This window comes from Budorcas taxicolor, chromosome 18 (genome assembly GCF_023091745.1).
Source record: "Budorcas taxicolor isolate Tak-1 chromosome 18, Takin1.1, whole genome shotgun sequence".
Classification (NCBI taxonomy): domain Eukaryota; kingdom Metazoa; phylum Chordata; class Mammalia; order Artiodactyla; family Bovidae; genus Budorcas; species Budorcas taxicolor.
Window position 1 is genome coordinate 57,621,795 of NC_068927.1, and position 121,896 is coordinate 57,743,690.

At 52.7% G+C, this 121,896-nt stretch overlaps 3 protein-coding genes across 3 annotated transcripts; 1 reads left to right on the top strand and 2 right to left on the bottom strand.

The window, feature by feature from the left end:
* Positions 1 to 16,656: 16,656 nt before the first annotated feature.
* MYH14 (myosin heavy chain 14) lies at positions 16,657 to 93,533 on the top strand. The gene is made up of 41 exons (XM_052656084.1): positions 16,657 to 16,851; positions 20,624 to 21,034; positions 25,704 to 25,860; positions 27,343 to 27,370; positions 27,499 to 27,601; positions 30,174 to 30,266; positions 30,645 to 30,708; positions 34,211 to 34,309; positions 35,227 to 35,367; positions 46,043 to 46,138; positions 48,611 to 48,729; positions 49,917 to 50,069; positions 50,368 to 50,541; positions 50,888 to 51,061; positions 52,623 to 52,737; positions 56,513 to 56,700; positions 59,249 to 59,370; positions 61,467 to 61,536; positions 61,733 to 61,893; positions 63,324 to 63,432; positions 64,494 to 64,625; positions 65,477 to 65,683; positions 67,111 to 67,248; positions 69,426 to 69,549; positions 70,114 to 70,285; positions 72,109 to 72,321; positions 72,890 to 73,034; positions 74,369 to 74,575; positions 76,402 to 76,506; positions 76,604 to 76,756; positions 77,907 to 78,155; positions 81,542 to 81,754; positions 82,326 to 82,538; positions 83,663 to 83,824; positions 84,790 to 84,918; positions 85,476 to 85,564; positions 85,659 to 85,782; positions 88,587 to 88,795; positions 90,619 to 90,727; positions 92,397 to 92,569; positions 92,759 to 93,533. The coding sequence occupies exons 2-41, from the start codon at positions 20,627 to 20,629 to the stop codon at positions 92,916 to 92,918; spliced, it is 6,000 nt and encodes a 1,999-aa protein (XP_052512044.1). The 5' UTR covers positions 16,657 to 16,851; positions 20,624 to 20,626; the 3' UTR covers positions 92,919 to 93,533.
* Positions 93,534 to 97,499: 3,966 nt separating this feature from the next.
* On the bottom strand, positions 97,500 to 109,094 carry KCNC3 (potassium voltage-gated channel subfamily C member 3). The gene is made up of 4 exons (XM_052656089.1): positions 108,207 to 109,094; positions 103,055 to 104,162; positions 101,777 to 101,968; positions 97,500 to 97,636 (listed from the first exon to the last, which is right to left on the bottom strand). The coding sequence occupies exons 1-4, from the start codon at positions 109,092 to 109,094 to the stop codon at positions 97,500 to 97,502; spliced, it is 2,325 nt and encodes a 774-aa protein (XP_052512049.1).
* A 4,347-nt stretch (positions 109,095 to 113,441) lies between these two features.
* On the bottom strand, positions 113,442 to 120,162 carry NAPSA (napsin A aspartic peptidase). Its single transcript, XM_052656098.1, is given in 11 exon segments — positions 113,442 to 113,639; positions 113,820 to 113,867; positions 113,869 to 113,919; positions 114,482 to 114,626; positions 114,834 to 114,956; positions 116,025 to 116,224; positions 116,568 to 116,686; positions 116,877 to 116,905; positions 116,907 to 116,998; positions 117,115 to 117,256; positions 120,083 to 120,162. Coding segments are annotated over 11 exon segments (1,227 nt in total).
* Positions 120,163 to 121,896: the final 1,734 nt, after the last annotated feature.

Sequence of the window (121,896 nt, forward strand, 5' to 3'; positions counted from 1 at the left end):
CTTGTTGCAAAACTGTTGCAGAAGCTGAAGCTCCAATACTTTGGCTACCTAATGGCAAGAGCAGACTCATTGGAGAAGAACCTGAGGCTGAGCAAGATTGAAGGCAAAAGGAGAAAGGGCGTAGCAGAGGAGGAGATGGTCGGGTAACATCACGGCTCAGTGGACATGAGTTTGAGCAGACTCGGGAAGCTAGTGAAGGACAGGGAAGCCTCGCAGTGCTGCAGCCCATGGGGTTACAAAGAGTAGGACACGACTCGGTGGCTGAACAACAGCAACGAAGTGTCTTTCTCTCTTTTCCTTTATGTCTCTGGGAATAAACATACATCAGATAACTTAGTGAAGAAAGTACCTGGCACTCAGTAAATACTCATTAGATGGTAATTGAGTGTGGTTTTTTTTTTTTTAAGTGTAATGAATGCTTATAAAGTGCCAGACAATTATTATTATGGTTGGATTTTTTCCTCATTCTCACCTCTTCTTTATTTCTTCCTCTCCTCACCCTGGTGGGAAAGCAGTTGTCTGGCATAATAACACATTTGTGTAATCTTAAGAAAGGCAGTCAATTCAGCAAGAGACAGGTTGATTTCCCTGTAGATACTTCTAGAACTTTCCACAAAGGGAACTGTTGCACGTCTGTGCTGCCAACGCGGTAGCTGTTGAGCATTTGAAATATGACTAGCAGGACTGCGGAACCAGATATTCAATCTTACTTAACTTTAATTCATTTAAACTTAGACTTATGTGACTAGTGGCAACCATGGTGGTTAATATTAACACGACTGACGGTGCTGAATGTGGATGAAGAGGTGGAGAGGCATGAACACCCATTTATTGCTGGAAGGAATGTAAATGGTAGGCAGAGTAATATCCCCTAAAGATGTCCAGGTCCTAATCCCCAGAACCTGTGAGTATTACCTTATGTGACAAAAGGGACTTGGCAGATATGGTTAGATTCAGGATCTTGAGTTGGGCAGATTCTCCTGGATTTGACATGGAGCAGAACCCCTACAGTCCCTGCCCACTGCCCTTCACTCACCTCCCCAACCCCATGTCCTCTGCGTGCCTTTTGTCTGTGGAAAGCTTTAGTCAAAGAATAAGTTTAATGAGAGAAATAAGAAATGCAGAAGCAAAGGAAAACAGTCAAAGGAGACTAAATAATAATAATGTAGTCATTAAGCAGTCAAGCATCTTTGGTCCTTCCTCAAGGGCTATGGGCTTCCTTCGTATCTCAGTGGTAAAGAAGTTGCCTGCAATGAAGTTTTTTTATAGGCTTTTTTTTTTTTTTAATAGGAGCAATGGGAAGCTAATACAGTCACCTCCGGAAAAGGTGTGGCATTTTCTTAGACATTAAATTCACACCTACTCTGTGACTAAGAAATTCCACTCTAGAGAAATAAAACCTTGTATCCATGGAAAAGACTGGTAGAAGAATATTGACAGCAGCTTTATTCATAATAACCCCAAACTGGAAATATGTGTCCATCAATAGGAGAAGGGATGAGCAAATGGGTATATGCATACAGTGGAATACCAAACAGTGGTAAAAAGGAAGCAACTACAGGGACCTCCCTGGTGGTCCAGTGGTTAGGGATCTGCCTTACAATACAGGGGACCTGAGTTCGAGTCCTGGTCAGGGAACTGAGATCCCACACGCTGCAAAGCAACTAAGCTCTGGTGCCACACAAAAAGTTCCTGCATGATGTAATGATGCCAAATAAATAATAAAAATACATTTTTTTAAAAAGGAAGAGACCATTGATTCGTACAACATCATGGATGAATATCAAAAGCATGATGTGGAGTGAAGGCAACCAGGTAGAAAATAACACCTCCTGTAGGTTTCTGTTTATAAAAAGGTCTAGAACAGATAAAACTTAATCTAAGGTGATAAAAATCAGAACAGTAGTTGCCTGGGGTGGGGTGGAGGCAGGGATTGATCGGGAGGGAACATGAGGTGACTTTCTGGGGCATGCCATCGTTCTTTGTATTTTTATAGTTGGGTGTGTATTCGTCAAAACGCATTGAATGGTATCCTGAGGACTTGGGCGTTTTACTGTATATAAAGAAATTTGCTCATAGAAGGATCCACTGAAGAAACAGCAGACTCCAGCTGATCGTGTGTGTGATGAAGTGTGTAGGGGGAACTGGACTGATTATTTAAGTGAGTGGACAGACGACAATGTTTCTCAACTTCAGCGCCATTAGCATTTGGGGCCAGACAATGAGGGGCGGGTCCCGTGGGTTTCAGTATACTAATGAGAGTCTCTCCCACACACACAGGTTGTGACGATTAAGAAATGCTTCCAGAGGTGGCCAAATGTCCTCCCTGGGGGCAAATTTGTTCCTGGTTCAGAACCACTGAGAAAGAAGGAAGGAAGTGTAATAAAGCAAATCCAGTACAAGGGCAACACCTATAGGACCTAATTAGTGCTACTGTGTGTTCAACGCATACTTTCCCCCCTCAATGTTTCTATATGCTTGATATGCTTCACAATAAAAATTAGAGAACAATGCATGTGCCCTACCATCCGGCAGTACCATTTATTAGAATCCACCCCAAAATAGTCGGACACCACTTAGTGACTAAACAACAACAGAGAAAAACAACTGGTCCTTGTTCACAGAAAGGCACCTATTAGGACCTCCATGTTCTCCCCAATTCCTTGTTTATAACAGTGAAACACTGGAAACAATCTCAGGAGGTCTATCAATCTAAATGTCCATCAACCCCTATCAGCTGGGGATTGTCTAAAATAAACTGTGGTGCATGTATGCTATGGAATTCTGCGCTGCCTTTTTTTTTTTTAATGAGAAAGACATGAATGTGCTAGCGCAGAGAAATCTTGAGGCTATATAGTCAACTGAGTGCAGCCCTGCTCGTAGACCCGGACAAGGGCACGGCAGGAGGGATGGATCTGCCCTGTATCCTGATTGTGGGGGTGGTTGCACAGCTGTCAGCATTTGTCCAAACCCACAGGACTGTACACCAGAAAGAATGAATTCTACCTCGGAAAATTCTACACATACTGATGATGTGTGTGTGTGCTGTGTGCCTAGTCGCTCAGTCATGTCCGGCTCTTTGTGACCCCATGGACTGTAGCTCCCCTGTCCCTGGGATTCTCCAGGCAAGAATACTGGAGTGGGTTGCCATTTCCTTCTCCAGGGGATCTTCCCCACCCAGGAATCGAGCCTGTGGCCTTTGGGATTGTGAAAAGTGAAAGTCGTTTAGTCATGTCCAACTCTTTGCAACCCAGGACAGAATACTGGAGTGGGTAACCTTTCCCTCCTCCAGGGGATCTTCCCAACCCAGGGATCGAACCCAGGTCTCCCACATTGCAGGCGGATTCTTTACCAGCTGAGCCACCAGGGAAGCCCAAGAATACTGGAGTGGGTAGACTTTCCCTCCTCCAGGGGATCTTCCCAACCCAGGGATCAAACCCAGGTCTCCCACATTGCAGGCGGACTCTTTACCAGCTGAGCCACCAGGGAAGCCCAAGAATACTGGAGTGGGTAGCCTAGCCCTTCTCCAGCGGGTCTTCCCAACCCAGGAATCAAACTGGGGTCTCCTGTATCACAGGTGGATTCTTTACCAACTGAGAGCTATGAGGGAAGCCTGCATTGTAGGCAGATTCTTTACTGTCTGAGCCATCAGGAAAGCTCATATTGATGATGTGATTATCTGTTCGTCTACAAATTATACCTCCATGAACCCAACATGACTATCCTGAGAAAGAGTGTGTAGGCTTTATCAGATGCTGAAGGGATCCGTGACACAGGCAAGGATCATCCGGTGTGGAAGGGTGAGTTCACGTGGGTGAGTTGTGGGCATTGTCTGAATCACCTGTCACAGTGGGAATGAAAGAAAGGAAAGGAAGGGCTTTCCAAGGAGAGGTCCTTGCATGGGCTCAGGCCAGGTGCCCCCAGGAGGATGGAATGCAGGGACGATCCGGGGGGGTGGGGAGGAGAGGGGGCAGGTAGAAACCAGATGGGGACTCTTGCCATATATGGTTTATACCTTGTCGCCAGGCTATTATCATGTACAGCCTGCTATATATTCGTTAATGATACACCTGCCTTATCTGCCCTCCCAGCCTGCACTTCATTCAGGTGGGAAGACCCTGGAGGCCGGAGGGACACCGGCCACTATGTCGGGCTCTGAGGAACCCAAGGGGAGCCAACCATGGTCCCCGCCCCTGAGGAGTTCCCTGCCCAGTGGGGGAGAGCGACAGGTGAGTGCCCCCACCTAGGGAAGAGGCTATACTGGAAGGACCCCAGGCACTGGCAGAGCTCCCTGATAGAAATCATGGAAGACTTCCTGAAGGGAGAGGCCTTTTCCAATGTCCCGAGGCCAATCTCAATCCCAATATTGATACTAATAATATGATAACAGCCCCTGACCTTGATGGAGTGCTTGAAATGTGCCAAATTCACTGTGCCAAGCACAGGATAGGAATCAGTTAATTTAACCTCCCAACAACTCTATAAGATAGCAACTGTTACCATTATCCCCCTTCTACAGATGAGGAAAACTGAGGCACATAATTGGTTCCCCACCTCCAAATGCTCCTACTTTGATTGGGGAGACATGGACAGAGTCTCAGTCTAGTGAACCTGGGTTCTAATGGGGGTAACAGGTGGGAACCAAGGGGAGGAGGAGGGGAGGGTTTGGGGAGACCCCCACCCCGAGAAGAGATGACCTCCTGAGATGGAGGATGGAGTTAAATGCAGAGAATTGCATCGTAATTTCAGTCCTGGTCTCTCTCTCATTTCTCTAGACCCTATTTTGCTTTCTTTTTTTTTTCTTTTTATCTCTAATTCTTCCGCTCACTCCTGTCTCCTCCTCAGGATCCTTTTAACAAAGCCAACACATTTAACATCCACAGATCCTTTAGGTATAAATGCTTGCACACCGGGCAGCCTGACTTGGTATAATTTTATCTTCTAAATTGATATGGAAGAGAAATTATATCTTTTAACTTGTGCTATAGACCCGGTTTTGGGTCTCACTCCTTTCACTCAATATGTTGTTAGGATCTCTCCCTCTTTCCATATGTAACTCTGATTTATTGCTTCTTGAACACCATGGGGCAATTCTCTCCCTTTTACCTGTCCATTCCCAAAGGAACAGACGCTGCGGCTGTCTCTGGGCCCTGACTCCCACCCACCTCGCTGCCTTGGGCATCTTTGAATGTGTCCTCTTATGCCACTGTGCATGCTTTCCTGTGGGTGCCTACTTAGAAACAGGGTTGCTACACAGAGGATAAGCACCTAGCTGATGTCACAAAATTCTGTCCAGTCATCTAAGGTGGATCTGGAGGTCCTAGAAGCATTTCAAGCCAGGCAGAGAAGGGTGGGGAAGGGGGAAGCCAGTGTACAGGACTGGGGACGTCCACAGCGTGTCCAGAGGTCAGGAAATGATAGGGGAACCCTGCCCTTACGGGGGGATACATCCACAGAACAGCTGGGGAATAAATGACCCAGCTGGTTTCTTTTGACTGGGCTGGTTTCTTTTTCATTTTCTTTCCTAAAAAGGAAACTAGTATTTTTGTGGATGTCAGTTTGACAATGTCTATGAAAATCCTAACTGCGTTATACTCTTTGACCCAGCACTATCTACATGTTCATAAGGAAGGAGGAAGAATGGCGTTCGCTGGGTTTTCTTCTGTAAGGATGAAACCTGGAAAGTCACTGAAAGCTCCACCAATTGGAGAGAAGTCAAAGGAACTAGGCTGTGATTGTGGAATACTATGCAGGTGCAAAAAAGATTAAGGTGAAATGTAGGAGCATAAAGTCTCCCAAGACATATCGATAAGCTAGAAAAATAAGTCACAGTTCAATATATCAAGTGTAATTCCATTGCCTGAACATAAGAAATCAGTGGGAATATTTCCTTCAATAATTGTTTCTATGTATTCATTAGAGGTTGGCAAAAATTTTCTGTAAAGTCTCAAAGAGTAAATATTTTCAGCTTCGAACATCACACCATCTCTATCATAATTCAGCTCTGCCCTTGTAGTGTGAAAGTAGATGATACATAAACCAAAGTGTGCCAACAAAACTTTATTTACAGACACAGGCAGTAGACCCCCAACGTAAATAAATAGCACATGTTTTTAGAAGACTCTTCACCAAGATATTATCATGGGTATGTATGAAAGGGGAAGTGAGAAGAAAGGTGCTGGTCAAGGGAAATATTACCCTCTTATTTGAATTTTTTCCACCTTGTGTAATGAAAAATTTGAATTTGAAACGGAAGGAATGTTTTAAAAGTAGCTTGGTGACCTTGCCTCCCTCCCTGATTATAAGGTAATGGTCGTCATTTTGCAAAATATCAGCAGCCTATAAAAATAACCAGGAACTAAAGGTTCCCCGTCATCCCACCAGCTTGAGCAGAATTTCTTTTTTATTTATGTATTGTGGTTTTGGTTGCCAGGGTCTTGGTTGCTGGGCGCTGGTTTTCTCTAGCTGTGGCGGGCGGGGGCTATTCTTCGTTGCAGTGCTCAGGCTTCTCTTGTTGAGGGGCACAGGCTCTCCGGGGCATGCAGGCTTCAGGAGTTGCAGCCCTCAGCTCAGTAGTTGCGGTCTCGGGCTCTAGAGTGCTGGCTCGGTAGTTTCAGTGCACGGGCTTAGCTGCCTGGAGACATACAGAATCTTCCCTGACCAGGGATTGAACCTGTGTCTCCTGCACTGGCAGGCAGGTGGATTCTTATCCACTGTACTGCCAGGGAGGGCCAAGCAGACTTTCTTAAAGGATTTATTTCATTCATGCCATAGATATTTATGGAGCACTGAGTAGGTACAAGGAACTTTTCTATGTGCTGGGACAGAGTTTTGAATAAAGCACAGTCCCCATCCTCTATATGACTGAATATTCTGTGATCAAGGAGAGACAGACAGGAAATACCAAGCACGGTAAATAAGCAAATGACATAATATGCTGGACAGTTCAAAGTACTCCAGGAAAACAGACAGGAGAACAAGTGACTGGGGTCAGGGTGCCTGGGGGCTGGTTGTAATGGTAGAGAGAGTGGTCAGAGAAGGCTTCATTGCCAAGGTGACATTTGAGCAAAGACCTGAGTGAACAAAGGGAGAGAGTCATGGTGCTATCTGGGAGAGAGCTTTCCAGGCAGACGGAGCAGCCCAGGCAAAGGCCCTGAGGTGGGAGCATGGGTGTGTTCAAGCAATGGTGGGCAGGGTGGTACGGATGGAGTGGGTGAGGGGGAGGGGTGAGGTCGAAGAGGGGACACAGCGGGTCAGATCCTGAAGGGCTTGAAGCCCCAGTGAGGACTTTGCTTTCATTCTGAGTGAGATGGGAACCACAGGGAGACTTTGAGCAGAGGGACGTGAGCTGACTTAGGGTAATGGGCTGAGAGAGGCAACGAGCAGAAGCAGGGGGACCAGAGAGAAGGTGACTGCCGTGGTCCAAGCAGGAGATCATGGTGGATGTGACCTGAGTGGTCACAGTGGGGGTGGGGCAACAAGGGATCAGATCCTGGAGACTTTCTGAAGGTCAAGTTGACAACATGTGGGTTGGATGTTGGAGGTGAGGAGCAAATAGGAATCAAGGATGATGCCAGGCGCTTTGACCCGGGTATGACCAAGAACCACGTGCCACGAGATCACCTGGGAACTTGTAGAAATGCAGGGCCCCACTCAGGTCTACTTAACTGGCACCTCTGGGGTGCGGTGCAGGAACCCACTTTTTGAGTCAGTTCCTCAAGTGAAGGCTGGGGACTGCAGACCCCAAGGTAACCATGATGGCCCCTCTGGGGGTTCATTCAGGGACAGGACATCGGCTGGCTGAGCGGGTTCCCAGATTGGAGTCCTGCCCTGTCACTTCCTAGCTGTGCAGCCTGAGGTGACATCTCCCAGCCACAGATTTCTTCATCTGTGAGAGGGGACTGTGACAGCACCTGCCTCCTAGAGCTGATGTATGATTTGAGTGAGTTCCTGTGTATAAAATATTTAAACTTGTGACACACGAGCTCCCAATAAAGGGCAGCTATAATTAGCACCCTATCCAAAGATGATAAAGACCAGGCAAAGAGCCAAACTGATCACCAAGAAGTCATGGTTTCCGGCAGACTCCAGTGAACCTGGCTCCGTGTCGAGGAATACAGGGACAAGTTGCTAAGTTAGACCCTCTTCTCATCTTTCAGAGACCTCCATCTGGGGGGCAAGGAAATGCCGGGCTCAAACAGGCAAGACCCAGGGAGGTCAGAGTATGTTAGAGGAGGGGCAGGGCTACGGGAGCCCAGAGTGGGAGCAGGAACTGACAGTGATCTGACAGTGACGGGAGAAGAAGTATTCTAGGCAGATACAGTGCACAGCAGGACCAAAGGAGCATGGCGGAGTGGCTCCAAGTGTGTAGACTCTGGAGTCAGACTGCCTGGGGTCAATTTCCAGCTCTGTCACTTTCTGGCTGTGTGATCTGGGACAAGTTGCCTTACCTCTCTGAGCCTCCTACCCAAGCCAGTTCCCTGTTGCTGCATAATGGAAAAAAAAATTAGTGACTCAAAACAACACATATTTATCATTTTACAGTTTCAATGGGTCAGGAACCTCATAATATTACCTAGTAAACTTTTTGTGGAGAATACACATCAGATATTACTGGGGGGTACATCTGGTTAGGGAAATGAGGTGGAGGATGCCTGTCTGTAAAGGTATTCACAGACAGATTATTCCAATCCAGTGTGATCAGAGCATCAACAGGTGAGTGAGCAAACTCCTGTGGGCCATAGGGTGGAGTGAGACCAGGAAGCCCTCTACACACTCTGAGCACAGAGCGGGCCTTGAGAAGTTGACCTGGAGTTTCCTAGGTGAAGAGATAGAGGGGGGTAACGAGTAGGAGGCACAGCATGTGCAAAGGTATGGAGGCATGAAAGATCATTTATCCATCTGTCCATCCATCCTCGCGTCCATTTGTCCAGCTTTTCCTCCACTTATGTATTAATTGATTCTTCTAGCCATCTGTCCACTTATTCATTGTGTATACTCTTCACCCATCCATCCATCCATCCATCTATCTACCCACCCATCCATCTATCCATCCATCTGTTCAAACAGTCATCTATGCCCGCATTCATCCACTTATTCCATCAATTACACATCCACTCATTCATGTATTTATTCATCAGTATCCAAAGTCAAGGCAGGAGACCCTGGTTTGATTCCTGGGTCAGGAAGATCCGCTGGAGAAGGGATAGGCTACCCACTCCAGTATTCTTGGGCTTCCCTGATGGCTCAGCTGGTAAAGAGTCCGCCTGCAATGTGGGAGACCTGGGTTCGATCCCTGGGTTGGGAAGATACCCTGGAGAAGGGAAAGGCTGCCCACTCCAGTATTCTGTCCTGGAGAATTCTATGGACTCTATAGCCCATGGGATCACAAAGAGTCGGACACAACTGAATGCTTTCACTCACCTCAGAGATTCAAAGTCATATGATCTTTTCACCCCAAATGTCACCTCCTTAGGGAGCCTTCCCTGACTCTCTTTCTAAAGAACCCCCGCAACACCTTCCCTCTTTGACCCTCCACTTTTTACTTTTTCTTTGTGGCAGTTACCCTGACTTGTCACTGTGCTCTCTAATTATGTGTCCGTTCGTTTGGTGTCTGTGTCCACCACCAGAGCACATTCATTCATTTGTCAGGTATTTGTTGAGGCTTGACTGAGTGCCAGGCTCTGTTGTAGGCACTGGGAAGACAGACACAAATCCTCCCCTGTGCAGAGCTAATATTATAATGGGAGGCATCAGACAATAGGTAATAAGTGTCGTATGTAAATTACTGGCAAGTTGGAGAATGCTGAGTGCCGTGGACTTCCCAGGCAGCACCAGTGCAGGAGATGTACGAGACAAGGGTTCAATCCCTGGATCAGGAAGATCCCCTGGAAGAGGGCATGGCAACCCACTCCGGTATTCTTGCCTGGAGAATCCATGGACAAAGAAGCCTGATGGGGTGGCAAAGAGTCGGACGTGACTGAAGCGACTTAGCCTGCACCCGTGAGTGCTGTGGTCAAAGAAAACGCAGAACCAGTGAGAGGTATTAGCGATCCAGAGGAGAGGTTGCTCAGATAAGTCGTCATGGAGGAAGTGGTCTCTGAGCAAAGACTGAAAGGAGATGAGGGAGCCGAGTGGTTTTCTAAGGGAATTGCATTCCAGGACAGAGAGAATGATGTATGCCAAAGTCCTAAGGCAGGGCTGAGCTTGGTGTGTTGGAGATTCATTGAGGAGGCCAGTGTGGCTGGAGCAAAGTAATCAAGGGGAAGAGGGAGGAAGCTGTGAGTAGAGAGGGGACAAAGGGGGCCAGGTGGGGTAGGACCTTGCTTTAACTTTGAGACCGGAGCCAGGGGTGGACGCTGAGCAGAGGAGGGACGAGATCTAACTTAGGTGTGAACAGGTTCCCTCCGCCTGCCATGTAGGAGTAGATCGATGTGAGCTCTCTAAGGGCTGGAACTACATCTTTGTCCGTTCCATCTCCTTGGCTTCTGGTACAAGGGTCTGCAAACTACGGCCCACAGGCTAAATCCTTGGGTTTCTTGTTTGTATAAATAAAGTTTTATTGAAACAAACCCATGCCCATTTGTTTACATATTATCTATGGCTGCTTTCCTGCTAAATAGAATAGTTACAGCAGAGGCAATCTGGCTCTCAAACCTGAAAATATTTACTGTTTGGCCTTTTACAGAAAAACTGTGCTGACCCCTGGTCAGGAACAAGGCCTGGCACATAGTAGGCACTCAGTAAATATTTGTTGTCACATAACTGAGCCGGTCTCTCATCTGTGACCCACACGAGGCTGCCAGCTTGCTCTTGTCTCAGAGCCAGTTCCAGTCACATGCGGGAAAACAACAGCCCAGGGACCAAAAATAAAATACTGGAACCATTCACATCTCGGCCACAGAGGAATTGCTCAGGCAGGAATATAGTCAGGACCCACAGAGAAACTCAGCATACTCTGTCCTTTTATTTTCCTTTGTTAAGACTTGGGGCTCCTTTATCCCTGCCAGGCGTAGAAACTGCTCCCCCCATTTTTTTCTCTTAAAAAAATCCCCCAAACCCTCTTCCATAGAGAAGCCCCCCTCCCTGACTTTCCTGTCTCCTCTCTTGTCAACTCCAATGTTTCGTTTTTGTACATGACTTAGGTCCCAGCTGTTTTGTTTTTTTTTCCCGTGCTTCCGCGGCCCATTATTCAGATTCTGCATAATGAGGCAGTTATGAGTTAAGAATAATGGGGCTGTGTCAGCTGGCAGGAATCCCTCTGGGAACTGAGAAAGCTCTCACACTCCAATTTCCTTCTCCTCTTACACACATCGATCTCAGCATTCTATCCGTCCTCACTTTCTGAGCTTCTTCTCTACTGCTGTTTGTCCTGCACCCTCAGTATCCGCAGAGACATCAGAGCCAGTCCCTGAGAGCTGGGAACTCACAGTTTAACGGAGACAATCCCAGTGCTGCGGGTGAAGAGATGGATGCACAGTGGGATGCATCCATCCACCATCCATGGTAGGGACGACTTGACCGTCAAGGGAATGAGCTTGAAGTTTTATACTGAGGACCCTCTCTGGCAGACTTGGATGGAGGCCAGATGGAGGGCTCTGAGGGAGCAGCGTGCCTCCTTCTGACCTGGTGTACATTCTGGTGATCTTACATAGGTATCCACACCCCAGACACTGGTGCCAGATTTCTTGGGTTCAAATCCAGAGGCTCTCATGCTTTCTAACTATGTAGTCTTGGGTAGGTTTTCCTCAATGTCCTCACTGTAAAATGGGTATGACTAGTACCTACCACTTAGAGTTATTGGGAGGATCATGGGATTAATACATACAAAGAACTTAGAACTGTGTCTGGCACACAACTGTTGTTTAGTCGCTAAGTTGTGTCCCATACTTTTGTGAACCCATGGACTATATATAGCCCAACAGGCTCCTCTCTCCATGGGCTCCTCTGTCCATGGGATTTCCCAGGCAAGAATACTGGAGTGGGTTGCCATTTCCTTCTCCAGGAGATTTTCCCAAGCCCTGGATCAAACCCGCATCTCCTACATTGCAGACGGATTCTTTACCGCTGAGACACCAGGGAAGCCCACCTGGCGCAGAGTAGGCACCCAGTAAATATCAGCAACTATTAAAAGTGCTTAGCAACAGGCATCCTATTATCATTTAGTGATGTCCTCAATTATCCTATAGATTGAGCCGGAAGAAGGACAGCTCCAGTTTAGATCCTGGGTGGGAATGATGACATCACCAGTTACCAGGTAGAAAATGGTTAGAATGTACATGCCAGAGGTTTCATTCCCACTTGAATTTCTGTTGTGTCCCAGTCCACACTCTTCTCTGGGGCACATGGGATTATTACCTATTTGTGCCTCAGTTTTCTATCAATCAAATGCAGATAATAAAAGTATCAATCTCATAGGATTGTTGAGAGAATCCCATGAGTTAGATACATACAAAGGCCACAATGTCCCACGCACAGTTGGCACTCCCAATCGACAGTAGCTCCTGTTAGCCTCATGGCAAGAGGACTGCATGGTGGACACGCTGGCTAGAGTAACAGGTGCTCTCCTCTCTGTCTGGGAGTCTTGGCTAAGAGCACAGACTCAGGGGTCTGACCCACTGCAGTCTGAGCCCAGATCTGCCTTCAAAGGCAGCCAGGAGACCCTGGGCACGTTGCAGGCCTGAAAGTGGGAATAATGACAGTGCCAGCTCACAGGACTGGCACAAGGAGGCATCAACATGATGATGGTCATGCTCCCAGCACACAGTTAGCCTTCGTACACATGAACTGTATAATCACTGAGGATGTCCTTGGAAAGGTCCTCCCCTCCTTGGAACCACTTGCCCGTCTGCAAAGAAATGGGCAGTGACTGCGGCAACCTCAAGGCTTCTTGCCTATAAGGATTCACCTTTGCTATCGCTGAGTGTAGGTGTTCGGAGATGGATGCTCCCACCCGTGTCTGCCCTCAGCCCAGCACCAGCTCTTTCCTTCTGTCTCCTTACTCCCCATCTCTTAACTGTCAACTTTCCCCTTTCTCTGGCTTCTTTCCCTTGTTTTAGACTTTTTCTATCTCTCTCGTTCCTCTCCTGCATGCTATCAGAAGACTGTTTGTAGAGCAATAAATAATGATAGCAATCATAATTTGTGTATTTAATCTTTCCCCCATGCTAGGACAGCTCTTTGCACCTATTAACTCATTTAATTCACACAAAGACTTGTTACTGTTGGTTCAACAAACACTTACGGAGTGCCTCCTGTGTGCCAGACCCTGAGAATCCAGCTCGGAGCAAAAGAAAGATCCTCACCTTCGTGGGACTCACGTTCTAGTGGAGAGACAGAAGATAAAAAGGTAAACAAACAAACAAAAAACACCTCTTCTAGTGCTATGGGGGAAAAAACCAAGGAAGTCAAAGGAAGAAAGTGAAATGTTTTCTATAGAATGGTTGGGAAAGGCCTTCTGGAGGAGGTGTTTGCTTCCCTGGTGACTCAGATGGTAAAGAATTCTCCTGCAATGCAGGAGACACGGGTTCCATCCCTGGGTCGGGAAGATCCCTTGGTGAAAGGAATGGCAACCCACTCCAGTATTCTTGCCTGGAGAATCCCATGGGCAGAGGAACCTGGTGGGCTACAGTCCATGGGGTTGCAAAGAGTCAGACACGACTGAGCTACTATCACTTATACTTTTCTGGAGGAGGTGACGTTGGATCTGACCTGATGATGTGAGGTGGGGCAGCCATGCAAAATCTGTGGGAATAAACAGCCAGTGCAAAGGTCCTGAGGCAGAACCATGCCTGGGGAGTGTTTGGGGAGTTGAGGAAGAGCTGGAAAGCCTGTATCACTGGAGCTGAATGAAGGAGTGTTGATCTCACACAGGGCTGCCCTGGGACCACATCATGCAGGGTCTTGTCGTCACAGTGAGGACTTTGGTTTTTACTCTGATAAGGAGCCATGAAAGGTTCTGAGCAGAGGAGGGGTGCAGTCTGGACAAAGTTTGACAGGATCCCATTGGCAATAGGCTGTGGGGGAGGGGTGGTGAAAGTGGGGGCAGAGGGGCGATCCTCTCCATTTGATAGATGCAGAAATAAATGGAATGTCAAAAAAAGGCCAGCAACAGGCTCAAGCCCCCACAGCTGTTGAGCAGTGGAGACAGGTTGGCAGGCTGGCTGGGACTCGAGTCCTGCGTAGTCCAGCCTACCCTCCCCCTTCTCAAGCCTAGCTGCTCACCCCTCCTGAAGTCTCAGTGTACACCTGTAAAATCGGGACTCAGCTCAGAGACCAGTGGTGCACGGCTCACCAGCAACATGCTAGCTCCAGAAGTGGGCACCACCTCAGGGTTCAAAGGAGCCTTCACTTTGTGACCTTGGGAAGGTGCCTACCTCTCTCCTAAGCCTCTGTTTTCCCATCTATAATCTGGGAAGCATTAACCAACGTCTGGGTGTAGCCTGGTAGTTAAAAGTGCAAGTTCTAGCGTCAGATTTGGCAGGATCCGAGTCCTTGGTCTGCCACTTGTCAGCTCTATGACTTCCAGCAATTAGACATCCTCTTTCTAAGCTTCGGTTTACCTCATCTGGAAGATGAAGATCTTAACAGCACTAATTCCAAGGGGGTAGTTGTAAGGATTAAATGAGATCATGAAGGTAAAGAGCTTAGCACAGCTCCTGGCATACATCAGGCACTCAATAAATGATCATTATTATTATTACTGACAGTAATGCCCACACCTCTGGGTGGGTGAGAGCCTGGAGAGTGCCTGGTGGTACGCGGTCGGCGTTTGACAAAAGTGAATTCTCTCGCCCTTCTCTCATGCCTGCCGGCTCCCGGGGGACCCAGGCATTCCGGCCTCCGGCCGCCCCCCCAACGCCGACCCTTACAAAGGCCCTCATTCATGTCTGGTGCACAAAGCGGCTCATTCACCCTGGTCCCTTGGGCATCCCTCCCCTGGCCGCCCCTTGTGCCTCGCCATTGGTCGGACCCCCTGCCTGTCAGGCTTCAGGTCTTGCCTGCTGCCGTGCCGCCTAGCTCCACGCTCCAGAGCCATTCTTTTCCCACGGCTGGCACACTCCGGCAACTTCTGATTGGCCCCGCCCGCCAGCCGCTCCTCTTGATTGGCGGGTGCGCACCCTGTGGGCGAGTCCATAGCTTGTCGCAGCGGGCGCCGATTGGCCCCTGTTGCGCTTGTGTGGGCGGGGCTTTCTTGGCTGGCCCGCCCCTTCTTCTTCCCAGGCCGAAGCCTCGGGACGGCCCTGGAAGCCGGTGAGTGCCCGGGGCCCGCTGCCTGCCTGAGGCGGCGGGGAGTGGAACTGGGTCCCGGGAGGCTGGAGCTCCGAGGTTGCGGTCGGGGCTCCGGAGGCCGGCGCGAGCTGCGGGGGAGGGGCGGTGACGTGGACACTCACCTTGCGCTCAGCCGGACCGCAGCGGGGGGCCAGGGGACGGGGTGGGGCGGGGCGTCTCCACTCGCCCCTACAACTCGAGTTCCTCCTCTAGGGGAGGCCGGGTCGGGGTCCTCGCTGGAGGCCCCAGGCCTGTTTCGCAGATGGGGAAACTGAGGCTCGCTTTGGGACATTGGGCGCTTTAATACTGAGTCATTGCCTTCAATTCCCCGCACTCGATGACTCTGTCTCTGTCTTCACGTGTAAAAAGTGAGGACCGGAGACAGGGATCATCGTGACTGGCAGAGCAGAGGGGTGGGGAAAGACATCTTTGAGCCCCCGCGATGTACTTGGGCACTTTTATAACTAAATAATTAACTTTAGATTATATTAACCCGAGATGGGTTATATTGCACCCATTTAACAGGGAAAGAAAAACAGGCCTCACAGAGGCGGTGACTGCAGGGCGACAGGGCCGAGAACAACACTTTGAAGACCGACTGTGTGCTGGGTTCCTTAACGTTTTTAATCCAACAGTAGTCCGCTAAGGAAGGCTGTAGTTCCTAAGAAGTAGATGGGAGGGAGGTTGAGAGTTACCACCTGGGAAGAGGAAATTAAAATCTTTGAGGACCTACTACGTGTTCCACCCAAATCCCCTTTTTAGAAAATGGTCTGGGCTTGAACCCCAGCCCTCCTTACTGGCTGTGTGACCTTGACCCGGTTACTTCCTTCACCTTTCCATGCCTCAGTTTCTCCAGGGAAATGGAGATGCTGATTGTCCTTATCTCACTGGTTTTGTGAGCCTTCTATGAGTTTGGTCAACTGTTCTAAAAGCTGGAAAACCCTCGGCCCATAGTAGGTGCACTTAGTTACCATTATTTAGTCCTCTACTCAGAGAACTGAAGCTCCAGAGTCTAGAAAATCATGTTCTCATCTTCTTCGGTACGTCTCGAGCTCCCTGTGGATTGTACGGCCCGGTTTCCAGGGTTGAGGAAACTAAAGTTCTGCGAGATTAAATGATGTCTCGGGGCATTACTTGTTTAAACGCTGGGCTGGGCACTTTCTCCTACATGGGTTTATTCATTTCATTGGCCTCCATTCGCGAAGAGGAAAGCCAAAGCCCAGAAAGCTTGAGCGGGATTCGAACCCCCGGAGTCCTCAGCCCTCTCCGCTGCGGGTACTTGACCTTTGCTCGCCCAAAGGAGGAGGGGCCCTGGCGCCGCCGCCGCCCACCTGGCAACAGACTCATCCCCGCCTCTCCCCATCCCCCTGTCTAGGGCCTTGCAACCCCGGGATCCGCCCCCTTCCCCAGCCGGGCAGGTGCTAGGTGACATCAGAGCCGGGCTCCCTCCCGGTGACGCGACGTGGCCCCGCCCCGCGCTGGACCGCGGAGGTAGCCGCACCTGGGAGCTCTGAAGAGGCCGGGGGATTCCTGGGCCCCCTCCCCAGCTTCCCGCTTCCTGTACCAGCCCGCGCCCCCCAGGTAACCCCGAGGGTCCGCGGGGTGAGGCTTGGGTCTTAGGGAGATGGGGGTTGGGCGCTGGGATTCCAGGATCTGAGGAGCGGGCCCCGGGGCCAGGAACCCCAGGTCTGATTAAGGACGGCTCTGGGAGGCTGGGCTCATGCGAGGAAGGCGCTGGGACCAGGACTCCCCTGAGAGCTGGAATGTGTACATCTTGAGGGAAGAGGGGGCTGGGAGCCCGGACTCCTGGGTCTGAGGGAGGAGGGGTTGGGTGCCCAGATTTCTGAGTCTGGAGGCAGAGAGGACCCTTGGAGCCTAGCACTAGACTGAGGTCATAGGGCTGGATGCCAAGGGCCTCAACCCCTGCCCCAGGGGCGGATCCCTGGCTCCGTCCCTTCCAGCTGGCAGTCCCTGCCCCTCCCAGGCAGGTGCTTTCACCTGCACTGGTGACAGAAATGAGTCCTGGCAGAGGTGTTCCTGCTGGTTAAGGAGGGCGGGGCTGCCAGAGGGCCAGGCCACCCCATCAGAGCTGTTATCAGCTCTCAGAAGTTGGTCCCAGGCGTCTTCATCTCTAGCCTCTTCACCTTTAGCCGGCTGCAGTGAGGTGAGGGGGCTGGAATTCACAGGTCCAAGGGAGGAGAGGTCTGAGGGTTCCTGGAAATGTAGGCTGCCAGGGGCCCAGACTCCTGAGTCTGGAGGAGGAGGGGCTGGGGGCCTGGACTCCTGGGTCCAAGGGAGGAGGGACCCAGGGCTCAGACTCTTGGCTCTAGTGAGGGGAGGCACAGGGCTGGGTGATTGCAAAAAACTCCCAAACCCTTCCTGGTCAAAGGCCATGAGCTGGAGAGGAAGTGGGTGGGGCGAGGGTGAGGGTAAAGTCCCAGGGATGGGACTTGGCTCTGAAGGGATGAGGGTCACTTAGGAGGCCTGGAGTCAGCCTGGGCGACCTGGGGCCTGGGACGTCGAGAGAGATATGGCATTGGATGGCGGGAGACGCCCGCTGTTTGAACGCAGGGGCCTTGGGTTTGAGGCCAGAGAGCAGCAGGACCAGATGTCATGGGGTGAGGGTGGGGGCCTGGGACCAGTGGTGGTGGGGAGAGGGCCTGGGGGTAAGAGGGCCGTGTGGCCTGGAGCTAAGTGTCCAGGTAAGGGAAAGATAAGGGCCTGATGGGACCAGACCCGGAGATTTCCAAGAGGAGCTGGGTGTTTGGAGGGACTTCTCCAGAGATACGTTGGAGGTGGGGGCTGGGGGGGGGGGGCTGGAGGGCAGAGGCAGAAGCACCAAGGTGGGGGAGACAGAGCACTGGGGGGTCCTGTGACTGGCGTGTGGGCAGCGAAGTGGCCATCTGAGGCCGTGGGAGACAACAGAGTCCAGCTTCTTTAGGGGCAGGGCATGGTGAGGGACAGGGGGCATAGTTTTCCTTGCGGGTGCTTAAACTACTCTGCAATTGCCAAGCTCTGTTCCCTGCTGGTCTGCAGCCCCTTTAAGGGCGGGAAAGGGGTCTAGCACAGGCTGGCTCGGATCTCAAAGCTCATCTTGGGTTGTGACTGTTTGAGATGTGTCTGAGACCAGATCGACCCCAGACCAGGTGCTCCTCGAAGCAGGGCCTCGTCTGACTCATCTCTGGATCCCCAGACTCGTTCTGGGCAGAGCTCAGGACTTAAGAAAACTTCAGGGAATGTTGAGTGAATGCAGAAGTTAATGAATGGGGCCAGCCCGTGGTAAAGAGAAGGATTTCAGGTTGCAGGGAAGAAAGCCAGTGCTAACCAAGTGATGAAATTCAGGTCTGTTCTGGGATAACCTAGAGGTGGTCAGGGAACCTGAGTTACAGAAATCAGCTTGACACTGTCCTAGGGCTTACATCTATGAGGTCAAGGTCCTCAGCATGACCCAGTCTGACCCCCTTAGTCCCTAATCTTTCCTTACTTACCACCCTTTCTCCCTGGATCACCTGGCTCCAGCCACACTGGCCTCTCACAATGCCCCAGACATAGAGGCACATGCCTGCCCCAGGGCCTTTGCAAGAGCTGTTCTCCCAGCCTGGAATGCTTTTTTGTCTGAAATTCCCATGGCCCGTTCCCTTCAGCTCTCCCAGGTCTTTATTCAGATGCCACATCAGAGAGGCTTTCCTTGGCCACCCCAATTAAAACTTCAATGCCCCTCAACCCTAACAGTCCCTGTTCTCTGCTTCATTCTCCCTCTTGGCATGTATCATCATTGAACATACTGTATAATTTACTTATTTATCTTTGAATCTGTCTCCTGGGATTAGAGCAGCACTAACTCACAGAAACACGATGCAAGCCAAATGTGTAATTTAAAATTTTCTAGCCACATTAAAAATAACGAAATAAAATGGAACAAGTGACGTAAGTGCTAATGATGTATTTTTTTAATCCAATATGTTACCAAGTGTAAGAAACACGAATGAGCTTTTTGTTGTGCTGTCTTTGAAACTGGGTGTGTGTCTTATGCTCAGAACCCATCTCAGTATGCATTCTCCATTTCAACTCTCCAGCAGCCACACATGACTGTGGCTCCTATGATAGCCAGATCAGGGCTAGAATGTAAACACCTTAGGAAGGCAGGAATCTTTTTCTGGCTTGTCCTTTGCTATATGGCTGACACCTTGAACAGTATCATAGCCTGGCTTATTAAAGAATTATTTTTAGAAAATCTATTTTATTGAAATATAGTGGATTTACAATGTTGTGTTAATTTCTTCTGTATAGCAAAGTGATTCAGTTATACATACATATTCTTTTCCATTATGGTTTATCACTCTTCATTGAATAGCATTCATTCCCTGGGCTATATAGTAGGACCTTGTATCCATTCTATCTATAATAGTTGGCATCTGCTAATCCCAAACTTCCAATCCTTGTCTCTCTCATCCCCCACCCCTTGGCCGCAAGTCTATTCTCTATGTCTGTGAGTCTGTTTCTCTTTCCTGCTGCTGCTAAGTCGCTTCAGTCGTGTCCGACTCTGTGCGACCCCGTAGACGGCAGCCCTTCAGGCTCCCTCGTCCCTGGGATTCTCCAGGCAAGGATACTGGAGTGGGTTGCCATTTCCTTCTCCAATGCATGAAAGTGAAAAGTGAAAATGAAGTCGCTCAGTCGTGTCCGACTCTGTGCGACCCCATGGACTGCGGCCCACCAGGCTCCTCCATCCATGGGATTTTCCAAGCAAGAGTACTGGAGTGGGGTGCCGTTGCCTTCTCCGATTTCTCTTTCCTAGATAAGTATATTTATTACATATTTTAGATTCTAATATACGTTATATGGTATTTGTCTTTCTCTGACAGTTCATTGAATATGATAAGCCCTAGGTCCATCCATGTTGCTGCAAATACCATTACTTCATTCTGCCTTTTGAATGGCTGAGTAGCATCCATTGTATATGCGCGCCACATCTTTATCCATTCATCTGTCAATGGACATTCAGGTTGTTATTCAAGAATTATTGAATTGGGAATTCGCTGGCGGTTTAGTGGTTAGGACTCCCAGCTTTCAGTGCCAGTGGCCCCTGTTCAGTCCCTGGTGGGGGAATTAAGATCCTGGAAGCCTCGTGGTCCAGCCACACACACACACACACACACACACACACAGAGACGAATTTATTGAATGAATGAATGGACAGAGAGGTGGATGGTAGAATGGGTAAAAAAGGTCTGTGAACCCATTTTGCAGAAGTGTAAATTGAGGTTTGGTGGGGAAGGCAGTGGCGACTGTCAGGGGGATCTGGGGTGGGGATGGAACCCCTCCTTGACCCCGGTCCTCTGCTCTCTCCCTGCAGACCATGGCAGCAGTGACCGTGTCAGTGCCCGGGAGGAAGGCGCCCCCCAGGCCGGGCCCGGTGCCCGAGGCCGCCCAGCCCTTCCTGTTCGCGCCTCGCGGGCCGGGCGTGGGCAGCGGGCCGGGGGGCTCGGCCACGTCCCCGCAGGTGGAGTGGACGGCGCGGCGCCTGGTGTGGGTGCCGTCGGAGCTACACGGCTTCGAGGCGGCGGCACTGCGGCACGAGGGCGACGAGGAGGCCGAGGTGGAGCTGGCGGAGAGCGGCCGGCGGCTGCGGCTGCCGCGCGACCAGATCCAGCGCATGAACCCGCCCAAGTTCAGCAAGGCCGAGGACATGGCCGAGCTGACCTGCCTCAACGAGGCCTCCGTGCTGCACAACCTCCGCGAGCGCTACTACTCCGGCCTCATCTACGTGAGTGGCCTCGTTCCCCGGGAGGGCCTTGCCTGGGCTGGGGCGGCTGGGTGTCAGCACCCCAGCTGGAACCGACGTGAGGCTGTTTCTAATTCTCCCCTCAGGTCGGGTGACGATGCCCACCCTGAGTTGCCAAATGATAAATTATTGGATTACCAGGACTGCCTCAGACCCCAGTGCAGGCGTTTCATATTATACAGTAGATGCTCCTTATTGGGCTTCCCCTGTGGCTCAGTGGTAAAAAATCCGCCTGCAATGCAGGAGCCCCAGAAGATGCGGGTTCGATCCCTGGGTAGGGAAGTTCCCCTGGAGAAGGAAATGGCAACCCACTCCAGTGCTCTTGCCTGGAGAATCCCAGGGACCGGGGAGCCTGGTGGGCTGCCGTCTATGGGGTCACACAGAGTCCGACACGACTGAAGCGACTTAGCAGCAGCAGCAGCAGGATTAAGACAGCACTGGCCAGTGAGATTGACTGTGCCCTAGTTACTGTTAACCTTTCAATGTCTCACGTTGTTTAATCTTAACAGCAAGCAGGTGGGGTAGGGCAGTGGTTCTTAGCTCTGCCTTCTTGTTATAGTCAGCTGGGGAATTTTTACAAAATACCAGCACTGGAGCCCTGCCCCACCCCATTTGAATCAGACTCTCTGGGGGTGTGACATGGACACGGGCATTTTTAATAAGCTTCCAGGGTGTTTCTAATGGGCAGCCAGAGTGTCGTTCAGAGTAAACAGGATTAGAGCTGTTGACAAGGAATGTCGACAATAATAATGAGAAATAATGATCATGGGTGGCTAGCAAATATTTATTGAGCACTTAACGATGTGCCAAGTCCTGTTCTAAGTGCTGCGTGTGGGTTATCAGCTCACTTCTGGGCTGGGGACTTGTCCTTATCACCTGATGTTTCAGGAATGTTAAGTGACTTGAGTCCCAGGTCACATGGACGTGAAGGATTTGAACCCAGGCAGCTGGCTGCAGAGTCACGCTCTGAATCCCAGCTTAGAGGGCTGGAGTCTCACTGCCTTGCTCATTGAAACTGGCCCGTCAAGAATAGCCACAAAATATCTCCCTAAGACCCCAAAAGGAAAAGTGCTGGTTTTATGTGTTTTAAAAACCACAAAACTTTCATGAAAGTAATAAAAGAATATGTCACTAAATGATGAGATGTATCAAAAAAATAAAAATAAATAAGCTGGCCTCAATGTCCACCCTGTTAAGGGTCATAAGCACAAGATGAGGGTATTTTTATGAATTCTGACTCCTGTTTTGGGGAGAGACTGAGGCCGTGAGAGGGGCCAGTAGCTGGCTCAGGGCCCCTCAGCTTTTGGTGGCAGAGGTGGGATTTGACCTCAGGATTATCTGGCCCTGGATTGAGGTGACAGCTTCTGCAGCCTGTGTTGGGCCCTTAGGATTTCTCACTTGCCTTTGTGAGCCATGGGAGCTCTGAGAGCCTCTGTCTAGGCCACTGCTCTGAACCTCATCAAAATCAGGGAATCAGAGAGGCACCCAAAACCCTGAGCCACCCCTTTCCTGTTAATAAACACTCTGAACCCTCATGGTAACATTGTAGGGTATCTCCTATCATCCCCATTCTGTTGGTGGGGACACTGAGCCTCAGAGAGGGGCCAAGACTTAGGCCACGCCCCACCAGCTACCAACCAGCTTAACTGGAATTTGAACCCCGGCCCCCATTCTATCCACAGCAGTGGGAAGATCATTGGGAAAGTTCAGGGGGGAAAATGGTGAGGCCTGAGCGAAGCTTGTGGTCTGAGAGTCAGAGAATTCGGCCCTGACAAATGAAAGTGAGATGGAAGTTTCTGGAAGCCCAGACAGGAAGGAAATTGGGCCTTAACAATAATCATTAGCCCTCAGGGAGTGCCTGCTTTCTCCATGAGGTGCTGTTCTAAACTTCATTTCAGTATGATCTTGTTGACCTCCTCACCACATAAGGCTGTGAGGTGGGGTTATCACCTCCTTTGCCAGTGGCTTGGAGAGGAAAAGACATTGTCCAGCAGTAGTTAACAGCTAATGTATTAGGCGTGCATAGGGACTTCCCTGATCGTCTAGTGGTTAAGACTCAACGCTTCCACTGCAGGGGGTGTGGGTTTGAGTCCTGACCAGGGGACTAAGATCCTGCGTGCTTCAAGATGCAACATAATTGAGTAAATAAATAAAAAATAAGCATGCACAGGGCTCCAGGGCCCACACTCAGCTCGGTATTTGCAACATGAACTTGTGGGTAGCTCTCCGAAGCCCTCTGTAGAAGCGCTGTTCCCATCCCCGTGTGATGAAAAGGGGACCCGGGAAAGTTAAGATGTGTGCTCAAGCCACCCAGCTAGAAGATTCGATTCAAGCTCCACCTGGCTTGTCCTCGGGCTGTGCTTAGTAAATACTAACTGGCCAAAGGGAAAGACAGTGCTTCCCAGTGGAAGGGGAGAGGGGGATGTCCGGGATTCCAGAAACCAGTTCCGGCTGCTCATGAGCTATTTGGCCTGGTGTGGTCCCTTCCCTGGGATGCCCAGGGCAGAAGGGGACCCCATTTGCTGGACGCTGGCCGTGCCCTCTGCTCCAGGAGGCACCTGAAGATGCTTGGCATCATGTCACTCTCAGAATCCTTCTAGATGGATCCTTCAGAGCTCCATTTCCCCAGAGCTGGAAACTCACGCTTGGAGAGGGCAAACACCTGGAGTCGAGTCACACAGGCTAGAAACGTGGGATGACGCAGCACCTGAGTCTGAGTGAAGTCTTAGCTCCCAGGTGGGCTGGGAACCTGAGAGTGTCTCAGCACCGCGACTGGAGCGCCTTTGACTGCCCTGCCTTGGGCTGTCTGGTTTTTATTCAGTCATCCTTAATCCCCACCGCCTCTGTAATGAGCTGGGGAGGGTTTCTCAGGGAGGAAACCGAGACTGAGGGGAGAGTCGCTGGGCTGCGGAGGGGCGGTGGCAGCGGGGAGTTGGACCTGGTGGGTCCGCCTTCAGAGTCCTGCCCCAGGCCCTTCCAGCCAGGCTTCTGCAGCTGTGCACTGGCCACTCAGGTGTCCCCGGCCCTCTCTAGGTGCACCGGCCTCAGCCCTTTCCCCCCTGGCATTGGCAGCCAGCTCAGGTTCCCTCTAGGGTGTCGCCCTGGTGATAAGGTATGGCTGGCAGGAGGGGGCTGGGACGGGGATGGGGTGCAGGAGGTGGGCTCCTCCGCCAGCCAGAAGTGGGGGCCGGGGCACCAGCAGCCATGAGATACCCTCCCTGGGAATGTGGTCTGGCCGCCCCGCCCTTTGAGAGCTCTGGGGAGCTGCTGGCGGGGCGGGCAGACACCCAGCAAACCGGTTGTTCTGCTCCGGGCTGGCCACCCACCCTCCCATCCTTAAAAGCTTGGCATCGGGCAGCCTGCGGTGGCCACACCCTCACTCTGCTTGAGAAGCTCAAGTTGTCTGGGAGCTTAAAGCAGTTCTGCTATCAATCGACAAGTAAACAGCTAGTCATTTAACTCGCTAAGTAGCTAACTAGCTGCCTAAGAAGCTAGTTGGTTTCATAGTTAACTAGCTGAGACCCTGGGGCTTCCCTGGTGGCTCAGTGGTAAAGAATCTGCCTGCCAGTGCAGGAGACATGGGTTCTTCGATCCCTGGGTCTGGAAGATCCCCTGGGGAAGGAAGTGGCAACCCACTCCAGTATTCTTGCCTAGGAAATCCCATGGACAGAGGGGCCTGGCAGTCTGTGAGGTCTCAAAGAGTCAGACATGACTGCGCAACTAAACGTCAGCTGAGCCCCTAAGCAACTCTCTGGCTGTATTAGCTAGCTTGACCCAGCTAAGTTAACTAGTTAGCTCTCTGGATTGTGTTAGCTAGGTGGTCAGCTAGTTCTGTAGCCGGTCTAACTGCCTTGATTCATCCTGTCTCTCGTCTACCTGAGGCTCTGTTAGAGCTGGAACAGTGCTTAAATGATTACCAGCTCCTGAACTCAGGTCCAGCAGGTGTGTGGACAAATTCAGGGCATCCATGAACTTGGATGCAAAAAAAAAAAAAATCACATCTTTATTTTCACGGGCCTCAAACCTGAAATTTAGCATGTCCTCCAACAAGAGAGAACCACCAAGACCGTCGTGGACGCAGGTCCTGTGAGTCTGTTATCAACAGAAACCGCAGACATGCTCCCGTCAATTTTCAGCGGCTGCAGATACAGGAAGCACTCTTCCAGAAATATTCTATGTGTATTCAAGCAGATTCAGAGAAGTGTTCTTCTTGCAAAGTTCTTGTTTCCTTTCTGTGATGTTGTTTTGGAGATAGTTCTCTGTCTGTAGAGGCCAGAAACCTCATAGGAATTCATTGTATGACCATGCATCCCAATCGTTTCCGGTCCTTCGTTATTTTAAAGGAATGATGCTACAGATGAACTTGCACTTGGTCCTTTCATGCATGTGAGTCCAAGCAGTGACAGGGCTACAAAGCCTCCATTCTCTCCCCTTGTGAATCCTCATTCATACAGCACCTTTGTGTAATTTGGAGAGCTTCTTTTCAACCATCAGCCTGAAACCATAACAAATGCTGAAATCTACATTGTCATTGTCCCTTTGCTGGATGTCGTTGTGCAAAACCTGCCCAGCTATACATGGCAACTCTGTGCTGCCCCTGGGTCACAGGCAGGTAGCTAGCTGAGGCCGTCTCCCTTCTTGCCCACTGCAGACGTATTCCGGCCTTTTCTGTGTGGTCATCAACCCATACAAGCAGCTGCCCATCTATACAGAGGCCATCGTGGAGATGTACCGGGGCAAGAAGCGCCATGAAGTGCCGCCCCACGTGTACGCAGTGACCGAAGGAGCCTACCGAAGCATGCTTCAGGGTGAGTGTGGGGTGGGGGCTGCTGGAGGTGCCTCTTCAATGGGGACTGGGCTGGGGGTCAGGATTAGATGTCAGCTCAAGGATTTCAGACTCTGCAAGGCTTCTTTGTGGGGCAGGAAGGAACACAAATGGAGGGCCAAGTGGGCAATGCTCTGAGTTCCACCAGACAGGTCCCTTTTCATCCGCCTCTGTTTACCCCTCCCCGCAACAAGCATCACTTGGAAGCTCATTGGTTCCAGGCTTCTACAAAAATTCCTCTTGAAACAGTGACTCTTAAGAGTGTTCATTCATTCAACATTTATATTGCTGACATGATCTACATTGTTATGAATGAATGTCACCCCTTAGAGAATGGGTGTACAGCTGGGCAGGTTGATGTCCATCAGAGGGGTGCCATTTACTCCATGACAATTGATAACTCGGGGCAAAATTCCATAATTCCATGTGGTACACATAATACACTCATTATTTATTGTAGGTCATCTATTTTAATAAATATTTGTATATATTAAAATACATATTAAACATTTTAAAGTTTGTATCTTTCTATCATGACATTAATAGTAGGCAGCATATAAGCTGTATTTACAAAGCAGCGGTTCCCAGAGTGTAGTCCTCTCATCATCAACCTCAGCATCACTTAGGAGCTTGTTTGAAATGTCAACTCAGTCTTTACTCTTGACCTGCAGAGTCAGAAAGCCTAGGGAGAGGCATGGACCTTGCCAGTTCCCAGTGTCCTTGGTGTCTAACACTGAGTAGGTGGTCTGTGTGCATTTTTTGAAGGGATGGCTCAGATGGTAAAGAATCTGGCTGCAATGAGGGAGACCCAGGTTCGATCCCTGGGTCGGAAAGACCCCCTGGAGGAGGGCATGACAACCCACTCCAGTAGTCTTGCTTGGAGAATTGCATGGATAGAGGTGCCTGGAGAGGGAGGCTATAGTCCGTGGAGTCACAAAGAGTAGGACACGGCTGAATGACTAACACAGCAACTTGTCAGACCCAGGATGAGCAGAGGAGGAGATAGTGGGGACCGAGCTGTGCTCTCTGCCCTCAGGTCGGGCAGACGACCCCCAGTGGGCCATCAGTCACCATCACTACATTCTGTGGCCTGTTTGCTATTACAGGCTGAGCCTGGGGTCTAGGATCTCACTCTCATATCTTTGAATCTCATCATTCAGCCCGAGGCGGCACACAGTAGGGGCTCAAATTGAAGTTTGTTGAATGAATTACATTCTGTTCGGTTGGAGTTTGTTGTCTTCGTTTTACGGGTTAGGACACACTGAGGCTCAGGGAGGGACAGCTGCTTTCCCAGAGCCACACAGCCAAAAGAGGCTGAGTCAGGATCAGGTATTAGAATCTAGGAGGATCATATGTCAAAAACTCAGCTTTTCCTGAGCCCTCGGGAAGGATTTTGAAAAGAGGGTGGCCGGCGTCTTGCTGGAAAAACCCTCCCAGGTGACCCGTCCCCCTCTGTCCCCTACAGATCGTGAGGACCAGTCCATTCTCTGCACGTGAGTAATCCTGAAGGACTTCCTGGAGGAAGTGGGATCCCAGCTGGGCATGGCTCTGCTTGGAATGGATGGGGCTTACCAGGTGACTTGGGCTGACCGTTTTTGCTTCCCTTTGTGCCCCTCCTTAGTGGGGAGTCCGGGGCCGGGAAGACAGAAAACACCAAGAAAGTCATCCAGTACCTCGCCCACGTGGCATCATCACCAAAGGGCCGGAAGGAGCCTGGTGTCCCGGTAAGTGACCTGCCTTGGGACGTACTCTGGAGCCTGCCACCAGATGCTCCCTCCCTCTCAGGCTCTGCTTCCCCTCCTAACTCCCCGCCTCTCATGGAAGAACACAGTCACAGGCCTTCTCCTGGCTGTCCCTGCCCCACCCCCACCCCCGAATCCCTACTGTATGCCTGATATATAGCGCTGGGAGCCGAGGCAGGATGGACACAAAAATTGCAACAGCCAGTCCTTTGCCTCGCTGACCCTTGGAACAGTGCCTCTGGCATGTAGTAGGAGCTTACATCCCAGAGCACCCACTATGTGTCTGGTCTGTTTAGGTTCCTGCAGTGCCCAGGTTTGCTTTGCAAGCGAGCGTTTATATGTAGCCCTAGTCCTTTGACTTATATTACCATAACACCCCAGTGAGGTGGGTGTGGTTTTTCCTGCGTTAAAGATGGGAAAGCAAAGTCACACCTGGGGTGGGTCGGTTGTCCAAGGTCACACGCCCAGAAAGGGCTAGCCCAGATTCAAACCCCAGGTGACGGGGCCGCCGCCAGCTCTCCACCCCCAGGCACCCCGCTCCACAGGCCAGTTTCCCCAGCCCCTGTCTCTCTATCCCACCCCTCGCCCCCTCCCCCAACCTCAAGCTCACCTGTGTGTCTGTCCATGTTCCATGTGCTGTGTCCTGGTCCGTGTCTCGTGTCCTGTGACTTCCTCAGGCCTCCGCCGGCGCCGTGTCTTATGTGAGTAGCAGGGAATCATCTCGAGTCCTGCCACCCCTAATACCACCCGGGTCACCCCAACCCACAGTCTTCCTGGCAGACAGGTCCCAAGGCACTGACGGTCACCCCTGCCTGGAGGCCACATTGTCACTTTTGATGGTCCTACTATGCACAGCAGGCACCACGCTGTCATTTCATGCAACCCTACAGTGGGCACACACCCAGGCCCCCCACTGTTGCTTATGGCAGCCCGACTGTGTAGTGAAGGACAGGGAAGCCTGGCGTGCTGCAGTTCATGGGGTTGCAGAGTCAGACACAACTTAGCGATTGAACAGCTGTGTGCACACACCCAGGGCCATTTAGTGTGGTCCTGTTGTGCATGTGCAGACCCTCCCACATAGCTGTGTATATTAGCCCTACTGTATCTGTGCAAAGTGGCCACAGATCCCAATGGGAAACAACCCAGAGCCTATAACTACCATCTATTGTTGATCTGCTAAATGTATGTAGACAGAGCCCACGGACACCACGCTTTCACACAGCCCAGGGACCCACACTGCCATTCATGGTAGGTAGGCCTACTCTGTACCCCTAGCTCAGGCTAGTGTCTGAGGGCTCACAGGGCATTTAAAGAAATAGTTGGGATCTTTGAGAACCTGGCTAGGAAAGAGGAGGATTGTCATGTATTGAGCACCTACTGTTTTCCTGGCTCTGACACCCAAGTGGCTGTAGGGAAGCTCAAAATAAGATCTCTAGCCATGGGGGCCCGAGGAGGGATAAATTGGCAGTAGGTGATTAACAGATGCATACTACCATATATAAAATAAACAGCAGGGATTTACTATATACCCAGGGAACAACTGAACTTCCCTGGTGTCTCAGACAGTAAAGAATCTGCCTGCAATGTGGGAGATCCGGGTTCAATCCCTGGTTCAGGAAGATCCCCTGAGGAAATGGCAACCCACTCCAGTATTCTTGCCTGGAGAATTCCATGGACAGAGGAGCCTTGACAGCTACAGTCCATGAGGTTGCAAAGAGTCGGACACAACTGGACAACTAGCACTTTCATAGGAAACAACAGTCAATATTTTGTAAGTTTTAAGGGAAAAGAATCAGAAAAAAAGAATATATATATATATCTAAATCACATTGCTGTACACTTGAAACTAACTCAATATTAACTATACTTCAATTTTTAAAAATTGCTGTCTTGAAAAAAAAAACGTCCCCACTCAAGGATTAGCCTGACTGGGGAAGGAAACTACCATTTCTTGAATGTGTACTATGTGTCAAACAGTTTGAAGAACTTTACATAGATGGTATAGATTTTTCTTTAGGTCCACAAGTGATACATGAGTACGCATTCACTGTAACAACAACAAACAAAGCAGGCAAAATGAAATTCCTCTTTCCTGCTCTCAGTCCTCTGTCCTTGGAGTGGCTTACTCTGTTGACATTTTGGTGTGTATCCTTGCAGACTTTTCTCTCAATGTCTACAAACATGTATCTATACGTATAGACATGGGAGTCTTGTTCTGTGGTGTTGTTTTCTCGGTTCATTTTTTTTTTTTTTATTAATAGGATCACATTGTAGGTGTTGTCCTGAGACTTGCTTTTTTTTGTTTTGTTTCCGCTGGACAATGGATCTTAGAGAAGTTTCCTCATTCCCTTCACAACAGACTGAAGGGCAAGCCCAGATCCGGGAAACCTGGCACATGCCCAGACAGACACACAAAAAGGCCCCTAACACACAGACATTCAGCCAGACCCTCCACCCCAGCGGGGCCAGTGCCCTCACCGCCGCCCCCCCCCCCCCCCCCCCCCGCGCCAACCCCAACCCCGCCACTGACAGACCATCCCCCAACCCCTTGCAGGGTGAGCTGGAGCGGCAGCTTCTTCAGGCTAACCCGGTCCTGGAGGCCTTTGGCAACGCCAAGACGGTGAAGAATGACAACTCCTCCCGCTTCGTGAGTGCTGGGGGAGGGCGGGGCCTGGGCTCGAGTTAACGAACCGGGAACTGGGAGCAAAGGAAGGCTGGGGGCAGACAGGACGCGTGGGTCCGTAAGAGGGGAGGGGCCTGGGGTCCACGGCTTCTGGGCCTGAAGAATAAAGGAGAACTGGGGACCTGGGTCCTAAGGAAAGAAGTCCGAGGCGGGTGGACCTTGAATTCTCCCGGGGAGGCGCCCTTCCCCACCGCATCACGGCCCCCGCTGGATCGGATGGGGTTCAGATGTAGGGAGATAGTCAAGAGAGGGGCTGACTCTCGGAGGGGTGAGTGTGGGTTGGGGGTGCTCCCCAGGCCCGCAGGACCTTCGGCTAAGCCCCTCCACCCGCCTCCCTCGCAGGGCAAATTCATCCGCATCAACTTCGACGTTGCCGGGTACATCGTGGGCGCCAACATCGAGACCTGTATCCTCTCGCCGCCCGGAGTGGGTGCCCGGGGGCGGGGAAGAGCGGCGGCGGCCATAGAGGGCGGCCCTCGGGGTCTCACCGCGTATAGGAAACAGGGATCCACACTCGCCCGGAACCCTGGCTCCCTGCTGCCGACCCTGTGCCTCCGTTTCCCTCTCGGCAGAAGGAGAGGGACGCTAGAACCTCCGGAAGGGGCAGGCGCAGCGTCTCCAGTTGCGGGACGGCGGGGCCTCCCGTAGCCTTTAAGAGAACGCGCTCCCAACCTCGCCACGGGCGGGGGGGGGGGGGGGGGGGCACGCGAGCACAGAGAAACGATGCAGCCAAAGCGCAGGGCGTGTGGGGCCCGACACCAGCTTCCAGAGCCCTGGCCCCGTGGAGTCACGTGGGACGTGCTTAATCCCCAGGTGTTCCAACACGTGTTCCAACAGCTATACTCATCAGACTCCGCACTGGGGGGTTTTATTGGGGGCTGGTCACATAGGCACCGCCTGCCCAGCGCGTACCCAAATTTCAGAGTCCGGGAAGGAAAACAGATGTTCAGCAGAAAGCATGTTGGTTTACACAGTTTAGGTGCAGGGAGCCCGTGCTATCAGCCTGAAGTTCAGATTCCCAGACACCAGCCAAAGACGGGCCTTGCAAGCCTGCTGACTCCCGCCAAGCTGTGTCCAACTTTCCCCACCGGTGGCAAAAACGCTCCCTAGAACTCTCATGGACGGAGGAGCCTGGTAGGCTGCAGTCCATGGGGTCGCTAGGAATCAAATACGACTGAGCAACTTCACTTTCACTTTTCACTTTCATGCACTGGAGAAGGAAATGGCAACCCACTCCAGTGTTCTTACCTGGAGAATCCCAGAGACGCGGGAGCCTGGTGGGGTACCATCTGTGGGGTCTCACAGAGTCGGACACGACTGAAGTGACTTAGCAGCAGCAGCAGAAATTTACAAGATAGAACCCAGAAGGTCCAGGAGTGCAAAGCTTAAGAGAACAAGGGAAGACATCACACCAACCCTGGGTTTGAATCCCAGCTCTGCGGCTTTGAGGCTGGGGGTCCTTAAGCCTGTGATTTGACCTCTCTGGGCCTCAGTTTCCCCATCTGTAGAAGGGGGCAAGTCATAGAACCTACCCTTGAAGGGTCTGAAGGACAATGTGAGGTACATTCTTAGCATGCCTCCTGCCACACAAGCGCTCAAGAACGAGTTACCTGGGGACTTGCCTGATGGTCCAGAGGTTAGGACTCCCATGTTCCCCATGCAGAAGCCCCGGATTCGATCCCTAGTCAGTGGAACTAGATCCTGCATGCTGCAACTAAGACCCAGTGCAGCCGAATATATATATACACATATATTTAAGCTTATTTTTAAAAAAGGAAGAATGAACTACCTGAGACATCCCTGGTGGGCGGTCCAGGTTAGGACTTGGTGCTTTCACTGTCAAGGGCTTGGGTTCAATCCCTGGTCTGGGAATTAAAATCCCACAAGCCGCTGCAAGGATGGGCCAAAAGAAAAAAAAAAAAAAAGAGCTATCATTATTAGAAATGAATGATTAAGTTAGCGCTGTCCTTATAATGTTAATATGTTAATATTGTTGGTTAATAACTGTGATTTGTAATGTGGGCGATATTAATAACAAATCATATTTCCACCCCTGGGGTGTCAGCTCACTGTCCCATACCTGTCCCTCTCTCTGTCATCCAGGGAGAGATTGAGAAGCAGTGTGTTGGCAAAGAGTTTTTCCTAAGAGGGCTTGTGTGTGTGCGCTCAGTCGTGTCCGATTCTTTGCGACCCCATGGACTGCAGCCCACCAGGCTTGTCTGTCCATGGCATTTCCCAGGCAAGAATACTGGAGTGGCTTGCCATTTCCTTCTCCAGGGGATCTTCCCAAGCCAGGGATCAAACCCGAGTCTCTTGCATCTCCTGCATTGGCGGGCAGATTCATTACCACTAGAGGCTTAGGGAGTAAGGAAGCAGGGACCTCCCTGTCAAGCCCTGGGCCCCACAGACTCTACTGCTGCTTGGTAAGCACTTCCTTGGGCTCAAGACCTCGTGACCCCTGCAGCCACCAACCCCCGATCCCCACAGTTCTTGCGGCCCATCACCCCACTTCATGGCGCTTCCTGCTCACATAGCTTCTTAAAGCTCAGGGCTCTCTCTACCCCCCGCCCCTTCCTCCATCCTGCCACCCTGAGCATCCGTGGACCCCAGGGCTCCAGCAGCCTCTTCTGTTCACCTGTGTCTTCCCTGTCAGCTTCCGAATGCTAACTTTCTCCTGTCCACACTCCCCATCCCACTGGGGCCGCTCCCACTGGGCACGGTTCTCCTGTTTGGCTGTCTCTGCCTCAGGGCCAGTGACCAGGCTGTGGACTGATGCTCTCGAGGCTGGTGACACTCCCAAACAGATGGATTGATCCCTTTCACACCAGCATCCCTCATGACCAACATTATGGAGGGTTGACCTTGTGTCTGGGGCCACCCTGAAAACTCTCCGTCTGTTAACTCAGTGCCTCATATCTGTAACCCTGTGAGGCAGATGCTATTTTTTTTTAAGGCTTTTTTTTTTTAATGTGGACCATTTTTTTTTTTAACATCCTTATTAGTCACAACACTGCTTCCGTTTTATGTTTTGGTTGTTTGGCTGTGAATGTGGGGATCTTGGGTCCCAGGTCAGGGATTGAATCTTCATCCCCTTCTAAGACTTGGAAGGCCAGGTGTTAACCATTGGACTGCCACGTCCAACTTTCGGCCACCCCGTGGACTGCAGCCCGCCAGGCTCCTCTGTGCATGGGATTTCCCAGGCAAGAGTCCTGAGTTGCCACTTCATCCTCCAGGGGATCTTTCTGACCCAGGAACTGAACCTGTGTCTCCTGCATTGGCAGGCAGATTCTTTACCACTGGGCCACCTGGGAAGAATCATGTGCTTGGTGGTCCGTGAGCACAGGACACAGATGGTTACACCAAATATCCGTTGTTTTATTTTCCTTTAAGGCGTCTTACCAATGTTTAGTGTGTAAACCAGCCATCTGGCTTTCCCAGAAGGGAGAAGCTGAGAGCCCAAGTAGGGGGAAACTGAGGCTGGGAGGGTCATGATGACAGGAGGTTTTTTTTTTTTTTTGGCCATGCCACATGGCATGTGGGATCTTAGTTCCCTTACCAGGAATCAAACCTGCCTCCTTTGCACTGGAAGTGCAGTCTTAACCATTGGACCGCCAGAGAAGCCCTGACAGTAAGCATTCTTATCCATGATAAAGGACAAACCAGGCGCCTGCTTAGGTGTTGGCTACAGAATAACTCATTTACCCCCAGGGCACCTCAGGGACTCATGCATGGGTGTCAGTATCAGGCTCCTTGCACAGGTGAAGAAACTGAGGCACGAGGCTAAAGTGACATGTGCACAGTCACTGGTCCAGTTAGGTTGCCCGCCAGGTCTGTGAGCGCCCCTACTGTTCCATGAGAGAGCAGGAGGGGGTCCCCTCCTCTGCCGCACCTTGACTCGGCCTGCCCAGACCTGCTGGAGAAGTCGCGCGCCATCCGCCAGGCTAAGGACGAGTGTAGCTTCCACATCTTCTACCAGCTGCTGGGAGGCGCCGGGGAGCAGCTCAAGGGTCAGTGTCGGGCGGCTCTGGGGGACTGGGCGCGAGTTGCATGCGGACCCCCTGGAGAGGAGGACGTGGGGGCGCTAACCTTTGTTCAGCTCCTGCTCTATGTCAGGCTCCTGCTGGGTGGCGGTTCTCTCGCCTCCTGGATCCCGCTGCCTCTCGACTTCCGCCTCCCCCAGACTCTGCTGTCCTTTGGCTCCTGCTGTCTCCTGGGTCTTGCTCACGCCAGCTCCGCGGGGACATGGCTCCTGCCCACCCTCTCCTGAACCTCCACGGGGCTCCGCTTCCTCCAGCCGCGCGCTGTGACGACTCCAGCTTTGCCGCCGCGTGGTTCCCGATGATGATCGTGGCTTCCGAGCCCCTGCCTCCTGGCTCCTGCCTGAGACCCCTTCTGTCTCGTGCTCTGCGCCCCTCCAGCCCTCTGGCTGCGGAAACGCCCCAGGCTCTCTCTTCTATGGCGGCCCCACTGCCCTGCGGCTCCCTCGCATTCTGGCTCCTTCCACCCTGTAGCTTGGGCCGCCTCCTGATCCCTCCGCACCCAGCCTCCCGCTCCCGGTGGCTTCCGAACCCACACACGCTCTGCCGCCCGAGCCCTGCTGTCCCGTGGCTTCTGCTAACTCGGGCACCCCCTGTTGCTTCTGCCGGTGGGTGCCTCTCACCTGCTCTGGGCAGTTCTGCGTCTTGAGAATCACTATGAAAGGAAGGAAGAGGAAAGGTCTGAGATGTGCTAAGTACCCACTTCACAGGCCAGCCCTTCCCACCAAACCCGTGAAGAAAGGATCCCGATTCATTTGACAGAGGAAGAGACCGAGGTTCCTAGTGGGGCAGTGATGCACGTCCTCGGGTAGCTATTTAGGAAGCCAGGACTTGAGTCTGACGCTACGGCTTATACTTGACCTCAGCCTCTGCCGTTACCCCTACAGCTGACCTGCTCCTGGAGCCCTTCTCCCACTACCGCTTCCTGACCAACGGGCCGTCTTCCTCTCCGGGCCAGGAGCGCGAGCTCTTCCAGGAGACGCTGGAGTCCCTGCGGGTCCTGGGATTCACCCATGAGGAGATCACCTGTGAGTGAGCCCAGACCCTGCCTGGTAAAGGGTGGGGGTGGGCTGCACGGAAAGGAGGGGCACTTGGCCGTTCATGGCTCGGTTTGAAAACTGCAACAGGGAACGGAGAAGGGAGGGAGCTTTAAAAGGGGGATCAGGAAGGACATGGTGAAATGGTGATGATTGCACGAAGGTCTGGAGAGCTCACATGTGAATGTTGGTGCTATCAGGGAAGAATGTACTAGGCGGCGGAGGGGAGGGACAGTATGTGCAGAGGCCCTGAGGCAGGAAAGGCATGGTGTGTTTGAGGCGTTGAAACTTCTCTAGGGACTTGAGAAGTTAACCACTTAACAGTGGTTAAGACTCCATGCTTCCACCCCAGGGGCACAGGTTCGAGCCGTGGTCAGGGAACTAAGATCCTGCACACTGCTCAGTATGGCCAAAAAAAGAAAAAAAAAGAAAGAAACGTGTCTAATTCTCTAATGGCCTCAATTAGTCAGTGACCCAGGTGGATGGGGAGATGAAGCCGCAGAGGCCGTTGGGGCGGGGACTTTGTTCTGAGGGCACTAGGGAGCCATGGGAGGGCTGGGGGCCACGGAGAAGCAGCTCTGGGTTGTGTGAGGCTGGAGGAGGCTGAAATGAGGGTACGGGGAAGACGCTGACTGTGGCCCCGAGTCTGCCCTGGAGCACTGGGGTGAAACACTCAGCTCATCAGCCCATGTTCTGCCGCTTTGCCCCGCCCCTTTCTCACCAAACAGTGCGTTCTGACAGTAGTTCATCTGCACTGCTGTTTTCCTTGGCCAGGGCTGCCGTCAAGAGTACTATACACAAGTGCCTTGCTTGTGTGCTAAGTCGCTCAGTCCTGTCCCACTCTTTGAGACCCCATGGACTGTAGCCCTCCAGGCTCCTCTGTCCATGGGATTCTCCAGGCAAGAATACTGGAGTGGATTGCTATGACCTCCTCCAGGGGATCTTCCTGACACAGGGATCGAACCTGGGTCTCTTACTTCTCCTGCGTTGGCAGGTGGGTTCTTTGCCACTAGCACCGTCTGGGAAGCCCAAATGAGTGCTTTAAACATGTGAAATCAATCATCTCCCTGTTCTGGAGGCGGGAAGTCTGAGAGCAGGGTGTCGGCGGGGTTGGTTGGTCCTGGAAGATTCTGCTTCCTTCCTCTCCCCTGGCTTCTGGTGGTCTCCTGGCAATTTTGGCTTCCCCTGGCTGGTAGAAGCATCACCTGATTTCTGCCTTCAGATTCACGGGGCGCACCTCCCTGCCTGTGCGTCTGCCTGCAGCCTCCCCTTTTTATAGGATGCCCGTCATTTTGGATTAGGGGTCACCGCACTCCGGTGTAATCCCGTCTTCACTTAAATAATTGCAGCTGCCATGACCCAATACTCAAATCAGGTCACGTTCTGTGAGGTCGCAGGCGTTAAGACTTTAATATATATTTGGAGGGAGTAGAGGGACAGGGTTCAACCCGTGACACGTATGTAGAGGGCGAATCTCAGTCTTTTTTGTGGCTGCTTGGCATTTCATTGTTTGGATGAACTGTGATTCCTTTCACCAGTCCCGTAGAGAAAGACCCTGATTTCCAGGACTGAGTGGGGGTGGGACTGGGTCTCATTCTCCTCCGGTCTCCGGCGCTGCAGGAGGGCCCGGGAGCTATTGTTGGCTCCAGGGCCAGTGGGGAGGGCTAGAGACCCAGTGCCAGCTTGGCTGTTCACCCAGGCTGCAAACAGGCCAGGCTTCCTCGGGCATATTGACACAGGGTCCCAGGCCTCCTCGCTCGATTTCCCAACCGCAGGTTGCATAACTGCCCCGCCTGTGTGTCTCCGCTCTCCTCCCTGGGCAGCTGACAAATTTCTGGAGGGAAGTGACCATGAGGGCCTGGGCCCCGCAGGTCCCTCCTGGCCTCTGGACACAGGTCGCCTCAAGTAACCCTCCTGTAGTGTGGTGGGCACGGCCAGCAGCCCCGATTTTTGCAAACCTGAGACAAAAATTTTGCAGCACCAACTTCGTGTGTAATGACATAATCTGAATATGATCAAAGGTCATCGTGTGAAAACCGAGTCTCCCCCAGCCTCCCTAAGCCCTAGTTTGCCCGCTGTTAAGCTTCCTGCATCTCCTGCCAGAAATATCTTAGACAGGAAAGAAAAGACACACAGTATTCTCCAGTTCCAGGACTGAGGTTCAGGCATGTGTGTGTGATCAGTCGTGTCTGATTCTTTTCGACCCCATGGACTGTAATGCGCCAGGCTCCTCTGTCTGTGGGATCTCCCAGGCAAGAGTACTGGAGTGGGTAGCCATTTCCTCCTCCAGCGGATCTTCCCGACCCAGGGATCGAACCCACATCTCCTGCAGTACTCTTTCACTGTATTGATGAACTGTGACTCTTGGAACATGTCTGCCCCTTGCAGACACACTCTTAAGGTGACTGCATCCCATTGCTGTTGGGATGACATGTACCCCCAAAAAGGGGCCAAAAATATTCTCTTTATAATTAAAAAATATATATTTTTGGCTGTGCTGGCTCTTCATTGCTACTTGGGTCTAGTGAGCCCAGTTGCGGTGAGGTTGGGGGCGGCTGCTTTCCAGCTACAGTGCGCCGGCTTCTCACTGCGGTGGCCTCTCGATGCAGAGCAGGGGCTCTCGGGTTTGGGCTCAGTAGTTGTGGTGCCCAGACGTAGTTGCTCCGTGGTATGTGGGTATCTTCCAGGACCTGGGATCGAACCCATGTCCCCTGCATTGACAGATGGATTCTTAACCAGTGGGCCACCAGGGAAGTCCCAAGAACATCCTTAGAAGTAGGTCTTTGTGCTCACAGGTGAACAGAACTGCAGCATCAGTTCTTAGCAACGAAATTCTGAGTCCAAGGAGAAGTGCCAGTTTTAAATTTTACCCAGCTTTGACGGACATTTAAACGACTGTTTGAGATATTCATACAGCAAACAAGTGTATGAGTCAGTGGCTTTTAGCTTCACAGAGTTGTGTAGCCATCACCAAAATCAATTTAGAACATTTTCAGTGACCCAAGAAGATAACGTGGGCCCCTTTGCCGTCTTCCTGCCCGTTTCTACCACTAGCCCCTGAAGATCATGAGTCCCCAGGCACCAACAACGACCTGCTCATGGCTTCTTGGTCTTCAGCTCTAATCTCCATCCCGTCACCGCCATTTTCCTTCCCCCCACTTTTTTTTTTTTGGTGGCGCTCCGCGGCATGTGGGATCTTATCTTCTCGACCAGGGATGGAACCCGCGGCCCCTGCATTGGAAGCGAAGATTCTTAACCACTGGACCGCCAGGGAGATACCCGCTGTTTTTAGAATCGTGCTGAATCGACCTCGCCGCCGTCCATAAGGGGGCGCTAGTTTCCAAGCCCTGCCTCTGTCATGCCTGTTCCCCGATACGGATGCCGGCAGCCAGGGTTGTCACCTTTCTTGCCTCTGCTGGTGTGGCAGGTGGCTGGGGTCTCCTAACTGTGATTCTGTATCTCCCTTCCAAGGAGTGGGGTCAGACGGTTTTGTTTTTTTCTCTAGACTCTCATTTGGACAAAAGAGACACACATAACCCTGGCTGTCCAGTGGTTAAGATTCGTAGGTTTGGGATGGCCCAGGGTTCGATCTCTGATCTGGCAACTAAGATCCTATAAGTCTCACAATTCGGCCAAAAGACAAAAACGAAAAAGGAGACAGAGGTCCAGGGAAGTGGGGTGTCCGCCCTAGTCAGTGCAGTTGACCAGGAGATGGTGGAACCCAGTTTGACTCCAAAGCCAGCCAATGATCTGCTCCCAAAGAGGCAGGTGGGTGCCTCTGGGTCACCCTCTGGAGGCCCAGGGCAGAGAGCACTGGAGGCCGGTGGAGGGAAGCCCTCCACCCCACCCCGACTTCCCGTCCACACTGGCGCCGTCAATGCCACCGGGGAGGTTGCGCAGGGATCCTGGCACGCAGAGAGGCGGGCCCGCGCTCACGTGAGGCCGTCAGAACATCGCCAGCCCCACGCCGCCACCCCCGCAGGCCCGGGCTTGCTTGCGGTCGGCTGGGCTGAAGTCACTAGCGAGCGCTGACTGCCAACCCCTCGGGCGTCAGGTTCACCAGGTGCTCCGCACCCACGCAGGTTGCTAAGCCAGCCGTGAAAGGCCATTTAAATGCCACCGGGGGAACGCGAGTCTGAGTCGGGCTTGAGCTGACGTTAAGGATGAATGATCATTCAGTTGATGGTGGCCTTGTCTGTCTATCAGGAGATGTCCTCATCTATTTATTTTTTGGGAGGTGTCTCTCTGCTTCCCCCCACCCCACCACCCCACCCCCCACAAAACCTCCCAGTGTTTCCGGGATTCTTGGCTGTCCTGTCTAGCCAGCCCCCTGACCCTAGCCCCACCCCGCCCACTGTGCTGCAGGGGGAGGGGGTGGAACCCGAGGTCCAAGAGGCCATCCGGGTTGCCCAAGGTCACACAGCCAGAGAACACCTCCACTAGTTAACCCTTTGTCGTGTATTCATTCATTCTTCATTCATTGGACACCTGATGGAATCTGCGGGCCGGATCTCTGCAGGCACCGGGGGAAAGGAACCGTGGCCGAAACAGAACAAGCCTCTGCCCCCTGGAGCACTGACACAAATAGATTAAAGTCGATCCAGTGGAAGGTTCATGGTGCGGTGACTGGCGGCGAGGGGGCTGGAGAGGCGGGGCGTGCTATCTCGGTAGGGGCGGGGCAGCCCCTGGAGGGGGCGGCGCTTGGCTGAGCCCCGTTGATCCGCAGGAATTAAGCAAGTCAGGAAGCAACAGTTAGAACTGGATATGGAACAACAGACTGGTTCCAAAGAGGAAAAGGAGTACGTCAAGGCTGTATATTGTCACCCTGCTTATTTAACTTCTATGCAGAGTACATCATGAGAAACGCTGGGCTGGAAGAAGCACAAGCTGGAATCAAGATTGCCAGGAGAAATATCAATAACCTCAGATACGCAGATGATACCACCCTTATGGCAGAAAGTGAAGAGGAACTAAAAAGCCTCTTGATGAAAGTGAAAGAGGAGAGTGAAAAAGTTGGCTTAAAGCTCAACATTCAGAAAACTAAGATCATAGCATCTGGTCCTATCACTTCATGGCAAATAGATGGGGAAACAGTGGAAACAGTGTCAGACTTTATTTTTAGGGGCTCCAAAATCACTGTAGATGGTGACTGCAGCCATGAAATTAAAAAACACTTGCTCCTTGGGAGAAAAGTTATGACCAACCTAGATAGCATATTCAAAAGCAGAGACATTACTTTGCCGACTAAGGTCCATCTAGTCAAGGCTATGGTTTTTCCAGTGGTCATGTATGGATGTGAGAGTTGGACTGTGAAGAAAGCTGGGCGCCAAAGAATTGATGCTTTTGAACTGTGGTGTTAAAGAAGACTCTTGAGAGTCCCTTGGACTGCAAGGAGGTCCAACCAGTCCATTCTGAAGGAGATCAGTCCTGGGTGTTCTTTAGAAGGAATGATGCTAAAGCTGAAACTCCAATACTTTGGCCACATCATGCGAAGAGTTGACTCATTGGAAAAGACTCTGATGCTGGGAGGGATTGGGGGCAGGAGGAAAAGGGGACAACCGAGGATGAGATGGCTGAATGGCATCACAGACTTGATGGACGTGAGATGGACGTGAGTTTGAGTGAACTCCGGGAGATGGTGATGGACAGGGAGGCCTGGCGTGCTGCGATTCATGGGGTCACAGAGAGTTGGACACGACTGAGTGACTGAACTGAACTGAACTGAGATGGTACTACTCAGAGAAGGTGATGGCACCCCACTCCAGTACTCTTGCCTGGAAAATCCCATGGATGGAGGAGCCTCGTAGGCTCTAGTCCATGGGGTCGAGAAGAGTCGGACACGACTGAGTGACTTCACTTTCGCTTTTCACTTTCATGCATTGGAGAAGGAAATGGCAACCCAGTCCAGTGTTCTTGCCTGGAGAATCCCAGGGACGGGGGAGCCTGATGGGCTGCCATCTATGGGGTTGCACAGAGTTGAACACGACTGAAGCAACTTAGCAGCAGCAGCAGCAGATGGTACTACTGGGCTTCCCTGATAGCTCAGCTCATAAAGAATCCGCCTGCAATGCAGGAGATCTGGGTTCGATCCCTGGGTTGGGAAGATCCCCTGGAGAAGGGAATGGCTACCCACTCCAGTATCCTAGCCTGGAGGATTCCATGGACTGTATGGGCCTTGAAGACCTGTAGAGGGAGGGAAGTCCCAGGGCAAAAGCCTGGGGGCAAGAAAGTGTTGCATGTCGAGAGCGCGGTTGGCTTGGCTAGTTGGAGTGAGGGGACCCTGGGCTGGAGCGGATGGGCGGATTGGGGACAGGGTGCACCAAGGATCCTGACAAGGGACTAGCTTGAATCCCAGAGGCAGTGATGATTGTGGAAGGGGCTCTCGGCCCCTAAAGTGGCAAGCTGAAGTTCATTCACGAACACATTGATGGAGGGCTTAGAAGCAGTTAGAAGATGAATAACCGATAGACAAGGCGTTATGACCTCGGTGGAAAAATGAACATTTGTTGCACAACCCGGCGTGTCCCACAAACTGTGCCAAAGTCTTTTTCCTTTTTTCTTTGAGGGCTAGAATTCACATACCAGTAAAATTCACCATTGTCAAGTACACAGCTCAGCGTTTGTATTAATACTATGTTCCCAAGGCTGTGTGATCATCACTGCAATCTCACTGCCTAATTCCAGAAACTGAGTCTTTTCTCAGCAATGATTTTGTTTTCCAGACTAGGTCTCACATTTGAAAGAGCATGAAATTTAAAAAACCCACACATTAAAGGTATGTGAGCGTTCCTGTGTCCTGGGCTCCCAGGAGGCCACCTTGGTTAGCAGCCTTGCTACGTCTACTTCGTGCTCGTCTGTCTTTCTAATTACTTGTTCTGAGTCGTTCGAGAGGAGGGGTGTTGCCCAGGGGCCCCTTCACCCTTCGTGTTAGTTTCTGATGGCCGCTGACACAAATGATCACAAATGGCGCGGCTTATAATAACACGTTTACTCCCTGACCAGAAGCACTTCCCTCCCCTGGTCGGAAGTTGAAAATCAATCTGACTGGTTAAAATCAAGGTGTCAGCAGAGCTGGTTCCTTCTGGAGGCTCTGGGGAGATTTGTTTTCTTGTCTTTCTCAGCTTCCAGAGGCCACCCACAGGCCTTAGCTCGTGGCCCCTTCTTCCATCTTCAAAACGCGTTGCTCCGGGGAATTCCCTGGCAGTCTAGTGGTTCGGACTTAGTGCTTTCACTTCTGGGGCCCAGGCTCCATCCCCGGTCGGGGAACTAAGATATCTCAAGCTGTCTGGCCGGGCCAAGAAAGAGAAAACAGAAACAAAGAACATCACTGTAACCGCTGCTCACGTGGCCTGCCCCATCGGCCCCCCTCTTATAAGGACCTTCCCATTACATTGATGGCTCAGACGGTAAAGCGTCTGTCTGCAATGTGAGAGAGCTGGGTTCGATCCCTGGGTTGGGAAGATTCCCTGGAGAAGGAAATGGCAACCCACTCCAGTACTCTTGCCTGGAAAATCCCGTGGACGGAGGAGCTTGGTGCAGGCTACTATCCGTGGGGTCGCAAAGAGTCGGGCACGACTGAGCGACTTCACTTTGGATAATGCGAGATTAAGCTCCTGTCTTGGGATCCTCTGTTTCATCACATCAGTTAAGTCTGTGTCTCCCTTCGAGGTAACATTCGTAGGATTCAGGCCGCGGACATTTGGGAGTGGGGACATTATTCATCCTACCACCTCCTGAATCTGTCAGAGCATACTGCCCAAGAACATTCTCCGACACAAACGCAGTACAGTGTCATCATTAGGAAATTAACATTGGCAGTATGGGTACTATTTATCTAATCCACAGACCTTATGCCAACTGTCCCAGTAATGTCCTTTATGGCAAAAAAAAAATTTTTTTCACAGACCTTATGCCAATTTCCCCAGTAATGTCATTTATAGCAAAAAAAAAAAAAGAAGTTTTTGTTACACACACGCACACTTCCCCAGTCCAAGATCACACACATTGCATCTAGCTGTCACACTTTACTCTTCATCCGTCTGGAACTGGTCCTGAATTTTTCTCTATCTTTTGTGAGCTTGACACTTTGGGAGATTACAGGCTAGTTGTTTTCTCAGCGTGGGTGCACTTTCTCTTGATTAGATTCGGGTTACGCGTTTTTGGCACGGGTCTCCCAGAAGAGTTCCCTGCCCTCTCCACCTCCTACCACGCTCTTCTCCTAAGTAAACTTTGTGCAGAAGCTTATGGAGCACAGACGCCAAAAAGTGAGCTTGGCGCTGAAGCACCCAGCTGGGGAAAGTTTCTGCAAGTGACACCCCATATGACCAGCACCTCGAAGGCCCCTCAAGCTCCTTCCGGTCACCAGAAACCCCCATAACCTGGCATCTAACAGCACGGAGTTATTTTGTTGCTCAGTTGCTCAGTCATGTCCGACTCTTTGTGACTCCATGGACTACAGCACATCAGGCTTCCCTGTCCTTCACCATCTCCCTGAGTTTGCTCAGACTCATGTCCATTGAGTCAGCGATGCCATCCAACCATCTCATCCTCTGTCGCCCCCTTCTCCTCTTGCCCTCTTGAATTTGGAGCAAGCAGACCCACCCAGTCTGCACACTTTCTGTTTCTTAATTATGTATTTGGCTGCTTTGGGTCTTAGTTGAAGCACTTGGGATCTTTGAGTCATGTGCATCTTTCATTGTGCCGCCTGGATTCTCTAGTTGTGGTGCAAGAGCTCAGTTGCTTGGCAGCATGTGGGACCATCATTCCCCAACCAGGCTTTGAACCCAGACCCCTTGCGTTGGAAGCACCAGTCTTAACCACTGGACCACTAGGGAGGTCCTGACCAAATCTAGATCAAGTTCTGAACAAAACCAAGACCCTCGTTCCTTTGGATTCCACAGTGACTACTCTCTTGAAAAATGCACTGGGTATAAAAACCAAACACCAAACACTTTCATGTGTATATATATATGTAAAACAGCTCGGATTAGTCTCAGACCATTTGAGACCATTATTCATAGACACAAATGTACACTGGGACGTTTCGAAATCACTCAGGATGTGGACATCTCTTTGTGATACAGACAGGCTTCTGCGTCGCGTCTGGTGCCCACCCGCTCAGTCTCTGTGGTGTCCAGAAACACCCCAATATGTTGCTGGGGTGGCGCCCATCCCTCTGCCAACCAACCCCTGCACGTTCCCAAGATGTCCTCTAGGGGGCAGCATTGCCCACTTATGGCGAGGTGTCTAACCCCCTTTGGTGCGTGAGTGCTAAGTCGCTTCAGTCGACTCTTGGCGACCCTGTGGACCGTAGCCAGCCAGGCTCCTCTTCACAGACATGCAAATAAATACAATCCATCTTTTACAATGTCCGAGTTGGAGAAATCCGCTACACACGGCAGTTATTTGTAACCCCCAAACCAACAGTCCTGGTGTTTGTGTGGTCCTTGGGGTCATTCACAGAGGAGTGAAAGTTTTGATCTGCCCAGGGTGCACCCAGCCGAGGTCCTGGGGGCTGCATTCCGCTTTCTTGTTCTACCTCATACTGCAAACCAGTATCCTTTCTGCAACCTACTGAGTGCCACATTTTCCACTTTGGGGATGCTTTTGGTTGGCGATTTCACGGTTTGAAATGCTCCCCCACGCGTAGTGCTTAATGTCATCTGGTGTCCCTAGGAGCAAGAAGACTGTGTTGCTGGATACAGAGAAAATAGGTGTGTAAGAAAAGCTTCCTTCAGGTTCCAGCTGTAGTGAATGTTGGTTGTGAGTTCAATGTGAATCAATGCTATGTATATCTGATAAGGTGTCTTAAAAATTTTTTTAATTGAAATATAGTTGATTCACAATGTTCTGTTAATTTCTGCTGTACACCAGAGTGATGTATACATATATATATATAGTTTTTTATATATAAATCTTATGCACATCACTTTATAAAATGGACATGTGTGCATAGCCCACCAGGCTCCTCTGTCTGTGGGATTCTCCAGGCAAGAACACTGGAGTGGATTGCCATGCCCTCCTCCAGAAGATCTTCCTGACCTAGGGATCGAACCTGTGTCTCCCGTGGTTCCTGCATTACAAGTGGATTCTTCACTGCTGGGCCACCAGGGAAGCCCAAAACAAATATGAGCAGACACCAAATGGCAATAAAGCAAACCTCGTATATAAAATCTCCTGGAGAAGGGAATGGCAACCCACTCCAGCATTCTTGCCTGGAGAATCCCATGGACAGAGGAGCCTGGCAGGCTATAGTCGACGGGGTCACAAAGACTCGGACATGACTGAAGTGACTTAGCATGGACGCACGTCTGTAAAATACAGAATTCACTTATCCACTCAGGTATTTTAAGACCTGCCTGGAGTCAGGTGGTGGTGTAATTTGACATAAGGTTTAAGCTAGATTTATTTTTAAAATTTTACTTTTGTAATTGAGGAGTTGAAGTATAGCTGATGTATTATGTGTTAGTTTCAGATGTGCAGCGCAGTGATTCAGTTGCATGTGTGTGCATCCTTTTTCAGATGCTTTTCCATGATAGGTTATCACAAGAGACTGAGTGTAGTCCCTGGGCTACGCGGCACGTCCTCATTGTCTCTGCTGGGCTTCTGCGGGGCTAGTTCACACCCTCTGCCATGTGTCGTGACCTCTCTCTCTGCTGCCTCTTAGCCATGCTGCGGATGGTCTCAGCCGTTCTCCAGTTTGGCAACATCGTCCTGAAGAGAGAACGGAACACTGACCAAGCCTCCATGCCCGACAACACAGGTACCGCCACCTGGCCCGCTACCCACCCTCATACAGAGCTGTGCCCCACCCCCAGGCCTGCCCTGATTTCCTACCCTTGGCTGAATCTTTACTGAAAAACACCTTCCACTCTTTACTTGATTATACAGAGTGTGAGCTCTGCTGAAAATGTGAACAACACCAGTGTGCCAAAGAAGGGGTGGGCAGGGTCCCCCATCATCTCAGCCCCTCCCAGAGAACCACCGTTAGCGTGGGGCATGTCTCCTCCTGGACTCTGTGCTTTGCTTTTTTTTTTTTTGCCTTTCAAAAGCAGAAGTATAGTTGATATTCCTTTTTTTTTTTTTTTTATCAAAATGAAAATAGCTCTGCTTCTTTATTATAAAATAATACAATCTGGATGGGGAAGAAACTCTGGCAAGACAGCGAAGGATAAAGGCAGGCAAATTACCCATAATTACTGCTCACATTTTGGGGCAGCTCTCTCTGGGCTTTGTTCTATGTCTGTATCAATGTGGAGATAATTATCACAGAAATGGAATCATGCTTGACACCCCCTTCCCCTTGGGATGGGAAGAGCTTGCTGTCCTGATTATGAAACCCTATGGGCTCATTTTCAAAAGCTGTGTGACACAGAGCATATGAAGGAATGGGCATCCCTCTGTCTCTCTTTTTTTTTTTCCTCGGTGGTGGTGGGATGTATATCAATGTCCATATGGAGCCATGCAATATTCAGGATCTTAATTCTGACCCAGGGATCAAACCTTCACCCCTCACAGTGGAAGCTCAGAGTCCTAACCACTGACCACTACGGAAATCCGGAAGGAGCATCTCTGATAGTGTCATTGATCTGAGCTATTCCTGTGACATCTGGTGGGTTCACACACCCAGCAGGTGTGTGGTATGAACTCATTCATTCATTTGGTTTATAAATGGGGGTCAACAAAGACTTTTAAAATGGTCCACATAAAAAAAAAAAAAAACCTTAAAAAAACTACACACGGAGGGCTTAGAACCCTGGTGGGCCATCCTGTTACTGGCAGTGTAGTACTCCGTGTTGGGTTTGGGGTTTTTTTTGTGTTTTTTTTTTTTCCATTTAAAAATATTCTTGGAGAAGGCAATGGCACCCCATTCCAGTACTCTTGCCTGGAAAATCCCATGGATGGAGGAGCCTGGTGGGTTACAGTCCATGGGGTCGCTGAGAGTTGGACATGACTCAGTGACTTCACTTTCAGTTTTCACTTTCATGCATTGGAAAAGGAAATGGCAACCCACTCCAGTGTTCTTGCTTGGAGAATCCCAGGGATGGGGGAGCCTAGTGGGCTGCCGTCTATGGGGTCGCACAGAGTCGGACACGACTGAAGCAACTTAGCAAAAATATTCTTAAAAAAAATAAAAATAAAAATATTCTTATCTAAGGCAAAATCACTGCAGATGAATTAGAAATTGCAATTGCAGAGAGAGAGAGACAGATTAAAATTTTCATCACCTCGCAGAAATAACCACTGTTGAAAAACCCCTCCTAGGTGTATTTCCTTTTCGCTGGTGCTGAGTATTTGCAGTAGCTAACTTCCCATGATGCAAGTGATAGAAGCTTCAGAACACTTCTTAACGATCATTTTAATTCAGAGGCGAAAGAAGAAACACACCTACCCACACAGTCCTGCCTCCATCTTCTGCCAAAAGAGCCGTTAACATTTTGGCAATTATTTTTCCTACAGAAGTAAGGAAGATCAATGAATTTTTAAAGATCTTTTGGGTTTGGCCATCTCAGTGAATTCTTATTCCAAGAGCTGTCCCCCCAACATTTTATTGAGACACTTTCCAACGTACAGAAAAGTTCAAGGAATTTTATACCAAACACTCGGATCCACCACCAATATTCTACCATTGACATTTTACCACATTTGCTTCATTGACTATCTTTCCATCCTCTGTTCACTTGTCTTTTTTTCCTGGCACATTTCAAAGTTGCAGATACTGATAAAGACCCTTCAGCATGAGTATCATTTACTGGCATCCAACATGTGTTTACAGTTCTTTCCTGAACTTGAAGTGAAACATACATATCATGAAATGTACATGGCTTAAGTGTATCACATAATAATTTATAATTATCATTTACTTATAAACAATTATTTATAATAATAATATTTAGTGACTGCAGAACACTCATTTAAATGGATGGATCCTGACTCTCTAACCAATCCCCAACCATTGGGCATTCAGGTTGCTTCCTGGTTTTCTCTATTGTAAATAACACCGTGATGAACACCCCCTTAGTCCAGCCTTTACTTACCTCCAGGTTTATTTTTGCCAACTTGGGGTCCCAGGAGGAGAATTGTTAGGCCAGAAAACACACTTTTAGGACCCCTAATGCCTCTAGCGGGAAAGGCTGGGGTCCCACCAACAGCTGGGGAGGTCACACCCTCTCCCCCACTCCTCGCTGTCCCCACCTCCCAGTGCTGACCCCATCTTGGTGCCTCTCGCCCTCAGCTGCGCAGAAGCTCTGCCGCCTCCTGGGCCTGGGGGTGACGGATTTCTCCCGTGCCCTGCTCACCCCCCGCATCAAAGTTGGCCGGGACTACGTGCAGAAAGCACAGACCAAGGAACAGGTGGGCGAGGCTGGGCGCGGTGGGTGCAGGGAGAGTCCTGGATTTTTAAGCAACTTATGCCTGTTCTTTCTCACTCACTCAGCAAACTTTGGCTGAATATCTGTTCAATTACCAACTCTGGTCTAGGTGTTAGCATAAAGGCCGTGCTGGAAACAAGGACCATGCCTTCGGGGAGCTCAGGGTAGTAAGGAATCAGATAATAGAAGAAACGGGGAGGCTTTCTATGCAGGAGGGTGTTGGGTTGGTCAAGAAAGCCTTCTCAGAGGAGGTGACATTTGAATTAGGGCTTGGATGGTTTAAGACAAAGGAAATAGCATATGTAAAGGCCCTGAAGGTGGAACAAGCTTGGTGAGTTGGGAACATTAGGATCAGTGAGGCTAGAGAGTTGGGGAGAGGGTGATAGAAGCTGCAGCCAGAGAGGTTGGAAGGGGACAGATTATCCAAGGTCTTAAGGGCTACAGTAAGGAGGTGAGTTTTCTTCAAAGTGCTTTAGGAGGCCAGTGAGGATGTAAGCCAGGGACCAATTTGATTCAGTTTGTCTTTTATAAAAATTCCCTTGTCTACTATGTGGAGAGTTGGCTCCAGGGGGCACCAGTGGAAGCAGAGAGACAGGAGGAGGCCACTGTCACAGTCTAGGCAAGTGACGATAGCAGGGCACACAGGTGGTGCAGTGGGGTGGGGAGAGGTGGACACGGACCGGCTATTTTCATAATCCAATTCTGGGCTGGAGCCTCTGCCTGACCCTCAAGTGCACTCGAGGTCCTGGCATGGGGGGACAGGAGACTGTCACACTGACCCAGGTTCCACTCTCAGTGAAAGAGCAGATAAAGAATCTGAGGCACAGAGAGGTTTATTCACATGCCTCAGGTCACACAGCCTCTAAGCAGCAGAGCTAGGATTCCAACCTCGGTGTCAGGCCCCAGACCCCACTCTCTTCCCTGTTTTACAGTGGAAATTGGTTCAAGCGTTGGGTGGAGGATTCATGAACTAACGAACCCCCAAGCACCTCATACAGGGCCCAGCACACAGTAGGGCTTCAATAACGGTCCGCTTGTGTTAATGTCATCACTCTTGATGACCCACGACGGGGCGGCGTCTGCACCCAGAGTCTCCTCGCTAGCCCCCGGGGGACGGGACCGGGGCGGCTGACGGGCAGGCCGGGTCCTCATGTGCGCCCCACCCCACAGGCTGACTTTGCGCTGGAGGCACTGGCCAAGGCCACCTACGAGCGCCTCTTCCGCTGGCTAGTCCTGCGTCTCAACAGAGCTCTGGACCGCAGCCCCCGGCAGGGCGCCTCCTTCCTGGGCATCCTGGACATCGCGGGCTTTGAGATCTTCCAGGTCTGCTGTTTGTGTCTGGTGGGGAGCTGGGAGGGCTCCACCACGCCGGCCTGGCTCCCCTTCTCTGTGTCCCTGTCCCCCTCCCTCTGGTCCCTGTCCCCCTCTCTCTGGTCACTGTCCCCCTCTCCCTGGGTCCCTGTCCCCCTCTCCCTGGGTCCCTCTCCCCCTCTCCCGGGTCTCTGTGCCCCTCTCTCTGGCCTCTGTCCCCACTCCGGGTCCCTGTCCCCTCTTCCTGGGTCTCTATCCACCCCGTCTGGGTCCCCGCCCCTCTTTCTCATGCGTCCCTGCCCTCCTGCAGCTGAACTCCTTCGAGCAGCTCTGTATCAATTACACCAATGAGAAGCTGCAGCAGCTATTCAACCACACGATGTTCGTGCTGGAGCAAGAGGAATACCAGCGCGAGGGCATCCCCTGGACCTTCCTCGACTTCGGCCTCGACCTGCAGCCCTGCATCGACCTCATCGAGCGGCCGGTGAGCGCACGGCCCCTCCCGCCCATCCCGCCGCTCATCTCCTCTGCCTTCATTGTTGCTTGGTCCAGCCCCTCCTCCTCTCCGGGCCTCGGGCCTCAGGCTTCTCCATCAGTTAAATGGGGAAAACGGCTTAGATCTGTGTGACCGCTAGGTGACTGGAACCCAGAATGTGCCTACCAGCAGCCCGGCTCCAATCAAGGGCTGATGGACAGCTAGAACGGTGATAGTGGTTCTCCTGTTTGCTAGTAGGTCCCAAGTGGCACAAGAGCTAAAAATTAGCAGCAACCTAAGTGTCCAGTTTTTGGGGATCTGACTTAACGCTTCTCGCTGCTCTGTCAATGGTCAGGCCAACCCCCCTGGACTCCTGGCTCTGCTGGATGAGGAGTGCTGGTTCCCAAAAGCCACGGACAAGTCCTTTGTGGAAAAGGTGGCCCAGGAGCAGGGTGGTCACCCCAAATTCCAGAGGCCAAGGCACCTTCGGGATCAGGCCGACTTCAGTGTCCTGCATTATGCAGGCAAGGTAGGGAACAGGGCGTGGTGGGCAGCCTTGAGGCACGTGGGTGGGAGTGAGGATGGAGGGAGGATGCAAGGGGAAGGCAGGAGCCACCAGGTGTCCACTGGGAAAAGTCACAGCCAGGCCAGGGGCCAGGAGTGAGGACTCTGTCTGATGAAGTCAGAGAAAGCCTTCTTCAAGGTGGGGTATTTGCAGTAGGTTTTGAGGGATGAATAGGAGTTCACCAGGTGGAGAATTCAGTGCATTTTATTCATTCATTTGGCCAGCATATGCTTTTTGTGTGCTCAGCCGTGTGCTGAGCAAAGCTGGGGACCCACGTCAGATATAATTCTGTCCTCAAAAAATTCCTTATCTGGGAGGGAGACTAACATAGACCATTGGGATAACAGGCTGATGAGTGCCTTAACGGAGGCAGTTACAGAGAGTATCAAAGTTCAGAGGAGGAAAGCCAAGGAAGTTCTCCCAGAGGAGACTGATGCTTGATCGAGCTCTAAATCAAAGGTCAGGGACTTCCCTGGTGGTCCAGTGGCTAAGACCCTGCATTCCCAATTCAGGGGGCCGGGGTTTGTTCCCTGGTTGGGGAACTAGATCCCACACGCCACAACTAAGAGCCAGTGCAGCCAAATAACTAGAGGATCAGCAAACATTTTCTGTAACTAGTTTCAGCTTTGTGGAGCAGTCTCTAGCACAACTACTCAGTTCTGCCATCATAGCACAGAAGAAGCCGCAAGTTCACACGTAAATGAAGGCTGTATTCCAATAAAACTTTATTCACAAAAGGAGGTGGCAGTAAATGAAGGCTGTATTCCAATAAAACTTTGTTTACAAAAGGAGGTGGCAGGCTGAATTTCGCTTGTGGACCGGGGCTATCTGGCAACCCCTGGTCTAAATGATGAGTAACACTTAGCTGGTGAGGGACCTGTGGAGAGGGGGCGGTCTTCAGGCTGAGGGAACCACATACCCCAGGGCTGAGCGGCAGGAGACCCGTGTGTCCTGTCCTAGAACTCAGTTGTTTCCCACACACTTTCTAAGATTTCCCCCGTGCCCAGGGCTGTGCTGGACTCTGACTCAGACTCAGACCCTGGCCTCTGGGAGCCACCCCGGAGGGTGGGGCAGGAGGGCACCGGCAGGGACTCCTGGTGGTCCAAGATTGTGAGTCCCTGGGGAAGGAGCCGGCCCTGTGAAAATCCGCGGGGGACGAGTCACAGGAGGCGGGAACGGCAGGCATCAAGATCCTGAGGTAGAAAGGAGCTTGCACGTTTGAGGAAGAGTGTGGCTGAAAAAATACGGAAAGAAGTGATGACAGTGGGTGAGGTCATAGAGGCGGGGGCAGAGTTTTCCCAAGGGAAAGGCAGAAAGGGAGGAGAGCCAGGCGGCGGGTGGGTGAAGTTCAGGAGAGAGACACAAGGTGGCGCCAGAGCGCTCGTGAGCCGTGAGCACGGCCTCCGTCCCCCGACCCCACCCGCACCCCAACTGGGGGTTTTCAGAGCTTCTGGGAGGCTCCTTGGGAAATCCGAAGAGCCTCAGTCCACTCCCCCACCACCCTCCTCTGCCCGATCTCATTCAGGTCGACTACAAGGCCAACGAGTGGCTGATGAAAAACATGGACCCTCTGAATGACAACGTCGCAACCCTGCTCCACCAGAGCACAGACCGGCTGACGGCAGAGATCTGGAAAGACGGTGAGGACACGCTTCCCCCGGCCCTGTCCCTGGAGCTCTGTGCATCCCTTCATTGTTTCTGAACCTGAGTTGTCTGCTCAGATACGGAACTGGTACCAGGACCGACATCCTCACAATAGTGTTTCCAGTTAGTGACTGAGGGATCCACATTTGAAACCAGCTTTGCATCAAGTGATAAAACACTCCAGCTTAATCAGAAATGAGACAAGGATGCCCCCTGACAACACTGCTGTGAAACACTGTTTTGGTGATAGTAGTTTATGCAATCAGAGCAGCAAGATAAATGAGCATATGAATAGTCAAAAGGAAGCTATGAAGTTAATTGTAGATGTCATATGCTTCCGCCCAACAAAAAAAAGATCAAGAGATTTGACTGAAAAAAAAATAAATAACAAGAGAACTCAGATGACTGATGTTTTACATGTTAGTCAACTTTCAGACTTTGCTTTCCCTTCAGGGATTCAGGGAAGAAGGAAGGAGCAAAAACCAAGAGAGAGTTTTGGTTTCCTGCTCCAACAAGACCCATGTGAGTTTGGGCATCAGTCTTTTCAGATGGACACTCCTAGGAGGCAGATAGAAAAGCTGTGTCCATGCTTGTCTCTGATCCTTAGAGGAAGTTTGAGAGATGATTTATAAAACTAGCAAAACCAGCATCTCCGTTTTCCCTGATTCCAGGTTTCCAGAATCTGTCAATTGTAATCTTTTATTGAAGTGAAAAGCATAGTAGTGGAAATGTCAGCCCATGCAGTTAGACAAGAGAACAAAACAATCACGAAGAGTCGTTCCAAAACAAACTCAGAGCAAAATGGCATCGGCATCTTGATACAGTGAGCTGATTTTAGACAGTATCTCATGCCGTTTATACAAGAAGGTTTGAAAAGCAGTGTTTGAGTTTCAGTAACAGAACCAGAAGGACTTCCCAGGTGGTGCTGGTGGTAAAGAACCCACCTGCCAATGCAGGAGACATCAAAGACACAGGCTTGATATCTGGGTCAGGAAGATCACCTGGAGGATTAAATGGCAACCCACTCCAGTATTCTTGCCTGGAGAGTCCCATGGACAGAGGAGCCAGGTGGGCTACAGTCCACGGGGTTGCAAAGAGTCAGACACGACTGAGCGACTTAGCATGCACACTCATGCCACAGAACCAGATTCTGCTGAGAAACATCTCCTTCAGCCCGAAAATCTCCCCTCTCAACTTCCTTAAAATTCATGCCCTGCTCATGGCCACTTGCTTCCCCCTAACCCCTCACATGCTCTACCCCATATGTGCTTGGCTCTCAAAGGCTTTAAGAGACAAAGTAGAAGTGGTGAAGCCTCTTGAGTGTCCTAGTCTGAAACCCAGCACAGTATTGTCTCCTCCACAGTTCTCCCAAACAAAGCACGTCCTAAGACCAGCCCAGATTCAAGGAGCTGCCAGTCCCAGAGTGGGATGGGGAATTGGGTCCATTTCTGCATCAGTCTTTACTACAGCTGCCCTGAGTCCAGAGTCAGCTCTGCTTTCTGGCATCCTGACAGCCCAGCATTGGGTACCCAGCATCCTTGGCAGCTCAGGGGAAGAGACCTGTGAGACATGCTCTCTTCAGAGAGGCAAACGCAACAAGCTGGGTGGGAACCTTAAGTTAGTCCTGAGCTTCCTGGCAGCCAGGGCAAAAAGGGGATACCTAATAAAAATAGATACAGACTCAACCTCTAGGGAGAGAGGTTTTCTCCCCCCACCCCAACCCTGGGCATTAAATTCTCAGAGGACATTTATCCTTTCAGCCAACATTGGTGCCGTCACTAGTAACATAAATGTGAATAGGACAGTCTCCCTGGCTTAAAAGTTCATGGTCCAGTGGTTAAGACTCTGCCCTCCCAATGCAGGGGGATGAGGTTCGATTCCTGGTCGGGGAACTAAGATGCTGCGTGCCGCACAGTGTGGCCAAAAGAAAAAAAAGTTAGTGGCCAAGGTCAGGTTTCCGCTCCAGCTTGGCTGTGTGCTGTTGACTGATAACCCTCTCTTCTCTTTCCTTCCTGCCACCTTCTCTGCCCTCTCATGCCACTCCCCTTGCATCTCCCACCCCATCTCCCTGCCTCTCCCCCTGTCTGTCCTCACCGCCTCCCCAGAACACGGGGGCTTGCAGCAGTTCTCTTTCCTTGGCTCCTTCCCACCGTCGCCCCCAGGATCTTCAGGGAGGCACGGCTCTGCCATTTCTCCATCAGGGGGTGGGTGTTGCTCTGCATCAACGGGTGAGATTTCCTGCACGAGGAGGGTCGGCCCTTTGGACCGGGAACCTGTTTTGAATGTCTATCCCCTTTCCTCTCCATCCAGAGATCTCCCCCTCTTCTTTTCCCCCCTCTTGTCAGCTCCCTCAGCAGTTTCCAGATTCTTTGTTGCAGCCCAAGGCCTTCTTTGAACTAAACCGCATGTGAACATACAAACAATTATGATAGTATTAAGTTCATTCGGGGTTTTTTGTAATATTGTACAAAATCCCAGGCCAATCTTTGGCCACCGCTCTATCAGCTGGCATTAACCGAGCATATAAAATGTGCTGTGTGCTGCGCAGAGCCCTTTTACTATCATTAACCCGTGGAATCCTCCAGACACCCAATCAGGTGGTAGAGCTCTTATCCTGTTATAGATGAGGACGTGGAAGCCCAGAGAGGTGAAGTCACCTGCCTGAGGTTACACAGCCAGTAAGGGACTGAGCTGGGATTCAAACCCAGAGCCTCCCCTCTCACCTGTCCTTCCGATAATAACTAGGAGCATGGCAGTGGGGGTGGGGAGACTTAGACCTGGGGAGGAAAAATGTCATATCTGAACCCCCACTGTTCACCAAGCTCTGCTTTCCGAGAGAATTATCTATTGACTCCATAACCCTCACGATTGGGGATTGCAGGCCATCAGCTGCAGGTCCTGGAACCTCACGTGATTTAATACATTGAATTTGTGACAAAGGAGTGGCTATTGCTCACTAGTTGAAGTGACACCATCAGATAATAAAAGTTATAGAACTTTCCTGGTGGTCCAGTGGCGAAGGCGCCATGCTTCCAATGCAAGGGGCCCGGGTTTGATCTCTGGTCAGGAAACTAGATCCCATATGTGACAAATAAGACCCGGCCAGCCAAATAAATAAATAATTTTTTTTTTTTAAAGACAAAGTTACCATCAGGCCTTTCTGGGAAAATGGTGACTGTGGAGGTAGTTGGTGTTATTTGTTTTTTCTTTTCTTTTTTAAAATTTCTTTTTTATTTTTGGCCTTGTTTTAAATATTACGTTATTTCAAAGCCACATTTCACTGCATTTTTAACATGAGACTGTTTTAAGTTCCTAAAAGTGCACCTGTGGTTATCACCCTTTTCCTTCTCTGTGCTTCAGTTTCCTCATCTGTAAAATGGGGATGACTCTGACAGGCTTATAAATAAGCCGATGTATGTCAAGTGCTTTGAGCAGAACCAGGCAGAGAATCAGTGCTAAGGAAGCATTTGCTATCATCATCATTTGCTGATAAGGAAAATGGAGAAGAAGGGTCAGGGTTTGAGAGGATTCACACCACTTTGGTTCAGATCCTGGGTCTTCAGATCCTAAGTTGTGTGGCCTTGGGCACAGTTGTCCAGCTTTCTGAGCCTCAGTTTGCTCATCAGCCGAATGGGCTGATAATACCTGCCTTGCTGGGCTATGAGAGATGGCTCATATGTAAAGTATCAGGTCTTATAAATAATGAGATCCTTGACTTAGGCCAACTCAGTCCCCTTAAACTGACCCCTGACTTTATCCTTTCTCCCACAGTGGAGGGCATCGTGGGGCTGGAGCAAGTGAGCAGCCTTGGGGATGGCCCGCCTGGTGGCCGCCCGCGCCGGGGCATGTTCCGGACGGTGGGACAGCTCTACAAGGAGTCCCTGAGCCGCCTCATGGCCACACTCAGCAACACCAACCCCAGCTTCGTCCGCTGCATCATCCCCAACCACGAGAAGAGGGTGAGCGACCCGGCCCTGGGGAGGGAAGTCGGCTCTGGGGGGAGGAAAAGTCCCAGTCACTGAATTTAGTTGGAGCTATGTCTGGTCCCAGGCTCACTTCTGACTGTCTGTCTGTGTGACCTTGAGTACGTTGCTTTCCCTCCCAGGCTCATGGCCCTGTTAGGAAAATTCATTCATTCATGGGGCTTACATTTTATCGAGCACCTACTAAATGCCAGGTGGTAGGGATACAGTGAAATCAAGGAGGGCTCCCCGGAAGAGGTGAGGTCTGAACTTGGAAGGATAAGTGGTATTTCAAGCAGAGAGCTGCTTGTGCAAAAACCCAGTAGTTGGTTGGAGTATGAAATGTGCAAGGGTTAGAAAAAAGGCCACTGGAGCTGGGGAGGTGTAGGGAGACCATGCCTGGCCTCCCAGGCCATCAGTAACATTTTCTAGTCAGCAAAATCAGAGGATAGACCCTGTAGAGAAGGGTCAACATAACAGAAGATGAAACTACAAAATTAGGCGCTTGGGGCTTATACTGTCCTCAGGAAGTAGGAGCTGCAGTTACAGGGAGGTGTCTCTGTGTGTGTGTGTCTCCCTTCTCTGTAAATACTGTCCGTGTGTTAGTTGCTGTCTTGTTGCTAACTCTTTGCGACCGTAGGGACTGTAGCCCGCCTGGCTCCTCTGTCCATGGGACTCTCCAGGCAAGAATTCTGCAGTGGGTTGCCATTTCCTACTCCAGGGGATCCTCCCAACCCAGGGATCAGACCCACATCTCTTGCATTTCCTGCACTGGCAAGTGGATTCTTTACCCCTGTGCCACCTGGGAAGCCCCCTCTGAAGTTGGAAAGTGGCTTAACAATCAATGACCTGTCGGGGTGTAACTGACAGGAGTTTTTCTTTCTTGGCGATATATAAAATAACAACGTGTTTTATAATTGAGGGTGCCTTATATTTGATGAAATATGACATACATAGACTCAGCCACTTCTCCATAGAGCCCTGGTCCTTTTAAGTGGAAAATGGTGCTTAGAGTTTAAGATGTGAGTGTTTGGTGTGCTCAGTGGTATCAAGGTGTCACTCCAGGGAGATTCCAGTGTGTAGCTGACGTTGAGAACAACTGATCTAGAGGTTCCATAAAAAAACTGGTTATTGTGTTGATTGCTCTGGGGGCCTGGGCAAGGCAAGAGTTGTCTTTTAGAATGCGTAACTTCTGTAGTGTTTAGCTTTTTACCAAGTGCCAGGTAGTAGGGATACAGTGAAATCAGGGAGGGCTCCCTGGAGGAGGTGAACACTTCCTGGGTTTCCTTGGTGCCTCAGTGGTAAAGAATCTGCCTGCCAATGCAGGAGATGAGGGTTCCATCCCTGAGTCAGGAAGATCCCCTGGAGAAGGAAATAGCAACCCACTCCAGTATTCTTGCTGGGAAATCCCACGGACAGAGGAGCCTAGGGGGCTACAGTCCATAGGGTCACAAAGGAGTCAGACTCGGCTTGGCAACTGAACAACAGCAACAATATTTATATATTTATTCGGGTGCACTGGGTCTTAGTGACAGCATATGGGATCTAGTTCTGCCGCCAGTGATCAGACTATGCCCCCCTGCATTGGGAGCCCAGAGTCTCAGCCACTGGAGCAACAGGGAAGTCCTTGAAAGTTAACTACCAAAAATAATAACGTCTGTGCTTTGTTCGCCTTCCTAGACTATGCTATGTAAATTCAGCCTTCCTGCACTCCTTCCCCTCTACTCTGTTCTTTGCCACGCAACGCCGTTAATCATTTACTTTTGATGTTTATCAGTGATGTCTTGCAGAGAAGGAAATGGCAACCACTCCTGTATTCTTGCCAGAGAATCCCATGGACAGAGGAGCTTGGTGGGCTGCTGTCCATGGGGTCGTACAGAGTTGGACACGACTGAAGCGACATGCGTGCATGCATTGGAGAAGGAAATGGCAACCCACTCCAGTATTCTTGCCTGGAGAATCCCAGGGACAGAGGAGCCTGGTGGGCTGCCGTGGTGGGCTGCCATCTATGGGGTCACACAGAGTCAGACACGACTGAAGCAACTTAGCAGCAGCAGCAGCAGCAGTGACGTCTTGACCTCACTTACTGTCAGTCTCTTGCAGTGGACAGTGAGCTTCCCCGGGGGCAGGCATTTCTGCCTGGCATATAGTAGGTGCTCAGTAAATTATAGATTGGTGGTTCAGTTGCTAAGTCATGTCCGAACTCTTGCGACCCCATGGACTGTATGTAGCTTGCCAGGCTGAGTCCCTGGGGTTCTCTAGACAAGAAGGCTGGAATGGGTTGCCATCTCCTTCTCCAGGGGATCTTCCCGACCCAAGGAGCAAAGCCGCGTCTGTTCCATCTACCTGTACTGGCAAGCGGGTTCTTTACCACTAGGGCCACCTGGGAAGCCCACACTTATAGGTTGAACCAGATGAAATTGCCTTCCGTTTTCCACCTGCCCCAACTGCCATCCACCTGCGTTCCCCTGCCGGCTGCCGGCCTGTAAGTGGCGCCCCCGTGTGGTGGCCGCTGACCTCGCGTGTCTGTCACTGCTCTCCGCAGGCGGGGAAGCTGGACCCCCGGCTGGTGCTGGACCAGCTGCGCTGTAACGGCGTTCTGGAGGGCATCCGCATCTGTCGCCAGGGCTTTCCCAACCGCATCCTCTTCCAGGAGTTCCGGCAGCGGTGAGCGGCATGGGTTGGGGAGGGGCAAGATTTGGAAGCCACCGCCTCTGCATTCAAAGCTCCCCTCTCCCCCGCCGCTACTTCTGGGCGGGGCAGGGGTGTGGCCTCGGCGCGAGGGAAGGGACGGGGCCTCTGGGCGAGTTCCTTTGGTTGCTGAGTCTCAGCTTTCTCTGTGTTGTGGCAGAGCAACGTCTTCAGTGGGCTGCCCAAGAGAAAGGGCATAGAGCACTACGTTGCAATCGGTTATCGCAACAAGCGTTTCTTACAAAAATGCAGTCGAGCAAGAGAACAGAAAATATCAACATATAAGATCCCTAGTGATTGAGAAACTGATACACACGTTTCTCAATCACCAATAAAAACTATGGCGCTTTAATATTTGATATTAATATATTATGTATATGATATTTATGTGCATGTATATATACGGTAAATATTAAAACAAAAGTTATGCTTCACACAAGCTGTACGTAGCAGAATCATTGGCTAGAGAATGAGAGCCCTATATATAATTTAAAATTTTCCTATTAGCCATATTTTTAAAAGTAAAAAGAAACAGGGGGAATTAATGATAACAAGAGAGTTTATGTAACCCAATACAGCCAAGATATTAGATCATTTTAACATGAAATCTGGAGAAAGAAATGGCAACCCACTCCTGTATTCTGGCCTGGTAAATTCCATGGACAGAGGAGCCTGGCAGGCTACAGTCCGTGGGGTCACAGGAGTCGGACACGACTAGCACCCGTGCAACATGTAGTCAATATAAAAATTTAGTAGTGAGACACTGGGCATTCTTTTGTTTCTTGCTGAATCTTTGAAGTTCAGTGTATGTCTTCCACCCATAGCACATCTCAGCTTGGACACAAAAATTTCCAGTGGTCAAAGGGAAATATACTCCTATTAAGACAATGAAATTGTGTTGAAAAGAAGCATATTTGCACTGCTTCCGTTTTTAAATTGAAGTTTCATTTAATTAAAATGAAATACAATTACAAATCCTGGTCCCCAGTTGCCCCAGCCATCTTTCCAGGGCTCTTTGTAGTTGCATGTGGCCAATTGCATTACATTGGACGGCTCAGGTCTGCAATTTCCAGCTCAAAGTGTGGCCCTGGATCAGCAGCATCAGTATCACCCAGCAGCTTATTGGACAGGCATATTTGGGGGCCCCTCCCCAGACTTACTGAATTAGGATCTGCATTTTAACAAGATCCTTGGTGACTGAGAAACTCTGATACACGCAGATATACACACACACACACATTTCCCAATCACCAGTTTAAAAATATGGCATATTAATATATGACATTAATATATCATGCATATGATATATATGTGTGTGTATATGTTGTATATATCATATCCATATTTTTAATGAAATGTCATGATCCAGGGAGCGGGCACAGCAGGAGAAAGGCGCTGAGGATGGACACGTCTGTGTTTAATGAAATGTACTTTTCAAATTCGGATTTGCACAGAGAAATGTGAAAGAAACAGCTGTAAGGCACTTAACTCAGGACCTGACACATAATAAGTTTAAAAACATCAGCCCCCATTTGTTATTATTCTCACACTTCTGAGACACCCCTTTTTTTACATCTCAATGACCTATGCACGCATACATGCATGCTAAGTCATTTTAGTTGCATCCAACTCTTTGCAACCCCATAGACTGTAGCCCACAGGCTCCTCTGTCCATGGGATTCTGCAGGCAGGAATAATGGAGTGGGTTGCCATGCCCTCCTCCAGGGGATCTTCCCGACCCAGGGATCACAACGGTGTCTCTTAGTCTCTTGCATTGGCAGGGGAGTTCTTTACCACAAGCGCCACCTGGGAAGCCCCAGTAATTAAACACTTGTTATCAGCACGTGCTGTGTCCCAGGAGGAGAGCTTTTATTGATGACATTGCTTTTGGTGGTGATATCAATGCTCTCAGCCTGGTGAGCAACCCTCAGTGATGTTTGAATATTTCTTTCTCTTACTGTTCCTATCGTCATTGTTATTATTGCTATTTGTCCCTCTGAGCCCAGTGCCTGGCCATGGTGACAGTTTGCTGTTACTTTTCACCCTACCCCACCCCTCTCCCCCCATTGCAGGTATGAGATCCTGACGCCCAATGCCATCCCCAAGGGCTTTATGGATGGGAAGCAGGCCTGTGAGAAGATGGTGAGTGAGAGGTGGAGTGCGCGTGTGTGCGTGTGTGCGCGTGTGTGTGTGCGTGTGTGTGCGCGTGTGTGCGTGTGTGTGTGCGTGTGTGCGTGTGTGTGTGTGTGTGCATGGTCTCAAGGGGTGGAGAAGGTTGAGCTGGAAACCTCCCCTCTCTTTGCCCCTCCTCCTCACAACCCTTCCCCCACCCCCACAGATTCAGGCCCTAGAATTGGACCCCAACCTCTACCGCGTGGGACAAAGCAAGATCTTCTTCCGGGCAGGCGTTCTGGCCCAGCTAGAAGAAGAGCGGGACCTGAAGGTCACAGATATCATCGTGTCCTTCCAGGCAGCTGCCCGGGGATACCTGGCTCGCAAGTAGGGCTCCACACTATCTCTTGGGGTCACACTGGCCAAGCCTGGTTCAGGGAGGGTTGATCAGATGTCCCCAAAGGCTGGTTCAGGGAGGGGTTGACCAGATGTCCCCAGAGGTGATGCAGGAAGGTGATGCAGCTGGCTCCAGATGGCAGGACCTCTGAGATGGTAGAAGGGCCGAGACACAAAAGGATGGAGCTACTAGATGCCCAGGCTTCTTGGTTCTACAGTCCCTTGAGGCTCCTGAGTCATGCTAGGACCACAGAGAAGAGTTCAGTTCAGCCATAGGGTGACCAACCATCCCACTTTGCCTGGGACTGGAGGTTTCCTGGGATGCATGATCTTTGTGCGAAAACAGAGGAAGCCCCAGGCAAACCGGGTTGAGGTGGTCACCCTAGTGGCCGGTACCTCGAGGGACTCCAGTCTGGAGGGGGAGACATACACCAGCACAAAGTGTTACAGTCCAGGGTGAGATGTGCTTCAGTGGGGATCGTACAGCTACAGCGAGAGGGAAGGCGGGGAGTTTTCAGGAAAGTCCCCTTCTCCCTGGGAACTGGCCCAGAGGAAGGATCAGAGAATAAAGGACTCCTCAGACACCAGGCTGAGGGGCAGGGACTGTGTCCAGGGGCAGTGGGGAGCAGCAGAGGGCCAGGTCAGCTGAGGGCATAGAAAGACCTCTCTGGAAGCATGTCAGGGATGGGTTGGAGGCTGGGAAGGAAGCTGGGGTGTCTGGTGGGGTAGAAAATGAAATCTGAACTGGAGCTGAGGCAGGGGCAGAGTCAAGGGCAGAAAGACTGATGGACTGCACACAACAAGATTTACCGACAATAGAACAATGCTCGCACATGGCTGGTGCAGCTACGTTGCTTGTCATGTCTGACTCTTGTGACCCCATGGAATGTAGCCCACCAGGCTCTTCTGTCCATGGGATTCTCCAGGCAAGAATACTGGAGTGGGTTGGAATCTTCCCAGCCCAGGGATGAAACTCAAGCCTCTTTCATCTCCTGCATTAGCAGGTGGGTTCTTTACCACTAGCGCCACCTGGGAAGCCCAGTAGGCATTTAATAATGGTTGCTAAGGGGACAGGCGGAGAAGGCAATGGCACCCCACTCCAGTACTCTTGCCTGGAAAATCCCATGGATGGAGGAGCCTCGTAGGCTCTAGTCCATGGGGTCGCTAAGAGTCAGACACAACTGAGTGACTTCACTTTCACTTTCACTTTTCACTTTCATGCATTGGAGAAGGAAATGGCAACCCAATCCAGTGTTCTTGCCTGGAGAATCCCAGGGACGGCGGAGCCTGGTGGGCTGCCGTCTATGGGTTCGCACAGAGTCGGACACGACTGAAGCAACTTAGCAGCAGCAGCAGCAGCAAGGAGATGGGGCCTGGAGGGGCCGTGTCTCCTTCTCCCACCTGCCTGTCTCCCCACCCAGGGCCTTCCAGAAGCGGCAGCAGCAGCAGAGCGCCCTGAGGGTGATGCAGCGGAACTGTGCGGCTTACCTCAAGCTGAGACACTGGCAGTGGTGGCGGCTCTTCATCAAGGTGAGGGCACCTGGAGGGGTGACCCCAGTGGCAGGGAGACAGGTCCTTGGGGCCAGGTCTGCTTGGGCAAGTGACTTCCTTGGTTTGGGCCTCAGTTTTTTGCGCTTGTAAAATGGGACCAGTCAGCCCAACTCTTGTTCCTTGGGATTCTTCAGTTAACAAGTGACAGAAAATCTGACTCCAACCAGCATGGGTAATAGATTCGGGATAGCTTTAGGTGCAGCTGGGTCTAGGGTTGAGTTGGGTGTCCCTAAAATCCCCTAGAATTCAGTGATTCACTGGAAGGACTCAGAGAACTTAGAAAAGCTGTTACACTCATGGTTACAGTTTATTACAGTGAAAGGATGGACATTAAAGTTGGGAAAGGTAAAAGGCGCATGGGGCATAGTCCAAACTTCCACTTGGGTTCTTCAGGTGTGGGTGGGGCTGGCCTGTCTCTCCAGCCAGAATCACACAGTGGTAAAGTCCACCACGGACTTGGACGAAGAACTTTGAGGCACACTGTGAGTGGCCAGTGGCTGCTGTAGGCAAAGCAATCCTGTAGCACAACGGGACACTTAGCGCTGCTTGTCATGTACCCTGGACTGTTCTAGACTCTTGGTAAATATGAAGTCATTCATGCATTCTGAAAACCCTGTGAAACAGGGGCTGCTATTATTCCCTTTTTTTGTTTGTTTGTTTGTTTTTTGGCCCCAGCGAAGGACATGTAGGATCTTAGTTCCCCGACCAGGAATCCAACCTAAACCCCCTTCATTGAAAGCACAGAGTCTTTTTCTTCTTTTTTTAAATTTGTGGCCAAACCAGCGGGCGTGTGGGATCTTAGTTCCCTGACCAGGGGATCGAACCTGTGCCCTCTGCATTGCAAGGCTGAGTCTTAACCACTGGACCGCCCGGGAAGCCCCTCTCATCCCACTTTTATAGATGAGGTAACAGCCAGTAGTGGAGGAGATGGCATGGGGACCCAGGAGTGGGGCTCTCCTCAGAGGTGAGCTGTTAGCTTCTGAGCCCAGTGGCCTCCCACGGTGGGAGCCAGGCATCCACACCCCCTCCTGTCCCCACAGGTGAAGCCGCTGCTGCAGGTAACGCGGCAGGATGAGGTGCTGCAGGCGCGGGCTCAGGAACTACAGAAAGTGCAGGAGCTGCAGCAGCAGAGTGCCCGCGAGGTGGGCGAGCTCCAGGGCCGGGTGGCGCAGGTAAGGGGCGGGGCCATCGTGCGGGGGTGGGGCGGGGGCGGGACTGGTGGTGGTGGGCGGGGCTTCTGACGGAGCCCGCGGCAGGAATAGACGGCCGCCGAGTTTCGCCGGGGGCGGAATGGGGGCGGAAACGGTGGTGTGGTGAGCAGTGAGATGCAGGGAGCAGGGTCCTGGGGATGTGGCCGAGAAATCTGGTGGGAGTGGGGGTGGTGCTGCTGAGACAAGATGCTCGGGTAGCTGGGCCAGCACGGGGGCAGGGCAGGAGCCCAGTTTCGTGGCGGGGCCACCGTCCGCAGGCGGTGGGCCTTCCACTGTTGCCAGTATTTCTGGTATCTTAAAATAACGCCGAGGCAAAGCCCTTCTCGTTCACTTTTTCTGTTTGCTTTTTCGGAGTTATTTCCTTTGGTTGAATTTCTAGGCGTGGGAGTAGTAAATGCAATGTGAGCTGACAGAAAGTCCTCCAGAGGCCATTTCTCTGGAGGATGGACTGGAGATGGAGAAGCTGGAGGCTGGGAGGCCGGGAAGAGTCCTCTGGGAGAGGATGAAACCTGATCCAGTTAGGGTTCTGTGGGCAGAGGGGGGGGGCAGGGCAGGAGGGATGGAGGGGGACTGACGGACTATAGGGAAGTGAGCGAGAGGGCGGAACCCAGCGGGCTGACTCGGTGACTGGGGCTCATCCTGAGATGACGGGCAGGTTGGGGGACTGTCTTCCATCCCTCCCTCCTGCCCCCCCCCCCCAGCCCCCCAGGGCAGACTAGATCAGGGGGCAGGAGACCCTGGCGCTGCGCGGAGGGCCATCCTGGGAGCACCGCCTTGCAGCCGCTGACCCCCCACCTCCGCCCTCTCCCCAGCTGGAAGAGGAGCGCGCCCGCCTGGCAGAGCAGCTGCGCTCAGAGGCAGAGCTGTGTGCTGAGGCTGAGGAGACCCGGGGCCGGCTGGCAGCCCGGAAGCAGGAGCTTGAGCTGGTGGTGTCCGAGCTGGAGGCCCGCGTGGGCGAGGAGGAGGAGTGCAGTCGCCAGCTGCAAACCGAGAAGAAGAGGCTGCAGCAACACATACAGGTCTGCCCACCCCACCCCCTGCCTGCCTGCCGAGGCCACCTCCCCCCGGCCACCTCCCCCCACCCCTTCTGTGGACCCCGCCCACCTCTGCTTCAGCAAACCCTGCCTCTTAAAAACAAGTCTCAGTTCAAAGTGGCTTAAGCAAAGAGACTACTTTTGTTTTTCGTTTCAAATAACGGGAGACTCTAGAATGTGTAAGCTTCAGGCATGGCTGGATCCAGGTGCTCAAGCAATAGCCTCAGTACTCTGCCTCTCTCCATCCCCTGGCTCCGTTTGCCTCTGCGCTGCTGTGTTCCCAGGCTGGCTGCCCTCCCGTGGTTCCCCTTCAAAATCCACAGATGTGTTCTACCCTTAAGGCACATCTCAATTCAGATGGTAAATTCTCACTGGCAGGACTTCATCGGCATTTGTGCTTCGTAACTTCTTCAGTGGAAACAAGTAGATTCACATCCCCAGCTTGGTCCAGACATACTTCAAAGCTTCCCAATAATTAATTGAGTGACTGGTTTTCAATTTAAGAGAAGTTGAGTTAAATTGAAAATTCAGCTCCTCAGTCAGACTGGTCACATTTTGAGAACTCAGTAGCATTTCAATCACCGCCTCTTGACCCCACTGGAGAGGGAGAGCCCTGCCCTGCGGTTATGGAGATGGCCTAACACAGCACACCTGATCCTGGACAGATGTGCTAGAAAGCAAGTTACTGGTCACAAATACTCACAGCCTGAGGGAGGCGGACACTATGACACAGAGAGTCACAGTGGGGTTGCGCTCAGGAATGTGGTGAACCAGCTGCTGCTGTGGGAGGCAGGCTCAGTAGTAACAAGAGAACGAGGTGACCCAGGTTCCTGCAGGAAGATGTGATTGGTTTGTTTATTTAATTAATTAGTTTACTTTTTGGCTGCACCACATGGCATGCGTGATCTTAGTTCTCTGGCCAGGGACCCCACCCCCATGCCTCTGAACTCATGCCTCAGCATTGGAAGTGAGGCGTCCTAACCATTGGACCACCAGGGAAGTCCCAATTGCTTTGTTTAAATAATTCCAAGGACTAGCAGGTAATTGAAGTGCATTACATAGGGATAAGCAGATACCCTGTCTGGTCCCTGGGATATAATATCTGTATCCTGTAGAGATATTGTATATAGATATCTATACAGACAGTGTAGACAGTACATAGATATTGTATGCTGGGCACCAGGTTCAATGTCTCCAACAGTGCCTGGCCCCCCCCGCCAGGCACTCAATCAATGTTTATTGAGCCAATGAATGAAAGTAATGGTTGGGTCCTTCCCAGCCCCGCCCAGAGTGTGGACCTGTCTGAGCCACAAGCCCAGGGGGTCTGTGAGCCATCCCCACCACCCCTATCCATCCCATCACACCCCAGTCCCCAGCCGCTGGGTCCTCACCCCACCTCCTCCACACTCCAGGAGCTGGAGACTCACCTCGAGGCTGAGGAAGGGGCCCGGCAGAAGCTGCAGCTGGAGAAGGTGACGACGGAGGCAAAGCTGAAAAAATTGGGGGAAGATCTGTTACTCCTGGAAGATCAGAACGCCAAGCTGAGCAAGGTCGGTGGCCGGTGAGCCCCCAAGGGTGGAGGGTGTGGGACCACAGGTGGGCTGGGTCCCTCTCTGCATCATCCACCCCCAGCATGCCCCACCTCTAGGAGTCTTTGGACTCTCCATCTTGGCTGTGTCTCCCTGAACTTTTCCCATCTCCTAGCCTCTCTGTCACAGCTTCACTCCAGCCAGTGTTTACTGAGCAGCTATTATGAGTCATTCTTTATCTCTGTGTCATCAGACACCCCAAAGCCTCATTGCTAAAAACAACCCCCATTTCATTACATCCCACTGTTCTGTGGGTCCACAGGGCTATGGTCTCCTTAGAGAGTTGCCATGCCATGATGGCAGGGGCTGTAAGGTGGTATCTGGGTGCTCCTTCATGCGGCCTCTCTGCTCACAGGAAAGCCTGGGTTTCTCACCTGGCAGCTCAGGACTGCCAGAAAAGAAGCAGAAGCAACCAGGCCTCTTAAAGGCTTAAGGCTGGAACTGACATCACTTTCTCTGAACTCTATACATCAGGTGTTGGCAAAGGTTTTCTCTAAAAGGCCAGATAGTAAACATTCAGGGCTCAGCAGGCCGCTCTGTTTCTGTTCCAACCACTCAATTCTGCTGTTGTAATGTGAAAGCAGCCACAGATGGCCTGTGTCAAATGGGCGTGGCTGCGTCTCAATAAAACTTTATTTATAAACACAAGCAGTGGGCCAGGTTTGGCCTGCAGGCTGTGATTTGCAGACCACTGAGCTTAAAGCAGACTCAGTCTAGATTCAAGGGGTGGAAAATTGGACTCTGCCCGTGGCTGGGCATGTGGTGAAGAGTCTGCCACCATCTTTAACCTGCTCAGGGTCAAACCCCTGGGCTAGGCACAGGGGATATGGCATTTAACTAACTAGAAAAACGTTTCTGTCCTCACAAGGGTGTGGGCAAGGGGGATGCTAGCTGAGTCACCCCAGGAAATTAACATAATCGTACATTGTGAACTAATTATAAACTGTCAGAAAAGAACAGAAAACTGTAGAAGGGGATGGCCTGACCTAGGCGTGGTCAGGACAGGCTTCCCGGAGGCAGTGGTGCCTGAGTTGAGAGCTCAACGATGCACAGGAGTCTTCTGGAACATTCCTTGGATGCAATGGCTCTTCTCTGCTACTCTGTTCTATATCTTCCTTTTTAAGGTAGTGCCAACCCACTGCCTAGACTTCCAAAACCACTCACAGTATAAAAAATGCTGCTCAAAAAACATACATAAACAAATAATGAAAATAAGTAAAAAATAATAAAAAGACAGAAAAGAAAAAAGTGCTGGTCCAGGCCGGTGCTTCTCAAACTCCCACGTGCCCAAGACTCACAGGGAGAACTTGTCAGAGTGCAGATTCTGACTTGGCAGGTCTGGGGGAGGGGGGCGAGATTCCATTCCTAATAAGCTCCCATTTGGTGCTGATGCCGCTGGTTCGTGAATCAGACCTGGAGTAGTGACGAGGCTCCAGAGCTCACCCGTGCACGCAGCTGAAGTGCAAGGATGTTCAGTGCGGTGTTGTTTATAATAGCAGGTGATGCGAATCAACATGAGCATCCATCCGAGGACCGTCAGGTTAATGAATAGGGGTATCCTTCCAATAGTGGGAGTCTATACAGTTAACTGTGGTGCTGGAGAAGACTCTTGAGAGGCCCTTGAACTGCAAGGAGATCCAACCAGTCCATTCTGAAGGAGATCAGCCCTGGGATTTCTTTGGAAAGAATGATGCTAAAGCTGAAACTCCAGTACTTTGGCCACCTCATGCAAAGAGTTGACTCATTGGAAAAGATTCTGATGCTGGGAGGGATTGGGGACAGGAGGAGAAGGGGACGACAGAGGAGGAGATGGCTGGATGGCATCACGGACTCGATGGACGTGAGTCTGAATGAACTCCGGGAGTTGGTGATGGACAGGGAGGCCTGGCATGCTGCGATTCATGGGGTCGCAAAAAGTCGGGCACGACTGAGCGACTGAACTGACTGACTGACTGATGCAGTTAACAGTCTGATGGGGGTGTGATGGGTTCATAGACACTAGGGAATGGGAAAGGAGGGAAGGGGTGGGAGCCGGAAGGGTCAGGGAAGGAAGGAGGAGAGCAGAAACATAGATGGGAATGACAGCCAAGATGAGGGGCGAGCCCCTGACTCCCACCCCCACCTCCCACTGTGCTCAGGAGCGGAAGCTGCTGGAGGAGCGGCTGTCCGAGTTCTCATCCCAGGCAGCGGAGGAGGAGGAGAAAGTCAAGAGCCTCAATAAGCTTCGACTCAAATATGAGGCCACCATTGTGGACATGGAGGGTGAGCTCCCGCCCCCCAGCGGGGGCCTATGCACGCTCCAGCAGGGGCGAGGGTGGGGTGGGGGGACAGCCCTCATGTGCTGTGGGGCCTCAGTGGTCATATCTGCTAAATGGGGGCAGGAAAGAAGGCTGGGGACTCGTGTGTCATCCTTCCCAACCTAGTTCTCTTCCTCTCTCCTTGGTATTTTGGGTGACTCTAGCTGATGGTCCCACTAACTGTTTCAGACACTTTTTTTTTTCTCGCTCTGTCCCTTGCTGAGGACTCAGAAGCAGAAACAGAAGAGAGGGAACAGAGGAGGAGGCTGGGGAGGCAGGGAGAAGAGGACAGGGTAGAGCGAGCCGGCCAGCTGGCAGGGGCCAGGGCGAGAGGGGAGGACGGCCTCTGGGGTCTGCTGCGGATCGGGGGCCAGTGGGCTCTCCCAGGGGTGGGGAAGCTGGGAAAGATGGGGAGGGGTAGAAAGAGAGGTTGAGCTCAGCTTGATGACTGGGGCGAGGGGGCTGGGGGTGTCCCTGGGGGTATGGGTCTGCCTCCGTCATGTGTGGCCCGCTCCCCTCCCGCCTCCAGACCGCCTCCGGAAGGAGGAGAAGAGCCGCCAGGAACTGGAGAAGCTGAAGCGGCGGCTGGACGTGGAGGGCTCGGAGCTGCAGGAGCAGATGGCGGAACAGCAGCAGCGGGCGGAGGAGCTGCGCGCCCAGCTGGGCCGCAAGGAGGAGGAGCTGCAGGCCGCCTTGGCCAGGTGCGAGGTGGACCGGCGGGGCGCTCAGCACGAGGGCGCCGCCTAGCGGCGATGGAGGCGCCCCGCTGAGACCCGCTAACCCACAGAGCCTCAGTGTACCCTTCTGTAAAATGGACACAGCCAGAGTTCCAAGCCCGTCTGGTTAAGGGAAAACTGAAAGCAAACCCTGTGTGTCTAGTAACTTAACAGTTTCTTGCGCTGAGGCCAGAAAATGCTTTTTTCTTCTTCACCCCCCATCCTCTCCCCAGCCTCTCAAAGCTGAACAACTCAGAATCCGCTGTGATTGGATAAGTGATCTGGCAGTCTTAGGAGTCATAATCATCATAATGCCAGTCATTCACAATTATTGGGCGCTTTCTGTGTGCCAGACATGGTGCTCAGTGTTTTAGATGCTTTTCACCCTTGCGACCTCAGGCGCCCTTGTGTTATGGATGCAGCTGGATTTCAGAGCAGCTAGAGTTGGGGGAAACATGCATTGCAGAATTGATGGAACAGGGGTTGGTGGAGGGGGTTAAGAACATGCACCGTCCAGCCTGACTTCTGAGTTCAAATCCCAACTCCTCCCCTTTCTGGCCACATGAACTTACCCGAGTAACAGCACCTCTCAAGTCTTAGTTTCTCCATCTGGAAAATGGGGGCGATTATAGAAGCTCTCTCAGGGTTAGTGTAATAGTCACTTAGTCGTGTCGGACTCTTTGTGACCCTATGGACTGTAGCCCACCAGCCTCCTCTGTCCAGTGGATTTCCCAGGCAAGAATACTGGAGTGGGTTGACATTTCCTTCTCCAGGGGATCTTCCGAACCCAGGGATTGAAACCAAGTCTCCTGCGTTACAGGCAGATTCTTTACCATCTGAGCCACCAGGGAAGCCCAGGGTTAGTGTGGGGGTTAAATAAGAAGGTGCTGAGGACATGCCTGGCACACCCAAAGGCCTCAATTGATGCTGTGGTGTGTTTCCTCCTACTTTCCATTATTACTGTTATTTTTTTTTTCCCTTTTGCATTGAGGTGAAATTCGCATAGCAAAATTAACCATTTTAAAGCATACCACTGAGTGGTGTTTGGTACATTCACAATGCTGTGCAATCACTACCATCACCTAAAAAAAAAATCCTATTAAAAAATCACTCCCCATCTGCCCCCTCCCCTCAGCCCTTGGCAACCACCAGTGTGCTTTCCGTCCACCTAGATCTTGCTGATTCTTGCTACTTCTCATAAGTGGAATTATATAACATGTAGCCTTTGGCGCTTGTATTACTGTTTCCATTGCCACTCTTGTGGCAGTCCTGTGACCTGGGCGGGCATGCTCTCTCACAAGCCGGGAGCTTGCAGTGCAGAGAGGTTGTCACTTGCCAGGGCAGGTGGCCAAGCAGGGGACACAAACTGTGATTGGCATATTTCCCTGGGCTGTTTGATCCGCAGTCCACACTGCCCCTTCATTCGGCTCCTCTTTGCAAGAGCTCAATCCTAGAGGGGTTATGAGGAGGAGTTCAGGGGTCAGCCACCCACTGACCACATGACCAGGGCAAGTACTTTCCCACTCTGCGCCCCAGTTTCTTGTGTGACCATGAACATCACATGGGATGATAAAGCAGAAGGCTCTCAAGTGGAGGGAACTTAATAAGTATCCTTGTGATACCAATGGTGTCATCCCCATTTTACAGCTAGGGAAGTTGAGGCTCTGAGTCCTAGAGCCACGTGTCCAAGAACAGAGCTGGGATTCGAATCTGGAACTGGCCATGTCTAGTCCCTCCACGCCCCCAGAAATCATCCCCACCCCCTGCCTGTCCTTGTACTAACCCCCTTGGTCCTTGTCTACCTCCAGGGCAGAGGAAGAGGGTGGAGCCCGGGCCCAGCTACTCAAATCCCTGAGGGAGGCGCAGGCTGGGCTGGCTGAGGCCCAGGAGGACCTGGAGGCTGAGCGTGCAGCCAGGGCCAAGGCAGAGAAGCAGCGCCGGGACCTGGGCGAGGAGCTGGAGGCACTGCGGGGCGAGCTGGAGGACACGCTAGACTCCACCAATGCACAGCAGGAGCTCCGGTGAGGCTGGGCGGCCAGCAGCTGGCCCCAGTTGGGCACCTGTGGAGCCAGGTTGGGAGGAGAGGAAAAGGACATGGGTCCAAACTCTCCATCTGCACAGATGCTGAGCCATTCACCAGCTGTTTTCTGGGCACTGGCTGTGGACCAAGCTGGGGACATAAATGGGTCAGACTCAGGCATTGTCCTCTGGAACTCCCAGTCCAGGAGTAGGCGGATTCAGGCAAAGACAGACCCGGTCCAGAGCTAAGCGAGCTTTAATGGAGTAGGACAGGCCATCGTGGGTGATCAGAGAAGACCCCTGTATCACTCTATGGGAGAGAGTCCAAGAAGACTTCTTGAGAAGGGGGTGTTTTGAATAGGGTTTTGACAGATGCATAGGAGCTCACTCTTAAAGCCACACTCCTCCTGCAGCATCCCCACCCATACTCCTCGGGGAATATAGAATGAAGTCCCCATCCTTGGAGGGAAAGAGTAAGAAGAGGCACAACCAGCTGTCGGGGGCTGCCCTAAAGTCCCACTTTTCCTCTATTCTGAAATTCTATTCCCTGTCCCCCTTCCCCAATAAAAGGTCCAAGAGAGAACAGGAGGTGACGGAGCTGAAGAAGGCTCTGGAGGAGGAGACGCGCATTCACGAGGTGGCAGTGCAGGAGCTGCGGCAGCGCCATGGCCAGGCCCTGGGAGAGCTGGCGGAGCAGCTGGAGCAAGCCCGGAGGGTGGGTCGGGACGGGGCTGGGGTTTCTGGGGAGCCACGGGGAGGCAAAGGGGGATGCTGGGTGGAGGAGGCGTGTTTGGCTGGTCCTAGGCCAGCTCGCCTCTCTTCTCAGGTGTTCATGTCTCTGATCCATCTTTTTTTAAAAAACAATTCTATTTATTTATTATTGGCTGTGCTGGGTCTCGTTGCTGCTCGGGCTTTTCTGTAGCTGTGGTGAAGGGGGGCTGCTCCCTAGCTGCCGTGCTCGGGATTCTCACTGCAGTGGTTTCTCTGGTCGCAGAGCCAGGCTCTAGAGCCTTCAGGGTTCAGTGGTTGTGCCTCCCAGGCCCTGGAGCACAGGCTCCATGGTTGCGGCCCCGGGGCAGAGTTGCTCTGCAGGCGTGTGGGATCTTTCTGGACCGGGGATCGAACCCATGTCTCCTGCATTGGCAGGTGGATTCTTTACCACTGAGCCACCAGGGAAGCCCCCCGATCCATCTTTCATTCAGCGAACGTTCGTTGAACATGTGCTATGTTCCCGGTGTGACACTGAGGGCCCCAAGTATGAACCAGACAGTCAGCACCCACTTTTATTGCGCAGATGGTGTTTTAGCAGGAGAAGCAGAATGTAAACACTCTAAACAGATTCATAGACTAGATCAGGGTTGTGAGTGCTATGGGAAGATGATGAACAACAAGTGGGCTCAGAATGCTAATTGTGGGGCGAGGGGGGCATTTTGTGATTTGAAATAGAGAAAGCCATGGAGAGATTTTATGAAAAGGTGACCTCTGAGTCAAAAACTGCAGGAAGGGGCTTCCCAGGAGGCTCAGTGGTAAAGAATCTGCCCGCCAATGCAGGGGACATGGGTTCAGTCCCTGGGCCGGGAAGATCCACCTGCCTTGGGATAACTAAGTCCCTGTACCACAACTATTGAGCGTGTGCTCTAGAGCCCAGGAGCCAAAACTACTGAAGCGCGCGTGCCCTAGAGCCCATGCTCCGCAACAAGAGAAACCACGGCCATGTGAAGCCCATACATGGCAACTAGAGAGCAGCCCCTGCTCACCACAGCCTGAGAAAGCCCCCTCAAGAAACAAAGACCCAGCACGGGTAATAAACAAGGTCATAATAAAAAAAAATTAAGGACGCGAAGGGCGACCCCATCTTGGCATCCTGGGAAACATGTTCCGGGCAGAGGGAACAGTCAGTGCAAAGGCCCTGGGGCAGGAGTGCGCCTGTCTCTTTAAGGAATGGTGAGGGGTTCCAGAGGAAATAGTGCAAAGGACGAGGGGCATGCATGTGCCTGGCCTGGTAGAGAAAGGGAGTCATGAATCTCTGCCGTCTCTCTCCCACCTCAGAGCAAAGGCACGTGGGAGAAGACCCGCTTGACTCTGGAGGCTGAAGTGTCTGAGCTGCGGACGGAGCTTAGCAACCTGCAGACCGCGCGGCAGGAGGGTGAGCAGCGGAGGCGTCGCCTGGAGTCACAGCTGCAGGAGGTGCAGGGCCGCGTGGGAGACGGGGAGCGGGCCCGAGCAGAGGCTGCGGAGAAGCTGCAGCGAGCCCAGGTGAGTGGGGCGGCCAGCTCAGCGGTGGTTTCTGCTGTGTGACTTTGGGTGAGATGCCTGCCCTCTCTGGGCTTCAGTTTGGTCCACATCAACCCTGCTGTCCCTGCCAACTTCTTCAGCATTATCACACATTAACAGCTAGTAACTGGTGAGTGGTTGCTATATACCAAACATCCTGTGTATTTTTACTAAAGCCTCCTGGCTCTCCTCTGAAGGAAGTGCTAATATTGTTCCCATTTTACACACAGGAAACTGAGACCCAGGGAGGTGAAGCTGGTTGTCTAAGGTCCCTCAGAGCCAAAGCATGAATCCAGGCATGACTGACCTTGCGGCTCTTAACCCTGCTGCAGTGCCCACCTTTCACCCTCTTATCTTCTGGCTGTAAATAATCCACGGTCTGATTAGAAAAACCCAGGGTGAACATTTAAACCTGTAGGTAGAAAATGTCATACTGTGATTGCTGGGAGAGATGTGGGTTTTTTTAATTGTATTATGTTTTTTAACTAAATGACCAATACCTGTTTATTGCTGAGAACACGAGGCCAGGAGCTGCATCCAGGATCATGTGGTGGTGATTTGGATGCCAGGAGAACAGCTTTATTGAAATATAACTCACATACTGTATAACTCACCCATTTAAAATCAAACCAGTCCATCCGAAAGGAAATCAACCCTGAATATTCATTGGAAGGACTGATGCTGAAGCTGAAGCTTCAATACTTTGGCCCCCTGATATGAAGAGCTGACTCTTAGAAAAGACCCTGAGGCTGGGAATGATTGAGGGCAGGAGGAGAAGCGGGTGACAGAGGATGAGACCGTTACATAGCATCACTGATTCAATGGCCATGAGTCTGAGCAAACTCCAGGAGATAGTGAAGGACAAGGAAGCTTGGTGTGCTACAGTCCGTGGGGTTGCAAAGAGTTGGACACCACTGAGCAACTGAACAACGAGTTTTAGTATATTCATAGAGTTGTACATTTATCACCATAATCTAATTTTAGGACTTTTTCATCACCCTGGAAAGAAATCCTGTGCGAGAGTTAGGGTTACGGTCCCCCAGTCTCACCCCCTGCCCTAGCAATTACTAATCTACTTTGTCTCTTTAGATTTCCTATTCCGGACACTTCATAGAAATGGAATCATACACTATGTGTCTTGTGCCTGACTTCACTCACTTAGCATGATGTTGTCAAGGTTTATCCACGTTGTAGCATCTATCTGTGCTTCATTGTTTTCATGGCTGGATAATATTCCATTGTCTAGAGAGACCACATTTTGTTTATCTAGTCATCTGTGGATGGACGTTTGGGTTGTTTCCACCTTTTGGCAGTTGTGAATGCTGCTTCTGTGAAGACCCTTGTACAGGTTTTTGCATGGACTTGTTTTCATTTCTCCTGGGTATGGACCCAGGAGCGGAATTGCTGGGCCCTGTGGAAACTCTGGTTTAACATCCTTGGTGGCTCAGATGGTAGCGTCTGCCTGCAATGCAGGAGACCTGGGTTCGATTCCTGGGTTGGGAAGATCCCCTGGAGAAGGGAATGACAACCCACTCCAGTATTCTTGCCTGGACAATCCCATGGACAGAGGAGCCTGGTGGGCTATGGTGCATGGGGTCACAAAGAGTCAGACAGGACTGAATGACTAACACTTTCACTTTCACGTGGAAACTCTGCATTTAACCATTTTAAGGAGGTGCCAGACTGATTATCGTGGCGGCTGCACCCTTTTACATCCCCACCAGCAGTGGGTAGTGGGGATCTGAGGCAGGAAAGCAGGGGGGTCGGCTGGCAGGAAGCTGCCATGATCAGATGCCCCTTCCCCACAGGCTGAACTCGAGAATGTGTCCGGAGCCCTGAGTGAGGCCGAGTCCAGAGCCATCAGGCTGAGCAAGGAGCTGACCAGCATGGAGGCCCAGCTCCACGATGCCCAGGTGACTCCAGCTCCCATCTCACCACCCGCTCCCTAACCCAGACCGCGCCCCCCACCCTCCTGCCCACACTAAACATCATCCTCCCGTCCACCTGCAGGAGCTGCTGCAGGAGGAGACCAGGGCGAAGCTGGCCCTGGGGTCCCGGGCGCGAGCCCTGGAGGCGGAGGCAGCCGGGCTGCGGGAGCAGCTGGACGAGGAAGCCGCCGCCAGGGAGCGGGCGGGCCGCGAGCTGCAGGCTGCCCAGGCCCAGGTGAACAGCCCTGCAGGGAGACCCCCACACGGCTCCTCCTGGGTTCCATGGCTCATGGGGTGACCCCACAGGCCAGCGTGTCACAAGCCAGACCGCTGCAAGCCAGACTCCCCTCCTCGCTGTCCCCACAGCCCTAGCCCTGCGCAAACTTCATCCTCTTTCACCTGGGTCCTCCTCTCAGCCTACCTTCACACCTCCCTGCCTCTAGTCTCTCCCCTTCTGGCTCATCCTTCATGTGGTCTTTCTAATCCCCAAGCTGATGCTGCCCTGTCTTTGCTCACAGACCTCCCAGGGCTTTCCAGCTACCTGCCCTGGACAAAACCCATGCCTCTCACCAGGCTGTCAGAGAACCTGCATTCTCCGGGCCTTCTTTCACCGTTAGCTATATTCATCTCTTATCTCTCTTTCCTCACTTCATGTAGGAAAACGCTTTTCATTTATTAGGACTTAGCATCCACCTCTCCTGTTCTAAGAAATTCCTCACTACCCCTCTCTGAGCTTCCTTAACCCTTCTTTCTCCTTTGTCCCCACTCCAGTCACCCTGACTGGCTAGGACTGTCATTGCCCATGAGTGCCCCCACCAGACTGAAAGCTCCCTGAAGGTGGGACCCCCATCAGAGTTAGATCTGGGTCCCCAGCCTAAGCCTGATATATGGGATGCCTTGAGAAATGCCTGTTGAATGAATGATGAATGTATACCTGTGAATATACTTCTTTAACTGGAAAACTCCTATGCATACTTCAAGATCCATCACAAATGCTCCATCCTCCAGGAAGTCTCTTGAATGTTCTCAATAGATTTTTGAACCCGTCTGGTGGACTCCTGTGGCTTCCCTATTTCTACCTTAGCCTCTATCATCCTGGTTGTGACACTCAGTCTTCCCCATCAGACTGGGGGTTCCCCAGGGCAGAAACCATGCCTGATTCATCTTCTGGGTCCTGTGGAAACCATTTAAACGTCCTGGAGGAGCTGGGGCTCTGAGAATTCACAACCTCATCCCTACTCTTCAGGCAGAAGTGCCCAATGGAGTGAATCATTTCCCCCTTTGGGCCTCAGTCTCCTCATCTGGGAAATGGGGCCCCACCAGCTCACACCCGGGTCACTGACATGGTGCCACCCTCCCTCTCTCTCCTCCACTCCCAACCCCAGCTCTCAGAGTGGCGGCGGCGCCAGGAAGAGGAGGCAGGGGCCCTGGAGGCAGGGGAGGAGGCTCGGCGCCGGGCAGCCCGAGAGGCTGAGGTCCTGAACCAGCGCCTGGCAGAAAAGGCGGAAGTGGTGGAGCGGCTGGAGCGGGGCCGCCGGCGGCTGCAGCAGGAGCTGGATGATGCCACAGTGGACCTGGAGCAGCAGCGGCAGCTCGTGAGCGCACTGGAGAAGAAGCAGCGCAAGTTCGACCAGGTGAGGCACCTTGGGTTAGCCACCTGGGGAACTGGGATGCTCACCCATGCTGCCCGTCACGGTCATTGTGAGCGCTCAGTAACAGGTGATGTCACAGCTCAGCTGTGAACCTGTGAGGACCTTTGGGCAAGATGCCTCTTCCCTCTGAGCCTCTGTAGGATAGAATGCCCATTGATCCTGACTTAGGTCTCCTGCCCCCAATTAATTACTGCTGGTACCCACTGTTATTCCCAAAGGCGTCCTGCAGATACACCAGAGGGTACTTAGGAAGGCGAAAGGAAATAACACATCTTGCTTCTCCTGCTGACTCACTGTGGACCTCAGGCAAACTGCTTGTCCCGTTTCAGCCTCAGTTTGCTCATCTGGAAAATGGGGATAAGGGAATTCCCCGGCAGTCCAGTGGTTAGGGCTGCGTGCTCTCACTGCTGCTGTTGCTGTTCAGTCACTAAGTAGTGTCTGACTCTTTGCGACCCCATGGACTGCATCGCTCCAGTGCGAGCCCTGGTTGGGGAACTAAGATCCCACAAGCTATGCGGTACAGCCAAAAGAAAGAAGAAGAAGAAAGAAATTGGAAGTGGGGGTCATACTAAGCATCTGACAATCTAAGAATGGAATAAAATTCTCAGAACCCCAGAGCGTCAAGATCAGGCAACCCTGAGGTTCACATCCCAGGTGGGGCCCTTTCTGGCTGTGTGGCTTGGGTAAATTGCACCGTCTCTCTGCCTCATTTTCTTCATCTGGAAAATGGGAGAGTCCTTATTTTTGCCTTTATTGTTGAAAGGAATTTTCACTGGCTGTTGAATTTCAGGTTTTATTCTTTCCACACTGGGAAGAGATCATTCCATGTTCTGGGGCCTCCACTGTTTCATATTTAAAGTTAACAATCATCTAAGTCATGGTTTCCCTGTAGGTAATGTGATGTGGTTTTCTAGCTGGTTCGGACTGTTTTCTCTTTATCTTTGCTTTTTAGCAGTTTGACTATGATATCCAGCTGTGGGGTTTTGTGTTTATTCTACTTCAGTTTGCCAAGCTTCCAACAGCTTTGGGTTAGTGTTCTTGATCAGATGTGGAAATCTTCAGCCATTATTTTTTCAAATATTTTTCTGCCCCATTTTCTCTTTCTTCCCTTCTCTTCTCAAACTCCAAATACATGTATGTTCGATTGCTTAATACTATTTCATAGATCATTGAAAAAATTTTTAAATAATTAATTTGTGTTATATATATATATATATATATAGAGAGAGAGAGAGAGAGAGAGGGATAGTTAAGCAGGAGATGGCAAGAGTGAACATTGACATCATAGGAATCAGTGAGCTAAAATGGACAGGAATGGGTGAATTTAATTCAGATGACCTACTATTGTGGGCAAGAATCCCTTAGAAGAAATGGAGTAGCCCTCATAGTCAACAAAAGAGTCTGAAATGCAGTACTTGAACGTGACCTTAAAAACGACCTAATAATCTCAGTTCATTTCCAAGGCAAACCATTCAACATCATAGTAATCCAAGTCTATGCCCCAACTACTGGATGCCGAAGAAGCTGAAGTTGACCAGTTCTATGAAGACCTATAAGGCCTTCTAGAACTAACAGAAAAAAAAAAAAAATGTCCTTTTCATCATAGGGGATTGGGATGCAAAAGTAGGAAGTTAAGAGATACGTGGAGTAACGGGCAAGTTTGGCCTTGGAGTACAAAATGAAGCAGGGCAAAAGCTAACAGAGTTTTGCCAAGAGAACAAACTGGTCATAGCAAACACCCTCTTCCAACAACACAAGAGCTGACTCATCGGAAAAGACCCAGATGCTGAGAAAGATTGAAGGCAGGAGGAGAAGGGGACGAAAGAGGATGAGATGGTTGGATACCATCACCAACTCAATGGATATGAATTTGAGCAAACTCCAGGAGATGGTGAAGGACAGGGAAGCCTGGCATGCTGCCATCCATGGGGTCGCAAAGAGTTGACACAACTTAGCCACTGAACAGCAACAAATATACATATAAATATATATATATATTTGCACGTCTTGTTTTATTGTTCATCAATTGCTATGTCATAAAAAAACAGTGAAGGTTTGAAGTACATTTTAAGTTTTTATGTATTTTTTTTCCTACTATGACTACAAGAGGAAGAAAGAAAACCCTTTCCTCTTTTGGGTATATAAAGTGAGGGGCTGATCAGTTTGATCCATTTAAGGTTTTTCCTTTTTTTGGCTCAAAATTTCCTTTCATTTAATTTTTTTTTTTAACTTGAAGTGTAGTTTATTTACACTGCTGCCTTAGTTTCAGTTGTACAGCAAAGTGACTCATATATTTATATATGATACATATATTCTTTTTCAGATTCTTTTACTTATAAGTTACTAGAAGATATTGAGTAGAGTTTCCTGTGCTCTACAGCAGGTCCTTGTTAGTTATCTGTTTTATATATAGTAGTGTATATCTGTTAATCCCAGATTCCAAATCTATCCATCCCCCCTTTCCCCTTTGGTAACCACGAGTTTGTTAGTTTGTTTTCTGTATCTGTGAGTCTGTTTCTGTTTTGTAAATAAATGCATTTAATTACATCATTTTTTAAAAGATTCCACCTAGAAGTGATATCATATGATGTTTGTCTTTCTCTGCCTGGTTTATTTCACTTACTATGAGAATCTCTAGGTCCATCCATGTTGCTGCAAATGCCATTATTTCATTCTTTTTCGTGGCTGAGTGATATTCCGTTGTATATATAGGCCACATCTTCTTTATCCGTTCCTTCATCCGTGGACATTTAGGTTGCTTCCATGTCTTGGCTGTTGTAAATAGTGCTGCAGTGAACACTGGGGTGTATGTATCTTTTCGAATTAAAGTTTTCTATGCCCAGGAGTGGGATTCCTGCATTATATGGTAACTCTAGGACCTCCCAGGTGGTACAAGTGCTAAAGAACCTGCCTGCCAAAGCAGGAGACGCTGAAGACTCGGGTTCCATTCCAGGGCCAGGAAGATTCCCTGGAGCAGGGCATGGCAACCCACTCCAGTATTCTTGCCTGGAGAATCCCATGGACAGAGGAGCCTGGCGGGCTGCAGTCCATGGGGTCCGCAGAGTCCGACAGGCTGAAGCAACTGAGCACTGTGGCACATGGTAACTCTGTTTTTAGTTTTTAAAGGTACCTCCTCACTATTCTGCAGAGCGGCTGCACCAGTTTACATTCCCATCACCAGAGTGATCCACTGAAGAGCGAGCTGGTCTGGGACCCAGTGGAAACTTTGAGCCGTCTGCCTCCCTTTTGTGTCTCTGCCTCTGTCTGTCTGTCTGTCTCTCCGTCCTCGGCCCCTGTCTCTTCTCATCCCCTTGTACACTCCTTTTAGCTAACCTGTTTCCCCTACCCCATCTCCCTCACCCCGGAAGCTCCTGGCAGAGGAGAAGGCGGCGGTCCTGCGGGCGGTGGAGGAGCGAGAGCGGGCGGAGGCCGAGGGCCGCGAACGCGAGGCCCGGACGCTGTCCCTGACCCGGGCCCTGGAGGAGGAGCAGGAGGCGCGCGAGGAGCTCGAGCGGCAGAACCGCGCGCTGCGGGCCGAGCTGGAGGCGTTGCTGAGCAGCAAGGACGACGTTGGCAAGAGCGTGAGTGGCCCTGGGTCCCCGGGTCCCCGGGACACACAGACATACACACACACACACGTGGGCGACCACGCGCCCCACCCCCACCCCATGACGCTGGGGCACACAAGCACACGTGTGTGCTCTCCCACACGGAGGGCGAAGGGAACTGTCTTCAGAGAGTCCCCGTGTTCACGCACACACTCGGGAAGTGAGGAAAGCCAGGCATCAACAGGCAACGGTTCATGGGCCGAGCACACAGGGAGAATCTTCCAGCAAACGTGTGCACACACTGAGCACGCGAGCTTCTTCGAAAACACCCATGTGCAGGTGCGTGTTCATGAAATGTGAACGGACTCTCCCGTCAAACACACTTGCTCACGTGTACACACTGAGCACGAGAGCCGCTCACGGTGTGTGTAGGTGACTCTGGACAAGAAGGAGCTAGGATGGACATGTCCCCTTGCTGCCTCTCCCTTGTCTATCAGAGCTCCCCTCCCCTCTAGCCTAGCATAGATCTCCGGGCCTGACCTCCCGCCACCTCAGTGGTCCAGGTGCCCAGGGCTCACTCTCATTCTGCCCCCCACCCTCCCAGGTGCATGAGCTGGAGCGAGCCCGCCGGGTGGCCGAACAGGCAGCGAGCGACCTGCGTATGCAGGTGACGGAGCTGGAGGACGAGCTGACGGCAGCCGAGGATGCCAAGCTGCGCCTGGAGGTGACCATGCAGGCCCTCAAGGCGCAACACGAGCGGGACCTGCAGGGCCGCGACGAGGCGGGCGAGGAGAGGCGGCGGCAGCTGGCCAAGCAGGTATGGGCAGGGCGCCGCCCAGCTCAGCGTGCCCGGAAGTCTCACCCATCCACCTGCCACTCTGGGTTTCTACCCAAGTCCCACCTAGTAGCCAGCCATCCTCCTATTCCCCAACCCACCATGACCCGAGAACCCACACGCACAAGGACCCATTTGGACACCCTCTATCCACTTACTGGTCCACCCAACCACCATCCCATCTACTGAGCCAGCTGCCCAGCCGCCCATACACAGCCTCCCTACCAGCCAAGACTTCTAAACAACCAACTCTGCATCCGACTTCTCCATCCACCCAATACCCGCTCCAGTCAACCTCCTCTCTCCAGCCCAACTGCCCCAGTATCTACCCACCTCCTCTGCACCCCCAACCAACCCATATACCCATTTACCTGCTCATTGACCAGCTTGTCTTCACCCCACTTCATTCGTGACCTTCCTTCCTTTTTCATTTATTTCTTCACCTGCTTCCTCATTCACTCCATATTTCTCTCTGCACATTCATTCATTCATTCTTCATTCAGTGAAGGAATTTCCTATGGTCTGCAGCGGGCAAGGCTTTTGACTCAGTGATGTGTGCTGAGCGTGGGAGGGGCGGGTCAGCCCTGAGTATCAGAAAGAGCCCTCTGGGGCCATGTGGGCAGCAGACTGGAGCAGGGGAGACTGGAGTTGGGAAGCCCAGAGCAAGTGATGAAGAGATGATCCAAGGCCAGGCTGGGGAGCAGTATCTGACCGTGTCTTTTTAAAGCTCCCTTGGCCCCACTGATCCAGCCATGGGTTCATGCACAATTTTGTCCTGAGGGCACCAAGGAGCCAGCCACAGGAGGGCCAGGAGCAGTGTCAGCTGTGATTGTAGAAGGACCTTTCTAGAGCCTTCAGGAATGGGCTAGAGAGTAGTGATGGGAGCAAAGAGGAGGCTGGGGCAAGAGGGAGGGATAAGGCCTGAGCCAGGGCTGTGGGGTTGGAGAGGATGGTTGGGTTTGTGGCAGAGAGAGGCAAGGGGCAGGAGGAGTGGGGCTGGAGACCTGGGCAGGGGCTGGAGGTTAGACCTCTATGCTACTGGCATGTAGGGGGAGCCTGGGCCTCCTGTCCCCTGAGCCCGCCCCTCCCGACCTCGCCTCTCCCAGTTGAGGGACGCAGAGGTGGAGCGCGATGAGGAACGCAAGCAGCGTGCTCTGGCCATGGCCGCCCGCAAGAAGCTGGAGGCCGAGCTGGAGGAGTTGAAGGCTCAGACCACGGCGGCCGGGCAAGGCAAGGAGGAGGCGGTGAAGCAGCTTCGCAAGATGCAGGTAAGGGGTGGGGCTTAAGCCGCGGAAAGGGGAGGCCCCGCCCTCGTTCCGGCTCCCAAACCAGCTCCCAAACCAGCTCGGACCCCGCCCTCTCGATCCCAGGAGAAGCACCCACGTTAGGCAACAGCTCTATCCATGCCCCAAAGGCTCATTTGGTTCTTTTTATATTTTTTAGTTCCTTTACTTAAATTGCTTAGTCTTTGGGACTTCCTTGCGGCCCAGTGATGAAAACCCTGCGCCTCCACTGTAGAAGGCACAGGACTGATCCCTGTCAGGGAACTAAAATCCCACATGCCGCTGGATGGGGACATAAATAAACAGTTGCCAGGTAGTAAAGTGGCCGAAAGTGTAAACGCCAGGGTCAGGCAGCCAGGATTCAGGTCGTGACTGTGCCACTCACCACCCTCAGTGAGTTGCTGAACCTCTCTGTGCCTCAGTTTCTCCATCTGTAAACTGGGTAGGAAAATAGTCCCCACCAACTGGAGTTGTGAGGCTTAAGGTTTTCAGTATGTGTACAGAATAGAGACTGGCCCAAGGTAAGTGATCGGTGTTTTCCAGCACTTTTTTGTGACCAAGCTGCTTGACTTGAGGATCTTAGTTCCCCCACCAGGGATCGAACCCGCGCCCCCTGCAGTGGAAACTTGGGAGTCTTAACCGCTGAACCGCCATGGAAGTGCCTCCCAACTCTATTATTACTCCAGAGTCCACATATTATCCCCACTTTACGCTTGCTTTAATTTTGATATGCCTTTCTTTTTTTTTTTAAAAGAAGTGAGGCCCAGAGACGAGGGGAGAGCTGGCCCATGGTCACACAGCCAGCGGCTGGGAGCGGGGTGCAGAAGCCCAAGTCCTCAGGACTCTGCGTGCTTACGGGGAGCCCCCACAGGGCTGACTGCGAGGGTAGCGGGGCTGGGGGCATTCCCTGTGGCCTGGCTGGGCCCACTCACTCGCTTCGTTCCTCCCAGGCCCAGATGAAGGAGCTGTGGCGGGAGGTGGAGGAGACGCGGAGTTCTCGAGAGGAGATCTTTGCCCAGAACCGGGAGAGTGAGAAGCGCCTCAAGGGGCTAGAGGCGGAAGTGCTGCGGCTGCAGGAGGTGATGCCGGGGTGGGCGGGGCTCAGGAGGGTGGGGTCGCTGGTGGGCGGGGCCAGGGACCCGAACCGGAAAGCCCCAAGGTCGGTGTGGGGATGGGCTAGAGTAGAGAGATTGGAGGCAAGGAGGCTGGAGAGGGACGATGAAGCCTGAGCCGGGACGCAGAAGAGGGAACAGAGAGTGTAAAGGAGCAGGATGGACAGGGCTTTGGGTGGTAAGGCGGCAGAGGAGGGGAGGAGAGGGGGTCTGGCCCGATGACTGAGGGAAACCGGAGGAGGAACTGGTCTGAAAAGAGATGCTGGGCTCAGTGAGGAGGCCATGAGGGTGAAGGATCCGGGCAGGCGGGCAGCAAGAAGTGGACATGGATCAGGGGCTGCGGAGATGGATTTAGGAGACATCTGCCTATAGACTGAAGCTCATTCCAAGGTTATCCAGGGGCAGCATGTCCAAGTGCAGTGAAAAAAAGATCAAGAGACTTGAGGCGTGAGGGGTAGGGAGGCCCGTGCTCAGCCAGCCTCCCATCGCCGCAGCTGACCACCTGCCTATTTTGCTCCTTGCAGGAACTGGCCGCTTCTGACCGTGCCCGTCGGCAGGCCCAGCAGGAGAGGGATGAGATGGCAGATGAGGTGGCCAACGGCAGCCTTAGCAAGTGAGTGGCCCATGGTAATGGGGGGCAGGGCGCCCTCTTCTGGCCATCCTGCCCTCTCACCCTCCCGCGGCCTTGGCCTGCCTGTTCTCCCTAGAGCTGCCATTCTGGATGAGAAACGTCAGCTGGAGGGGCGCCTGGGGCAAATGGAAGAGGAGCTGGAGGAGGAGCAAAGCAATGCAGAGCTGCTCAATGACCGCTACCGAAAGCTGCTCCTGCAGGTGAGCACAGCTGGATCACCCCCTGCCAGCCTGAGGCCCCACTGACCTGGGACCATAACACCTTCAATCCTCTTTTTCAATCCACATAGGAAAAGGGAATATTTGAGTTGGGTTTTGAAGGTTGAATAGGAGTTCTCAAGGTGGGGGAGGAATAGATGCATTCATTCTGTTGTGCTTCTGAGGCTTCTTGAAGGCTGGATCCAGGGAGCATGATGCTGGTAATATAGGTTTCATTCCAAGGCCTCTTCTCCTGGCTTGTAAGTGGTGACTTATAGGTGACCATTGTCTCATCCTGCAGTCACTGGGCTCGACTTTCTGTGCATGTGGGGGGAGCAAGAGAGAGCAAGCTATCTGATATCTCCTTATAAGGGCACTAATGCCATCATGGGGGCCCCACCCTCTTATCCTCATCTAGTCCTAATTACCTCCCAAAGGCCCCATTTCCAGATACACACTGGGGGTTAGGACTTCATATGAATTTGTGGGGCAACAAACATTCAGTCCATAATACACCAGTTCCCCAGGAAGCTAGCCTGGTGATCTCAAAAGCATTTAGAAGCCAACCTGGAAAGGGTCCCAACTGGCCCCAAATGGAGCAGCTTGAGCTTCAACCACGGTCATAATTACAACTGATTTAAATCCATCAAATCTGTTTAAACCCTCAAGTACACAATGACATTTAAAAAAAATACTAATTAGTCACTGTATTAGCTGCCTGAGGCTGCTGCAACCAATTGCCACAAACTGGGTGGCTTAAAAAGACAGTAACTTGCTCTCTCACAGTTCTGGAGGTCAGAGGTCCAAAATCAAGGTGTCATCAGGTTCATCCTTTCTGAGGGAACGTCTCTTCCAGGCCTCTCTCCTGGTTGCTTATCAGCAACCCGTGCCTCGTAGATCCATCAGCCTGGTCTCTGCCTCTGCCTCATATGACCTTCCCTGTGTCTTCTCTGTGTGTCTGTGCCTCCTTCCCTTCTTGCAAAGACACCAGTCATATTGGATTTAGTGCGAGGCTGTTCAGTTGCTAAGTCACATCTGACTCTGCAACACCATGGACTTGAGCCCACCAGCCTCCTCTGTCCATGGGATTCTCCAGGCAAGAATACTGGAGTGGGTTGCCATTTCCATCTCCAGGGGATCTTCCTGACCCAGGGTTCAAACCTGCATCTCCTGCATTGGCAAGTGGGTTCTTTACCACTGAGCGACGAGGGAAGCCCATTGGATTTAGGGCCCATTCCAATCCAGCATGGGCTTCCCAGGTGGCCCAGTGGTAAAGAACCCACTTGCCAATGTAGGAGACGCAGTAAACTCCTGGTGGGCTATAGTCCATGGGGTCACAAAGAGTTGGACACAACTGAGTGACTAACACACTTCAGAAAGGATGGAGGAGGAAACTGTAGATTAAAAGAGACTTAAAAATCATGTACAAAAAAATTTTAATGGGCAGCATTCAACTATAGAATCTAGGGATGCATCTTTGAATAATAAAACTCAAAAGGAAAAAAAAAAAAGCAAGGAAGTGATCACCCTAGGAGTCAGGAGGGGGCAATTCCCTGGTGGTCCAGTGGTTAAAACTCTGCACTCCCAATGCAGGAGGCTCGGATCGAACCCCTGGTTGGGAAAATAAGATCCCACAAGCTGCACAGCACATCCAAATTAAGAAAAATGTCAGGATGGCATGTTGTTTGGGGTGAAAGGAAGAGGTTGTTAGTAGAATGGATGCATGAAGTTCTATTTTTTGACCTGGGCAGGGGTGACAATGATGTTTGCTTTTTATTAACCTATACTGGAATGGGTTGTCATTCCCTTGCCCAAGGGATCTTCCCAACCCAGGGATCAAACCTAGGCTTTCTTCATTGCAGGCAGATTCTTTACCATCTGAGCCACTAGGGAAGCCCAACCTATTAAACCATATAGTTGATCTGTTTTTTGCTTTTTCTGTCTCACGGTTTTATTTTCCAATAAGAGGTTAAAAAAAATAGCATATGCTAATCACCAAGTCGGTCTCTTCCTGTGAGGGTGAAATGAAGTCAAGTATGAATCAGACTGCATCTGACTCATTTCCGTGTCCCCAGCATAGGATCTCACTCGGAGTACGAGATGAATAAATAAACAGGCACTATTATTAGGGGGTGTGGTTACACATTAGCAATATAGTAGCTCCTGTTAATTGAGCCTGCATTTCTCAGAACGATCCTGCATATCATTCTATCAAAACCACCTGAGTGCTTGTTGAAAATGTGGATTCATGGACCTTATTCCAGACTTGCTGAATGAGAATCTCTGGAGGGTGGGATCCTATGGTCCATTTTTTTTTCTTTTTTTCCCACAAGCTCTCTGGATGAGCCTAGTGCAAACAAAAATGTGATAACCCTTGGAATAGACTCATTCACAGTCAAAGATAGAATTGACAGCATTTAAACAAGCCTGTGATAGTCATCTCGACTCGTTTATTTATTGGGCTGAGTTGTACAGCATGTGGAACCTCAGTTACCCAATCAGGGATCAAACCCGACCCCCCTGCATTAGAAGCTCAGAGTCCTAACCACTGGACCAGCACTCTCCTCTTGTGGTCTTATTAAAATAGCAAAAACCTATCCAAAAGGTTAAAACCCAGAGCTGGCACAGCTGTTGGCTGATAAGCCAATCAAGGAAAAGTACATTTATTGAGTGTTTATTATGTGCCAGGCTCTGTGCTAGGCACTTAACAAGCATCAACTCACCTAGTTATGGGAGGTTCTGGCATTTACCTCCCACCTTCCCTCTGAGACTCCACCATGACAGTCCTGCCTTCCCCACTGCTACAGGTAGAATCACTGACCACAGAACTGTCAGCTGAGCGCAGTTTCTCAGCTAAGGCAGAGAGTGGGCGGCAGCAGCTGGAGCGGCAGGTCCAGGAGCTCCGGGAACGCCTGGGTGAGGAAGACGCTGGGGCCCGAGCTCGCCAGAAGATGATCATCGCTGCCCTTGAGTCCAAGCTGGCCCAGGCTGAGGAGCAGCTGGAGCAGGAGAGCAGGTAAGTGGGAAGGGAGGGCACAGCTGGAGGGCAACCCTCACATTCTGAGCAATGAGACAAAGGGGAGCTGTGTTAACAAGCACCTGGTTTAGAAACATCCAAAAGGCATCATAATATTAATGCTTGATGGTTTTCTGTATCCTTTAGGATGCTCTGTGCTGCAAGTAACTGCATTCCCACTATATAATTTAAACAGTAACTTAGCAGTTAGCTATAGCTGCATAACGTGTTAGTCACTCAGTCGTGTCCAACTCTTTGTGGCCCCATGAACTGTAGCCCATCAGGCTTCTCTGCCCATGGAATTCTCCAAGCAAGAATACTGCAGTGGGCTGCCATTTCCTTCTCTAGGGGATCTTCCTGACCCAGGGATTGAACCTTGGTCTCCTGCGTTGCAGGCAGATTCTCTACCATCTGAGCCACAAAGGAAGCCCCATATGCAGGGAAGCTGCCTAACAAACCACCTTAAAATTTCAGTGACTTAAAACAGCAGTCATTTATTATTGTTCATGAGTCTTTGGAATGGCTGGTGGGTTCTGCTGATCTGGGTTTGGTGAGCCTCCCTCACGCATCTTTGCTCAGCTGAAAGTCAGCTAGATGGATTTGCTGATGTTGGCTGGGCTCGCACATGTCTACAGCCTTGCCTGGGACAATTCGGCTAACTTGTCTCTGCTCTAGGCTGACCCAGGCTTGTTCATATGACAGAGTGAAGGTTCCAAGAGAGAAAGTTTCTTAGGGCCTAGACTTGGAACTGGTACAATGTCGCTTCTGCCATATCCTGTCAAGCAAGCCACATGGCCAGCTCAGACATAAGAGAATATCCAGTCATGGTTGCCAAGCACCACCCATTGCTAGGGGCCCCATCACCTGGACTTCACCCTAGTATGATGGTCCATGTAGGAGAGAATGGATGAGCATCAGGATAGGGAAATTCAGGGGACAGGGGGTAAGGATGGTGCCAGGTGTCTGACCTGCAGATCTAGGTGGATCATGGGAAACTGGGAGGAGGAGCAGGTTTGGGAGAAGGCATTGAGCCCAGTGCAGGGTGTACAGGGTCTAGTGGGCAGCCGAGGCTGGGGGCTGAACCAGGCTAGAGCTCAGGAGACAGATTTAGTGGACACCAGGCTGTTGATGGTTGTAGAAACCTGGGGCACAGCTGAGTGTGTCCAAAGAAAAGTGTGTGAGTGAGAAAGGAAGACAGCAGAGGTGGTTAAGGATAGAGTTTGGGGCTCCCAGAGTGTTCTACAAACACAAACAGCTTGAAAAGGAAATTGAGAGAAGAGAGGGAGAAAGAAAATTCCCAGGCCAGGCAGAAGGGAGGTCAGGTGGGAGATGATAAGTCCTGAACCCCTGGGGGTTGGGGCTGTGAGGCTAAGGAGGGGGCAGGGCAGAGTCCAGGGGGTAGTGCGACAAGGTTTGGGTACTGACAGGCGGGGGGTGGGGCAAAAGAGAGAAAATGGGTGAGGATGGTGCCTGGCGGTCTGATTTGGAGACTTACGGTCAGTGGGTCAGTCCCCTAAGAGGAGGAAGACTGGGAGCAGGGTGGAGGATACAATAGAACATAAGAGACCTAGTGGGATGTGGAAAATGTGTAGTCATGGAGACACTTTTAGGAACATCAAGCATCTTAGCTGAAGTTAAGGATTAGGTGCCCTGGTGGTAGCCTGGTACAACCAGGCCTCCGTAGACTGTGGGAACCAGTTGCAGGTGGGTGGGAAGGTGGGCAGAGGCCACTCCAAGAACAGGCAGCTGCTGGACGAGGCTTGGCAAGGGTAGAACCCCAGGTGAGCAACTCTTTTGATTCTCCCCTTCGTGCCTCTCCTCAGGGAGCGCATCCTCTCTGGCAAGCTGGTGCGGAGGGCTGAGAAGAGGCTTAAAGAGGTGGTGCTCCAGGTGGAGGAGGAGCGGAGGGTGGCTGACCAGCTCCGGGACCAGGTGAGCAGCTGACGTCATGGAGAAGCAGTGGGGGTGGGGACCACTGACTGAGAAGTGGCACGTGACATCTCTAGAGGTAGTGAGCTCCCATCACAAGAGGTAGTGTGTGGGTGCTGGACTAGAGCCGAGTGCAGATAACGTCCTGGGCCTTGGTGCATCAGCGGAGAGCCTGAATCAGTGACTTGGTGATCTGTGAATTCTGGACTCTAGGAAAAGCCCTGGTGGGGAGCTGAGACAGCTAATGAGAGGGAAGAAGTTAAATCCTACCCGGAGGCTAGGCCACAGCTTAAATAATAAAGTGGTGTTTATTGAGAGCTTTCTTTAGCCAGTGCTGAAGACATAACATGTAGTAACACTTAAGCCTAATCAGAACTCATGAGGTAGGTTCTATCATTTTCCCTCTTATTCGTGTCAGAAAACTGAAGTCACTTGCTCACAATTATTTATTTAGTAAGAGATGGAGCCAGAGTTCAACCTTCAGCACTTTGGCTGCATATCTGTGCCCTTAATTATTTATTGATCAGTGAATGTGTCCCACACATTCACTTAAACAAGCAGACAGCAAGCATGCTTGCATTCTCTCATCAGCTCCATTTCACAGGTGAGAAAATGGAAACTTTAGAAGGGGGTATAATCCAAAGTCACACAATTAATAAAGACCGTCTGGATCAGATCCTCCTAGACCCTCTTGCCAGCCTCCACCCCAGGCTCAAATGCGACTGACTCTGTTTGCTGTGCCCTTAAAAGCTCAGCTGTGTTTCAGTCGCCAATTATTTCACAAAACAATTGTTGAGCACCTGCTCAACCTGCGTGCCAGGCACTGTGCAAAGCATTGGAGATATGGCTGTGAACGACGTAGAGAATGTCCCTGGCCCTCGTGACGTTCACATTTTCAACACAGGAAGAGGAAGACACCACCGTAAACCTATAAACAGGCAAAGATAATTACAGATTGTGAAAGGGGTTATGAAGAAACACGAGAATAAAGAGAGAGGGCGATACAGAGGACTGGAGAATCCTCCCTAGATTGGGAGGGAGGTGGGCCGGAAGACCTTTCTGAGGAAGTGACATTTGAGTTGATACTGAAGGGTGAGAAAGAGCCAGGAAGAGGGAATAGCAGGTGCAAGGACCCTGGGCTATGGAAATCAGCTCAATGAGTCCCAAGCAAAGAAGCAGAGCAGAATAACTTGAGAAAAGAATGGGGTTGGGGGCGTTGAGTAATACATGAGGTTAGAGAAGTTGGCGGGAGGCAGATTATGTGTGTCCTCTCCGTGGAGAGAGAGATGGCAGGGTCTGGGGGAGGGTCTCACTACAGATGGCCTGATCCATGTGTTTATGGGAAGACGACCAGGCAAGGGCCTGGAACGCCAGGCGGAGGTGCTGGCTGGGACCTTGTCCCGGGGCCCAGAAGAACCACGGGAGGACCTTGAGAAGGGCAGAGACAGGGTCAGATCCAAGCATCGAGAGACCCCTCTGAGGCCGAGTGGTGGGTGGTCTCGCGTTTGAGCCTGACCTGGAGGCTGGTGAGAGGATCTAGGCGAGCAGAACAGAAGTGTGAACAGAAGGCAGGGCGTGTGACAGTCAGGATAGAGGAGGGATGGAGATGCGGGGAGCTCTGGGTGAGAGCCGCACCCAGAGACATGACCTGACTCCCTGGCTCCCGCAAAAGCTGGAGAAGGGCAACCTTCGAGTGAAGCAGCTGAAGCGGCAGCTGGAGGAGGCCGAGGAGGAGGCTTCCCGGGCCCAGGCGGTCCGCAGGAGACTGCAACACGAGCTGGAGGATGTCACAGAGGCCTCCGAGTCCATGAACCGGGAGCTGAACACGCTCAGGAACCGGCTCAGGTAAGGCCACCCGGTGCACGCGCAACCTCTCTGCATAAACCGCCAGCTCCCCCGTCTTCGCTCTGTGCCCTCATCGCTCTGTGCCTCCCTCCCCATTTTATTCTATTTCTCCGTATCCTCCCGCCTTTCACTTTTCTCTCTCCCCTCCTCCGGTAACTGCCTCCTGGTCTCTCCTCCTTTCCCCCCCAGGCGCGGACCCCTCACCTTCACCACCCGCACTGTGCGCCAGGTCTTCCGGCTGGAGGAGGGCGTGGCGTCCGACGAGGAGGCGGCGGCGGAGGAGGCGGAGCCGGGGTCCGGGCCGCCGCCCCCGGAGCCCGAAGGGTCCGCTGCTGCCCCACCGCAGTGACCCTACCCTGCCCCCAGCCGCCGGGCCTTCCCTCCTTGGCCCACCCCCGCCAGGTGCCTGTCCTGAGAACCGCCCTCTGGCTTCTTGCATTTCGGAAGTACTGCCTTCCGGCGTGACAGCACTTATCCAGCCCACTCCGGGGGTCCCGGGAGACTTTCCCGTGAACCCCTAAACAGAGGAGTGGGCAAGCAGGGATCGCGGACTGGGGCGATCTCACTTGGGAGAAATTCGGGTGTGGGCGGCAAGCTGGGTTCCCATCCAGTTCCAAATCCTTCCTTCGGTTATGAATGATCTTTGTTGGGAAGGGAGTTTGGCTCTCCACGCCCCTTCCCCTCCCCCCTCCCCCTCCCTCTTTCCCTCTCCCTGTCTCTCCACTTAGCCACCGACCCCAGAACTTATGAGCAACAGCACCCTGAGCTCCAGGCGGCCCTCAGCCTTTGACCTTTGCAGAAGGGCAGAATAAGGGGACCTCACACATCCCCCGTACCCTCAGGTTCCCTCCCGTTGCTCTTGTGTGATCACAGTTCAGCTGGAGTTTCCCATGGGGGCTTGAGGAGGCCCCATACCCTCCCAGCCTTCAAACTGTTGCAGAAATAAACTCCAACCCCGACTGGACCCTGAGGGCTATGTATGTTCCTCCAGGGGTAGGGAGACAGGACGGGCAAGGGGCGGTGATGCATTGGGGGGCAGTCGGTTGGTTCTAATTCAGCAGGTCGGTGTCGGGGACCTCCTGCTTACCCAGCATTTAATGTAGAAGAAATCATTCCCCTCTCATCCGGCCTCCCTCCGAGGTATCCCCTCCATTATACAGATGGGAAAACTGAGGCTGAGCTGCAGGGTCCCTGGCTTTCACGCCTCCCAGTCAGCGAGTGGTTGGAGGGGGAGCTGCACTCTAGCTGACTCTCAAATCTTTGCAAAGCAACGACAGTAGTGACTGTTGAGCTGTTTGTTGAATACTATTTACTGAGCTGTGCTAAATTTGGGACATTAGTCTCAACCCCTAGATGTAGAGATTTCATTGTTTTCCAGTGTCTAGAACACTGCCTGGTGTAGTTAACCTTTTTATATTTGCTGAATGACTAGATCACCCCCTCCTTTTTATATTGGTTGAATGAATAGAGCACCCCCTCTACTTTCTGAGTGGTGGAAACAAGCTCAGAGAGGTTAAGAGACTTGCCCAAGGACAAACAGCTACTAAGAAATAGAACCCAGTCTGGCTTCAGAGTGGGTAACCCCTGAGCCCACACTGGGAACCCAGGTCCATCCCTTTTCTGGAGGCTAGAAACCTTCATCTATGAGCTCACATGACCTGGGTCATATGACTTTCCAATTAGGACTGTCAGCTCAATTCAGTTGCTCAGTCGTATCAGACTGTTTGCAACCCCATGGACTGCAGCATGCCAGGCCTCCCTGTCCATCACCAACTCCCGCAATTTACTCAAACTCCTGTCCATTGAGTCCGTGATGCCGTCCAACCATCTCATGGATCCCCATTTTTACAATCAGGGAAACTGAGGTAGATACTTGCTCCCTCCCAAATCACAATGTGAGAGCCAGCGATGAGGGGCATGTCTGCACCCTCAAAGTGCATGCCCTTGCCATTTTAGTCCGACCCCTGCTCTTGAAGACCCAACTGTTAGGTCTCCCCCCAAAGCCCCCTTCAGGAGACCTTCTCTGCAGACAAGGAGGATGAAACTTTTAAATGAAAAGGAAACTTTTATTTTGGTGGGGAGTGACAGGGTGGGTGGGAAGGGTGGGGCATGACATTTTTTCTTTGGGGAGAGGGGGTGACATGCGGCAGCTTCTGCAACGGGCGGTTCATGCACCCAGGGTGGGCGTGGGGGAGGCTTGGGGGAGAGGCCACGCTGACCCCTCCCTCCCTGCCCTGGGGGTGGGTTGAGAAGACCCGCCATTAGCACCAGAGTTGGACGATTTGCAGACCTCCCCTCCCCAGACTGACTCCGGACACCCTCCCCCATCCCTGAGAGCGCCCCCTTGCCACTCCCCCCCACCCCAACGACAGGCCAGGCCCGCCCCGCCCACTTTTGAGTGAGAAACTTATTGCTGTGTGCGCGTTGGGGAGGAGCCGCTGTGTTCAGAAAGACCCCCGCCGTCCACTCCTCCCCAATCACCCCGCCCCCTGCCCCGTGTCGGTGCGTCCCGGAGCGCAGGAGGGGCGCGACGTGCGTGTGGGGAGCGCATCATGCAGCGCATGCGTGTAGTTGCAGGCACCCTGGCGGCCGGGGGGAAAGGGGCGCGGGACTTGGAAGCTGTCCCTTCAGCTCTCTCTCTCCCTCCCCGACTCCCACACTGTTGACTTGGGGGACGGGGAAAGAGAATAAAGTTTGTAGAGGTTTGTAATGATTGTGGTTATTTTCAAAAGCTGAACTAAAAAGCTGGGTACATGTGGCAGATTGGCGAGCCGGAGGGGGTGGGGGTGGACGTTGGGAAGAAGTCTGTACCCTTTAGAAAAATCCTCACCCCCTTTCCCCGCACCTTTCGGCTTCTGTGAGGGTCAGGGGTATCTGGGGTTTTAAGAAGTTAAACCCTTTGGCAATATAATCAGTCTTCAACCCCATACCCTGGTGTCTGAAGCCTCTAGCCCTTTACCCCGCCCCACCCCGCTCCCACCAGAACCCGCCCCACCCCTCGCCCCTGGTTCGCCAGGGTTCAGGGTCCGAGGGCAGAATGGGGGGGCTCAAAATGCCCCTTGCATAGGAATCGTTGCATCTAGAATCGTGCTCAGTGACGTCCCCCCAACCCGCGGGTGGGGGGTGTTCCTGAGGCCGGTGGGAGCAGAGGGAGGGAGGTTGCTAATTCCGTGGGCCCCCAACTCCAAAAAGGGGAGTCCCCTAAGGACTCTGGGACCGGTGTGGTCTCTGGGCTTGGGGGAGGTAGCGCATCCTTGAGCCAGGATGGGATGTGAGAAATGATTTTCCACCCGCGAGCGTCGGGGGTTGAGGAACGCGGGGGAGGGGCTAGCTGGAATCCCAGCCCGGGTGGATATGTCATTGTTTCCCACGCTTCTGATATTCCAGCGTCCCTCCACTCGGGAACAGCCTCTACATTTTAAATGTAAACACCTCTAACCTAAATAAACGGTGTCCGGGCCAAGCAGCAGTATCTGGACTTACAGGCTTATATGCGAAATGCCAGGAAAGACAAAAAGTGTTTGTCCTTGTACCGCTTAAAACCTCAGCACATAGCCAGGGGTGCAAATATGACCCTCTGGGAAACATTGGCGTCTATGAGGGTGCCTTTGGGACACCATTTAAAGAAAGGGGCTCTTGGAGGGGACAGAGTTATCCATAAGAAGGGGGGTGCCCCGGAAAGATCTGGTTCCCTGGAATTGCAGACAGGTTGAGCCTATCTTGAAAATTCTAGAGTCAGGGGAACCTGAGCTGAATGTCTGATATCAGGTTTAGGGGTGTCCAGGAAGTGTTCAGAGTGTGGCAAAAATTGGAGCATCCCAAAGGCTGAACGTGAGTTCAAGGGCTGGGTCAAGTCTTGGAGGTTTGAGAGGTGCTAGGATGCAGCCCAGGGGTTAGAACTGAGGGGAGGGGGGACTTGGGGGGCAGGTAGCATCTATGTGCAGAGAGGTTAAGTCCCAGGAGCGTGCTGGGATTTGGAAGATGCGTGCCAGAATCAGCCTCAGGAATTCTGAGGGCAGGTCTCAAGTCCTGGGAATCTAGGGGAGGGCGGGGGCCGGTGTTGCGGAATTTTGTGTGCTAGGGCCGGTACATCCCAGGAATACCGGGATGGGAGGTCTGAGTCCATGCAGCAGTAGAGGCGAGCAGATCCCTGGGGCGGGGAGGGGGCGGTGCGGGGGGAGTAGGAGAGGCGGCTGAAAAGAGTGAAATTCACCAGCGGGATGCTCCTAAAGGCTGAGGGAGCAGCTGTCCGCAGGCCCTCCCCGCCCCGCCCCCCTTCATGCCTCCGCTTCTACCATCTGAGCTCAGTTCCCGTTTTCGGCTTGGGTGACTGTTCCTCCTTCCCCCACACTGCTGCTAATTTTTTAAAAAATCAGTGCATGATGGGTTGCCCTCCTGGGGTGAAGGGTAGGAGGCTAGGAGACCCTCCTGTGGTGTGGCTTAAAGGCCAGCCCGACCCCCTTGAAGGTCCCCACCCGCTTCCCAGAATGTCCCTTCCCTTGCTCGCGGCATGCAGCCCCTCGCGGCTTATTGCTGAGGTGGAGTTGGAGAGGGCGGGGGTCCAGGTTGGAGGAGGCATGCAGAGTTGGGGGGAGGCGCCCCAAAATGTGATTGGCATAATTTGGACGTATTTACACGAGTTGATGGGGAGGGGTCTATGGCTCTGGAGACCTGAGAAGGCTTTTTTTTAAGGAGGGGCAGAGTTGGGGGGATGGGTTTTGGCTCCTCCCCCTCCATCCTGGGGGCCCAGGTCGGGGTGAGGGGCCCGGGGGTGTCTGCTGGCGTCGTCGTCTCCGTTGCATATTATTAATGACTTTTTGTTTTTGTTTTTGTTTTTGTAAAAAAAACCCTTTCCCCCACCCCCCACCCCCAGCTCCTTTGACCTTCTTCCCTGTCACCCCCGAGTCCCCCCACGGGGGGGAGGGGAGCGCTAGAGGATGGAGGGCAGGGTTGGGGGAGCGCGGCGGGCGGCCCTGGGGGAGCCAGGGGGAGTGGCAAGGGGGGCGAGGCGCAGGGACACCCCGCTCAGGCCCGCGATGCTGCTCAGGCTGCGGGATTTCTCGTAACCTGGGGGCGGGGGGAAGGGCAGAAACACAGGAGGAAGAGAGGAGATGCAGGTGCAGGCGGAGGGTCCAGCCGACAGCGGGACCCCAAGACAGAGGGTAGCAGGAGAGAAACAAACAGAAGGGATACGAGATGGAGAGAGAGACGGAGACAGAGACAGGAAGAGGTGGAGGGAGAAGGTGAGACACAGAAGGCAAGAGAGAGACGGTGGAGACACGAGGGTTGGACACCAGGACACAAGACGACAGACGGCAAGAAACGGGTAGATGGACAGAGGCGGACCAAGGAGACGAGAGAGAGAGAAGTGAACAAATCGGACAGTCAGTTGGTATCGAGGAGAAAGGTGCAGACATGGGGAGGGGGGAGAGACTCAGGGTTAGGAGGCAAGGTGGCACCCACCGAGCCTCCCCCACCCTGCCCCCACAGCCGCCCGCCCCCCCAACCCTCGTCCCCCCAGTTGGCCCCCTCGTCTGAGGCAAAAAGGTGGGGGGAGGGCAGCGAGGCAGATGGTGGGCAGCACGGGCGTGGGGAGGGAGCTTGGGTGGAATGCCAGTGGGCGAGCAGCTGGTGGGGAGGGCTTGGGAGGGGATGGGTGGGGCCGCAGGAGGTAGGGGGCTAACCTAGATGGAGAAAGGACGGGGCGTGGAGGGGTGGACTGTGAGGGGCTGAATGGAGCACAAGTCGGCAGTGCCCCCCTGGGCGGGGCCGGGGCGGGGTGGTGCTGAAGGACAGCTCCAAGAGCAGTCTGATGTCAGCAAGGCTCAGCCGAAGGTTGTAATGGGCTGTCTTTAAAGGCTCAAGATTTCAGATGGGAACCTTCTGATGGGAAGGTCCTGATAGTGTCTCGAGACTCAAGGGATCTAAGGCTTAGGGGCAGGTGTGGGGTTTCTTGAAAACTTAGGAATGTCTTGAGAGTTCTGCCAGTATCTGGGCTGTTCTAGGGCTTTCCTAGCCGGTGCCAAGGGGTCACTCTGGACGTGGGCATCTTGACAGGAGACAGGGCCTGGGGGGAAGTCGGAAGCCCAGTATCTTGGAGTCACCCCCTCCCAGCCATTCCCAGTTGCTAACCTGGGGGAAAGGGGCGGGGGGGGGATCGAGGGTCTCGCGAGGTCTCAGGCGGTGACAAGAGCTGGGGACAGAAATACACAGAGTCACGGCGAGGGGAGGGTGGCCAGGGAGAACCCCCCAACACAGCCTCACTGTTGGGGGGCCGGAGAAACGCCGGGATCTCTTCCTCCTCTCTGGTGTTTTCCGCGGGAGGGGAGCAGTGAAATGGGGGGCGGCCAGAGACATCAAATATGGAAGGAGCTTCCGGGGTGGCTTGGGTGGGGTGGGGGAGGGTGGAGGGAGAGAGGAGGGGGAATACTGGGGAGGAGGGAGGGGATGCGGGTCAGGTGCTGGACCCAGCAGCACCTGAGGGAAGACAGAGAAGGGGGCTGATGGGGTGGTTGGGGAGCAGGTCAGGAGGAAGGGCCTTGAAAGAAGGAGGGCTAGGGAACAGTGGAGGGTGAGGGAGAAGTTAAAAGAGGAAGACAGGCGTGTGGAAGGGGTAGGGATCCAGGACCTTGGGGGAGGGAGTTCAGCCAGCCCCATCAGCTCCAGCCATTATTTGAGTTCAATGAATGGATTTTGGCATCAGAGGCAAAAGAAGCAGAGACCTCCCCCCCAACCCCCACCGGTCCCTCCACTCCTCCCTCACCCACATTCCCAAGTCCTCCTGCCCCACCCCTCAATTTCATAGGGGCCATCCAGACCTGGGGGTGGGGGAACAAAGGGAGTAGGCAACAGGGCTGGGTGCAAGCGGGGGGTGGGCTGAGATGGGAACAGGGAGGTGGGGGTTGGTAATGAGATGACAGTGGAGGATGATGGGGGAGTGGGGGGAGGGTTGCAATAGGAGAGGTCCAGGAACGGAACAAGAAGAGCCAGACAGTCCCCTCTGGACTAGGAGCCCGGGAGCCTGCTTCCTGTCCTGCATCTGCTCTGTGGCTGGGGGTTGACCATGGCCCTCTCCTGAGCTTCTGTGAAACAAGGGGCTTTGGATGCGGTTCTCCTTGGAGGCTCCGAGTCCTGCTCTGCCACCTCCTTAGGCTGCGGCTAGGGATTCTTTAAGCTGTATCTCTGCATTTGGAAGGAAGACTCCATAGGTGTTTGTTGAATGAATAAGTGATGGACCAGGTGCCTTCAGGTGGCTTCTCAACACTTTTAAGATCAAATCCAGCCTCTCACCATGGCCAAAAACACTTCCCCCCAGGCTCCTCCCCTCTCCTCTTGGCCATTCAACTCCAACCACACTTTCCTCCTTGCTATTCCTTTAACAAACCAGGGGCATCCCACCTCAGCACCTCAGGGCCTTTGAGCTTGCTCTTTCTTCTGCTCGCTGGTCCTTTTTGAGCTTCAAGTTTTAGGTCGCCTTCTCAGAAAGACCTTCAACCGTTATCTGACCTTGTTAGAGTAATTATCTTGTTTCCTGTTTCCCCCACTCATGGGGTGGAGAACTTTCCCTGTAAAGGGCCAGATGGTCGATATTTCCAGGGCTCTGTGGGCCTACCATCTCTGTTGAAACTATTTCACTCTGCTGTTGTACACAGTGGCCGTGTTCCAATAAAGCTTTATTTACAAAGCAACTGGTGGACAGGTTTGGCCCTTGGCTATAGTATGTTGCCACAGGGCTCTAGAGTATCAGCTCTGTGATGGGAGATGTGTGCTTTGTGCCCTGCCAAATCTCCAGTGCCTGGAACTCCACCCTCAATCATTAGTTGCTGAATGAATGAATGAAGTTAGGGGTTAGCTGGGGTTGTTGTGAGGATTACAGATTACATGGCATATGGAAAGTGCGTGGTTACGTTTGCTGAATAATTCACCTACTGTCCCCTCACTCTCTCTCTGATCTCCCCGCGGTCCAGTCCTGGCCCTGTTCCTCTGCCTCTCTTCTTCCCCATCCCTGTAGCTCTGACCCTGGCTCAGGCTTTGTCCTCTCCCCCGGGACCCTCATCCCAGCCTCCACCTCGGCCTCCCGACCTGCAGTCTCCCCACTCTAGTGCCTCCTCGTGCAGTCCCAGAGTGGACCTCAGTTCAGTTCGGTCGCTCAGTCGTGTCCGACTCTTTGTGACCCCACGGACTGCAGCACGCCAGGCCTCCCTTTCCATCACCAACTCCCAGAGCTTGCTCACACTCATGTCCGACCTGCTCCTTCCCAGATCCCAGGACAGGGCTCCTCAGCTCAGCTTGCTCTCCTGCCTCAGGTCTGGGTCTGCGTCTGCCTCTCCCATCAAACTGGGGGTAGGGGGGCGGGGTTGATATGCTCCCCGTTGATTCCCCCTGCTTAGCACCAGGAGCATGTATGTGGGTGCTTGGTAAGTGTTGGCCAAGCCACAGGTGACCGCATAAGTGGCTGAGTCTTTCTCACCTCATCCTGTACTCAGAAGAACATCCTGGGTGTGTGCCCTCCTTTTCTTGATTAAACAAACAAAAGCAAAACCAAGCGGCGGGGCGGGGGGGGGGGGGGGGAGGCAGGGGGAGAGATGTGGATGGGGGTGAGGATGGAGGTCAGTCGTGAGGCCGTTGAGGTGGGGAGGGGTGGGGTGAGTTCTAGCAGTTAGTGAGAGGCAGGGCAAGTCCTGGGTAGATGGGTGTGGGGTCAGTGTCGGGGCTGGAAGTTAATTGGATGGAGCTATTCACAGTGAGGGGGTGGGATTCTTGGTCAGTGGGGGCTGCATGTTCTCAGATGGGTTAGTCAGGAGGGAAGGGGTTCACAGGGGTGGGGGCTACTTACCCCGGGGGGAGGGGGTTCGTCCACTAGGGGGATATCCAGGCCGCAGCGTTGGCGTTGAGGTCGGGCAAGAAGCTTGGGGGGCCTGGCTTACGCCAGTCTGGGGGGGGCAGTGGGGGAGCACCGGTGGCTGGGGGGTGGGGGAAGAGGCCAGAGGGTCCGGGGTTGGGGGGGGAAATGGAGATGCAATAAAGACAGGTGAAGGGTCAGTGGTGAGGAAATTCGGGGGAAGAGGTCTGAGAGGGAGGGAATTGGGGCCAGGAGGTGGGGGAAGGGAAGTCCAGCACCTCCTCCCCCATCTCCCTCTCTCCCCTCCCCTAGGGGAGGGGAGAGAGGGAGGGTCCCGGGGCAGGGGCCAGTGGAGGGCACCTCACCTTTCCGGATGGAGCCATCAGGGGATGGGGCATAGTCGGTGAGGAGGAAGCAGGCTCGGTCCCGGCCGTAGCGGCCCCGGCTCCCAGGGGTGATGGGACTCTTGTCTTCCGGGGACATGGCGGGTTGGTCAATGGCTGGGCAGTCCTCATGTGCAAGCGCAGCAGCTGCAGGGTCCCCGTTGGGGCGGGGATCTGTGTTCAGAGGGGCAGACAGAGACACAAAGGCAACAGTGAGGTGTGGGAACTCGTGGAGGAGAGGGTGCCAGAGGTGCAGGGGGTCAGGGGGGTGTGGCTGGCGGGTTTGGGAAGCGGGGTCATGGCCAGGAGGGTGTTGAGTCTTGGGGAGGACAGCAGGGAAGGGTGTCGAAGGCCAGGAAGTGGAGTCAGGCCAGGCACCGGGTGTCGAGAAGGGCAGTGCCAGACTAGGGCGTTGGGTGTTTGGAGGGACAGGAACAGAAGAGGTGGCTGGGAAGTAAGCTGGGTACTGGTGGGCTGCGTGGTTGAAATGGACCGAATGGGGTTCAGCTGTGGCTGGGTGTGTGCTGTGGGATAGGTTTGGAAGGGTGGTTGGGAAGGATGAGGAGGCTGGGAGGTGGTTGTCTAGGGAGGGTTGTTGGACGCTGGCAAGGGCACAGTGGGGAGGCGTTGGGAAGGTGACAGATGAGGGAGGGGGAGGTGGGGGTCCCCTAGGCTCTGACTCCAGCTATTTTTAATTGGTGTGAAACTGGGTCAGCGGCTGAGGGAGCAAGATGGGGGGCCGGGCGGCCCAGCTCCCTTTCTTGACCTATTTAAGGCATGGGGGTGGGGGCCCCCAAGCCTTTCCCTCCCCCTGGAGAGACGCCCCAATCGCTTCTGAGACACAGACTCCCCTGGGGGGAGGGACACAGGCTCAGTCAACTTTCCTCTCATTTCCTTCATCACATAAGCTGCAGCTGCCCCTGACCTGTCTCTGGCCCTCGATTCCCACGTGAACCCCACCCCCCTTTTCTCTGAGTCCCTCTTACCATATGGCTGATCACTCTGCCCTCCCCCGAGACCCCCTGAATACCCTGGCTGTAGGTCTGTCTCTCCCTAAAACTCTTTCACATGAAACCTGCTTCTCCATCACTGCTTGCTTCCCTGCTTCTCTGGCCTCAGCACCTGCTGTTCCCTCTCCTCTTTCCCGTGTCTGTTGCTGACCACCTCTGAGCCTCAGCACATACCTCCTGCCCCCCTCAGCACCACTCCACCTCTGCCTGCCCACTCCGCCTCCCTCCATCCCTGGTGACCCCGTCTCACCTGCCCGGTTGATCTCAACCACTTCCTCCTGAGCCAACGGGCAGGGCTCCCCAGGGGCCGGCAGAGGAGGCAGCCCCATGATTCCGAGCCCCCCTGCTCCCCCCCTGAGCAGCCCGGGGTGCGTGTGGGGGCCCGGCGGGTAAGCCCCGGCCACAGTCACCCCCATGGAGGGCGGGGTGATGGGGGGTGGGGGGCTGATGCCGCCGCTGCCATGGTGAGGAGGGAGGGGGGGTGGTGGGGGCGGGTCGGGCTTGCAATAGTTGGGCGAGCCAGGCTGCGGGGGCCGGGGAATGTGTTTGTTCTTCTTCTTGGGCAGCTTCTGTTTGGCCATGGCCAGCGAATAGTACATGCCAAAGTTGTTCACAATGACGGGCACTGGCATGGCGATGGTGAGCACCCCGGCCAGGGCACACAGCGCCCCGACCAGCATCCCCGACCACGTCTTGGGGTACATGTCTCCGTAGCCCAGGGTTGTCATGGTGACCACGGCCCACCAGAAGCCGATGGGGATATTCTTGAAGTAGGTGTGGTTGGAGCCCAGGATGTCATTAGGGTCGGCGCCAATGCGCTCGGCGTAGTAGATCATGGTGGCGAAAATGAGCACACCCAAGGCCAGGAAAATGATGAGCAGCAGGAACTCGTTGGTGCTGGCGCGGAGCGTGTGGCCAAGCACGCGCAGCCCCACAAAGTGCCGCGTGAGCTTGAAGATCCGCAGGATCCGGACGAAGCGGACGACCCGCAGGAAGCCCAGCACATCTTTGGCGGCCTTGGAGCTGAGGCCTGAGAGCCCCACCTCCAGATAGAAGGGCAGGATGGCCACACAGTCAATGATGTTGAGGCTGCTCTTGAGAAATTCCACCTTGTCTGGGCAGAAGGTGATGCGCATGAGAAACTCAAAGGTGAACCAGACCACGCACACGCCCTCCACATAGGTCAGGAAGGGCTCCGTCTCCACCTCCACATTGGTGACATTCTCCGGCGGAGCCCCAGGGATTGGGGAGGCTTGCGTCACTGTCTTGTTACTGATGTGGATGAAGCCCTCATGGGTCTCCAGGCAGAAGGTGGTGATGGAGATGAGGATGAAGAAAAGGGAGGCGAAGGCCACATACTGTGGGGCAGGGTGGGAGAAAAAGGGCAAAAGGTGACCCAGGCATCTGGTCAACCAGCCATCTACCCAAGACCCTCCCGGTGGCCCCTTTCTCAGACCCAAACTCCAGGGGAATCCGGGTTTCCCAGCCCCAATGCGTCCATCGCTTCTTGCATCCTGTTCTCTCTAAAGCTTGCAAACGGATCAGAGGCAGCTCTCCCCCAGCTCCGGAGAGGAGCTGGCCCCAGCCGCAGCAGCAGATGGTCCACTTCTCTCCTGGAAACAGCAATTTCTGGCTCTGCGCTGTCTCCTAGACCACCCCCCCACCCCAACCCTCCTGTTCCCTGTGTCATATCTCAGGGGTCCCTGGCAGGGTCCAGTGATTCTGCTGGGGGGTGGGGGAAGGGAGACTAAAATCATGCATCCTGTGTCTCAGAAGCTTTGGGGCTTGGCTTGGAGCTGGGGGGAAGGGGAAGGGGAGAAGGTGGGTGGGGAGGCAGAATCAGGAGGTGGTTAAGAGTAGGAAAGCCTAGGTGTGAATTCAGCTTTTTCTTTGCCTAATTGGGCAAGGAGATTAAGCCTTCTGAACCTCAAGTTTTGGTGTTTTATTTTTAAGGATTATTGTAAGGATGACATTAGATGAATATACAAAGGATTTGGCTCCAAAACCAGTGCTTGAGCTTTTGTTAGGGTATAGGGGCATCAGTTAAAGGGGGGGCCAAGGTTGAGACCTCAGGTGCCAATGTTTAAGGACCATGATGCTAATGACCGAGTCCAAGAAAACAGAGAAGGCTGGGTGAGGCCCTCACCCAGAGAAAACAGCAAAGGGGTGGACCCACAGAGGAAAGGAGCAGTGACAGGGCTGTGAAGAAAGAAAGAAGTGAAGGGTCAAGACTGAAAAAGAGGGAAGATGATAGGGGTGGGGTTTAAGGCTCTGGAAACGAAGGGAATGTCTGGGGCTTGGGCATAGAAAAAGGGGAGAGGGCAGGGCTAGGTCCAAGCAGAGGTGAGGGGACTGGTCAGAGGTTCAGAGGTATGGGGTGCCTGGATCATTTCAAGACGGGGAAGGATCTATGTCCTGAACACACAGTGGTGTGGGTTTTGATGAAGGCCTTGAGGACTGAAGGCAGGGTCAAAGGCCTCTAGGAATTGTAGTTGGCTTTATCAAATATGTAGAAGGGAGGTCAAAGCAGTAGGGTTAGTCCTGAGAGAAGGGGATGGGCGTTGAGGCAGAGGGAGCTTTAATCAGATGGGTAGAGGAGAGAGAGACGGGGCTGCAGAGAAGAGAGGAGAACCAATGTTAGGCTGCAGAAATGACTTTAGACCTTGGGGTAGCCTGTGGGGAGGGAGGGTCAGTGCTGGCCCTCTGCCCCACCCCCCTCTTCGTTTCTCCGCAGTGGTTTAACAGGCCAGAGGCCGGCACAGAGCGCATGCCCGGTGCCTGCCCCCCTCCCCCCCTCCGCACCCCACTCCAAACTCGGCGCACCGCGCAGGCTGCGGCACCGCAGTGGGGGCGGGCCGGCCGGGCCAGGGGGCGGGGCGCGCGGTGGCCAGCACCACGGACAGCTCCCCCGCCGCAGTGCGCAGCCGCAGGGCCTGGGAGCAGTCTTAACCCCTACCGGGCCAGAGCGGAGCAGGCGATGCGCAGCCGCGGTGCCGCTTCACAGAGAGAGGCCACAGGCCAGGAGCCTGAGTAACTCCTTCCCTCCCAGGACACAGAAAGGAAAGGTGGGCACCCGCCGCAGTGCGCAGCTGGACAGCGTCAGGATTGGTTTACCCCCTTGTCCCAAGATGGTTCAAAAGTAGAAGGGGTAGGAGGGCATGGAGTCCCTGTAACAAGGAAAGGGGAGACTACGGAGAGGGGAGCGAGTGGGGAGGAAACCGGACCCTCCACTTTGCTCTGGCTTCAGCTATCGACTCTCAAACTTTCACTTGAAGGCTAGAAAGTGCTTGAAACTACATGGACACTCAAAACACAGCTATAAAGTAAATAAATGTCCTCCGGAGCTGTCCTGAACCCCTAGCTTCACCTCAGGACCCTTCAGTAGGGTCACAAGAGGGAAGGGCGCCCTAGGCCATGGAGGAAGGGTGACTCTCAGAGGCCTGAGGGGACATCTGGGGCCACGTCCCTTCCGCACCTCCTCTCCCCCACCTCCCCCCACCCCAAACCCAAATCCTGCCAACTCAGCGCTTCCCGGGGACCAAACTTTATGCGGTGTCTCCAGGCCCCCCTCCCTCTTACTCCCTCCCCCGGCGCGAATGCGGCACTGCGGCTCCGCGTCCTTCCCGGCCCAGGACGCGGCACGGTGGGGGGAGGGTACCGGACGGCTCCTCCGGGTGTTTGGGTCCCCAGGAGGCTAGGAGGGGGGCTGGAGTCTCTTCCTCTTCCCCTCCTTTCTCTAATTGCCCCTATCTTGAACTGTCCTCTCTCCATCAACAGAGGGAGGAAGTTAGGAGGAGGAAGAGGTTCAAGTGAGAACTAGTGGGGAGGGTAGCTATTTAGCCAAAGAAGTTACAGATTTTTGAGGAAAGTTTTTTAGCGGGGAGATGAAGCGATCTTTGGGGGAAGTCTAGAATTTTGAGGCCGATAAGGCGGGATAGAGGATAAGGCTGGAGTGTGGGCTCTTTGGTTCACTTTGGAGGGAGGGGGATCAGGAAGGGCTGAGAAGCCCAGTTCTAGGCTTCAGACTGGGTAGTGGGGGGCAGAAGTTGTTGAGAATGATGAAGCGAGGAGGGATTGGAGCTGGGGATGAGGGGACAGGTGGAAAGAAACCAAGAAAAAACTGGGAGCTATTTTGAGAAGGAAGCTTTGGGTCTGAAAAACTTGAGGGTCCCAAGGATTGAGGTTAGGTAAAAGTTCTGGAGCAGGAAGGAAAGTCATTTACTGACTAGGAAAAAGACTGGGAGGCTGAGGATGGGGCTGGGGGTGGGGGTGTCCCAGAGACAGAGAGTGGGCTGTGCAGTTTAAACAATGGAACGGAGAAGCTGGGAGAACCTGTGGATGAGGCAGAAGCGATTCTAGAGGGCATATGGGAAGTTCTGAAGACGAAAGACATTCTGGGGGCTCGGACTCTTCTGGAAACGTTGAGGAGTGTGAAAGCCTTGGGGGAAGTCTGGAGCTGTATTGAGAAACCCTCAGGAGAGGAGTCGGTGTGAAGGATGTGAGAAGGGATGTGAAACACAGAGGTGGCAGCAGGGTTCCAGGAGAGAAGATGCCCCAAGACTCACCGTTGCAGCGAGGGTGAGGGGGGAGTGTCCTAGCAGGAGCAAGTGGTTTGGAGGTTCAGAGGGGTCTGGGGACTCTGAGAGTGGGGTGGGAACTATCCTGAGACTTAAAGGGCAGAAGAAGCAGGAGGGTTCAAAGATAACCAGGAGACGCAAACTTGGAAAGAGGGCGGGGATTTGGAGACGGGCAGAGGGAGAATGAGAGAGGTGCTGGGAGAGCCTGCAGGACTGAAGGTTGGGGAACTGAAGAGCAGGCTTCATGGGGTCTGTAGGGGATGGAGACAGTGTTCATAAGCCCTGGGACACTTTGAGGGTGAAGAAGCGATGTCTTCTGAGGATTTAAGGAGGTCCAAGAAACTGAAGGCTGGGGGAGAGTCCGCTGAGTGTCTGAAAGGTGCCCAGAGAGGTGAGAAGAGGTGAAAAGAGACTGGGAAGACTCTGAGGGTTGAGGAAAGGTCTTTTGAAAGCTCTCTAGCGGGGTCCAGGAAAGGCGGGGGTGGAGCTGTTCAGGTAGGTTGTTTAGGATATTGGCCCATCGGAGAAGTTTCTAAGGGTCTAGGATGGACTAGAGAAGCAAGGTGAGGTTGAAAGAGGTCTGGAGGGCTCTGAAGGTTGGAGAAACATCTTCTGAGGATCTGGGGATGGCCAAGAGAGAGGGGTGTGTTCAGAGGGGTACGGGAGACCCAGGAATGGGGTAAGAGGCTTCTAAGAAATTGGGAGGCTGAGAGACCAGGAGTGTCTGAGAGGGGCCAGGGGCTGAGGGCGAGGATGGGGAGCTCCCTGAGGGTCTGGGAGCTCCAGGAGAGGGGAGGGGGATGGGGGCTCTGAGAGAGCGCTCACCCTGGCGGCCCGCGACGAGTAGGGGTCCTCGAAGAGCGCCCACACCCGGGGCTGCCAGCGGCGCCACCACGTGCCGCCCGCGCCGCCCGCGCCCCCTGGCGGGCCCCCGGCGCCGCCGCCCGCGTCCTGGAAGCAGAGGCGCTTGAGCTCGCCGCCGGCGCCGTCCAGGCCGCCGCCGCCCGCGCCCGCCTCGTCGTCCAGACCCGCGTCGTGGGCGCCCGCGGCGTTGGCAGCGTTGGCGGCGCCCGCAGGGTCGGGTGCCTCGAAGGAGTCGAGCGCTTCCTCGGCGTCCCGGTGCTGCCGGTAGGTCATCCAGCAGCAGGCCTCCACGTCGGTCTCGTCGATGCCCCAAAAGCCGAGCTCCTCCTCGAAGAGCGGCCCGCACACGTCGGCCGGGCAGTGCAGCTTGCCCGTACGGTAGTAGTTGAGCACGTAGGCGAAGACACCCGGATGCCGGTCAAAGAAGAACTCATCGGCGCCCGGGTCGTAGTCGAAACGCGCCGCCGCCTCGGGCTCCGTCAGGCCGGCCAGCCGCGTCCCCGGCAGGGTGCGCAGCGTCGAGCGGTACGTCTCATGGCGCACGCCGCCCACGTTGATCACGATCTTGCCACTGTCGCCACCGCCGCCGCCGTGCCGCCCCATGGCCGCCGCCGGCAGCCCGGGGCATGGCTCGGCGCGCCTGCCCCCGGGCCCGCGGGGTGCCGGGGGGCCCGCCGGGGACGCGGCGGGGCCGGGCTGCGCAGGTTGCTGCTGCTGCAGCAGCGGCAGTGGCGGTCGCGGCGAGGGTAGCGGTGGCGGGGACTCGGACGGCTGCGGCGGCGGCGCCGGCGGCTGTTTGCTAGCCCCCTGGCGCCCGCGGAAGGACGAGACGCAGACTGAGCTCAGCATTGGATGGGGGGCGGAGCGGCGGGGGCGGGGCTTTGTGGGGGCGGAGCCACGGGGAGAGACAGATGTGACTGGGTGAGAGGAGGTGATGGAGGAAAGGGGCGGGGCCGAAGGGACGGAGGAGCTGAATGGATTGGCCTTGGAAGGGATGGGGGCGGAGCTGAAACTGGGAAAAGGACCCAGACTCCAACACTGCCTAGCTGGATGGGGCGGGGCAGCACATGCGACACACCGATTGGGTCTTTCTGAGACAAGGGGCGGGGCCGAGCGAGGTGTTAAAGGGGCTGGATGGGACACGAGAGTTGCCTGGTTTGGCCGCACTAGGAGAACAGAGGAGGCGGGGCTGGATGTGAAAAAGATATCTGATTTAACAAAAAAAAGGAGCGGGGCGGGTAGAGAAATAGGACTCGTCCATGCTATTTAAAGGGGCCTGACCGAGACTGGCGGAGGCAGGGGTTGCGCCACAAGGCGGATGGCCGTCCGAATTGGATGGAGACGGGCCTAAAGCGCCGGCAAGCAGTACCTAGTGGAGTAGGGCAGATGGAGACTGCCGGGTTGGGATCCTAACATTGCTTGGGCGGGGCAGGGCGAATCTTAAGAAGAGGCAGGGCCACAGAAATTAGAAAGTCCTAATTCTGGGAGGGTGAGGGGGCGGGACTGAGCGAGGGGCGGGAACTGGAAGAGTAGCACTAGGCTGGACTGAAAAGGAAAAGAGAAAGGGGAACAGGGACTAAGACCCAGTAGAGAGGGGACGGAATGGGGCGAGGCCTGGAAACCTGAAAGCTTCTGACTAGGTCTAATGGAGGAGGCGAGGTGAAGAAAGTACCAGGTCGGAGCTGCAAACTCGGCCCGATTAACCGGGGCTGGACCGGAAGAATGCCAAGATGGATGGGGAGAGACTGAGAGAGGTGGGTGGGGTCCACGAATGGTAGAAAACGTCTTGAATTGCCTGTGGAAATGCAAGACTAAGAGAGGAGAGGGTCTTTCAGGGACTTGAAAGCAATCAGGGTAGGCGGGGGCGGGGCAGGGCTAAGAGTGTAGAGAATGGCTAAGGAAAATGTGAGACCTGCAAAGAGTACAAGTCTATCGGAATGGACGGAGCGGTGGAACCTAGAACGGGAAGTCTTGGAGGCCAAATAACCTGGGAGAGAGTCCTAAGGATCAGCAGGGCCTTAAAGGGGGTAACGCGGTGAGGGAAAAGGGACAAGGTATAGATAACGGCAGGCTGCAGCCAGGAGAACCGAGGGATGGATGAGAACTGGTGAGGAGACTCTTAAGAGAGGCGGAGGCAGAAACTAATAAAACCACCGGGAAGCACAGTCTAGGCTGAGGAAACAGGCGGGGCCGATAGGAAATTGGGCGGAGTCAAGTGTCAGAGCATCCCGGAGAGAGGGCGGGGAGATCGCGGGGGGGCAATGGAGGGCGGGACCAGAACTAGGCGGACCGCCTAGCAGCGGGTCCGGCCCCGCCCCCTGGGCGGGCCTAGCCGCCGGGTAGTAGAGCGCAGGCGCGGGGCAGGGGCGGGGCCAGCGGCTGCGGCTGGGGCTGCGACGGCCGGAGGCGGTGCCTGTGGGAGGGAAGGGGGCTGGTCACGGGCTGCGGGCCTCCCCGCTCTGCCCTATCGCCGGCAGGTGCGGCGGCTGGTTGGTATCGCCTCCCTACCCATCCCCGCTCCGGCTTCTGTGTCTCTCATCAGTGTCTCTTTTTCTCTGAATATTTGTTCCCCGCCTCTGCCCTTCCTCCTTCGAGGCTCTGACCCCTCCATTCTAAGTCTCTGCGCTCCCTCTGGGTCTCTGTCCCCCTCCTCCGAGTCTTACCTCTGCTCTCTAAGCCTCAGTCTCCTCTCCCCGGACCATGGCGGGGTCTTCCACCCTCAATGTCTTTCTCTTGGCCTCTACCTTTTCCTCTGATTTCTCTCTCTTCTGGCCTCTTTCTCCTCTCTTGGGTTTTTGAACCCTTCCCTCTGGGTCTCTTTTCCCTCCTGTCTCTGTCCTTCTTCTTTATGTTTCTGTCCTCAGTACTCCCCTCCCGCTAGGGTCTCCCCTGTCCTCTCTCTGGGTCTCTGTCCCCCCAGCTCTTGTTCTCTGACCACCTCCTTCCCTGTCTTTTCCCCCTCCTCCGTCTCTTTCGCCCCTCTGTCACTGCCTTTTCTCTTTCTGTCCTCTCTTTCTCTCCCTCCCTTGGGCCTCTACCCCCTCCCACCCGTGCCTCTTTGACCCCTTTCTGAATCTGTCCCCGTTTTCCTGCGTCTCTGTCCCCACTTCTTTGGGGCTCTGTCCTGCTATCCTTTGGCCTCTGTCCCTCTCCTGGATCTGTGTCCCTCTCTCTCCGGCTCCTACTGAATCGCCCTCTCTAACCCTCATCCTGGCCAGGACTGGAGGCTGCGTCACTGCAGAGCTGCAGAAGTGGGGCCCGTCCTGCGGACCTGGGAGGTAGCTTCCTTCAACTCCCTCACCCCCAGACCTAGGATCCCCCACTGCCCCCTCAGGGTTCTCGGACAGTCCTCAAGCTCCCATGGGACCCGGGAGGATATCGGGACTTCCTACTCTTCTTCTGCTCCAAATTCTGGTGTATTCCTAGGCAGAAGCTGTGAATCTTGAGGTGGAGGAATGGGCTTGGGTTGAGTGAGGCTTTGGGGGCAGGTGGGGGTGAGGATGGATGCTAGGGTAGGGATTGAGTGGGCATTAGGGGCTGGGAGTAAGCGCTGGGGTAAGGACCTAAGTTAAGTATCCCCCCCTTATACCCTCCCCCCAACCCCACCCCAACTCTATACTTTTCTGCATTTGACAGCAGCCAGGCACTGGATCAAGTTACCAAATCAGCGTTTTTGCAGAGGTCAGAAGGTGTGGAAGAAGGTGCCCGGGCAGAAGGGAGGGGAGGAGGAAGAAGCGAGGAGGCTGAAATAGGGAAGAATATAGAATGAGACTCGGGATTAGAGACCATGGATGAGGGGAAGAGGTTCGGTCAATGATGATCCAGATTCCATCAGGCCCTGGGAAACGTGGATGCCCTCACTTCCATACGGTCCTCTCCAGGCCCCACCGGGGTATGAGGGGGGATTTATGAGCCTGGATTCTCCATCCATACGGAAGGCTTCTGACGGCATAAGGAGGCCTTGGGTTATGGGACACCAGCTTGGCAAACAGACCACAGGAAAGTGGGCTCGATTTTTGGCGACAGACACCAGGGGAGGGGAGGTCAATGTTCACGTCTTTAGACCCTTTCCCCGCCCCTCCTCCTTCCCAGTCTATCCTTTCTCAGGCCTTCAAGACACAAAATTCCTGAAAGCCCCAAACTCACCCTCATCATCCTTGGTGCCCCCTCCTAACTCTCCCTCCCTCATTCCCCAAAGCCCTAGAATTGTTTCTGACTTCCAAGACCCTTTCCTTGTTCCTCTGCCCACATTCCTACCAGATCCTAATCCAGGACGGACAGTCTTCCCCGGGCACTAAAGCTGAAAATGTGGGAACTCTCTGCCTCGGATCCTTGATCCCTCCGAGAGACCCTCCGAGTACCTCTCCACTGTAATCTCTGAGTTCCCGTCTCCCTTGTCCCTCGCCTTCAAAACTGGGACTTGGGCTGTCTTACCACCCCCGGACCCTGAGCCTTCTCCCCCCCTCCACCCCTCCTCCGTACTCACCCCAAGTCGAGGCGGGGCGGGGATGGGGAGATCCGGGGCTGTCGATGGGGGGAGGGGTGACCCAACCCCGGCAGCTCTGGGCAGCTAGAGGCTGCAGAGGGGGGAGTGACATCATCGCCGGAGGAGGGGCGGCTCAGCTCCCCCACCCACCCGGGGGCTTCAAGCCCCGCCTTTATGGCGTACCCAGGGGTCCCGAAATCCCAAAGGTCGAGAGGAGGAACAGGAGATAAACTGTGCGGGAATGGTATGCCCTCCCCTTAGAACAAAGGTTGGTAAACCCTTTACGGTTTCAGACACCGCCCCCGCCACTGCCACCTGTCGCTGCGGTCGCGACCTGTCGCTTCCTACGCGTGTTGTGGCTACGCCCGCCCACGTCAGAGCGTGAACACCACTCAGACTACAACGTCCGTGATGCTCTGCGGCTTCGGGTGCCTTTGAGGAGAGGCAGTGTAGGCGAGGGGCTTCATGGGCTTCGTAGTACAAGATCCTTCCACCGGTGTTGTGGGAGAAAAGGAGCAGTGCCTTTCTGTCTCAACTCCAGAGAGCCAGACACTAACTTTTTTCCTCCCCCTAAAATCTCCCTCTAAAAAAAAAAAGGAAGAGACCGCGATAAGTTTAATGTAAATAGTAAATTTTTTTACTATCAAGGTGTGCGCATGCGCCTAACCAGGGCCTCAACCGAACGACTGCGCCTGCGCAAGCTCGCCCTTTCACTGTCTTGTTCCGCGAGGTCGAGGTCGAGCTCGGGCCAGCCCCACTTGGGCGCCGCTTTTCCTGTCGCCACGGTCGAAGACGGCCACATAGCTACCCAAGAAGACATCACCGAGGATCCAGAAGGGCCCTGAGGGCGGAGGCACGTCCAGAGCCATGAAGCCGGACAAACAGACACTGAAGCCACTCCGAGTAATCTACAAGGCGTTAAGACCAGTAACAGGTGTCACGCTCACCGGCCTGCCTTCCTTCTAGGAGCCAGAGCTTCGCCCTACCCACCACTAGCTATGTTTCTGTGCCGCATACTTGGACCTAGTGACGTCTCACTCCCAGCCCCGCCCTTCCAAAGGCGCCACTCTGACGTCATTGCCACTTACCTGGATGACGTAGTCCTGGGCCGTGAGGTTAAACCAGACCCCCCCCAAGAAGGAAGGAGACTGGGAGGAGCGTTGGGATTTTCGAACACTTGATGTAGTACTGAGGAAAAAGAGGAACAAGTCCGAGATGAGGGATTCCTTCTCAGCTCAATTTTTTTCTGTGACTCCCCAGTGCAGCAGGGTCATGTCCATTTTGGGCAACTAGGTGTTAAAGACCTTGTGTGGTCAAGATCTCCTGTCTTCTGTAGCCTTACTGGCTCTTCCTCACTCCTGTATAACTGTTGCCACTTATCCTAGGCTCCCATTTGATCAGGTCCTCTTTACCTCTAATTGAAAATCAAAAGCTGGTGGCCCACGGGCCATATTGGGCCTGCAGGTATATGTAACTAGTCTTATACTTATGTTCACTCACTCTCATCCAGTAAACCTGGATCACCATCCTCTCCTATGCACTGTGACACTCAGGATAGACTCTAGGGAGGTGTCTTTGCTTCCTCCCACTACCCCCCAACCTCTCACTCACAAGGTCCAGTGCTTTCTGCCCTGGGATGCCCTCCTACCCATCTGATTCCCACCCTCAGGCCATAGCATCCTGTACAGTGACCACTGTTAAATCCCTGTGAGTCTCCCCAGCCCATGTGCACCAGACACCAGGTCCTCACCTTCCCCATCAGCAGGGGGACTGCCCCAATGGCTTTCTGCAGGGCCCGGATCTCCTCAGTGGGTCCTGTGATGAGAGATGTGCCTGTGTCCAGAATGGCAGCACAGCCCCGGGCACAGAGAGTCAGCCCTGTGCCCACCTGAACACTGTGAGGCAGAAGGGAACAGTCATTAGAGCCGGCATCCTAGGAGGCAAGACCCTCAGCCCTCTCCTCTCTCAGACCTAGGAGACCAGGCCCACAACCCCTCCTCCATCAGACCCAGGAATCTGGATCCCCAACTCCCTTTTCCCCAGGACATTGGAATTTAGGCTCTAGCCTACTCCTCCCAGACCTAGGAGGCCAGGTTCCTCACCACTCCATGTGGATCTGCCAAAAAGCAGGGATTGTGACTGGCACAAAGGTGAGGGGTGGGATGTAGTGTGCTGGGTCTGAGCCACCCAGGACCAGCTCTCCTCCATCAGCTGCCTCAGGGTTCCTGCAGAGGCAGACAGTTGTAGGTGTCAGGGAATTTCTCCTGTCAGCCCCAGGAATGGCCAAGGGAGGGACTTCCTGCCAAAGGGGTAGTGTCTGGGTTCTGGGTGGGATAGTGGGATGCAGGCAGAACCTCAATGTGGGGACTGGAAGCAAGGCAAGAAATGAAGAGAAATGGAGATTTTCTTGGGGGAGGTTAGGATTTCAGGGTCTTGGGGGCTTCTTGAAGTGGGCATGGGACTTCTTGATTTGCCTATAGAAAGTAGGATTTTGGGGGAGTAGAGCTTTGAGGTTTCTGAATTGGCTCTGGGTGGCATGATTGAGAGGAGTGAGGTGGATGATGAGACTTTCTGAATTGCATGTCTAGACATTCAGTGGAATTAGACTTCAGTTGGCTGAGACTGATGGGAACGGGGGTTGAGGGTGGGGACTTCCCAGAAGTGTGGAAGGACAGGATCTACTAAGTGTCAGATGGGCGAATTCTCTGGCAGTCCAGTGGTTAGGACTCTGTTCGTCCCCTGCAAGGGTCACCGGTCTGATTTCCAGTTGGGGAACTATGCTGACCGGGCAAAAAGAAGAAAAGTGGATGGGACTTCCTGGGTTGGACATCCAGATAACTAAAAGACAGAATTTCCTCCCTGCAGATTTCCTGAATGACAGCTGGGGCTTTTTGAGTGTAAGGTTTAAGGTTCCTAAAAGGTAGATGGGACTTCTTAGGCTAAAAGGCGCAATTCCTGACTTCTGATGTGTGTTCCCAAATGGAATTGGGATTTCTTTATGCTGAAGATGGGGTTCTTAAATTCAGTATTTGATGGGGTAGGGCATGAAATTTCCTGGTTTGAGTTTTGAAATGTGGAACATTTTCAATGATGGTGAGTTTCTTTAATAGGTCTCAAGGTGTTGCTTAGCAAGTGGAATTTCTGACTAGGGTTCAGGTGTTTCTTCTATTGGGACAGTGACTTCCTGAATGGAGGGTGGGACTTCCTTTATTGGGCAAGGGACTTCCTGAAGGAGGGCAGGACTTCCTTCTTGGGACTAGAACTTAAGCAGAAGGTAGACCCTCACCCGTTACCTGTTGAGGTAGAAGGAGAAGACAGGCTTATCCAGTAGGCCCTGGTCCACCAGTCTGTCCAGCGGTGGCCGAACTCCTCCCACGGCCAGAACGGGAAAACCAAGGCCCAGTATCCCATCAAAGTGGGCAAACGTGAAGACCAGGCTGGGCTCCCACAGAGCCTCCCCAAAAGTCACTGTTGCACCTGTGATTCCCCCAATCTGGGGTAGATTCAAAAGGAGTGAGTTACTTCTAGGAGGACGTTACCTACATAACTCTGAGGTCTCCCAAACCAGGGCATGAATCCCAGATCGGGTCCTCAAAACCCCCTGGGGCTGTGAATACCTCCAACTCCCTAGGAAGCTCTGCCTGGCCAAGGGCCACCCCTGCCTAGGAGCCCCTGCCCCACGCTCGTTCCTCCAGGAAGCCCCGCCTCCCACTTCTGAAGCCCCGTCTGCCTGTTTACCCAGGAGGACCCGCCTCTCCAAACCCCTCCCTAAGCCAGATAATGTTAGAAATGGGCTGCTTCTAGGCTCCCGCCGTCCCGGGAACAAGGTCACGCACAGTCAGCTTATCCTCACTCAGGATGCCTGCTAGGCGCCCGGTTCCATATTGAATGGCAAACTTGGTCCCATTGGACCGGAAGGAGCTGGAGGCTTTGGGATTGAAGCGGTGGTGGAGCCCTAGGTTAGAGGGTCAGGGAGACGTCACTGGGGAAGAGAGGTCTTCCCGGTGCCTCCTGCCCCTCTGGCCAACTCACCTGTGAGGGTGTGTCGGAAGAGAACAGGTCTTCAAAAACCCTGGGAAGGCCAGGCCCCGCCCCCCTTCTCCCTTTGCCCGAGTTCAACCTTAATTTCCCCTATGAAAGCTCACAGCAGGGTAGACTGAAGAAGCGGCGTCTCAGACGGAACCCAGAGGTTGGAGGAGCCAGTGTCAAAGACGACAGAGAAGTTTTGTGGGGGAGTCCCCAGCCCAATTTCCCCATAATACTGGGCCTGATGGCAAAACAGGAGAGGTTGTGGATGTAGAGCTTGACTTGAGGGCAGGAAGGGTGGGGTGGGGGCTGTGGTGGGGGGGCGGTGTTGGCAGCCTATGTAGGGCTGTGACTTACGTTCAGGTAATTGGAGAGAGGCACAAAGAGGGACTTGTTCCCAGGGGATGGAGCTCCCAACCTGGGGGCCTCCGCTAGCTTCTCCCATCCCCTCAGTGGGTTCAGGGCCTTGAATCCAGTGTTGACTCTTCGAAGTGGGATCCTGTGGGGGAAGAGATGCCAACAGTTAAGGAGCTACCCTGTCTAGAGATCCTCCATAACAGACTGCCCCAAAGAGGATATGATGACAATGTAAACATTTCCGTGGTCCTGGAGTAATGGTCACTACTCGTTCAGTTCAGTCACTCAGTCACATCCGACCTTTTGTGACTCCATGGACTGCAGGACACCAGGCTTCTCTGTCCAACACCAACTCCTGGAGCTTGCTCAAACTCATGTCCATCGAGTATGTGATGCCTTCCAACCATCTCAAACTCTGTCGTCCCCTTCTCCTCCAGACTTCAACCTTTCCCAGCATCAGGGTCACTGCCAGGAGCCCTACAAAAGCGACCTTCCAGAAAACCCCCACCAAACACCTACCAAACCACAATGACAGATTCCCCCTGAAGACTCTCCCAAGAGCAAACCATCCCAAACAGACTCTCCCCAAAATGTTTCAATAAAAGACATTCCAAATAATGTAAAATAAGCCATTTCAGAATGGACGTACATGAAATTCTCCCAAGATTCTAGCATATTCAGGGCGGGGTGGGGGGATGGATTGAGAATTTGAGATTAGCAGATGCAAGCTATCAATATTTTTAATATTTTGTGTCAGGTGTTACTGCACGTGGGAGAGTGGCCATTGTTGCAACATCTTTTACTTGTGACATGTTTTAATTGCAGCATGCAAACTCTTAGTTATGGCATGGGGGATCTAGTTCCCTGACAAGGAATCAAAGCTGTGCCCGCTGCATTGGGAGCCTGGAGTCTTAGCCATTGGATCACCAGGAAAGTCCCGGAAACTATCAATGTCATATATATAGAATGGATAATTTGGAAGGAATGATGCTAAAGGTGAAGCTCCAGTACTTTGGCCACCTCATGCGAAGAGTTGATTCATTGGAAAAGACTCTGATGCTGGGAGGGATTGGGGGCAGGAGGAGAAGGGGATGACAGAGGATGAGATGGCTGGATGGCACCACGGACTCGATGGACTTGAGTCTGAGTGAATTCCGGGAGATGGTGATGGACAGGGAGGCCTGGCGTGCTGCGATTCATTCGCAAAGAGTCGGACACGACTGAGCGACTGAACTGAACTGAACTGAAGAATGGATAAACAGCAAGTTCCTACTGTATAGCACAGGGAACTACGGTCAATATCATGTAATAAACCATAATGGAAAAGAATAGGAAAAAGAATGTATATAGAACTTCCTTGGTGGCACAGTGGATAGGACTCTGCCAGCCAGTGCAGGGGACATGGGTTCCATCCCTGGTCCAGGAAGATTCCACGCACCACGAAACACCTAAGCCCATGCGCCATAACTACCAAAGCCCACATGCCTAGAGCCCGTGCTCCCCCACAAGAGAAGTCACTGCAAGGAGAAGCCCTCACACCACAACGAAGAATAGCCCCCGCTCGCCGCAACTGGAGAAAACCTGTGCAAAGCAATGGAGTCCCAGCGCAGCCAGTGGTTGAGACTCCGAGCTTCCCACTGCAAGGGGCGTGGGTTCCATCCCTGGTCAGGGAACTAAGATCCCACATGTCTCAACGGAGAGTTACTGTGCCACAACTAATAGATCCCACATGTCGCAGAGAAGATCTTCTATGTCATAACTAAGACGTGGTGCAGCCAAAAAAGTACATACTCAAAAGTGGAATTGGAGAAGGCAATGGCAGCCCACTCCGGTACTCCTGCCCGGAGAAACCCATGGACAGGAGGAGTTGATGGGCTGCAATCCATGGGGTTGCCAGGAGTTGGACACGACTGAGCCACTTTACTTTCACTTTTCACTCTCATGCATTAGAGAAGGAAATGGCAACCCACTCCAGTGTTCTTGCCTGAAGAATCCCAGGGATGGAGGAGCCTGGTGGGCTGCTGTCTATGAGGTCACACAGGGTCGGACACGACTAAAGTGACTTAGCAGCAGCAGCAGCAAAAGTGAAATAAATTTTAGAACTGCTACTTTCTGATTGAGTAGGTGTCTAGGACGGAGCCCAAAGATTTGCATTTCTACCAGGTTCCTGGGTCCTGCTCATGCCAGTGTTGTTGGTCCTGAGTCAACACTCAGAGAGTCTCTTTGCATTAACTTGGGAAGTGGCCATGATCTATTAGGTTGAAAAATAGGTTAGCAAACATCATGTGCAGTAATCTTTCTGTACCTGCTTGTAGTTTCTCCCTGGGGCTCTGCTCTCTGCGATGCCCTCCCCGCCCCAACCCCGCCACCCATGACTCAGTCCTTGAGAGGCTTAAGAATGTGAAGTGGGGATAAAATGTTTCCTGGAAGAGCAGACCCTCTCTTGCCATTAAGAGTTCCAGAAAGTGGAGAGAAGAGAGGAGAGGAAGGGAAAGATGGGGAGGCATCAGAGGTGGGCGTGAGGTCATAGGGGTCCCTAAAATGGGACTGCTTGAGACCTCAACAGTTTGGAAGATGCAAAACTGGGGGAGTCTCAATTTAAATGTCACAGACCTGTCTCTCCAAGTTTTGTTGGAAGAGGGGTGTCACAGGTATGGAGATTTCAGTATCAGATGATCACAGCTCAGAGTGGGGCCAGCAGAGTCCTTCCAAAAATGTGTACTTCGGGATGGGCCCCAACCCAGGGTCTCAGGGCGGAGGACCCTGGACTGAAAGGGCTTGGGTCTCAGGAGAGATCAGGGAGGACCCTTCAGTGGGTGAGAGCCCAATTCAGAGACCCAGGAACTGAAAAGATAGGCGTCATGGATGTTGGGGTGCCAGGTTCGGGAGTCCCTGAACTGGGGAGCCCTGGACTTGAGAGCAAGAGGGAGAGTGTCCCAGGTTTGAGGGTGATGGGGGTCCCCAGTACCGGATCAGCGAGGCCCCAGCGGGCTCCAGGGTCAGGAATGGAGGCAGCAGCAGTAGCAGCAGCAGCAGTGGCAGAGACATCTCCGGGGGCCTGTGTGGACCCAGGCGTCCTGCAGCTCTGTTTTCTTTAGCGGAGACTCCGCCCTTTCACTGCCCACTCCACCAAGACATGGAGTTTCTTGATGGGTGATGTGGGGATAACGGGTGGTACTTTTGAAAGGATGTACAGAATATTTTTGTAGGGTCTCCAGAAGTATTATCCTGTGTTACTGGTGTGCCTCACTCCCAGATTCGGTGGTGGTGGAGGGTCTTCTGTGCCCCGCCCCCTCCATTCTTTAGATATTGTCTCTTTTACGTAAACTTTCACTTCATTTTTTTCTGAGACTCATTAACCACAAGGGTTTTCTTGGGCCACCAAAGGGATGGGCAGGGTGTCTGTGAAGGGTCTCGGGGAAGGGTGAGAGAATCAGACTGCCAGAGTATCAAGAACCCTGCTTCTTCTTTTTTGTTTTGTAAGGTTTTCTTGGTGTGGACTGTTTTTAAAGACTTTCTTAAATTTGTTACAATATTGCTTCTGTTTTCTTTTCTTTTCTTTTGGTCATGAGGCATGTGGGATCTCAACTCCTGACCAGGAATCAGACCTGCACCTGCTGCACTGGAAGGCAAAGTCTTAATCATTAGACTTCCAGGGAAGTCCTAGGACCCACTTATTGTCTTATCTGGGAAATACTGAAACACACACACAAATAAAAACAGTTCATAGTCCCATTGCTGTGCTGTGGTTAGTTGCTCAGTCATGTCTGACTCTTTGCGACCCCACGGACTGTAGCCCACCAGGCTCCTCTTTCCATGGGATTCTCCAGACAAGAATACTGGAGTGGGTTGCCATGCCCTTCTCCAGGGGATCTTCCCAACACAGGGATCAAACCCAGGTCTCCTGCATTGCAGGCAGATTCTTTACCATCTGAGCTACCAGGGAAGCATAAAAATAATTCAGTGTCTGCGTTTGCCCCCTTTCCCTAATTAAATATTGAGGAGCATCCAAAAATCCAACTGAAAAGTGCCTTAGATTTCTAGATACCACCCTCAAAGTTTCTGATTTCAAAGCCCCAAGGTACAGCCCAAGAATCTATCAGAAAAAAAAAATTCATTTACATTATTACAATTACAACTGTGTTAATGGTATTTCCATTTACAAGGGTTGATTAGAACTAGAGAAAAGCAAACTTAGCAGGGTGTACTTGTTAGTTAATGCTGTGTAATAAATCACTCCAAAACCAAAGACAGAAACAGCACTGTTTACAATGGCCAGGACACAGAAGCGACCTAAATGTCCATCTTCGGAAGACGGAACAAAGAAGATGTGGTGCGCGTACTCATACTGAGCGAAGAAGTCAGACAGGGAAGGTGAAGTATCCCATGACATCCCTTATGTGTGGAATCGAAAAAAGAAATGATGCAGATGAACTTACTTGTGAAACAGAAAGAGGCTCACAGACTTAGAAAACAAACTGATGGTTCCTGGGGGGAGGTATAGTCAGGGAGTTTGGGAGGGTCATGTACACACTGCTATATTCAAAAAGGATAATCAACAAGGCCCTACTATAAAGCACGTGGAACTCTACTCAATGCTATGTGCCAGCCTGGATGGGAGGGGGTGGGGGGGGGACAATGAATACATGTATGTATATGGCTGCATCCCTTCACTGTTCACCTGAAACTATCACAACAATGTTAATTGGCTATACCCCAGTACAAAATAAAACGTTGAAAATTTGAAAAAAAAAAAGAAATAATCATTTATAATTTTTTGAT

Bases quoted from the DNA above. Each gene is read 5' to 3' on its own strand.
- MYH14 (XM_052656084.1), top strand. From the start codon at position 20,627: ATGGCAGCAGTGACCGTGTCAGTGCCCGGGAGGAAGGCGCCCCCCAGG. The intron at 46,139-48,610 runs GTACCGCCACCT...TCTCGCCCTCAG, and splicing joins CTCCATGCCCGACAACACAG to CTGCGCAGAAGCTCTGCCGC. The intron at 85,783-88,586 runs GTGAGCACAGCT...CCACTGCTACAG, and splicing joins ACCGAAAGCTGCTCCTGCAG to GTAGAATCACTGACCACAGA.
- KCNC3 (XM_052656089.1), bottom strand. From the start codon at position 109,094: ATGCTGAGCTCAGTCTGCGTCTCGTCCTTCCGCGGGCGCCAGGGGGCT. The intron at 101,969-103,054 runs GTGAGACGGGGT...CTCTGAACACAG, and splicing joins GGTTGAGATCAACCGGGCAG to ATCCCCGCCCCAACGGGGAC. The intron at 97,637-101,776 runs GTGAGGTGCCCT...CCCCGCCCCCAG, and splicing joins TGATGGCTCCATCCGGAAAG to GTTACGAGAAATCCCGCAGC.